Source organism: Cyprinodon tularosa, unplaced genomic scaffold (genome assembly GCF_016077235.1).
Source record: "Cyprinodon tularosa strain WSP-4 unplaced genomic scaffold, ASM1607723v1 ctg451, whole genome shotgun sequence".
Lineage (NCBI taxonomy): Eukaryota > Metazoa > Chordata > Actinopteri > Cyprinodontiformes > Cyprinodontidae > Cyprinodon > Cyprinodon tularosa.
Window position 1 is genome coordinate 327,804 of NW_024039176.1, and position 105,372 is coordinate 433,175.

The window sequence follows — 105,372 nt, forward strand, 5'->3', positions numbered from 1 at the left end:
ATCTGCCTCCCATTCTACTTTTTGAAATTCCAGGAACCACTACTAACTCTGCAGTTCGAGAGGGAAGGGCTCAGTTAGGAACATAGGAAAAAATCATATCTCTGATATAAGATGGAGCTTGGTTGATATGAAGGGTTTTAATCATCACACATAGAGCTTGGGATGTGAGCTAAAAGGTTATAATTTAAACTCATATGACCAGAGCACCTGATTCCACAATTTTCTGGGATCAACTAGGGGTTTCGGAAAACCACAAACAAACAAATTCTCAGTCATCCCATGACCTTCATGACTGAAAATTTGCACAGGCAGGCTTTTATAAAAGTTTAAACGGGAAATTCTTCAGGAACTTTGTCTTTAAACAAATCAATTCTCACTATAAAGGTCAGGTTTGTGGCTCAAACAACTAAAGGTAAATCCTGTCAAAGGTAAATCTCTACCTGAGCAGGGTAGTTCCTCCAGAGTAATCATCACCCAGCCTTTTCTGATTAACCCTATCTTTGCCCAGCTTTCGGTTTAGATGGACAACAGTGTGGTTGAGGTTGGTAGATTTGCTTAATTTCTTCCCATTTACATATGATGGGTTGAACAGTTTCCTGTGACACGACATATTCTAACACCTAACCCTGTTTTAAATGCTTTTTCTCCCCGTATGCCATGATTGATGTTCTTTATCACGCTGTTTGTTCACAAACTTTCTCTAATAAACCTCTGAGGCCTCAGGACTATGGCATGATTTTTACTTATAGTACTTAGCATAATGGTGGATTCTATCCATTAAACAGGTGATTATTTAGGGCAGTTTATTGCACTTTATTGTGTGACCTAGAATTAAGGGTAAATAAATCAAAGCATTTTTGTTACATTGCTGCATACATATTTTAGCAACGTAAAACGGGGGGGAAAACAAGATAAAAGTCTATGAAATAAGGTACAGAACATGCAATCATACTCAGAACAAACCACAAGTGAAGTCTAAGGCACAGATTTTAATCTGTCATGCTTTTTGAGATACCACTCCTAGTAGTGGTACGCTAACCTCTAAAAAAACAGATCACTGCTTTCTCATCTAGTCAGTGGCAGGCAGGGTCAAGGAGATGAAGATGAGAAGCAAAGACAAGTGAAAAGAATCTGCCATCTTTGAAAGACCTCATTGGGTTCAGAGAGTTTGGTCTTTCTATCTGCAGCAACCAGTGGAAGATGTTAAACCACGTGATGGTGAGAGAAAGTTCTCTCAGTACATTTTAGTCACATGTATTCAATACATTCATAGCCTTCTTTTTATATTCCAGATGTATTTGCTTAACTACCCTTTTTCTATTTTGAAGCTTTAAGTCATTTCTGAACTAAGCACCTCAAAGTGCAGGCCATGCTAAGCAGTATGCACCTCAGACGACTAATTCTGATCTTATGGGGAGTCTAATTAGTTTCATACAAAAAGTAAAAGTAAAACATAACTTTTTTTGGCTTTTTCTTTTTTTCTCTCCCTAAAACTGAGAATAGTATCAAGTGGCATATCTCCCCACATTGTGAAATTCTGCTGAAATTCTTGTGAGCAGTAAACATCTGCGCTATGATGGAAAGAAAAAAAACACAAACAGAAGCTCCTAGCGTGCTTGTGAAACTGAGAAAGCCCCTTTGATGCAGAGTAAGAGAGATCAGAAAGCTGCTCTGAATTAAGTTCACTATACTTGAATTTATTAACTGTTGAGCCATACTGTGGGAAAGTACTGTTACTGTCACGGCTTTCGGCGGTGCGAGAGACTGCATTTTGTACTGAGAGAAGGCTGCCACCACTTCCTGTGTATTTGCTCGCTGTGATTTATTTCATGCATGAAGGTTGTAACTGCTAAGCTGCGGCATCCTACCTGAAATTATTGGCAGTTTCCCCAGTGTTCAGCTGCATACACACATTCAAACTGTTCAATAGTACATACTCTTGACCCTCTCTTCCACAGTGGACAGTGGACCTCTGTGATCAGCTTGTTTTTTATGTTGGTATTTTAAAAAATGCAAAAGCTTGCAAACAAAACAAAAAAAGGAAAACCTCACATTTTGTTAGTCTTAATGCATTCTAATAGTTTGTTATAATGGACCAACACAAAGTAGGAGATATTCATAACGGCCAGTTGTGCTGCTAACAGTTTGTTCCACTTGAGCTGCAGGTGTCTGCAGCTCCTCCAGAGCTAACATGGGCCTCAGTGGGCAGCCATCTCTTCAAAGGTTTGTAGTTATGCTCTGCTCTTTTTGTTGTCAGGTAACAAAGTTTTCCATGCTCTCCAAAACTTTTACCTTTACAGAACAGCTGCATCTATCATATTACTCACAGGCTGACTCGTTTTACTAACTAGGTGGCTTCTAAAGGCAACTGGTTGCTTTATGTGCTTAGGCTCTTAGCATAAAGGGAACTGAAAATATTTTGTAAAGTAACTAAACAATCATGCACTACTTCCTGTCAGTCTATCACATACATTTCCTGTGAAAAACAATGAATGGTCTGTTTAAAAAAAAACTTCAATTAGTATGACAACCATTGCAAGGCTGTGAATATCCTGCATGCAACTCCCCCACTCGATGCAAAACTAAACCCCAGTTTAAGTCAGGACTCTGTGGCTTTGTGAGTTTCAATGTCAACAACAAGGAGTTAACGGTTGACTAGCTACTGACCACTTTGTATCTTATTTTATCACACTCTCAGTTCTCATGATGTGTTTGTGAAAACATTTTTCTCAAGAAACACGTCTTAAAAAATAAAGCGCATGTATTCTAAGCCATTAAGGCATTGAAACGTCCTGCATTCTTGAATTTGATCAGTCAAAGAGTGTAGGAAGTATTTTCACCCTTTAAAAGTTGCTTTATATCTAAATAGAGCTAAAGAGTCATGACAATAGGGCTGCAAAACTCAACAGTGGGTAGCACTGCTGCCTCGCAGCAAGAAGGTTCTGGGTTCGATTCCCGGCCTGGGGTCTTTCTGCATGGAGTTTGCATGTTCTTCTTGTCCATGCATGGGCTCTCTCTGGGTACTCTGGCTTCCTCCCACAGTCCAAAAACATGTCTGTCAGGTTAATTAGCTTTTCTCAATTCTCCTTAAGTGAATGGTTGTTTGTCTCTGTGCTGCCATGTGATGGACTGGTGACCTGTCCAGGGTGTACCCCACCTCTCCCCCATTGACAGCTGGAGATCAGATGAATGTGCCCCACTCACAAACCCAGCAGCAATGTGATGGGAATGAATATGTGACAGTAAACATCATGTGCTCTGTTCTTGCTTTAATGTGAAGTAACCTGTTGGTTGCAGCAGGAAGATCTACAATAGAAAATATCAACTTAATGTTTGAAATCAATCAAAATGGTAGTCATGATGCAATTAAACTATGTTTGCATGCTCTGTATATTTGCACTTTGGCGCCCCCTTGTTGCGTCCTACAGTTTTTATCCCATGGTGTTAACAGCACACTTATGAGTGCTCATACTTTGAGTAGGAGCATTTTTAAAGTGTTTAAAATAAAGAAATAACCTTGATTTAAAGTAAAAAAACACCTGTTTGGCCACACTTTTTATTATCTGGTTACATTTTTATAATCCAGTTAAATGCACACTCTACAGGAGCATTTGAAATAACGAAAATCATTTATGTACAGCAATACAAAAAAATATGCAAGGATTCAATGCAAGAAATATTCTAGACCCTCTAAATCTAGATGTAAGAGCAGAAAGGAAACACACTGCAGTTACATATGAAAACTATTGAAATACTCTCAGATGTTTGTAAAAGTCCGAGCACCCCAAAATGATCATGAAGCATCACCTTCTATAAAGTGGTTCAATATTAAATAAGGTGGTGGGGAGTATACTTGGACTTTAAGGTGCCGCTAAAGTTAAGAATGATGAGCAGAATATTAGGTTATACTTAGCAGGTCCCATGGAATCTATGCAGTGCCTTGTAGATGTATTTATACTCCTTGAGCTTTAATACTTTTTATGTAGACAGAACCACACAAAGTGTTGCATAATTAAATAAATGCTCTGTTAAGTATAGTTAGAATTTAAAATTTGCCTACGTTACTATGATGCTCCTGACAAAATAAAGTAAAAGTAACTGAATCAAGAAATTACCTAGTTAGTAAATAGCATTCACCTGCCTGTAATATTAACTCAGTATCAAGGTCTCAGTGGTTTCATGAAAAACATTAGTGAACAAAAAACATCATAAAGACTTAGAGACAGAACAGATGGGTCAGGATTGGTTATAAATGATACCAAAGGGTTTTAAACACCTACCCGAGCATGGGTCAGTCCAATATTTAGAACTATAAATAGTATGTAAAGTCAGTAAACCTGCTAAGATATAGGGGTTTACCTAAACGGACAGGGTAGAGATGGAGGGAAATAATTAGAAAAGCAGTTAGTGCCATGGTAACTGTTAAAAAATTGTAGTGATCCCTAGCTAATGTGGGAGCTAGGAGTCTTTGTTCAAAAGTAGAAGTCTTAGAATACATTGATCAGGGCAGCAAAGTGGTGCAAAGAAACATGTGGAAGAGGGTGGTCGTGGCATACCAGACAGAAAATGAAGGCCAAATTTTGATCTTTTGCCTTCATTAAAAACAAACAAAAAAAATGTGTTGAACATAATAGGAGTGGACTGTACATTAATATGAAAACACCTTTCCCCTGCTGAAACACGGTGGTGGCAGGATCATGCTGCTGATATGCCTTAACAGGAAAAATAGGTGGAGCTAAATATAGGGGAAATGTCTAAAAAGAACCTTTTAGAGGAGAAGGATTGGTCTTTCTGTGATTTTCTTTTGTTAGGGATCAAAGTGTTTTCCTAAAAATACAGCCAGAAATAAAAAAGAAAAATATATTCAGCTGACAGAATAGTACAAAACGCTAAAATCCAGTACAGAAGCACTGGCAAGAAAGACGTGAAAACCAAAATGCAAAGATATTCTCCAACCAGTATAACTGCACTTTACTAATTCTGCAAAGACAATCCAACAAAGTTCTATAGAAACCTGCTACCACATACCTCACAGTGAAAAAGACTTACAAAATGTGTTGTTATATCCCATTACATTTCCCAATAAAAAAACTCACACTTTGTGTTTGTAACAGGATTCAATATGAAAAATTCAAAGAGCTATGAATACATTTGCAAGGCACTGTAAGACTACAAAGCTTATTTTTGTCCAGTTCAGTAAAAGGCCCCTTCAAACAGGAAAATGTTGGAAATTGCATAGAGCACTAAGGGAAATCTACCAGCTACTGCAGAGGAGCTCAAAGTTTAGACATTGAAAGGGGGAAAAGTACACCAATGTCATCACATCTTCTGTGTATTTAGTCAGGAGTTTCTCCAACTGATCGGTCAGGCTTTATAGAAGATAAAAGGATGGAGGATGGCAGAAAAAAGCGAAACAAAACAGAAATAAAAACAACACTGGAACCAGGCAGGAGTCTTACTGATGAATTAATGCGTACTCAGTCATCGGGCTCGTACCTGGAACAGAAACCAGAAAGCATGTGACACAAATAGAACCACGGTTGTTGAATGTTGTCCCTGAAACGTCACAGTAACTGGGAAATAGGTTATTTGGAAAAAAAAAAAAAAAAAAAAGCTATTGAGAAAACTCACTTCTGCAGTCGTTTCCTTATTTCTTTGATTTGTTCATTCTTCTTAGTTAGAATCTCCTTCATGTTGCGATATGCCGCAGTTTGCTGGAACTTCTTCTCCAACTCCTAAACAAATATCCAAACATTAGAGGGAAGGAACGACGAAAGGCAGCAACGAAATCACATGTTAGCCACTAGGAAGGAATTAAACTTAGACAGAGTTTTAGGTATGATTCACAGTTAAGAGACGTGCAGTAGAGACTAACCAATTTATTTTAGCTTCTGTTCAGCTTTACAAAAAAAAAAAAAACTCCTAAAATAAAAGGGGAAAAAAAAACTACAATATAACCTCCTGAGATGAAGTCAGCTGTCTGATCTTATGATGGGAATGATCATGGAAAATTCATGCTTCCTCAAGGTTACTGCATAAAAGAGGAAGTCCGATTCCTCGAGCTCTAGCAAAAAACAAAATAAAGAGCTTCACAATTCTATTTAAAACTCAATTTTGTTGTGTTAAAAACTTTTTATTTGGAGCTTTAAGTGATAGACCAACACAAATTACTGCATAATTATGAGCTGAAAAGTAAAACATGGCTTTAAATGTTGTGGGGTGTGTCTATTCAGCTACTCTAAATGAATACTTTGGAGAACCTCCCCTGAATCAGCTTGAATGAAGCTTGTGCTCATTTTTATTTAATGTAGTACCAGACATCAGTTTTCTAGCAATGCCAAAAACATCTGGACTTTTCTTCTTTTAATGTAGTCTCATTCCTTCACAGTTTTCAGCACATTTTTCCAGATCTGTCCTGGATTCAGTGCTATCCGTCCCACAGCATGATGCTACTACTACCATGCTGTGGTCAGAAAATTTACATTTCTCTTATATGCCCGTCTTGTCAAAAGATTTTCCAACTTGACCTATTGACTTATCTGCAGCTCCTCCACCGCTATCATCACCCTCCTGGATGCTTCTCTGACTTACCTCTACATGCCATACCTTTCTGAAGAACAGAACAAAGCAGCTGAGGTCACATTGGTAGAAAAACAAACTAATAGAAGTGTGACAGTTATGAGTTATTTTTGTTTTTACTACTTTTAATGTCTCCTCATTATATAATCATGTTTCCTAAGGTTCTCATTTTCAATGATTGTGAAATGTACATATAATCCTTGATACCTGATCCTTTCTAAGACATTTGTTTTCTTTTTAATTCCTATATTAATTCACCAGATGGAGAGCGGTCATAAAGAGGTACCTTCTCTGCCAAGGACAGCTGCTCCTGCACTCGCAGAAGTTCATGCTTGGCGGTGATTAAATTCTCCTGCAGATCCTTCTTGGTTGCAGCATTGGCACTAAGCGATCTTTCATAATCCTCCTTCAGGGCTGCTACTGTATTCTCTAGGCTGCTGATCTCCTTTGTTTGAGCAGAAAGCTGAAACATTGAAGAAAACCAATTATAGTCCATACAGCCTGACAGGCCTTAACAGAACAATTTTTTTTAAATGACAAAAAGAGTTTCTGCAGGTTCATACATACCATGCAGGCCAAAGTAAGCACAAAATAGCAATCGGTAAAAAGCATGCAGATGACAAAAAATCCCAAATAAATATTTGTGAAAAAAAAAAAAAGAAAATGGAAAGATTTGCTGAATGGTGATTTTTTACATGGAAGTCAAACAGTACCTGTTGATCTCCTTGTGTCCTCTGGAGATCTTTCAAAGCTCTCTCTGCTTTCGTTTTCTCATCTAGTACACTCATGGCCTGGGTGTATTGATCACAAAAAGAAATGAGCAACAATAAGCCTGTGTGGGGAGGGGATAGGTTTATAGGGACCGTTTCATACCTGTGATTCTAAAGTCCGCAGCCTGGATTTCAGTTTGTCGTTCTCCTCTTGTAATCTTGCTATCTCCTGAAAAAAAAAAAAAAAAAAAGGATCAATAACAGATTTTATTACTCTAGGCATTTTATTTAACTTTTCAACCAGTGGGTGAAAGCAATAAGATAGCTCTGCAGAAACTAACAGTTGCTCATTAGGGGAAGAAATGTCAGAATTTTCATGTCAGATTTAAAAACTGAAGCACTCTTCTTATCAGAATCAATAGTTGCTTCAAACTGGTTGGTTTCCTGGAACAGAACGTCCCTTAAACTGAGACTATTTTACTAATTGTAAAGCACATAATGTTGAGGAGCCCATGGTAGTGATGTACTGCATCAGCTGAGATGAACGTCTACGTCCAAATTCATCACGCTGACTCTAAACCTGGAGCAACCAAAACTTTAAACTTAAAAAAAATTCTCATAAATCTTCCTTAAGCCAGACAGTGCTTTTTATTGTTAAACCTTTTTTTTTAACCAAGAAAGTCACCAATGAGATTAACAATCACTTTTCAAGTCCTGGCAAAAAATAAATGGATAAAAAACGTTACATGTAAAACATTATTTATTAATAGCATCCAGAAAGACCCCTTAAAAATGTTAAATATTATAAAATTAGATTAGTGGAACCTAAAATAACTATAATCTCTGAAAAACCCAATCATGCTTTGTTGTGGGGCTCAGTAGGTAAAAGTCGCCAGGAATCCACATGATCAGCACCTTGGATTCCACCCAAATTGAAATGCAACTGTTTTGACATGTCTTCATGCAAATGGTGGACTTCTAGATTTCCTTTTGGTCTGAGTCGATCTCTGGGATCCAAGGCTCGGCAATCCTGGTTATGTTTACTCATTAATGTGCTTCTAATGCTTCTTCTTCCTTGAATTTAGAAAAAGGATTCAATTTAACTAATTCAGGACATTGATCAGGAGGTCTTCTTGATGCCTTCCCTCTTGGCAGGAGATCACAGACAGAACCAGTGGGGATTTCTGGACCTGTTACCCCCTCCAACCAGAGACGACAGATAGATGGTCGTCACTTCTGGTTTGTTGAACAGACAAGACCAGCTAACTTTAGCCCAGGAAATGGCCTTGGCACTCAAACTTATTAGAAGTTGATGAATACTTAAAAGCCAGCCATATTGCAGAATTTTCAATAGGGGACAATTATCAAAGTATTAATGGGATGCGAGTACATTTAAGACTCTATGTTCAAGGGTGAGAGAAAATCACATTATTGAAATCACTGAAATCATGGAAGTTTGAAACAGTTTAAAAATTCCTCATCACATCTTTGTAAATTCACAGCCGATGGGGAATCGTTTTACCTTGTTGAGGAGCTCAGACACCCCACCTTCGTTCAGCGGTGCCAGCTTGGGTTTATGCGTTTCCTGGTTTGTCTAGAAGTGAATTTCAGATTTCACAGTCATACAAAGAGCACACAGTTGCACTGCAGAGCTTATTTAATCTCTTTTAGACGTACTAACATAAAACCACAGGTGAACCTCGGTGACATGTGTCTTCTGAACCACACTTTTACAAATATAGGCCACAGTCTGACATTAAAAAGATCTTAAAGTGTGGGGGCAGGTACTCTATGTTTACTTTAATTTAGCCTCTGCCATGAATGGTGATGTCTGAAGAGGAAAAAAGCATCTTTCAAACCTTATTGGTAGTTTTAAAGTCAGTCTTCTCAAATTCAGCCACCTGCTCTAACAGCTCCCTAAAAGGACGAGAGGTGAAAAAGACAATAGATGACTGATTAGTAAAAAAAAAAAAAAAAAAGAGAGAAATTTAGTGGAAACACAAAATTTTAGATGCTTAAAGATGTAAACAGATTCTATGTGCCTCCATAACTTTCTGAGCAGCCCTGATAGGACACTCAGTTCACAGCAGTTGTGTAACCTCCGTGTTGACATTCATCTGTGCGAAACTCTTACCATCTACTATTTGGGCGGTCGTGAATGGCAAAGGAAAAGTGAACTCCCTCACTCCCGATGGCAGTTTAGCACTTATGTTATAAGATACATGCTTGTGGTGAGCAGCACTACACTCAGAAGAGCTTATATGTGGTTTTTAAAAGCAGCTGAAGACACGTAGTATGTGACACGGGGCGTTTTCCTTGCTTATAAACCTATTCAGTCACGTACAGAGGTGCAGAACAAAAAAGGGTTTATGGGTTATTCTTCCACCCACCATGTGACTGTTACACTATAAACAAAGTACCTTCTTCAAAACATTGTGTTTTATAAGGTGATGGGTCATAAGGGCATAAGTTAAATAAAGTTCAGTCAATTTTAAAAGGGCTTATATTCAGATCAAAATAGGTAGATGGATGAACAGCTTTGTCATGTGCAGGATTTAGGAAAGCATCTCTAAAAATGGTGGTTTATTAAAATATATGATCCACTGTCCTTCAAAGGGTTATAGATGGTGAAACTGTGAGCAGGCAGGATCAGCTGCAAGGGTCTGTTGAAGAATGGAAACTGTTTGACTTCAATATTATTTTTTCTTTATTATCACATACATGTGCCTCTAAATGAATCATCAAAATTTATTTATCCAATTCCATTTAGTAAAATATTAAAAATTACATTTTATTCATTGAAATAGAAGTCTCTCAGTCCGCTCTAAAAGTAAAAATTTAATAAAATTTGGATTCATAGTGGTCTTTGTTCTTTTTCTTAATTTTTAAGGGAACTAATGTTTTTCTTTTGAAATTAGACTAGAATTTGTTTAATTAGACCATTAACTATTTACTTTACTTGTATAACATACAATTCTTTCCTTAACCCCCAAAACATAACCTTTTATTTTTGTAAAATCGCCCAGAAGAAAAAGAAAAAAAAAAAATACATTGCCTAAATTCCAGAGAAATGCTTCAGGTTGCACTAAGCAGGTGACAGTTTGTGGTTTTTAGCCCAACTAAATGTAAATCTAAATGGAAACTGAAGTAGTATAGTGGAAACTTGGGTTTCACGCAACTAGATCAGCAGAAGACAGCTGACCTTTTTACCCCAGTGAATGACATGTTGGAGATGTAAATCTGTTACAGCTGTTAAAATTTAAAGGGCCTTTGCTTCAGGCAGTATTGTTACCATTTTGTCTATATGAGTGTGTCCACGATACATCCACTAACGTTTTGGATTTAAAGAGCTTCAGTCTATATAACTGTCTGATTAATTAAAGATCCTAACAGCTCACCTGTTTTCGAGCTCTGAGATATCGCTCTGGAGTCGAAGGTAAAATTTCTCAGCCTGAGAGAAAAGCTGTCTGAGCAGCACCACATTAGTGTGGGCTGTGTTGATCAGCTCCATCTCTACTTCCCCACGGACCACCGCGTGCACGCCGTCCAGCATCTCCTTCACCTCGTCCACGGTGAAGGTCTCCTCCACCAGCCTTCAGAGGGAAAATCAAATAACACTTTAGCCCCAACAGTCACTTAATACTACGAATGATAAAGATGTGTCAAAACCCTTGATATACTTATTTTTGCTCAAGTACAATTCCACCATTTTTCTTTCAAATACTATTGTACGTTTTAAAACTTTATGATGTCATCCTGGGATGAGAAACAGACCCACAACATCTCAAATCCTCCACATCAATTAACAATAGGCAGGTGGTAATTTTCCACATATCCATTGTTAGTTTCATGCCACACCTATATGGGATGTTTGTTGCATATCAGGGTCAAAATCAGTCTCCTCAGACAGAGCAGATATGGAAGGACAAAAGCTATGTTTTGTTTTGTTTTTTTCCTCCAGACATGTATTTCAAACTACTGGTTTAACTCGTTTGTTTTGGTTTTTCAGAACTTTTTTTAAAAATTTTTACGTGTGTTATTGACATACAAAGATCGACATTCATCCATCATCTATAACTGTATATGCTTGCGGGGGGGCTGTTGCATATATCCAACGGTTATCAAACTATAGGATGGGTTCTCCTTGCACAGGTCCCCAGTCCATCAGAGATCAGTACAGAGAGCCCCAGGACAGACAATCATACTCTCTCACACACAAACACACTCTAAACTCACGCTAAAGGGCAATCTAAAGTAAGCAAGTAACCTAAGAGGCATGTTTGGACTATAGGAGGACTGCACAGAGAAAAGCTTTCAAATTCCATTAGTTATGGGACCAACAACACCGATGCATGGGTTCATGCGTCGAGCCCATAGAGCAAAACACTGTATCGGTGCTCGTGTCGCTTCAAGAAAGTCATGTGACCGATACAGGAATTGTTTCTAACTGACTGAAACACTAAACTGTGTTTAAAAAAATATCTGTCAACATTATGCATCTGCTAAAAAAATTTCTCCTCTTTTGCAGTTTATCATTAAAATTATCAAGAATTTTGGAGCAGCCTAAAAGGAATAGAAAAGTTTCAGCCGTTGCGTTTTTATTTTAATTTTCTCATTGTGTCATACTTTTCCTCTCAGTTATCACTCAACTTATCTGATTTATAGTTAATTTCAAATTGACTCTTTATTTATCATTTTTACTGTAGTTATTGTTTTAAAAATAGGATTTAAAGGGCGTGCAGCTGGCACAGCGGTTAGTGCGCACGAGCCACGTACGGAGGCCTTAGTCCTTGACGTTACAGACCCGGGTTCAAATCCAACCTGTGGTCCTTTGCCGCATGTCTCTCCCCCTCTCTCATACCCCCTTTCCTGTCAACCTACTGTTGAAAAAATGAGCCACTAGTGCCGCAATAACTAAAAAAAAAGAAAAAAGATTTAAAATCATGCTCAACAAGCATCCTCATTCACATTTCCCCCTAAATTTTGATGTTATGATGTATGGTTACATTATTTATTCGCTGCATCTAAAAAGAAATATCAAAGATATTTTCAATTTAAACATAGACATGAAATAATACAAAATAACCTACTATAACTTAAATTATATCATTGCACTAGGTCATCAAATCAATTCAGTTTAGTCTGTCAAATAAGCTGCCTGTAGTGCCTTTAAAGGTCCAGCAGGTGTCAGTATTCTGTGAGACAGTATCAAAGCATTATCGATATAGTTTGGCAGTGTGTCGAAACCTTTCAAGATGCCTCAAGCTATGAGCAAAATCTTCTTCTCTCTGCAAAACAGGAGCTAAAACTGTACAGTACATGCTTACATGTGGGTTGTGTTGTTATCATTAGAAAGGTGTCTAACCATCTGCTAATGTGTATGATGTAAAATATGATGATGTGGCCGACTGGGGATGTATAAATTTAATTTTAAACCAATAATCGGGGCCACTTCCTGAGACATGAGCAGCTGCTATTCTGTAACCCTGAGCAATTTCTCTGATCTGAATAAGATTACAATTTCTATCAAAATCTCTTTTCATGACTCCTGGTTAAGTTATGAAGTGTTATTTAAAGAGTTTGTCCCGAATGATCTCTTTTCAGGGAAAAGAACCAGAGAGATAGAGTATCAGGGTGCATACACAGAGCCTATCCTTAACAGGGGGTTTTAAGTCTGTTGCATTGTTATGCACAGGCTGAGTGATTAGATGAGCTTTATTGATCTCACAGCGGAGAAGTGTTTGGGACCCAATGCTCTATCAAACCTCAGATATTTGGTCTGCCTCACAAAAGTTCAAAATAAAGTGTTCAATTGTAATATAGCAGGAATTGGCTAGTTTTAAGGCAGAAAATACTTTTGTATGTCGTAATTTGGTTTAGGTGTATGACTATAATTATGTAACTTCTCTGTGGTTGTGGATAAAAAAAAACATTAAATGCAAAATCCACAATGACAGAGAGGTTCATGACCTTTTACCTGCTGTCTTTGAGTTCCTCAAAACATGAGTCAATAATCTTGAGCCTTAAGAGCCTCTGTGAGCGAGCAAACCGCATGTAGTTGATGATTTCATTCTGATGGTGTTCATTAAACCCAAAGTCAGCCTTTGTGGAGACAAGAAAACAGGGCGTTAGAAAAACAAAACATTGCATCAGAAAAAAAAATGTGCATATGAATTAGACAGAGGTTGATGTAATGGTGACCACAATTAGCTTATCAGCTAACTTGAAGAGGATTTTCTCCTGTCAATATGTCACAGGGCCTTTCCACATGAGCTGCTGGAGCTGCATGCTAGCTATAGCTTTACAACTTGATGAGCGTTTTGAAGGAAAACGGCAATCATTCGGCATTTTTACGAGCAAACAGGTGGCTGGCAGCGCGGTTTAAATCTTATACTTACCATTATGGCTGTGTGGCAACGTTAACGTAACTAAGTTAGCTTGAGCTGATCCCAGAGGAAACGGAGCAAATTTCTTTGGTTTAGACAACACCCTCGAAAAGCATAAAAGTCGCTGTTGATATAAAGGGTTCAAAATGCAGTTAACTTCACTGTAAGTTTGTTTGACAGAACAAAATGAGCAAACGTCCCGCTTTCCCACAGATGCAAGATTATCCTGCAGATCGGCTAGCCTAGCTAACCAGCTAGTGTTTGCCTTGAGAATGCCTTGGTAACGGAATATAGCGTCATCACCTTGGTTACCAAAGGGGCGTTCGCGGACATCATGGGCAGGTTGTACAGAATTGAAGAATCTTCATATTTCATGTTCAAACTTGATTTTGTTGGCGAGAAATTTGTCTTATTTAACAAGGAATTGAGATCAGTCGTTTCTAATTTCATTATATACCCTGCAAGAAAGAAACATGTACAGAGAGAGATATAAATGCGATTTGGACCCAATGTGTACTTTTTGTAAAAAAAAAAAAATAATGAAGAAAAGCTTATTCATCTTTTTTGGGATTGTAATTATGTATACCAAATTATTGTGGAGAGTTATGTCAATTTTTTTTCATCAAAAAAATCTTAACATTACTTTAACAGACAGGAATGTTTGGTTTGGGATGGAGAAATGTGAACTTGTCAAAACAGAATTTTTATGTTAGAAAATGTTGTATCGTTTTTTTTATTATTTATGGTAAATATCATATTCACACCTCCAAATATTTACAACAAAAACCTCATTTCCAGATTTTATTATCTTCTATTAATATCCATATAGAATCCTTAAAATTTTGTTCAAATGCTAAAGCCATGCAAATTATAACTGCCCTTAAAGAATTATAACCCTCGAGCATAGATTAGATTTAATTTTGACATTTTAAAATAATAGTTCTGTTCGGTAAAGCCTTTTGTTGTTGTATATGTTTGTAATTATTAATGTTCTATATTTTTCATATATGTTTTTTTTTTTTTGCAATAAAAAAAAGTTCCTTATTTATGCACTTTTATTTTAGCTCAATGTAACAAAAAACTGTGCATTTGAGATAGGAACAGCAGATGGCAGCAGTGGTGGTAGAAATAAAAAGGCAGTAGCAAAGTGTGTCCTGAAAATGTTAAATCCTATTACATTGGAGTAATAGTCCCATGACACTAATTGATTCTGTTCAGTTTGAGGCTCTGGTTATTTATGTTACAGGGCATTTATGATGTACAGTGACAAACAATGTAGCATATCAGTAACATATCTAATCTGGGGATGGGAAATGTAATTATTTTATTGCTCAATTAAAATTAGAATAGTAGTTTCTTTGCTGCAGAAAGACAGTCGACTTTATGTGAATCAGAACTAGTTTTCACAGTGATTTTGTGGTAAAGTCTTCTCATCCTACTAGAGCCTCCAGAGGTTTGCTCTCCAGCATGTTAAGGAGAGATTCAAATGGGAAATGAAGAACGAAACTTTTCTTTTCCTCATGTCTCTCTTGCTGTAATTGAATTAGGCTAACAGGCAACGCATGGTTTGTCACCCTAGCAGCCTTATAACATGACCACTCTGAGCTGTTCTACTCAAGTTTTAGTGCAACACATCAGTCATTACAAACGGCCAAGATGTTTCCCCTTTACCTTCAGTCACGGTGAGTTGCATATTTTTTTAAGAAAAGATTAAAACCGTTATTTTTTCAATACTCTTATTATCTTTTTTGTTGTTACATGTCAGTGCTTCAGTAGGCCTACTTCTCAGATTATTGTCTGGTGATTGTCTCTCCTAGTAATGATATCATGACACCAGTAAGACAAAGATATCCATAGGAAAACTGTAAGATAGTAATTTTATAATACAATACAAAAGTCAGAACAGTTATATATTAACAGGTATGGTAAGTTAAAAATGTAATGTGAGTGGTGCAGCTCTTAAAGAATAAGGAACTATTATAAACGCTAGAAAGCTTAAGAACTGAGTCACAAAAAATTATATATTTTAATTATAACTTCTTTTATATGAAGTTTTTTAATATATAAACTCAGTCAAACACACTTGACAATGAGTTTCACTCTATATTTGGATGAATATATGTTATGGTAATGTTGATGTTATAACAGATTGTATTTTAAAGCTTAAAGTTGTTTTTATCTATGCAAAGGCAGCATCTAATGCGTTAATGTCTTTCTATCACTAGATGGCAGAATATTTTACTTAATTTGAAATATAATCCTCACAAAAGTGGCTAAATTTTTTTTTACTCTTTACTGAAGTTCATTTGTTCATTCTTTTAACTATAAAAGTATTTTTAATGAGGTCGCTCCAACCAAAACAAAGTAATTGCTGTTAAAAAGGCTAGTTTTGAATTGTTGGTTTTCACCAAAAACTGATCTTTAATAAATCCTGCCACTAATACTAATACTGCTACTCAGCAGCTTTCCTTAGTGTCCTTATGGATTAACAATACGGACTGAGACTTTCTGATACAGCAAATTAGTGATTGTAAAAATCAAAATTATTTTGGTGCCTCAAGCAAACATGACTTAATCAGAGAGTTGCTGCTTTGCAGCAAGGAAGTCTTGGATTAAAATTACAACCTGGACTCTTTCTGCATGGCTGGATTCTGCCCTGCTTCTCATGCAATTCAAACATGATGACATGTGAGGTTTCTCTCTCTGAAGAGTCCTTTGATGAGAGTGAGTGCATTCGGCATGCATGGTTTTCCGTCTGTGATGTACAGTGGAAACAGAAAGTATTCAGACCCTTTTAAATTTTTACTCTTTCTTTCATTGCAGCCATTTGCTAAAATAAAAGAATATCATTTTATTTCTCATTAATGTACACTCAGCACCCCATCTTGACAGAAAACAAACAGAAAAGTAGAAATTTCTGCAAATTTCTCAAAAAAGAAAACCTAAAAATAAAGACCTTTGCAGGGGGTACGAAGTCTCTTTTCACAAAGATATCTTGACATTGAAAAAAGGAAGCAAACAATATTTGTTTTTTTTACCCTGCCTTTGCTTTTGATCAGACAGTCAATCTGACCGGATATGCCTAAAAGCCTCTAAGTCATAGTAAACGGTTCACATGGAAGGTCATTAGCAGCAACTTGCCTCTTGGCTTGGTCCCCAGAGTGTCCATAGGCTTTTAAGTAATTACCACACTAATGCAAATGTAAGGGTATTCACCTCCTCATGAAATGTCTTCTGCTTAAACCACCATGACATTTTTACCAGAGTTTATTAAAATGGTCAGAATCCACTGTCGTCTTGGCTTTAGACTAGCTGTAAGCTAGATTTTAACCTTAGCCATGAAGAGAAGCGAATCTACTTTTTTTTTTAAAGAGAGATTTATTTATTGGAATTTAATCACTATTCCTAACCGGAAAACCCCACTGAAAAATATTAGTAACTTTCTCATTAACAGCTGCACTTCGATGTTTCAGTGGTGATTATGTTTAATTTTCTACCAAAAGGGAAAACAAACTTAAGAAACTGACAACACCATGTTGCTCTGTGTAATTACTGTTACTTAAAGGGGGTTTATTATGTATAACTAAAAGGATTTATCAAGTTTCTTTAAAAAAATTTAATAAATTTTACTGTTTTGTTGATACATGGGTTTGCAACCTAAAGCTGTGTGGCATCAGCAGGAAGCACAAACCACTGGAAGAGTGACACCTGTGTTCACTGCTTTTTATATTAATGGTGATGATTCTGTTTGCAAAGGAAATAAAAAAAACAAAGATATCTTTCTAATAGACATTTGACCTCTTTCATAAAATGAAACCTTTTACCGTAGGAGTTTTCACTTTCAAAGTGAGCAGAAATCACCATTTCCTTTGTTACGTGAAATGAAGGAAGTCTCTGCCACATTGTTCACACTAAGGTTTGATTGGTGCAGTACTGTAAGTAGATTTTGTCATTGAAAGAAGAAGAACTGAAACATACCTCCTATAAGATGTCTGATTTCTGGAAAAGACTTTGTGTTTGATGACATAAAAACATGAGAATAGTAAGGAATTAAGTTGGGACAAAAAAAATGGAGAAGGAATGTGTCTTAAACCCTGAGATCCCCGAGCAGTGTATTCATTCATATGAATTTTTTATTTAATTTTTTTATAGAACTAAAACTTCCCAATAATACGGTAATCAGTTTTTTTTATTGAGAATCATAGCACACAATTTGGTTACTTACTGTTTTTTTTTTGTTTTTTTTTAACCATACATGTATACTTTTCTGTAGCCCAAAACCTCAGGTTTAGCACTCTCTTAGTGAAGAACATTGTTGTTTACATTTGAAGAATAAGGGACCTAGCACATAATAAGGTACTGCAAACGAGACAATAGTTTAAGATAAAATATTGTTTATATGAACTTATAAGACATTTTTAGAATATAATTGCTCATCTTGCCCCTTAAAATAACAGTTTAGGGGGATAGACTTAGACTTAGACAGATTTATTTTGTCATTTTGTATACACAAATGTAAACAAAAAGAAATTTTGTTAAGAACAGCTCTCTAGACAATTAAATTTTTTTAAGTGCAGCCTTGAAAACAGTAAAAAAAATACATAAAAACAGTAATATAAACACATGACTGTATATTTATAGTTCTGATATTTCATTTTTTTTAAGCTAATAAAGATAATAAAGCTATTTGTACAAATGAAAGATACTGGCAGAGGCGTGCACAGACATTTTGGGGGGCAGGTGCTCAGGAGGGGGGGGGGGCACTTTTTAGCGCACGTGTAACACTTAATTATAAAAAAAAATAAACGCATGTTGAATGAAATTTGACTTTTATTTGTAACATTCTCTAAACGTGAGTTTTCAATGGAAAAAAGTCACATGACCAACAGAACAGACTAAAGCATACTTCTTTCATCTGGCTCATCTCCCTGTTTTCCCTCACCCTGCTGTTCTCCCTCACCCTGCTGTTCTCCCTCATCCTGGTCTTTTTCTGTCTCTGTGTCTTCCCTGAACTCTTCCTCATCTCCTGTCCTGTTATATGTTGATGGTATAGAGCTTCCCTGCTGTGACTGGCAACAATATATTAATAATAATAATAATAATAATAATAATAATAATAATAATAATAATAGCTTTAACAAATATGCCACATTAGTTTAAATAATGGGCTATTAGGGCAACATGACTGGAAGTCTTGTCACGTGGATATGACTTATGGTAGCCTACAAAATAATAGCTATTTTAATACCTGCTGCACAAACCACTTAAAAATAAAATGTCAACAGCTTTTAGGATTTTTCAATATGATTAACCCTCCTTTCTTGGCATTGTGCTGCAATTACTAAATCAATATACAATTAAGACAATAAAGAGACCAAAATGTGTTAATTTATGTTGCCTAACAAAACCTATACAACAGAAAACGTTTGTCTTAACACATAGATTTGTACAGAAGAGGATTAGGGCCACTGAAAAAAAAAAAGTTAACTGATTTTTAAATTTTATTTCAGTTTAACATGGGAAAAAAGTCAGAATTCTGACTTTTTTATTGTCAGAATTCAGTCAGAATTCTGAGATTAAAGTCAGAATACTGAGCAAAAAGTCAGAATTCTCAGCAAAAAGTCAGAATTATGAGAAAAAAGTTAGAATTATGAGATTAAAGTCAGCATTCTGAGTTTTTTCCCATACTAAACTGAAATAAAATTTAAAAATCAGTTAACTTATTTTTTTTTTTCAGTGGCCCTAATCCTCTTCCGTAGATTTGCAATTGCAAACTCTACCAAAATTATTTGTAGCCTATGTGGTCGTCCTCACGTTATCTGTCATTGACTTGGGCTACAGTTTAAAACTTTCAGAATCAGAATCAGGTTTATTGCCATTGTTAGTGAAGGAGTTCACAAACTAGGAATGTTTTGGGGTACAATCGTGCAACATGAAACATATAATATGGAATAGGTAAATAAAATTATAAAAATATCTAAAAACTGTGGGTATACGTCATGCAATAAAATAGACTAATGTATACACTTAAGATAAAAAATATGGATACAAAATATAAAAAGTAAAATAGCATCTTACAAGGAGACTAGTTTATCTGGTGACCAGTCGGCAAAATGCGTGTTTGGTGCTGCTGAATGAGACATTTTAATGCCCAACTAAATGATTCTGCTTGATCTGTATATTACCTGGCTAATGGGGCACGGGAGAAGCAGCCTGTCAGCGACCGTTCCTGCTATCTGAAAACTGCTATGATGCTGCGCATCTGGCATGCCCTGCGGGCGACCGAGCGAGTTCACGTGACAAAGGAAGAGAGAGAGGCTGGTCGGGTGTGCGCAAGTAGGTCGGTCATTTCGGGGCATTGTTTCAGTCGTTTTTAATGGCTCAGGTTTTCAAAAGATCATTTCAAAACCGACCTCAGTAAAATCTTAATAATATTAATAATAATAATAAAAAAAACGAGTTTCAAAAGGGCATTTTCTTTGATAGAGGGCAAACTTCCTAGTGCTTTAGCACCACCTAGTGTCTATGTGTGCACGCCCCTGGATACTGGCGTTATTTATACCTGATAACTTATTACAGCTAAATCTTTTAGCGCTCATCTTCAAACTTTCTAAAACCATTTAAGCAGTCTGTTTTGACAGCTTCGACAAAAACTGTTCCCAGATCGGCTTTAGTGGTATCCCTCCATTCAAACATTACAGGAAGAACCAAAGGAAACTGATCTAAGGTCAGCCTAACGCTTCCGCGAACGCCAATCAGCTGACAGCCGCATGACAGGGCAGGCCTCGCGCATGCGCAGACTAGCGACTTTTGGTCTCAGGAATATGGCAGCGTCCTGAGTTGTTGGGGGGGAACAGCGGAACTGAGAAGGTACCTGTCTGCAGCATCAGAGGGGGAAAACAGAGGAGCACTGGCCACGCTCAGAAGAGGGAGGGGGGCTGAGGGACTGCTACAATTAAGCCCCATTACCATTTAACAGGTAAACGCTACCGTTAGCACGTGAAACATCGCGTTTGCTTGGTTTAGCTTCAGCGCTTAGATCTATTTGATGAGCTAGTTAGCCGCTAACTTGTAGCTAACCCCATCGTAGCCTGCAAAAGCCTCTACCTCGTTTATACGACTGGAAAACAAACGCTTATTTAAATGTCTTTTGAGTGTCGTTATTGTCCACTTTAGATGAAGCGTAGTGTCAACATCAGAAAGCTAATGTGTTTGTTTTTAGTCGGGCAGTTTATCGTGGAGGCCTGCTGAAATAAGGCAAAAAAAAAAGCTAGCTTTATGAGAGACAGGTAAAGTTAAATCTGTCTGTCATGGACTTACGGACACAGGGGCTTAAACAAATGGCATTAAGACTGTTAACCAAACAAAATAATATTTTAATCTTGAGTTTCGCTTGTTAGTCGCTCATGAATTCCTCACTGAGCCCCAAAAATGAAGTTCCTGGCCTGTAAGTTCCTGTGTTGGAAGAAAGCTTGCTTCATCTAATATGGTGGGGGGTGTTGCAACCTTTCTTAAGAAGAAACTTAAAACAAATACACCATGCAGATTTGTTTTTAAAATGTTTAACTTCATTTATGCCATTCCAAATGTCCAGATCAAATGTCAAAAATCTAATTGAACATATCATCCTGGTGTCATGAGTTTAACATAGTATTAAATGGACATTAAAAGCAGTAAGTGTCAATAAACTGAGGTAATGGCACATGACAGACTGAACCTTGCCCTCACATTGATGCTAAAGTAGTTGTCCAATCTTTTTCTCTAAACTTGATCCCTGTCTACACAACCAAACAGTGGTATAAACACTATTTTAAAGCAAAATGAGATCTTAAAATTTGTGTGACACAAAATCTGTAGACCTTTGCTTAGCTTTTGCAAATCATGTCTACTGTCTCAGGTTTGTTGCAGCCATTCTGTTTGGTTATAAGTGTTGATTAATACAATAATTTCTTCCTTTGTGTTTAATGTGTTGTTTTGAAGGATCAAATATTAAGTATACTTTAACCCAGAGCTAGAGTTTTTAGGAGACTTGAGTTGTTTTCCAGCTGATGCACTATTAACACATTACCTGCATTTTGTGCTTTCATGGTATGCTTCAGAAGGTTTTAATGCACTTCAATCAAAAACTATATTTAACTGCTAACTAACCCTAACTGAAAACAAAAACATTTAAGTTTGATATGATCAGCAGCCATATTGGGTTTTTAGGCATTTCTTTTGGTGAGAAATCAATTTTTGTAGGAAGAATTTCCATTCAAGGGAGTTTTCTTATCTTCTTATTTTAAACTTAGAAATAAAATGCATAAGTATATTGCATTACTTTAACAAATTATGTTAAATCTGGTATCTACTGAGACGGTGCATGTCCTAAACATTTCAAAACAAATGCTCTACAGCATTTACAGTCTGATTTACAATCTTCCTGATGCAGTAGAGTTATTAGATGTAGATGTATTTGTTTTCCAGCTGTTGTCTTTCTTTTCATTCTATTTCTTTTTATGCAAATAGCCTGAGAATTACACTGAATGAATGGGAAGGGCAATCACATGATCCAGTCCCACCCCAGCAAATTTATGGCAGTCATATGCTGCTATAACTTTTCCAGGTTTAATGATAAAATCTCCTGTTGTGCATACTGTCCACCCCTTGCTTTGCATCTAATTATGTAGGCAGTTCTATGAACCCGCATTTGTATAAATCTCAATGTCGTTTCCATAACAAAGATAATACCTGAATGTTTTTTTTATTAGTTCAATTTCAGGAAATGAAACTCCAGTGATCCCATGAAGTCAATAATGCAACTTAATTTGCACACTGGAATGAGAAGGAAGGAAAAACTGTAGTTGGATATTTCCAGGATCCTGACTGAGTGCTGACACAGGTTCCCCTTGTCACAGTGCAGCTAACTGCAGCACATTACTGTACTCAGAGTAAAAAAGCAGCCATTTCCTCCTTTTGCTCAACTATATTCTGTGCTCTTAGAATGGTTAACCTTCCACATGTTCCAGCCTGCTCCAAGCTTTACTTAATAGGGTAGCTACTGGATGGTTCACAAAAAGTTAAACGTGTGGATTAACATCTTTCTATTTTAAAATGATTGAACATCGATCAATCTAGTTCACTGTTTTACAGTTAGTTAGAGCCCAACGTTGACAAACATAAGCAATCTGACTCAATGCTTTTGGTTTTTAACTGTAGAATCAGACGGCCATGATGGGACGGCTCCCTCTCTGTTCGTTAATAACTGTTTACAGTGTTTTTGTCTTTGATTTGAGACTCTCCCTCTGAACCAAAAAATGTTGGATGACCGTGTGAAGCGTGTGGCACAGTTTGTCGGAATGTTTCTGCTAAATAAGTTTGAGGCACTAATGACTTGTAAAGATTGCACTGTAGTGATTAGAAATGATTTACTGCACCCCAACAGACAAGGCTCCTATTAAAAACTGTTTGTTTTTGTTTTTTTTTACGACCCCTTTTGTTTTAGGTCTTGGGAAAAGATGAATATCCTGAAGGACAACAAAGATCTGGCCTGTTTCTACACCACCAAACACTCCTGGAGAGGAAAGTAAGTCTAAATATAAGAAGTGAATACTGAAAATGAACCAAAATCTCAGCTCTGACTTGTGCGGGTAGGGAGACTCCTGAAACCCTGACTCAGTGCTTCTATTGTTTATATGTTGTTTTCTTTTAGGATAAGAGTTTTCCAGAGCTCACTGTGCAGCCACATGTTTGATCTATTTTTTTACGTTTGGGTGATGCATATCAGATAGCAGTGCACAGACAGCAAAAGTCCTCTTTTACAAGACCCCAATCTATTAACATTAGGTCATTCTATTTAATGTAAATTATAAACACATACTGTTTCCCTAAAATTATACGTAGCTGGAATACTTTACTTTGTATGCTGTTAAAAAGTGTTTAAATCCCAGGTGGTAAACCATTGTTTACATTAGTGTTATGAAACAAGTAAAGTTGTATTTGCTCTATATCTGGGGAAAACAACCATTTCCTGTTCACAGGATATAGAACAGCATTTAGAACCTTCTAAATTTGGTTCATAGCTTTTAATATTTTCTGTCACCTCAAGCAATTTATTTTATACTTGATGGACCAACACAGAGCAGTGCATGGCTGTTAAGCTGAAGTAAAGGCACGCATGTTTTATTTTTTTGTAATGCAAACTTTATTGAATGTTGTTTTATAGAAAACACAGCAAATATGTCAATATGCCACACCGACCTTTCAAAATCTACTTTACAGTTAGCCACTTAATAAAAGCAGACCATGTATAATCATAGTGATGCATTTTACATAGGAGACTTTCTCATAAGAGGCCACTTTAATCATAGTTGTCAGCCATTCATAATAAGGAGGAGGCTTCTTTTTCTTCAAGTGTCTTAATATAATCTTTTTTGCTGCAGTCAGAGCCAGAATAAGCCATCTTTTGTCAAAAGGTGAGAAGTGTGATTCTGGGAGTTTTACAGTGGAGTCTAAAACTGCAAGATTGGCAGTGATATTAAACCTTTTTTCCAACATTTCAAAATGACTTCCATAATATTGTACCTCCAGTCTTGGAGAGCAGGGCAGATCCAGAGAAGATGTAGAATAGATGCTCTGTCTTTATTACACCTCCAGCAACTGTCCTTAGGAATCAGCTTTAATTTAGGAGTTGTTGAGGGGTTCTATGCCATCTATGAAGGATTTTTAATTGAATAAACTCGTTACTCATTTCTTTATTTATTGTGTTTACATTTTGTAAACATGAGTGCCAATCACCTTTAGAGATGTCCAGGGCCCAGTCTTCAGTCCTTTTTTTTTTTAACCTTTGACAACGGGTCACCCAATTAAATAAGCAACATTTTATATAAGTCCTAGGTAATACTTTTGCCCTTCGCCAGCTTAAAGATTTCTACAGAGCTGCCTGAAGGACATCTGTGAGGCCTTACCAGACATTTAGACAGCGATCTACGTAATTAGATAATCTCCAAAATTGGTTGCGAGGCAGCTTATACCTATCAAAAATCTCATCAAATCTCAGGTAGTTTTTGGTTTTGGCATCCAACAGACGGAAAACATAGCAAATTTCCATCTTATGCCACTGTGGCTAGGCATGCATGTTTAAAAGAAAAAAGGTTAATACAGATTTCAGTGCAGTTGCATCTGCAAATCATCTGGGCTTTGTCTCCTCCAGCGTTGCATATTTGAGATCTTTGCTTACTGTTCTGTGCTCAAGCTCGGTCAGATTCGATCAGATCAGTGGGTATTGATTTTAATTGATGACAGGAATTTTCAGTTGCATTTAAATCTGGACTTTGATCTATTTTATCAAATTACTATACTTTGTTATATTCCACTCTTCCTCCATTTGTGTATTTAGTAGTTTTCCACCTGGAAGGTGAGCCTCCATCCAAGGTTCCATTTTTAGCAGGTTTTCTTCCAAGATTGCCTATTTTTTTTTGCTCCATCCATCACCCTACCAGCCTAAAAAGGCATGACAGTTTTCTAATAAACTGCCACCTGTGGTCAACTCTCGTAATTGACACTTTTTTTTTATTTTTTACTTTTTTCACCTTAGAGGTCATCAGTGTTGGAGTTGAGCTGGATGCCAGCTGCTTCTGAGTGTCCACAGAATCCATCTTGAATATAACACTTTGATTGTTTGCTAGTCAGACCTATTTAACTTGGAGGAGTTGGATGTCACAGAAATCGTACTAGAACTTCCGACCCCAAGTAAATTCAGGGAAAATAGTCTAGAGGCTTATAGATGCATCAGCACTGAACTACTGAGGTGTCAGTCTGCTAATTAAACGATGCCTGAGTCATAAAGGATCAAATAAAAAGGCTACTGTAAAGATATTTTTTAAGTAAAAACATAAAAAGTTGTGTGCAGGCTTTCCTCTTTAAGGAAAGCCTGCACACAACACAGTGTTTTTACATGTAGTCCAAAAAGTTTGATTTTTGGTTTCTTCAGATAAAAGGATCCTCTTCCACATGTTTGGCCAGTTAACTAAAAACAAGGCTTTGGTCTTTCGTCTTTCCAATCTGACATTAAGCTGTTGTGATGACAAATTTTCCTACATGAGCCATGGATCTCTAAAGCTCCACTAGATACTATAGGTCGCTTCACAGTTTCTCGGATTGTTTTCTTTCCCCGCCCTGTTGGTCGAGGTGGACAGACTGGTTTGCAGTTGTTCAATAGTCCGTCCATTTCTGGATGATGGATTAATCGTAGCTCAGATGTTCAAAGTTGTGTAACTTAAGCTTCTCGTTGCTCTGTTCCTTAGTCGTCCTGATGCTTTTTGTTCTTTTATGTTCTCTTAAAAATGAATAAGATTTCACAGGAAACAAAATACCTTCCATCCATCTATTTTCCGTCACGATTATCCCATGCAGGGTCACAAGGGGTGCTGGTGCCTATCTCCAGCTGTCTACGGGCGAGAGGTGGGGTACACCCTGGATAGGTCACCAGTCCTTCACAGGGCAACACAAAAAGGAAAAGCAACCATCCACACACAGACTCACACCTAAGGAGAATTTAGAGAAGCCAGTTAACCTAACAGTCATGTTTTGGACTGTGGGAGGAAGCCGGAGTACCCGGAGAAAACCCAGCCATGCAGACCATTTAGAAAGACCCGGGCTGAGAATTGAACCTGAAACTTTCTTGCTGCAAAGCAGCAGTGCTACCCACTGCGCCACTGAGCAGCCCAACTAAATACCAACAAACACCAAATGTTTCATATTTTATCAAAAGGCCAGCCACCTCACCATTATGTGCTAATTGATTTAAAACATTCCCAATATATGACACGACTATATTTGCTAGTTTTGTTCTGCATTGCCCTGCATTGCTATAAGTGCCCTTTTTGGCTAAAGTGTAGCGGTGCATGTTAGCGTGTGATTTATTTGTCTGTTATGCACAGATTAAAAGCTTTACTCTTGAGTTTGACTTCAATAAGATGTGTGCAATGTGTTAAAACTTTTTGAAGATGGTAGATAACAGAGGCACTTTGTCCTTATAGAATGGACATTTTCAGCTAGATGATATTACTGATACCTGCTTTCTGAATGTTTTTGTCCCGTTAAGGCCTTTCATTGAGTAATATAAGCAGGGTCATAACTAGGGGTGTAAATAATAATCGTTTTGTATCGATGCATCGATCCAAAAGCCGACGATCCGATGCATCGACACGTCTGAAAGATAATCGATTCATGTTTTTTTTTCCTCCAGTCTATTTTTATCCATTTGCTCCTGGACGTAATTCTCCCTCCCGTGCTGCGGTGGCGCTAAACCTATTTTGCCCTCCTACCTCGCTTCCTGGTTATACTCTTACAGCAGTTTGTTGCAGCAAGCTTCACACAGACATTTTTAAATTATGCTCAGTATTGAAGCGTGGTCTGAGCTATACACTGTTGGTCTAGATACGGCCGAGGCGGTGAGGAACTGGGGACGAGTTTAGTCCGACGACGGAGGGACATGAGGGCCTAAAAGAGCGGAGATTCAGCTGGAAAAAGGGTCCCAGCGTTCTCGCGCACCTCGCTCTTCTAGCGGGTCAAACTTCACGAGTTGTTTTCGCAATTTCGGTCATAAAAACAAAACAAGCTGGCCTCCTGTCTGCGGCACTGTTTGCGGTCAGCTAGAATTTGGGAGAGGAGCAGCGGAGCGTCTCTCAAGGGGGCGGTGACGTCGACACTCTGAAGCCTTCTTCTTCTTCTTTTTTTTTAATGGCGGTGGGCAAACAACTTATAGGTGCATTACCGCCACCTTCCAGAATGGAGTATGGACCAGACAAACTATTATATTCTCCCTAAAATACCCGTTCTTCTTAGAAAATTAAAAATACTACCAAAAACTACATCCCCAGATTACCTTTGAAACAATTCCCTTATATCTAGTTTATTTTTATTCCTGTCTAACTCTCTACGCAACATCTCTCTTTCCTGAGTATATTTATTACATTCTAAAAAAATATGTTGGACAGTTTCTCTGGAGCCGAGGTATTGCATTGAACTCATTACACTGATATTGTGCAGTATTTTTTGATGGAACTTTTCTACTTCTGTTATTTGCTGTTGTTTCTAAAGAAAATGCATAATGCTATTACAGCTTTCATTGATTTATTTCAAACTTGAAACTTTGTTTAGCCTGTAAGGTGTAAAAAATAATAATAATAATAATAAAAAAAAAAAATTAACCGATTAATCGAATCGAATCGTGGTGTACTCTTGAGTATCGAAAATAATCGAATCGTTGGGTCAGGAAATCGATACTGAATCGAATCGCCATGATGGATGTGATTTACACCCCTAGTCATAACTAGGGCTGGGTATTTTCGCCAAAGTCCTGAATCGATTCGATTTTGATTCATACAGTTCTAAATCGATTAATTTCGATTCAATCTGTTTTTACAACAATGAAAGTTATTCAACTGTGTTTCCAAATACTCATGTATTTTATTTTTTCCTGTCACATTAAACACAAAGTTCAAACTTGTAAATCAGACAGTTTAAACATGAGATGTGAACAAAACTGTCTCATAAGTGCAAACTTGTTTGTGAAAAGTGAAAAAGTGAAGCCTCACTCGAGCAAGCAGACGTGACACAGCAGACATGCATTAGCTGCATTATCTTCAATGCACAAACCATATTTGCAGCATTGTCTGTAACAACTACAGGGTGTTTTCTGGTCAGTCCCCATTTGTTAATGTCTTCAGTCGATCTATTGGTGATATTTGCAGCTGTCTGGCTTGAAGTAATCTTGAGTGCATCTTTCTTGCTTATTTGAATGTGAATGTCACGCGGGTCTCTATAAATTGACATCGATTTTGCAAAAATGTAAAGGAATCAATTCAAAATCGATTAAATCTTTTTTTTTTTATCCAGCCCTAGTCATCACTCACTGATCCTGCTAAAATCTCTGACATATCCGACAGAATTCAGTGTTGACGTGTGATTTGGGACAAACACACTGATTCATCTAAACTGGTCTGTGTGTTCGGACCTGTCTCACCTAAAATGCAGCTAACCCAGCTTTGGTGAAATGCATACTGATTGGAATCTGATAGTATTGCTCTGTGAAGAGAAACAAAGTCAGCAAAGCCCCAGAGCAATATGGGAAAGTGGGCAAGTCTGAACAAGCCAGAGATGGGAAACGAAAATGAAACCAGATTTAATGCATCTGTAATACAGTTGGTTAGATTTAGCAAACATCGGTGGTTCCATTAAGTGGAGTAAAACTATGAATGCAGGCAGATATGCTGCAGCTTGGGTGGAGCAGACTTTTATGAATAGGTCACACAAAACACAGTGGATCTGTTTGTCACTTTCATTAGGTCAGAAATGAAATGGTTGGGATGTTTTCCTTTCATATGAATCCATTATGATCTCATTTTCTAACAGATTTTAGTTGAGGATTAAAAAGTTATTTTTGTTCCACTGAGGCCAGCTAATTAGAGCCAAGAAAAATATGGTGCTCTGAGGTTTTTTGTTTAGTTGATGACATTTTTTACATGCTTTCAAGCAGTTTGTCTCCATGAGTGATATAATTAAATTTGTAAACATTGCTGCATGTCTCTGAGACCTAATTATGAGCTCTTTATGCTCGTGATTGTGCTTTACTGAAGTCTTGTGACTATCTTGGAAGTTACTGGGTCATTATGTGTGTGTGTTCTGAATGGATAACTTTTCCTCTCCCTCTCTGAAAAAAATGGATTCTCCATCTGGGTTTAGAAGTTTAGCAAACATCTGTGTGTCCGTCTGTTCCTTTAAGCACTAGCTATCCATAAATCAGTTTGTGAAACACTCCTTGCTTCCTTTTTTTCCAATCTTCCATAAAATCACAATAAATGATAAATCATTAATATCTCAAACTTTATTTTGGGAGGATAAATAATTATGGAAATATTTTGGAAAATAAAACTTCGACTTAGAATGTCTATAATCCCTGTTTTTGGTTTTCTTTATATCATCTATTTTTGTTTTTATAGATTTATATTTCAGTCTGCTCTTATGTTCTCATTCTCTGCAGATTGTTGTTGCACTTCAGTTTTACTGAAAACACGTTCTCGTATTTGATATTTCAATTTTTTCCTGTGGATAGTGTTAAACTGTTCAGTTTTGCACAGTGTTTTAGTTTTGCGTTCAAACAGTAAAGCAGATTAGTCCTTGTTACTTGTGTTAAATAGGGAATCATTTGCTTTCAGATGGGAGGCGGCTATGAGGAGTTCACTACAGGAAACTGCTTAATGTGATTTATTATGGAACTTGGGAATGAAAGAAGAGCTTTAAAGTCATGTTAGGCCATGTCTCTTTGTGTTTCAGTGTTTTGTTAGTAAGAATAGGGCTGAAAATATTCAGAATTGATTAATCACTCCTGTATGTCTTAGTTAGGGCAATGTTAGGAATGCAGCCTCTGCTCTTCTGTGAATGTGAACAGCAACATGGTGCTGAATGAGGCTATCATGCATAGAAAGGGCAGTAATGATTGCTAGAGGGACTGAGGTAGGTCAGGTTTCTGCAGGTTGATTTTCCTGTCTTACAGTGGATGCAAATCTGAGTCACTGCACTTTTATAAATGATATAAGACACCAGCGTCACTTCCGTCTGATTGGTTGCAGCAATGCTGCGAATGAACTGAATAAATTCAAGCTGTGCTGTGATGTCTGAAGCAGGAATTTCTTTACTTTGATGTTTTTTGCTATAATTTGTGCTCTTATAAGTAAATAGATCAAACAAAAACAAACTATGCTTCTAGCTAATCTTCTTAAAGAAATTGAGTAGATTTGAATTTTGTCATTGTTCCAAAAATAGAAAGTCAGCCCACAGAGTATGAATAATTAACTAGCTTTGTGCTTACACTCGGTTCAGGCTAAACGGAGCCAAGGTCAAGACAAGAGAGGAGATGCAGGGTCTCAGACCTAATGCCCCTAAATCTCCAAACCAGATGCAACCCAACAAGGACAGGTGCAATTTAAGAATCTGATTGGTTTTCTGTCCATTAGCAGCTACACTATGAATCTGATGTCAGAACAGAAAAATGTAGATATTAACTTAACAATCAAGTCTGTTTTTTCTCTAATCAGCCAAAAAATCAGATCACACTAGAGTTATTGTTGGCTTGCACCGTTCTAATACAGTACAAATAGCAGCCTTCAATGTATTTACTCCAACATTTAAAACCAATTCATTTTTATGTTTTTAGTTTTGTTATGTTTTAATTAGAAGCAATTTTACTTTGAGACTGATTTGATACCACCATTTTGAGATTTGTTATATAATAAAAACACATATAGTGCAGAATATGATGTTCTTTTTTAGTTCACATGTCAATCAACTTCATTTTCACTGAATCAATGTCTCTCTTTTAAACGACTGGAAATGTTTACAAACAGCCAATTATTTACTCTCTGGCTTATAGCAAGGGAGGAGGTGATACTTTGGGAATGTATATGAATATGTCCTCCTCAAGAATCCACCTTTCGTATTCTATTTTCAGAGTTTTTTAAAGTGTTTAACAGAGACGTTAGCACCTCGACGTCGGAGTACACAGAGTGAAGCAGAAACACTTGGGCCTTGCGAAAAGACTACAACTAAGCGTAAACAGGCCCCATTTCCGTTTCCGGTGGCGGAGGGATATTGACTAATCCAACAGAACTCAATGGGATTTACAAAATGCTAAATAAAACACTACAGGAACGTTTTTTCTTCACGAAACTTTTTTTGGAACGTCATTGAACAGCGCTGACGACCCAGTGAGTAGCATATTTTAAAAAAAGAACGTTTAAGGTTGTTTTAAGGACATTATCGGACATGCACTATGGAAGCCATTCTGAAGCAGCCAGGGGGTGATTCTGCATGAGCCAAATAGCAGAGACAGGACCAATCATAAAAATTTTGGTGTCGATCATTCGATTTCATCCTGGACACTACAGAAAAGGGGCTAAAAGTGTTAAAAACCGGAATTTTTCTTTAATAATACATACATGTGACATCAGATGCTTCATCTGTGAGAATATAAAGTAAGAAATATTGAATACGAGTTACAAAGTTAAATCTGAACTTGTATGAATTTTTGATTTGTACTACAATTACGAATCAAAAATTTACAAGTACAGATGGAAAAAACCTTGATCAAGCTGTAACCTTCCTTACCAGTTGGTGGCAGTAGAACACCTGAGGGTTGTTTAGCCACTGTAATACTAAAAGAAGACAAAAATGGAACCATCTGTCAATCAAACGACTTCAAAACAGCATTTACTGACCTTTTTTTTTTCAAACCTTGATCACTATTTGTTCATTGTTATTTTTTTTAATTTATTTTTTTTTTAGATTTTGATCTGATACTCGAGGTGAATAATTAGAAATTTCTTTTTGACTAAACAAAATGTAACCATTTAAAGTTTGCTGGAGAGAGACATATTTACTGACGCATCTTTAATGAAAAGCCCATACATATAATGTTGGCTTCATTACTGCTCTAAATTGGTTGTTATGAAATTAGTTGATAATTAATTTGATATGGAATAAATAAATTTATCCTTATTCATAATCGTTACACCTAGAGCTGGGCAATGATTCAATATCAATATATTTTGCAATGGATAATTTATAAGTATCCATATAAAATATATTTGCTAAAATATTTGATAATTTCACTAAACTTTAATCCAGAACCACAGGGCATTCTTTGGGATGTATGCAGTGGAAAGGATCGAGCTAAGTGAGGTTGGAATTAGGGTCGGGCATTTATCTTATAGTTTTTCATGATAAATTTCTACACCTGAAAATTTTTTTGATTTAATTAGAATTGTTGATGATAACTGTAAATTTAATTTTTAATATTTTTTTTTCTTCTTTTGCTTTGGCATTGGCAGATTTAAAGAATATGATTAACTGTGTTTCCTTCAGGAGGTTTAGTAATATAAATTACACTTTTTATGCAGCTAATGTCCTGAAGAAGCTTATCTTTAGTTTATATATTTTTTCAAGAGTAGTGTTTGTGACTGTTGGGCTATGATTGCTATGGCATGCTTTCACAGTTTACCTAAGCTTGACTTAATGATTTAATGAAGAGTGTTTTGATCTTGCTTTGCTTCTTTTTTGATTTCTGCTTCTGTCTCGTTGAACCCCAGTCAGCCTCGGCAGATGGCCGCTTACACTGAGCCTGGTTCTGCTAAAGGTTTTCTCATGTTAAAAGGGAGTTTTCCTCTAGACTGTCGCTACATGCATGCTTGGTGTAAGGGATTGCTTTTGTGTCAACGACTCGATGCAGTCAGCTGGTTTTCCCTAGATAGAAAACGTTGACTCAGTTTGACTGTATGATCTGGTTGAATTGTCTCTGTAAAGTGCCTTGAGATGACGTGTTGTAAATTGGCGCTATATAAACAAACTGAATTTAAAATGAATTGAATTTGAATCATTAATTCTGTCATTATAAAGACAGGTATCACAAAATATTGTGATGTATTTTAAGGCCATATTCCTATATTTACATATTTATAAATATTTTAAAGGGTTAAAGGTTGTGTTAAACATAGTTAGGGTTATAATTATAATTCAGTTTTTTTTTCCTGCTCCTTATTATGAATAAACAAAACACTAATCAATATGTATGGATATCAACATATATAAGAGGCTTAAATAGTGATACAGTATTCTGCTCTATTGCCCAGCCCTAATACAACCACTCATTATAAATCATAACGGAATAAAACTTTCATCAGCATTGAGACTCTACGGGGAAGGCCATCACATTGGTAACTAAACATGATAACTAAAAGATGAATGGATTATCCATGTTTTCTGCTGAGGTTGAATAAAGGCCTGTGCTTCTGTAGGTGTTGCTTTTAAGTTCAGCTCTTTCTGACTCATCTCATTCTTGTGTTGCAGATACAAGAGAGTCTTTTCAGTGGGGACGCATGGCATTACCACGTACAACCCGACCACGCTAGAAGTAACAAATCAGGTCAGTACATACTAATCAGGTCCTACAGAAACCCTCAATCTTGCTGGAGCCTTCGTCTGAGCCCGTCGGCTCCATTTTAACTATTAAAAATCCATTTGGAGTGCATTAGTTGTGCAATGAAAGCTGCGGCCAGCCCCCAAACATGTTAAGGTTCTAGTATGCTGCAGCTCGCTGGTAAAGGTTTCAGTGCTGATCAGGTTAGAATATGAACTATATTTCATAATCAATACCTATAATGCAACTCCTTTCCTTGCCTCTCTTTCAAACAGAAGGCAGCATCATTTATAGTTTCAGGAAATTGATCTATGGAGTCCAATAAAAAGAAGTGATTTATAGATTATGAAACAATGCGTAAATATTGCTGCAGGTCATGATAGTTATTAGAGTTTTTGATCAGTCAATAATCCAGAGCATTGTGAGCAATGTTCCTTCTCTCTAAATACCCTCCTTTATTCCTAACGTGCTTAGAGAAAGCACATAAATGTAAGAAGTTATAAAAAAAAAAAAGCTGCGTTTGCTACCATATGCTGAGACATGTCTGGATTCACTCAGGCTGCAAAAGAGCGCAAAACTTTTAACAGATAACAAGAAGGCGAAGCAAAGGACAGCAAAATTGTTCCTGTTTGTTTGTTTGATGTTTATTCTGTCATTAAACACACCGTCTCTGGTAATATTAACAGCCCATTGGATCTCAGTACCGTATTTTCACGACCATAAGGCGCACCGGACTAAAAGGCGCACTCTCAGTTATGTGTCCCATTTCTGTATTTAACACACACATAAGGCGCACCGGACTATAGGGCGCGTTTTTTATATACAGGTACATGTCCTCTACTACCTTTAAATACCTCTACTGCGTATTTAAAAATACAGCGGGGGCAAAACTGAGTATGATTGTGCTTTATTCATGTATTTATTACAAAGTATTAATCAAACCTGGCAGCTGGCCGTGAGACAGACACATCGCAGATGACACAGCGCTGTGGTCACTCCTAAATTAACTTAAAATCCTGAAACCTGCCGACGGAATATGTTCGCTTTTATTGCCGGTATCCTGGTGCCTGCAGCTAAAATTATTTAGATGAAAAACACCTGCCAGCAGCCGCGGTGAGGCTGCTGTTGAAGGGATTTACTGTCGGTGCACCGCTGGTATGTGGGGGTCTGAGCGCCTCCGACAGAAATAGATAATCTGGATGAACTGACTGCAATTATTAAGTTTTCAGGTGGCCTTTCTCACTTAAAAACATATTAAAACTACTTTATTCCCACTGATCACAGCAAATATAGCTGCAAGATTTAGATTATTTAGATGAAAAAACACCTGCCAGCCACCGCGCTGAAGAGGAGGAGACGCGCCCAGAGGCTGCTGTTGAATTAAGTTTTCAGGGAGAAAAATACAGCGGGAGCAAAACTGAGTATGATTGTGCTTTATTCATGTATTTATTACAAAGTATTAATCAAACCCATCAAAGTCATCATCCTCTGTTTCTGAATTAAACAGCTGCGCTAAATCAGACATGCCAATTTCCCCTTCTGCGCTGTCAGAGTCACTTTCCGTGCAGCGCGGCTCCTCAGAAATAATGCCGGCTTTTGCGAAAGCTTGAACAACAGAGCCAGCAGACACGTTAGTCCATCTACAATCCATCCGCAAACGGTGGCCTAACTTGCCCGGCGCTGCCTTCCACTTATCCTGAAACTGTGGTCTCCGTCTGTCATCCATCGCTCCCACGCCGCTCGCAGCCTTACTTTGAACGGCCGCTTCACACCGATGTCGAGCGGTGGAAGTTCCTTTGTCAGACCTCCCGGGATAACGGCGAGCACAGCGTTCATTTGATTCACCTTTTTTTCACATCGGCTGTGAGATGGGCACGCAGCGATGGTGATGCGTGGAAAAAAACACCTAGTCTTCTCAGATACACCTGCCTCAGCCACACATCCACCCAGCCTTTTTCATTTAATATCATATGTCATCAGAGCGCTGTCTGTCTCGCTGTCAGCTCCCAGATCTGCTTCTCTGATTGGTTGATGCGGCGCGTCCAGCAGCAAAACTTCAATTTTTCCATCTCGAGCAGCAACAGCGCGGTGGCGGCGCTTCAGATGCTTAAACGCTCCCGACGTGCTGCACCAAAACGCGCTGCAGGACCTTTTGCTGCACCTATATGCGCGTCAACCATTGACTTTGCATGTAAACTCGCTGCTGCTGCTGCACCTGCTGGGTCCGGTTCACACCGATGTCGAGCGGTTGAACAACGAGCACAGCGTTAATTTGTTTCCCCATGTTTTTCACATCAGCTGTGAGATGGGCACGCATGGAGTCACATATTAACAGCGATTGTGAGGGGTGGAAAAAAAAAACACCTGGTCTCCTTACATTCAGCCACTCTTTCATCATCTCCTCAATGAGGTGGCCTCAAAAGTCGCAGTTACAACACACATAGGGCGCACCGCACCATAGGGCGCACCGCACATTTTGAGGGAAAAAAAAGACGTTTAAGTGCGCCTTATAGTCGTGAAAATACGGTAGTTAAATATCTAGTGCTTGGTTGCATTTTTATTTCTTATTCCGAAAGTCTAGGAAACCGTATCTCTATATCAGTAGGTCAAGAGATTTGTACCTTCAGCTCTAAAGTCCCCTGAAAATTCTTATTAGTTTGTTCCCTATTTATATTTTACTAGTTTGTCTTAATTTGGAAGGGTAGCTGTTTTACTCAGTGATGTGTTGATTTATGCACTGCTTGCTTTTTCCATTATTTAGTGGCCTTATGGGGACATCTGTGGCATCGGCCCGGTCGGAAAAGGTCAAGGAACAGAATTCAGCCTCACATTCCGCAAAGGCAGCGGCAAGAAGTCAGAAACGCTCAAGTTCTCAACGGAGCACCGAACGGAGCTACTGACAGAAGCCCTGGTTAGGAGAAACATATTTTGTCATCAGTATTCATATTGGGGAAATTGGTTTTAAAACAATATTATAAATTAATAGATGATTTGCTTTTACCTTATCAACTAAAGGAACGAATGTTTCCTCATAGAAAAAGTTGCTAGTTTTTTAAAACCTGTTTATTAGACTTTGGCTTGATTATCCCTTATGAGTGTTTAATTTTTGTTTTTTTAATTGCAGAGATTCAGAACTGAGTTCTCAGAAGGCAAGATAACTGGTAGGGTAAGTAATGATATTTAACTAAGAAGTCAAACTCACTACCCCTGTCTTGGTGTTAAGCAGAAAAACATATTTATGTTTAAAATCAGATTTAACCAAATCACTAAAATGATCTGCTGCTAGAAGATCATAATGTGGTGAAGTTTACAATTCATGAGGCAAAGCAGCATCAGATATAGAGCGGGGACTATATAGTGGACTATAGTGGTCATTTAACTTACCGTTTAGACAGATGATCACTACTTTTCGCTCCCCGCTCAAGGTGCATTGTGGGAAATTTCGAGTCCACTACTTTTTCATCCACTAGATGTTTGGACAGTCATTTAAAATGACATAACCACTATATAGTGCACTACATAGTGGTTAGGGTGGACATTCGGTCAGTCATTGTGTCATTTTAGCACGTAAATGGAGGAAGAAAAAGCAATATTAATTTAGAGAACCAGCCACAATTTTAGTAGCTTAACTAAGGTATCGATAAAACTGATATAAAAAATAACTGGTAGCGGCGTCAGCCTTAAAAAACACCTGTATTGGTCAATCCCTAGCTAAAGCGATTGTCAAATATTGTGGATTCTATTAGAGATTCTATTAGTGAAGCTAAATTTACTTTGTCAGATTCCCAGACAGAAGGCTGGGAAACCAGAAAGGTGAAACATATTGCTGGAAAAACGGTTCAATAAGTTGGTAAATCCGATATGAATCTTTGACCTTTATGGACCGTAATTTTCTGTGTTTAGATTAAAGCTGTAATAATAAGAAATGTGGGTCAAAGAATCCTGACCTGATGTATTTTTCTGCCACAGTAGTAACTTTCTCAGTACCAGTTTCATGATCTGTGTCCCTAATGCTTCACAGCGTTACAACTGTAACAAGCAACACTGGAGCGATGTACGGAAGCCCGTGTGTTTAGAGGTGACTCCTGGAGGCATCGACCAGATCGACCCTCAGACGAACCGGGTGGTGTGTTCCTACGACTACAGAAACATAGAGGGCTTTGTGGAGGTTTCTGACTACCAGGGAGGATTTTGCATCGTTTATGGTGGCTTCAGCAGACTAGTACGTATCAGGAAACTGTAAATGAGTGTTAAGTTATGTGCTAAGCTATCAGGTTTTATCTTTTTTTTTTTTTTTTTCAGAAATTAGGATCCTATTAGTTTTTAAGCCATCTCTTATTTTTTTCCCAGCATCTTTTTGCCTCTGAACATCGAGATGAAATCATCCGAAGTGCCATCGAACATGCCGGAAACTACATCGGCATCATGCTACGCCTGAGGAAGGAGGCTCTGACCTATGAGGGTTTTGTGACGGACAGGTTGGGGAAGTACAGCTCAGACGAGAGCATCACCTCTCTCGCTGAGTTCGTGGTGCAGAAGATCACTACACGGCACCCGGTAGGAAATGTGCACAATCCATCTGACCTCCTGTCAGTTCTCTTCTGTAAAAAAATTAACCGGTTAGTTTGCTTGGAGTCTTTTTTTTCTAAAGCAAGAAAGTTTTATTGAATTTTATTGAATGTAAACAACATAAATGGAGGGTTTTTTTTTTTTTTTAGAATGATCAATGGGATTTAAAATTCAGAGATGTAAGGACTGCTGTAATGTGGCCTGGTGTTGATGTCGACAGTGGAGCAGCATTTTATGAGCTCTGGCTGCCAAACCTGCAATGACATCACTCCAACCTACTGAACGAATACCATGCACCACATTTTTCTGTCCTGTTTTGACTCAGGACGCTGCTTGATGAGGCTAAAATCCTTTCTTCTAGTGAGGTTTAAACATAAATGATTAATTTCTTCATCTGAATAAGCTATCATTTTGGAAACACTAACTGTTGCAGACTGCACTCATGTGGTCTCAGAGAAATTAACTTGTTTCATCAGAATATGTATGGTAAGATATGTTGTAATTCTCAATAATCTCAGCTATGCTGAGCATGTAATGAATTAAGTGGCCACTGACCAGAGAAAGAATCATGGAGGAACCTACATTTGGCCTTAGTTTGCTCCGATTTCTAATTGACATATTAGGAAAAGGTTGTCCTGCAAAACCAAATAAGATTTGAACCAATTTATTCCATAATCAGACAGTTCTGCTGTTTTTTCCAGACTATTTGTTAGTTTATGATTAATAATGTCCACCAGTAACAGCAAAGCAGAAGTATCTAAAAACAGGAAGCAGCTGATGGATTGTGGCCACATGTAAAGATCATAGATGTACAACACTTTTCAGCTTAAAGTAAAAGACAAATGTGCTTATGTTTCAAAAAAGCACTTCTCAGAAACAAACAGGTCAGTTTAAATGTATCTTTAATGTTCTTCTAATGTAAAGTTTTTTTAATCCACCATTTAATGAATGAAAATTATGATTATATTTCCCTTTACTATCATGGTGAATATCACCTTGCCCACTTTGTACTCGGCTCTTATTCTATTCAGGTACCACTTGCTCATTTAGACCCAAAGGAAGGTTCATTTTACCACATGCTAATTACTCTCCTGCCTGATTTTAAAAGTGGGTCTAACAGTCAGTAGAAACAGTTTAGAACCAATTAGATCATTAATGTGATGAAAAAAACATCTTTTTTCTATATTTAAGAAAAGTGCTTACAGTTAGTTGTTAAAATTTTTGGCTAAACGGCTCCTTTGGGACATAATGACATTAAAAAAAAAATTCCCCTTACAGCCACAATGTTTACTCCCATGGTTTGAGAAACGCTCTGTTGCCTTATGGGCCCATCTTCTGTGCACTTTAATTGTTCTGGATTGTTTTAGACCAGAGAGTAATTAGCCTTACCAGACTGACTTTCGCCTGATAGGCCAGGCTGAATAATCTCCTCACAAAGTGAATGAGCTTATTATGCAAATATATGAAAAAATTTACTTTGCAGAGATTTAGAGGTGTTATGTTGTTATACTTTTCAGTGTTTTGTACCTGTCATATACAGATTTCTAATCCTGAAGATGGGATGTTTGAGTTTTTATTTGATTTCTATTGTTTAACAGCTTCATAAACATTCATTATTTCCTGTTATACTTGCTTTTTTTCCTTAAATAATTTCACCTCTGTCTTATTTTGAATAGGGTTGTTTTGATTTTGCACCAGGATTTATTTGGTTTAGTATTTGTTGTAACTTCAGCTTCTTCTGACCTTTATTACCGGTGCTTTGCTGTTCCTTCCAGGAGCCCGTCAAGCGTATCCTTGCCCTCACAGAAACATGTCTGGTGGAGCGAGATCCTGCTTCATACAACATAGTCACCATCAAACCATTTGGAGAGGTGAGCTTTAACACAAATGATGAAATCATAAAAAACAGACATTCCTGAACATTGTTGTTTACTTTTACTACTAAAGATAACATCTAAATGTTGGATTAGATCTTCTTCATTTTGATAAGCTGCATGATCCAAGTAAATAAAACAGAATCTGTGATGTTCAAGAAAAGCTTTACCCTCCAACTCTAAGTTGCTGATGGACTCATGTTTCCTCAGGTATTTGCACTCATCTGTGACGTAGACAACCCTCAGGTGTTTACAGTGGAATTCATCCGAGGCCAGATTAGGAAGTACACCTCCACTGAAAGGTCTGCAAACAAAAAATCTTTTTCTGTTTGCAGTAGAGTTACAACCTTGAGTGTTTTGCATAGATTGATTTTGTCTCACTGCCGTCAATCTGCTTTACTTCCTGTCATGTAAGCTACCATTCCTTCATTTATCTGGACTTATGTTTGGATCGTTTGTGCAGGGACTCCCTCCTAGCCAGCCTCTTAGACGGAGTCCGAGCATCGGGCAATAGAGATGTATGTGTCAAGATGGCCCCCACGCAGAGAGGTCAGAGGTGGGGTTTGCTGAGCATGCCGGTGGATGAGGAGGTGGAGAGTTTGCATCTTAGATTCCTGGCAGCGCCTCCTAGTGAGTTAAGACATTTTTTCTGTAAAACGTGTGCATTACTGTGCAAAACTGTTATGTTTTTTGTGCCTTTAGGAGAAAAAAACATGAAAAAACTGAACTTTAAGACAGTATAAAGTCAGATTTATATATTTTTTCATGAACCTGTGTAAAAAGTTAAAGTTAAGTGCTGCTAAACCCTCACATTTCTTTATAAAATAGTATATGTCAAGAGTATTTTTTCCTTCTCTTTGAGGTTTAGCTCATGAAATGTTTTGAATATTGATTACTTTCAAAATGTAAACCTCTGCATGTGAATAGAATAGAAAATCCCTTTATTGTCCCACAATGGGGAAATTCTGGTGTTTACAGCAGCAAAAAGATTATAGAAAAAAAAAATCTCTCACAAGATGTAAACAAAACGGATTTGATTTAAAAAAAAAAAAAAAAAGCAACAACTTTTAATTTATAAAGCGTATCTAGTCTTTTACGGCTTTTTAACATTTTGAAACCTTTCTGCTTTTCTCAGGTGGAAACTTTGCAGATGCTGTGTTCAGGTTTAATGCCAATATATCCTACAGTGGAGTGCTCCATGCAGTTACCCAGGACGTGAGTGCGATCAGTTTTTATGACTCCAGCTTGAAATCAGACTGAATCTGCCTTGTCTGTTTTTTTATTTTTATGTATTAATTTTTGCTGTAGGGTCTTTTTTCTGAGAACAAAGAGAAGCTCATCAACAACGCCATCTTGGCCCTCCTAGCCCAGGAGACCGAACTGCCAGCTATGAATTCTGAGCTGGAAAGCCATTTCCAGGCCATCCGACGCTTGGTGGCCTCCAAGGCCGGCTTCCAGGCCTTCACCCAGCTGCCTAAGTAAGAGTGCAGCACAAATGTCCTCTTTTTGCTTTTTTTTATTAAAACCTGTCTGTGCTGAGCTGCTGGTAACAAGCATGCTCTGTTATTCCAAGGTCTGGTCAAGGGTCTGGACTCACAGATGCAACGTAAATATCAATCCATGCATCTCAGTCTGCCCTTTTGTCTGTCTTTATGTTTACACACCTTCCACCGTCTCTTTCGCCATCATCCGTCGTTCTTTCTTCCGAAAACTTTAGGCAAACAAGTCAGACATGAGCTCTCCGTCAGCCTAACAATGTGTCTTAATACGTCTTTGTTAACCGTCGTCAGTGTTTTCTTTTTTTCTTTCTTCGATGCCTTCATCTTAATTTTTTAATTACATCAACAATTATTTGCTTACATCCATTCTGTTTTCAGCTCGTTCTGTTTTTTAAATATATTTTAGTGTCTGTGTTTTTCTCGGGTCACTGAGATGTATGAGAGGAAGCATTTTTTTCTTGTAGCTTGTGAGGCTGATGAGCCAGAATTGGCATCCCTGAAAGATTCATTGCTACGGTAGCTTGCTGTTTCCCACCAGAGTCATAAAAAAAAATTATTTAGAATATTTGGATTTTATTCTGTAAGCAAAGGAAACAACAAGTCACCGAAGAAGCAATGAATTATTTGTGTATCCAACCCCTGACCTGCGTTTATATTTGTTAAACGAAACTGTTAAATTTAGTGAAGCAAGGTAATTTTTTTTTGTGCTGATTTAAATCTTTGACTGTGTTTGTGTGTCTCAGGTTCAGGGAAAAGCTGGGAGTAAAAACGGTCAAAGCTTTAAAAAGGAACAACAACGGTGTGACTCATGCTGCTATAGACATGCTTTGTGCTCTTATGTGTGTAAGTATCGTCTTGCTTCTATAAATTGTATTTACAGCAGATACCAAGTTTACTGAAATCTAACTTTATTTGATTACTTTATACACAACATTTGTCTGTTGAGAAAATTAGCTCTGCATCTTTGAACTTTTTAATTGTAGTTTCCTTGTGGTGTCAATTTGTTACAGAGAACCTTCAAAACTGGAAAAAACTATTTAACTCTTTATCTTCTTAGCTGAGCTAGAAGAAAATAGGTGCTTAAAATTGGCTGTTCTTACAGTCATGGAAAAGTAACTGGAACTGAAACCGCCAAGGCTGCGCGAGAACCCGGGCTTATCTTTCAAAAACCACGCATGAAGCTGGATGGTAAAGGGGATATGATCTTTTATGTTACCCTGAGCTGCAGCAAAGACATATTGTTGTCAACAAGTCTCCTTAGCAGCCGTCAAACTGCCTACACGCCCGCCGGTTGTTTTTTGGGCATGTTGTACCTTCTGAATGTGCAGAGTTTGATAAGTCGTGTGAAAACTCAAATTGGAAGGAAGAGAGATTTGGTAACAAACACTAGGGGAGGGGAGGGAAGGGGGGGGGTGAAAGAAGGCATGAATTTGTGGAGAAATGATTACTGTTAGAAGATTTGTAAAGTGTGGGTTGGTCTCTACTGCCTGGGAACCCTTTTAGAGTTAGGGTTCATTCACTTCCTTGTTTGCTTTAAACTGACCTCGGTCCCAAACCTTTGGTGCAGGTATGAGTCGACACAAGTAACCCAAGATCAGACCACACAACCCGACAAGAACTCACCTTTTAACGAGATTTCAGTCCATTTCAAAACTGGTTCTGCTACAGTTTAGTGTCACTATGAACCTGTCTCAATCTGACCTAAGAAATAAACACATTTGGATTTAAGCCACCGTAGCAGCGCCAGTAGTGATAGTGAATGTAGTGATGTTAATTCCTGATCTTGCTCTGCAAAGGTGCCAACAGCATGTTGTGGGTCAGAGCATCTTTTGGTAACAGCACACATTTGCCATCTCTGTTCTCAAATTTGAAGGTTATAAAACCTGCATTGAATTTACGACTTCTATGATAGTTTTCCTCTATTGTCTGGTCTCTGCTTTGTTCCTCCCTAGTTCTTCTATCCAATGGGAGCATCAACCATTTGTATATAGTCCATTTGCACAAACTAGATTGTGGAAGCAAGCTGTACCAAACGAAGACAAACAAAAAAGTTTGTTTTTGATATTGACTAACAGCATACCAAAAGACTGTGTTGGATTGAGTACATAATGACAGAACTGGTTTCCTTTGCTAGCAAGCAATGCATTGTTTTAGCCTCTTTTAACAGGATCATTGTCCAGATCATAGAGCCAGATCACTCAGAACTGGTTCACCAGAGACAGAATTGACTTTCTTTGAGCATTTCAATCCTCAGACCTAACTTCTATTAAAACGTTGTAGGTTGAACTGAAGAGATAGACATTTGAAAGAGAACCCAGGATAGTCTAGAAATAAAAGGAGAAAATATCCGTCTCTGTATGCTTCTGCTCTGCTGTTCTATTGATAAAGGACTGTTTAAAGTAATCGCTTTACTAGGATCTCTATTTCTTAATTTGTGATTGTGATTTAGTTTACTGTTGTTAAGATGATCTCATTGTTTCTCTGTAGCCCATGCATGACGACTATGACCTGAGACAGGAGCAGCAGAACAAGGCATCTCTCCTTTCCTCCAAGAAGTTTCTGGAAAATCTTCTTGAAAAATTTATCACCAATGTGGTAATTATCATTTTAGTCATCAGGAGGTTTCCTGAAGCTTAAACTCAGGCATGGTTAAAAAGTGCCGCTTGGGTGTTTGGTTCTGGGTTTTCTTTCTAAAGTTTTTCACCTCTTTTATTTTTCCAGGACCATGGAACTGGAGCTTTGGTCATCAGCTCCTTATTGGACTTCTTAACGTTTGCCCTTTGCGCCCCCTACAGTGAAACCACTGAAGGGCAGCAGTTTGATATGCTGCTGGAGATGGTTGCCTCCAATGGACGAACATTATTCAAACTATTTCAGGTAGCAAAGCCAAGGCTTAAAATAATGAATGTTCTTTGTTATTACATATATCTGTTGCTGTTGAATTGATTTGAATCTCCCTATTCATATCATCAGCATCCCTCTATGGCAATTGTCAAAGGAGCAGGTCTAGTTATGAAAGCTATTATTGAGGTAAGTGTTTTTTTGTTTAGTGCACTTATATTCTCACATTTTGGTCATTTTTAAACCAGATATTGATCTAAATGTTTAAATTTAGGAAGGAGACAAGGAAATTGCCACCAAGATGCAAGAGCTGGCTTTGAGTGAAGGGGCTCTGCCGAGACATCTGCACACGTCTCTGTTCACAGTCAGCATGGACCAGCGGATGCTCACAAACAGGTCCACTTTAAATAAACATTTTTATGCATTTAAATTAGCTTTTTTTTATTACTTTTTTCATTGATACTCATAAATATTTTTTCCATTGTTTCAGGCAGCTTAGTCGCCACCTTGTTGGACTGTGGACAGCAGAAAACCCTGTGGCTATGAACCTCCTCAAGAGAATCCTGGTCTGCTTCTGAACACTTAATGCTAAATGTTGACAAGGGATTATGTCTAGTTGTTGTGGTTCTTTTTTTTTTTTTTTGTCGTCTTACATTTATTCACACTTGTGCTTCCAGCCCACTGGCCTGCTGGCTTACTTGGACAGTCCTGACCCAGTTCCAGAGAAAGACGTGGACAGAATGCACATTCGGGACAATCTCAAAATCGCTTCGGTATTTGCTTTTCATTTGTATTAATATCATTTTTACCATATTTATGCTTTTCTTGTGTAGAACTGGTGGCTCTTGACAGTTGTACTCATATCAGTGTCTCAAATGAAAATATAAAGAAAAATAAGCCAACGGTAACTGAAAATAAAGCCAAAAGTTTGAAGGACAAACCTTAAGCTTAAATGTATAATATTGTTATTGAATTTTTTTTTTTTTTTTAATTTAGCTTTGATTTCTGATCTCCTTTGTAATAACTTCGGTTATTACAAAAATCGTTTCTGCACTCCTTAAAGAAGTCTTTATAGAAGAAACAGGTTTTGGAGGTAGTAAGAATCAGTCTGCTGGAACTTGATCCTTCCACCAATCTTTTTGACTTTAGTTGTGCAGAGAGCCTTTAGTAAAAGTGAAATTTGCTCACTTCTACCTTACATGATTTCCATTAGAATGTATGGGTTTTTTTCACAACAGTCTTCTGTTGAGATATTCTATTAAGAACTCTTCCAGACGAAGCTGGGTTCAGGTATTTATTGCAAGCCTCTTAGGTAAATTGGCTCTCATCCAGACAAACAGGCTGTACTGCTCTGCTGTAAGAGCAGCTAAGCTTAAAGTTGCTCCCGGGATCTCCATCATGACACCCCATCTGTATAAACAGGTCCAGATGGTTTAGATGGTTTCAGTTTTACACTCAAACTATTCTGTCTGGATACCTTACCTATTATTTTGCTTGTTTAAAAAAACAAAATATTTTTCTTATACCTTTTTAATGTATTTTAAAATGAATAGACAGTTATTTGCGGTTTATTATTTTTGTCTTCCTTGCTGTAGGATCAGCTTAATCGCTCCAAGGTGCCCGAATGGCAAAGGATTGCAGGTAAAGCAGCCAAAGAGGTGGAGAAGTTTGCCAAGGAGAAAGCTGACCTGGTACTGATGCACTGGAGAGATAAAATGGGCATCGCCCAGAAGGAGGTGAATATTTATTTTCTATTAATTATTGCGCAGTTTTAACTTTTGCTTTTTAGACAAATCACTGCTACTAAAGCTGGTCTGTGGCTGCTAAGATGTTCCTGCTGCTGATGTGAAACGCTGCTGCAGAATGCAGAGGCAAACTCGCTTGTTTTGCATGAAACCAGTGTCTGCTCTGGTGCTGCCTGACGCTGGAATTACAGAGTATCTCAATGTGAAAGTTATCTTTCATGTAATATATGTGCTGTCTGTTGGAGGCATTATTATGAGGTTAAGTTTAAAATTTAAAAATTAGCTTTGCTCTGTGGTGCTATAATATGTGTGTTTGCAGGAAATGAGTGAATGGGTGGGTCTCTTTGAAACGGGGTTATTAAACCCTGGTTCACTTTTCCTGTTAATCTTTGCCTCTTAAATCAGTTCTTCTTTCAAATTTTTTTTCCCCAACAATCTGACTTCTCGCTCCTGCCTGAATTTTCTTTTGCTCCCAATTGTAATTCAGCACAAAAAGTTTGAATCTACTTGCTTTTTTCAGTGTTCCTCAATTGCATGCATCCATATCTTCAATTTTTAAGTGTGTTTTGTCATGATAAAAAAATTCTCCACCTTCTGAATATTAAAAATCTAGCACATCAATCTGTTTAATATTCACCAAGTAGTGACCTATGACCCTTGTTGTGATTGATCTGTTTGATCTGAAGAACAATAACCTCTCTGTCTCTATCCCTCCCTCCCCCTTGTCACGTCTGGTTTCTGTGCTGTCAAACAATGCAGCAGGACAGAAACAACTTGGTAAGTAGGACTAACCAATGGATTTCATGTGTCCCTTTTCGTCTCTTTTTCCTAAACAAAATACTTTCCATCTTTCTTGTCACATTTTGGTCCTTTTCTTCCTTTTTGTTCTGCCAGTCACCAGTTAGTATCCAAACAAAGGAAACGAACTAGAAGAAAATAAATACCGTAAAGCAGACGGTGTTGTACTTCTGTTAACACTGACTGAATATGTTGGTTGTAACTTGCAAAAACTCTGGATTGTTGGGGCATAAATGAAAAGTATAGAAATCATCCAGTCTGTAAGAGGACAGTGCTTCTGTCTGAACAGGTCAGGCACAGAGAAGCCTGTGAATCTCCCCTGCAGAACTTTTTCATTCCTGGAGCTTCATCAGTTTTGTTTAATGTTTTTCCTTTAATATGGTTTGGAAAAGACTTTTGGTCTATATAAAAAAAAACTGGGGAAGCAGTGAACCAAAAATATTTTTTATTTCTTTCTGCTTTTAGCATTTAGAGGCACAATAAGCTGTGTTAGAGGAGTTAATGGGCTATCATGAACAAACAGAAAGTATTAAATGCTTCCAAATATGTAGGATGTTTTTCTATTAGGGCTGAAATAATTTAGTTGAATGTTGCAAAATGACTTATTTAAAATAATTTAATTAAATGTCTGAATTGTAGAGTTTTCAGTGTCTTTTTGTTTTGGGTTCATAATAGAAGACACTTTACTTAAGGGGTTGGATAATTTTTTATGCACATATTTTTTAAAAATGTGAACAAAGTTCAATGTTTCCTTTACAAACATCAGTCTCTTCAGACTGATGAATGTTGTTTTGATGTTGAAAACTACAGAAAGTTGTAGTTTCTTCAAAACTTGACCATCTTAAATTATGTCTTTTTAAAGAAACACTAAATGTAGTACATGCATCTAGAATTACTTAATGTATATAATTACTGTACATTTACCACCCAGGTAAATTATATTTTTTCATGTTTTATGGCTTTTCTCCCCCTTTTTAATGACGCACATTCTTACCGTATTTTCACGACCATAAGGCGCACCGTACTAAAAGGCGCACTCTCAGTTATGCGTCCCATTTCTGTATTTAACACACACATAAGGCGCACCGGACTATAGGGCGCGTTTTTTATATACAGGTACATGTCCTCTACTACCTTTAAATACCTCTACTGCGTATTTAAAAATACAGCGGGGGCAAAACTGAGTATGACTGTGCTTTATTCATGTATTTATTACAAAGTATTAATCAAACCTGGGTGCTGGCCGTGAGACAGACACATCGCAGATGACAGTGCGCTGTGATCACTCTTAAATTAACTTAAAATCCTGAAACCTGCCGACGGAATTTGTTCGCTTTTATTACCGGTATCCTGGTGCCTGCAGTTTAAATTATTTAGATGAAAAACACCTGCCAGCAGCCGCCGGTGAACCTGGAGGCTGCTGATGAAAGGATTTCTGCTGTCGGTGCACCGCTGGTATGTGGGGGTCTGAGCGCCTCTGACAGAAATAGATAATCTGGATGAACTGACTGCAATTATGAAGTTTTCAGGTGGACTTTCTCACTTAAAAACATATTAAAACTACTTTATTCCCACTGATCACAGCAAATATAGCTGCAAGATTTAGATTATTTAGATGAAAAAACACCTGCCAGCCACCGCGCTGAAGAGGAGGAGACCCGGCCCAGAGGCTGCTGTTGAATTAAGTTTTCAGGTAGAAAAATAGAGCGGGAGCAAAACTGAGTATGTTTGTGCTTATTACAAAGTATTAATCAAACCCATCAAAGTCATCATCCTCTGTTTCTGAATTAAACAGCTGCGCTAAATCAGACATGCCAGTTTCCCCTTCTTCGCTGTCAGAGTCACTTTCCGTGCAGCGCAGCTCCTCAGAAATAATGCCGGCTTTTGCGAAAGCTTGAACAACAGAGCCAGCAGACACATTAGTCCAAGCATCTACAATCCATCCGCAAACGGTGGCGTAACTGGCCCGGCGCTGCCTTCCCATTATCCTGAAACTGTGGTCTCCGTCTGTCATCCATCGCTCCCACGCCGCTCGCAGCCTTACTTTGAACGGCCGCTTCACACCGATGTCGAGCGGTTGAAGTTCCTTTGTCAGACCCCCGAGATAACGGCGAGCACAGCGTTTATTTTTTTTCACCATGTTTTTCACATCAGCTGTGAGATGGGCAAGCATGGAGTCACATATTAAAAGCGACGGTGATGCGTGGAAAAAAAACACCTGGTCTCCTCACATAGCCTACACCTCCCTCAGCCACTCTTTCATCATCTCCTCATCCATCCAGCCCTTTCATTTGCTTTAAAATCATATGTCATCAGAGCGATGTGTCTGTCTCGCTGTCAGCTCCCAGATCAGCTTCTCTGATTCAATGATGCGGCGCTTCCAGCAGCAAAACTTCAATTTTTTCCATCTCGAGCAGCAGCAGCGCGTTGGCGGTGCGCTCCCGACTCGCTCAAAACGCGCTGCGTCTATACGCTCGTCAACCGTTGACTTTGCATGTAAACTCGCTGCTTCTGCTGCACCTGCTGCGTCAGGTTCACAGCGAGCACAGCATTAATTTGTTTCACCATGTTTTTCACATCAGCTGTGAGATGGGCACGCATGGAGTCAGATTAACAGCGATGGTGATGAGTGGAAAAAAAAACACCTGGTCTCCTTACATTCAGCCACTCTTTTATCATCTCCTCAATGAGGTGGTCTCAAAAGTCGCAGTTACAACACACATAGGGCGCACCGCACCATAGGGCGCACCGCACATTTTGAGGGGAAAAAAAGACGTTTATGTGCGCCTTATAGTCGTGAAAATACGGTACATGTTTTGAGTTTGTTTCCCCCTCATTTGTTTTGCTTTCATTTTATCTTACCTAACTATCATTCTCATTCAAGTGCTCATCACTTCACCCCTTTGCAACTTTTGTTTGTTGGTTTTTTTGGGCATCTATTATTTTTGTAATCCCTTTTTTTATTGAGAAGGATGAAACCACAGTCAGTTTACACAAAATGAGTTATACTTTTGGTTTAACATTAATAAAAAATTGTATTTAAACAAAACTAAAACCAAAGCGTGATTAAGACATAAAAACAAATTATGTATATTTATTTGAAACATTGTAGCTTCAACAAGGGGCTGTAGGATCTCTTTACATATTCTTAAACAGCAAGTTTCTAGTGTTTTTTTTTTTTTTTTTTTCCAATATCAGAAGATCAAGGCAGAGCTTCAATAAGGTTAGGAAAGAATAATGGTTCTATATAATTTTGAAAGAGGAGTGAAAATCCTAATTAATTTATCCAAAATATTCTAACATTTTCCCCTCTGGGTTCTTAAAGAAAATGTCAACTTTTCCAATTCAAATCTAACTAAAACAATGCTAAAGCAGTCCTCTGGGCATCTATTATCCAAATGTTTGAAATGCAAAAAGCAGCCGTCTGCCACATGGCATTTCAGATGCATGAATTACAACAATCAGCGCAGAGAAACCAATCATTATAATGTCTGTCATCTTCTCGTCTCTTGTGTACATTTTATAACGCTGGATAAAGAAACCACTTTTTATCTCTTTCAAGTCTAATTGCTTTCCAATATTTTGACTGCAGCTAAAGTGATAAACATTGATCTATGAAACATACTTCAGTCCCCAGATTTTTGTAGTATATATGTTTGCATTCTTCAAAATTGTTGTTAATATTATTACTTTTTAAATTTAATATCAGATTTTCCAATTAGGTTTTATCTATATTCATTAAGTATTATTCTTTTTTTATCCCTTAGTGTGGGTCTATTACTTTCTAGTTAAATCTTTTTAGAAATTCAAATTTCGCTGTTTTTATGTTGCCGAGTAAATTTTTTCATATTCTGTAAAGTGATCAATTTGCATATATATTAAAAATAATAAAATTTTTGACAATTTCTTTAATTGCTGAAATGAAATTAAAGAAATAATGTTCATTATTAACACCTTTAGGCTCAGAAAATACTGTGGTGTAGTGCTTAAAGTCCTGAACTTGTCTGTAGGACATCCCAGGGTCGATTCCTGGTTCAGAAAAGAAAGTCAATGGCATAAAAGCTGAAAGTCTGCATGCAGATATTAATGGCTTTAAGCAGCAACCCCTGAATAAAGAAGCAGCTGAAGGACTGTTCTATCACCCAAAGGCAGGAATGAGAAAACAAAATCCATTTTTTGTTTTTACTTTCTCACTGGTTAAATAGTAAAACTGGCATTTTATACATGAACTGAAAAAAATAAAGAAAAAAACAATAGTTATGGCTGTTGATCATATATTAGTATTCATACTGCATATGATAAAATCCCATGTGTCATAAATATATTCAAAGACTAAGACTGGGTTATCTAACAAGTTATATTAACTGGTTAGTTAGTGGGGCTATCTGCTCAGGTAATCGGCGTACAGCTGCCTAACAAACATACAGTTTGAAGTTTAAACTCCATCAATGTTAATAGATTTTCGTTTACCATTCATAATCTAACCCAACAGCTGAGAACTTTTAAGTGTAGCGATGTTTTGGCCAAGTAAATAGCAGTGTGCAGCAACAGCAGGTTGATTAAATAAAAAATATTTTTTTTACAGGAAAACACTTAAATAGACGGCATAACATAGTTATATATCAGAGAACGGGCAAATTGACCCTAAAATGTTCAATTTTTGTTCTCTTTTTCTAAAACTTGTCATACCATCTTCAGTTTTTGTTTAAAAAAGTGGGAGATCTATTGCTGCACACAGTGGTTTATTACTAGAACCTAAAACAAGCTTTACGTTTTATTTTTTTTGTTTTCAGAATCCAAACCAAAAGCCTGTCATCCTGAGAAAGAGAAGACAGAGAATTAAGATTGAAGCAAACTGGGAGCTTTTTTACTACAGGTAGCTCATTTTTATTACTAATAACCCAAACTTGATGTGTGTGTGGTATGTCCTGCTTTTCTCAGATTTTTACAGCAGGCATATATATTCTGTGGGGGAACTGCATTTGTCCATGCTTTCCTAAGGTTTTTTTGTTTTAAATTATTCATTAGTAGATTTGCTAATGCATGAATTAAGTTACCCCAATATTTTCTACCAATTTCTAAAGATTCCAGCTCGACCATGCACGCTCCAACCTCATCTGGAACCTTAAAACTAGGGAGGAGCTACGGGACGCTCTGGAGGGGGAGATGCGTGCGTTCGGTGTGGACCGCGAGCTCGGCAACGCCACGGTCATTTCCTGGAATCACCAGGAATTTGAGGTCTGGCCTGACTACCAGCAATGCACTTCATTTTAGTTTTTTGCCTAGGAATCTCTAGAAATTACCATGTGATGGAAAATCTTTACAGGTCTAGTTCAAAACACACATGCAGTGTGAAGTGTTGCTGTGTCTTGATACTACTTCTTTTTCTTTTGCAGGTGAAATATGAGTGCCTTTCAGATGAGATAAAAATAGGGGATTATTATTTGCGTCTGCTTCTGGAAGAGGATGAAAACGAAGAATCGAGTGCCATCAAGAGATCGTACGACCACTATTATCTTTGCCGTCCACATTCTTGTTTAACAGCAGCTCCTTGAACCATGATCCACATTTATGCTTCCTTTTTGCTAGATACGAGTTTTTCAATGAGCTTTACCATCGCTTTCTGCTCACACCCAAAGTTATGATGAAGTGCCTCTGCCTGCAGGCACTTGCAATTGTGTATGGCAAGTGCTACGAGGAGATTGGTCCTTTCACTGACACAAAATACATCGTTGGCATGTTGGACCGGGTATGTGCAGCCTAGCAGTACCGATATTATTTTTGTGTAGCATCAGTGGATCTTGAAATTGTTTTTTTTTCTCTTAGTGTACAGACAAGCTGGAGAGAGACAGACTGATCTTTTTTCTCAACAAACTCATTCTAAATAAGGTAATCTGGAAGAGCAAGGCATAAAACAAATTTACACAACAGTCTTATCTTACATTTTTTCATTCTTTTCCTTTTTTTTGTATAGAAAAATGTGAAAGACGTGATGGATTCAAATGGAGTTCGTATCTTAGTGGACTTTCTCACATTGGCCCATCTGCACACCAGCCGAGCTACTGTTCCTCTTCAGGTAAAAAACCTGTCAGGATTATAAACAAGTTAGATTGTTATATTACTCATATATATACATTTATTTTATTTTTTCGAATTTTGATAATATTCTTTAATATAAAACCCAGTTAAAACCAAGTACTCATGTGAACAAAAATACAGGAAACAAAGAAAATGCTGCAGTAAACTAAATGTAAAACCTGTGATTTTGATTTTAGTGGCAGCTTTATATCTGCTTTGGTCAAAGTGTTGTTCAGTTCAACATTTTTTTGCTTAATCATCCTTGCAGATATTCTAATAATCATCAGATAGCTATTTTTAATTAGCCTCTTTATTAGGATTGCTTTGTGTCTGTTACTGTTAGTGGCAGACACAACAAAGAGGTACATTACTCAAATGTGAGATCAATAAAGTTTTATTATTATTATTAGTACTTGATACCATTAACATCCCCTGACTTATTGGGAGCCTCATCTATAAAACCTAAGATTTATCATTTAAAGACATTTCTTCTATATTCCCACAGAGTAATGTTATTGAAGCATCTCCAGACATGAAGAGGGAGGGGGAGAAAGAGTGGTACTTTGGTAATGCAGACAAAGAAAGAAGAGGACCTTTTAGTTTTGAAGAGGTAAGCTGCTGTTGCTCCTTTCCAACAGTTCTTTCCTCATTCAGGTTTCTAATTCATGGCGTCTCATCTGCATGTCTTCTTCAGATGCAAGAGTTTTGGAATACGGGTGTCCTGACAGCAAAGACGCGCTGCTGGGCTCAAGGGATGGATGGTTGGCGCCCCCTACAGGCCATCCCTCAGCTGAAGTGGTGCATCCTGGCCACAGGGCAGCCAGTGATGAACGAGTCGGACCTGGCTACATTGATTCTCAACATGCTCATAACCATGTGCTCGTACTATCCCAGCAGGTACAGACTTCTTCTTTTCTGTTTTTTTTTTTCTTAAGCTTCTTGGATTTCTAGTTTGGAGAAAAAAAAATATATAATATATAACTCTGGCAATGCATTTGGTTTTGTATGCAGAGACCAAGATAACGCCATCATCCGACCTTTACCTAAAATCAAGAGGATGATTAGCGACAACGCCTGTCTCCCACACATTGTACAGGTAAGTCTAAAGTTCAGCTCTTGCAGATAGATCACACCCCAGCAGAGTTTTATTTGACCGTTTCTCATGTCTGTCCTCATCTCTTTCAGTTGCTGCTGACCTTCGACCCCATTCTGGTGGAAAAAGTTGCCAATCTTTTGTATCTGGTGATGCAGGACAACCCTAATCTGCAGCGCCTCTATTTAACAGGGGTGTTCTTCTTTATCATGATGTACACAGGCTCCAACGTGCTTCCTGTAGCAAGGTAATAATACTTCACAACGGTTACTTTTAGAGCCATACAGCAGTATTTTTTCTTTTTTTAGCCTGTATGAATACTTGTAGTTTAAAAATGAAAGTGTCTGTATAAGTGGTGTTCTTGCAAAGAAACTATTAAAATTTTGTACATTGTTTTATGTTTGTTTAAAAAGTCTATAACAGCTCTGAATATAGAGGGCTTATAGAGTATGGATAAATATTTAGATTTCCCAAAGGTGGCATCAATCCATTCTTTTTATCATCACATTAACTTTTGACACAGTTTTAACGTTATGAAATATTTTCAATGCATTCTTTATACGTTGTTATATTCCAAGGAATCAAACGTTGCATTTTAATGTTTATCCTATTGGATTGAGTCTCTTTGCAAGAGATTCTTGCCTCTGAATCAAATAATAGATGCTATATTTTAATTGAAATGTTTTAAATCCTTTGGTGTGAAGGGTACATGAAGTAAAGTTTGTCAAATATTCGTTTTTTTTCTCTTTAGGTTCCTGAAGTACACTCACCTTAAGCAAGCTTTCAAATCAGAGGAGGTGATTTAAGCGTCTTTATCTTGAATAAAACAAACCGGATGAAAATAGATGAATAAACATTGATCTTTTTGGTGTTTGTGCAGTCTAAGGGTCAGGACATTGTACAGCGCAGCGTTCTGGGGCCAGTTTTGCCAGAAGCCATGGTGTGTTATCTGGAGAACTACGAGGCTGAGCGCTTCTCTGAGATCTTCCTCGGGGAGTTCGACACACCTGAGGCCATTTGGAGCAGCGAGATGAGGTGAGACAGGATCTTTCTTATTCTTAATTCAGTTTCATCAGCTGATGTGAATTTGATACATCGGTTTGTTTTTTTCAGGCGCATGATGATTGAGAAGATAGCAGCCCATATAGCTGATTTCAGCCCCAGACTGCAGAGCAACACACGGGCTCTCTACCAGTACTGCCCCATTCCTGCCGTCAGCTTCCCTCAGCTGGACAATGAGCTCTTCTGCAACATTTACTACCTCAGGCATCTGTGTGACACCATTCGCTTCCCCAACTGGCCTATTCGAGATGCTGTGAGTGTTCTTTTACTTGTTGGTTTAAGGATCCTGTTTCTAAAAGTATTATTGCTGACTGCTGTGGCTGCTGGTGTAGGTGAAGCTTTTGAAAGACACTCTTGAAGCCTGGAAGAAGGAGGTGGAGAAGAAGCCTCCTTCCATGTCTGTGGATGACGCCTATGATGTGCTGAACCTCCCCAAAGGACAGGGCCAGTAAGTGGAGGAAATGTCCTGGTTTTGTTTTTTTAAATGGTTACAGATGAACTTTGGTTTATCTAAATTTATATTCAGGACATTTTTTAAATGTTTCCATCTTACAAACACAGTCTTCAATGTAGTTTATGGGGATTTTTTGATGCCAAGAACATGACCTGGTGAAAGATTGCAATCATGAAATTTTTCCTTTTAAAACCTTGTATAAATCCAAATCTAAAACATGTTCTGTAGATTTGTATTCAGCCTCATTGAGTCATTTATTTAAAAAATGGCTGTAAGAGTTTTGGATGATGTCAGCTTAGCACATCTAGAGACTGAAAGTTTGCCAGCTCTTCTCTGCAAAGTAGCTCAGACTCTGTCAGGGTGGATAGAGCCTCATTACTTCAGGGCGGTTCGTAACCTAAGTGATTGCCAGTTTAGAATGTAGAAATAAATAAATCAAGAATAACTCCTCAGTTATTAGGCCTTAAGGCTTCTTTATATGAAGAAAGATAACACATAACAGCATTTTATCTTCTTTAAAAAATATTGCAGTTGTTACTCTACAACCCTCACATTCCAGATGTCTGCTCTAAAAAAGACCTGGATTTCTACGGATATAAATCACACTAAATATATTATGAAGGCTCTTTGTTTCACATTTGTCTTCATTCTTGATATTCTATGGATATTCTAGACCTGTGCATTATTTTGTAAATTAACAACCTTTCCTAGCTTTTTTACGTTTTTGTCTTGTATGATAATTCTTTTCTAATCTCGCCCAGTATTTTGATGAAACAATTTCTTAAATCTTGGTTGTTTTGGATTCCCTTTCAGGGGTTTTTGACTATATGGTTCTTCGTATAAATGAATTCAACATTTTTCCAATTTTCATCTGTAGGTAATGTAGGTAACCATGTAACTGATGAAGCCTTTGTGCTTTCAGGCATGAGGAGAGTAAAATCAGGAAGGCCTACTTCAGACTGGCACAGAAGTACCATCCTGACAAAAACCCAGAAGGAAGGGTGAGTAATATCCTCATTATCCTGATGATGGTTTGTTTAGAATTAAAATAATTCTTGCTTGCCTCCATCTTCCAGGATATGTTTGAGAAAGTTAACAAAGCGTACGAGTTCCTTTGCACCAAGTCGGCCCGTATTGTGGACGGTCCCGACCCAGAAAATATCATCCTCATCCTCAAAGCTCAGAGCATCCTATTCAATCGGCATCAGCAAGGTTTGAACATGGATTTAATAGTCAACCTCTGAAGTATCGTAGTTTCTTCTGCTAATGCTACTGCTCTGCTTCCCCCTGCAGAACTAGAACCGTACAAGTATGCTGGTTATCCCATGCTCATCAAAACCATCAAAATGGAAACTGACGACGACCAGCTTTTCTCTAAGACGTCGCCTCTGCTTCCTGCTGCCGCCGAACTGGCCTTCCACACGGTGAACTGCTCGGCTCTTAACGCCGAGGAGCTCCGGCGGGAGAACGGGATCGAGGTATCCATCCTTTAACAAACCCCAACATGTCTCATCTTTAATTAAAATGTTTACATCTTCCTGGCGATTAATGAAAGTAATACAATCAACTCTTTGTTTAGATATTGCTGGAGGCTCTGTCTCGGTGTGTCGCCGTCTTAACAGCATCCAGTAAACCTGATGACATGGCTGTTCAGGTAACACCATTCATTCTAATGTAGCTTCCATTGATTGACCATCCATTATTATTAACTATCTATTTATTTTAGGTTGATTGATATTATTTATTTAATCAAACGTTAATCAATTTTCTTTATCTAAGACTCTTTTAGCTATAAACAGGCTTTTAGTTAGGAATAATTCATAGGGTGAACACCTTGGTGTATCACATCTTTAGGCTTTGCGTGGCGTACTGCGGTCCAGGTATCCTCCCCTGGAAAATTTTAAAATTTATACTCTGAAAAGCTATTTTCTGTATTTTCAGGTGGAATGCAGCTAATTTTTTGTCTTTGTTACAACACTACTTTTGTAGACATGAGGTCATTTTTAGGCACAATATTAGGTTTCATCAGAAAGTGTAATGCTGCATTCACACCTAACACGATTTGAGCAGCAAAAAAACGTCTGCTGCTTCATTTTATGCTTGTACACATTAAGGTCAGACCTGCCTAAAGAGCATCTTTGACATGTCCAGTAAAGTGTGTTCAGCTGCATTTGATGCATCTGCTGCTCCTGTGTTAAATGGCAGAGCAGCTTTGCTATTTTTCCTATGATAAGAGGGTAAAAAGTATTTTTAATGTATTTTATGTGAGAAAGTCCATTTCAAAACATCGTCTGTGCAGTCAGTTCATCAAGATTACGATACTGCCTTTAAATAATATTTCGCTGTTGAAGGCGCTCAGACGCCACATACTGGTGGTGCGCTGTCATACGGAATCCCCAGCAGCAGCTGCCTCAGGCCCAGTTTTCCCTCTGCTGTTTTTGGCGTCTGGAAGTAGATGTTAGTGTATTTCCAGTATGTGGTACACACCTCATTAGTAAAAGCAAACATATTTTGCCGGCAGGTTTCGACATTTCAAGTTAATCTAGGCGTTAATAAACTGCTTCAGAGGAGTGATCATTGCGATCTGTGTCAGCAGGACTCTGTCAGTCTCCCTGCCAGCTCCCAGATCGGCTCCTCTGATTGGTAGATGTGTTTTGTCGAGCAGAAAAAAATCAAATTTTCCAACTCCAGCGTCTGCTGCTTGTGAATTTTTTTTAATTTGAGGAAAGTTTCCAGGGGAAATTAGGCCGTACAATTAATTTTTCTTTCTTGTAAGGTACGTATTGCTAGCTAAAAGCCTGGCTATAAATCATCTACTGTATCTTCTTCATCATGATCATCATCATCCATCCCATTCAGTATCCCCCCCTCATAGTCTCACTACTGTAAGCATGTCTTCTATGAATCCATGCTATTTTTCATTGTAGTTTGTATTCATTTTCAGTGAAAGTGTAAAAAACTCTGGATTTCAACTGTTTAAGTTGATATCTTTGAACTCTGGTTTAATATTGCCGTCTTTCCAAGTGTAGAAATCACACATAAAACTGTGTAGGAGCCCTGATGCTCATATGTTTTTGTCAGATGTTTGCCTGTTTTGAGGTGTTTTCTTTATCTCCGGTTTTCCAGGTGTGCGGGCACATCTGCAAATGCTACAGTGTGGCAGCCCAGTTCGAGGAATGTAGGGAGAAGATCATCGAGCTGCCGAACATCATCCGGGACCTCTGTCATATTCTGTTCTATGGAAAGGTGCACATCCTGCATGGTTGTTGTTGTCCTGCTGCATGTTAACTCTATGGAGGGATAGAAATATATATATGTATATATCATATTATATATATATAAGCAATCACATGATAATATTTTTTATTTAGTGTTGAAGCATCTTAATTTAGATAGTTCTATCACATTTGACAAAATACTTTTTTTTATGATAAGTTAACACAGAATAAGTGCCTCATTACAACTTTATAACTATAAACTAACTATTTTTGCCTATAAATGTATCACTTTTTACAATTTAACACATTTTCTAAAGTTTGACATAATGTTTGAATAAATCCCTATCCCTATCAATCTATTGTATTTAAATAATCTGTTTTCACCATGGAAACATTTACTTTTACAGTCATTGTGCTGTGATATGTTTGAGGTTTTATTGTGCTGATTTGTGTTTGTAAACTGCTCATTAAAACATCATACCTGAGTGAAGATGACCGCTAACATGTGCCTAATCTTCTGCTGCGCCCCTCTTCTCCTTTCAGTGCCTCCCAAAGACAGCTGCCCTAGCAGTCCAGTGCGTTAGCTCCTTCGCTGTTGATTACTTCCTACAAACCCATTTGTATCACGCTGGTGTGCTTTGGCATCTTCTGGTCTATCTGTTCAACTATGACTACACTCTGGAGGAGAGTGGCGTGCAGGCTAACCAGGACACCAACCAGCAGGAGGTGGCTAACAGCTTGGCCAAACTCAGCTTGGTGGCCCTCAGCCGGCTGGGGGGCTACACTCAGACACCAAACACCCCCGATGCCAGCAATCCCATTGCACAGACCAACGGTGTGGAAGGCACCCCTCCGGAAAACCCCACCATCCGGAAGAGTTTAGCTTCGATGCTCACACCGTACATCTCAAGGAAGCTGGGAACAGGGTCTCCAGCTGAGGTCAGTTTAAAAGCCTTAGAAGGTATTTTAAATGTGATCAATTTTCAAAACTAAAAATAAGCGGCTGGTTTTGGTTTTTAGGTCCTGAAGCTGCTAAATAGTAACTCAGAGAATCCCTACCTGATCTGGAACAACGGGACTCGAGCCGAGCTGCTGGAGTTCCTGGAGGGTCAACAGGAGGGAAACATCAAGCGAGTAAGAATGAAGCCTCCTGATTGGTGACTTGATGAGGTGTAAAGTGCAGTGATTGACCACACCTCTGTGGTTCCTTCGCAGGGAGAACACGATAAAAGCTTTGGTGCAGATTTCTTGTTCAGTGATCACAACAAAGAACTGATCGTCGGGGAGATCTTTGTGCGGGTTTACAACGAGCAACCCACTTTCCCACTAGAGGTGAGCATTGTAGCCGAGCCAAGCCGCATTTGATAACTGAGAAATGCGCCTAACCTCCCTTTGTGTTTAGTACCCCAAAGTGTTTGCTGCCAGCCTTCTGGACTATGTCGGCTCTCAGGCTCAGTACCTCCACACGCTGCTGGCCATGAGTCAGAGCAACAAGGTTGAGTCCCAGCAGCATGTTGAGAGGCTCCGCTTTGCTGAGATGGCGTTAGAGGCGCTCCGCAACGTCATCAAGAACAACCCTGGTGAGATATCAGATGAATGCCAGGTCAGTGGATTCTCTCACTCTGTCCTAAAGCGCCTCTCTGTCCTTTCAGGGTCGGAGTCGGAGTGCATCGGCCATTTCAAGCTGCTCTTCTCTTTGTTGCGGGTTCATGGCGCTGGCAGAGTACAACAGCTCGTTTTGGAGGTAATAATGCATAGCTCTAATTCCTGTTAATGCTTACATTTCAATTAGAGATGCGCCGATTTGAACGTTTACATCAGATGTTAATATTGCTATTAAAACCGATATTTACAGCTGTTATAAATTTCCATACCTGTTGGACATTGTAAAAAACCGTCTGTCTGTCTGTGTCTGTCTGTCTGTCTGTCTGTCTGTCTGTCTGTCTGTCTGTCTGTCGATCGATCGATCATCTTGCATCGTCATCATTTGTTTGTTTTTGGGGGTTTTTTTTGTTCAGGTTGTGAACACGGTGACATCAAACCAGGAATGTGTGAGCAACATTGCAGAGTCCCTGGTTTTGTCCAACCTGTTGTTGCTGCTGCATTCACTTCCCTCCAGTAAGAAGATGCTATCATACTCAGCTCCCCGTCATGGTTTTGTTTTTCATCATTTCAGTGATGGACTGACATTGTTGTTGCTGCTTACTTTAGGCAGACAGATGGTGCTGGAAACCCTCCATGCTCTTACTTCCAACACAAAGATAGTCAAAGAAGCTATGGCCAAAGGTTAGTAAGATATCAATTTCTCTAAAAAAAAATAAAATAAAAAAAACCCAAATCCAAAACACTCATATCCATCAAAATTATATTTTAACTGGTGTCTTTGATGATCTTTGTCTCACACAGGTGCTCTGATCTATTTGCTGGATCTCTTCTGTAACTGCACACACCCCCAGGTCCGCACCCAGACAGCAGAGCTTTTCTCCAAGATGACCTCAGACAAGCTGGTTGGACCAAAGGTCAGCCTGAGCACATAGTAATAACTACCCTACATTCATATCCTCGCTCAGTCGAGCTGCGATATGCAGGGATTAAAGTATTCCGGCTCGAAGTCGGATTTCTGGCGCGTAGCGATAGCCCATGGGTAAAAAAAAATTACTCGAAAATAAATAGACGGCAAATAAATGAAAAAAGACATTCGAAATACCTTTTGCGTTTTTCAGCCAATGGTGGCACAAGAGTACTCTGAAACTAACAGTATTACCCAATCAGAAGAAGAAGGGGGCAGGTCTTAGGAAAGTGTGTACCTCCTCTCGTTTCTTGCTCAGGTCGCCAGATAGATTGTGGTGCAGTGCTGAAGTTCTACACGGAACGTCACCTTGCACCGTTTACGGCTTCATTCAATGGAGAGACGTGCAAAAAGTCAAAAAATAAATAAATGAAACTTAGTGTTTGGAGAGAAGGACGATAGAGAGACGGAATTGCATGGAGTGGGCACGATGCAGTTCATGAACTCCGGGGAAGATGTCACAACCATAGCTAAAGGTCTCAAAAATAAATGCCGCTGGGCATGGCTGGAGGAGACAGGGCGAGATGGCAAGCCATTTAGCAGCTGGTGCAGGAAGTTAAGTGAACCAGGCGCTTGCTTCTGCACGCTGTGCTCCAGGAACGCTTATTTACGCATCCAGCAGCTAAAAGGTGCTACACAAACATGAGTTAGACTCTGCTGTTTGTGCGGGCCCACACACTACACGTTTGCCGGGAGCTACGGCAACAGCTGATGTACCAGCTTCAATAACTGACCGTGTATGCGAGTTAAAGATGAGGGTTTCTGCTTTCCTCGCCGAACACGACCTCTCATTCACAATAGATATAGATGCACTTTTACCGTCTTCTATATATATATATATACATATATATATATATATATATCTATATATATATATATATATATATATATATATATATATATATATATAGTCATGTGTGTGTGTTTGTTGAAAACGTTCAGGCTCAGAATTTTCTTTTGATTAATTCCCTGGATATGTTTTTGTCTCTCTTTTAGGTGCGTTTGACACTGATGCGTTTCCTCCCTGGTGTTTTCATGGATGCCATGCGAGACAATGCTGAGGCGGCGGTTCAGATATTCGAGGGAACGCATGAAAACCCAGAGCTCATCTGGAACGATACCTCCAGAGAGAAAGTGTCCACCACAGTACGGGAGATGATGCTGGAGTATGTGTCTGATGGGGGGCTTGGTTTGTGGTTTAAACTGAAGGATGAGTTAAAAAATGTACATTAAATCTTTTTATTTTTTTTTCTTAATCAGGCATTTTAAACAGCAGAAGGATAATCCTGACGTGAACTGGAAAGTGAGTAAAAGGTGCTGTTGAATGAATGTTTGAGTCTGCATTGTGAATTAATAAATTTTTTTCTGTCTGTGTTCAGTTGCCAGATGACTTCACTGTGGCGTATGGAGCTGGACAGGGCGAGCTTGAGGTTGGAGGAGTCTTCCTGCGCATCTTCATCGCTCAGCCCGGCTGGGTTCTGAGAAAGCCTCGGGATTTTCTGGTGTCACTGCTGGAAACCCTGAGTGAGCTGCTGGAGAAGAACAACCCCAACGTGAGCACCACAGCGTACCAAGCTAAAATAAACCTTAGATCGTCCTTCTGACAGATGTTGTCCCCTGCAGGGTGAGAGCCTGGAGACCGTTACCACGGCAGCTGTGTGCCTGTTCAGCACCCAGACCCATCTGGCTGACCAGGTTCCCCCTCTGGGCCACCTGCCTCGCATCCTGGCAGCACTAAACCACAAAAACAACGCTGTGCCTAAGAGCTCCATCCGCCTCATCCACGTCCTGTCAGACAACGAGGTTAGACACTGACACGCGTTATTTAAGCAGTGCTGAAAGATTAGCAGACATAACATTATGGGCGTTTGTGGAATTGAATTATCAGCTTTAGATGTTGTCTAATCTGATAAAATTAGGGCTGGGCGATATAGAAAAAAAGCTCATCGATAAAAAAAAATGCATATTGATTGATATCGATAATTATTGAAAAGATTTGAAACCATATTTTATATGCAGCTCTGCCTGGACTTTTTAATGATATTGCTAAATGATTTAATTTTAGTAAAGAACACAAACACAGACTTCCAATTAAATATTTATTTAACCAACTTTTTTAACCATAACAGAATTGTTTTAAAGAAAAATAACTTAAGAGACCTGAGTTATGTTATTAAATACTGACAAAGAATAAACTAAAGTGACCAGAAAAGTGACCAAAATAAATATAACAAATAAATAACTAGAATACCCTATTTGGGTGGGAATAGTACACCACCAGCTTGTGGTAATTAAAAGATTGTAGGACTAGGCTACCATGTAAACTCCACTCAACAAGAACAAAAACCCAAATCAACTCACCCTTTAGCCTAGCATTTCTATGGGGTATTTTTTCTCACCCCTATTCTTCTAGAGGTGCTGCTGACACCTCGTTATGGTTCAGCTTAGTTTCCTGCTTTAACCTGAGTTATTACTTTGAAGTTGCTGGCCCCTCAGCATTTTTCTCTCAATTGTTAGAACTACGTGGGAAACTGCCCAGAACTGAATATATACATATAAATATTTTCCCGAAATTCCCGAAGATTCGGAGGAGAGCCGCGCCGGGGCCTACACAGCTCGTACTCCTGCGGGTGTAAGCGGCTGAGATGATAAAAAAAAAAAAAAGTTGGTTGTGTTATCAGACTTCGTTTTCACTGGTTCCCTACACATTTTACAGATGACTGTGGTTTGTTTTTTGTCCGACTTGCCATGACCGAAATACTGCCAAACTGGCGAACTACAAAAACCCTTCTTTGGAACAATTTCCTCCGCCTCTCCTTGCTGCGACATCTTCATGTGCTCTGTGTTGTGATTTGAGAGGGCGGCGCTTGGTGACGGCGTGCCTGGGTCCGCGATTTCGATTAGGGATGCACAATATAATTGGCCCCCTATCGGTATCGGCCTGTATCAGCCTTAAAACTGAATATCGGACATCGGCCACCCCACCGATATTTAACCCGATATTTGATCAGCTTCTGAGTTTCTAAAGTCTAAAAAAAAAATAAAAATACTACTTCTTCTTCTTCCTCAAAAGCTTATTTTTTACAGACTTAAAAACTTCTAAAGACGAGGGAAAAAATATTGATACATTAAAATATCACAATATCTTCAAATGCTGATATATTGCCATTTAAAAACACCATATCAATCTCTTTTACTAATGAAATATTGCTATATGTCATCGTTATGCTACGAAATCCCCCGAAAATTCACAAAATTTTGCCATATTTTTATATGTTGATATATTGACGCGGTATCGATCTATTTTACTAACAAAATCTCACAAGAATTTGCAAAATATCACGACAGTTTGTAACAGAACGATGAAATTTCACAAGATTTTGAAAGTAAAATAGATCGATACCGTGTTTTTAAAAATCTATTTGATATCAGCATATGAAAATTTGAGTATATTATTTTTCAAAGTGTCAGAAATGGAGAACAAAACTGCTATTTTCAATGACTACTTATTTTTGTCCAGCTTTAACATCAGTATCGATATCGGTTATCGGCTACATGAGTTTTAAAATATCGGCATATCGGATATCGGCCAAAATCCCAATATCATGCATCCCTAATTGCGATTGGTTGGGAGGAAGTAGTGACTAGCATAAACCTACATGAAAACTGCTTTTATTTATCGAACTTTTATCGACTCTCTTTTTTTCTATTGCGCAACACGTCTATCGATCGATATATATCGTTATTGAATTATCGCCCAGCCCTAGATAAAATGTTTATATATTCCAGAGATTTGCTCTCATTGTCTTTCATACTATTTGATCTATTCATCTATTTGTTCAGCATACTTTTTATCCACCTTTCAATCATCTAGATATACTTTTGTTTCTGAAAATGTGTCCATAAATCCATGCTTCTGTCCTTTTATCCAACCATCAATCCATTCAATCCATTTTTTTTTTTTTATTCCATCCATTATCTCTCATCCCATCAGTGTTCACAGCTAATTTGTTAAAAAGAAAATGGTTTGCAACCTGAAAATGTGCTTAAAAACCAAAAATTTCTGTTCATTTAGTCAAGAGGTTTTTAAATATGATGTTCAGACAAAAAAAAAAAAGCTGATCCAACCTCAAATATCTGTCCAGTATTTGCAGAGCTGAAACTTATCAATAAAAAAGTGCAGGAAGTACGTGTTAAACTAACTTTCTGTTCTGGTTTTGGCCACATGGCGTGCAGCTGTGTGTACGCTCCATGGCATCTTTGGAGACGATTGGCCCGCTGATGGCCGGGATGAAATCTCGAGCAGATATGGCCGGGCTGGCGTGCGAAGCTCTCAACCGGATGTTTCAGAAAGAGCAGACGGAGCTGGTAGCTCAGGTAAGCTCTGGGTGTTTCTTTAGCTTGCCCGCTGTTTTTGGCTGGAATAAAACTCCTAACCGATCCATAGGCTCTGAGAGTGGAGCTGGTTCCATACCTCCTGAAGCTGCTGGAAGGCATCGGCTTAGAGACGTTAGAAAACCCTTCTGCTACTAAAGCCCAGATAGTTAAAGCTCTCAAGTCCATGACTCGCAGTCTGCAGTACGGAGAGCAGGTATTACATTTAATAACTCATGGAATCATATAACAGTTATTGCTTTCAAATAAAAACCTTTTTTTGCTGCTTCGTAGGTGAATGAAATTCTTGGGAGGTCCTCAGTATGGAGTGCCTTCAAAGACCAGAAACATGATCTTTTCATCTCGGAGACTCAGACTGCAGGCTACCTGACGGGTAAAGCCTTGTTTTTTTTTTTTTTTCCCTCAACTCTTAACATTGTTAACAAGCAAACCTTTGCAAAATACTAAAAATCTAAGCCTCTCTGAGCTTTTAAGACCTAATGCTTTGCTTAAACCTAAAAAACACTTGGCTGATTCCTCCAAGCAATCCTTTATTCTGTCCAAACTCCTGTAACTTCCTGGCTCTGCGCTTCCTTTTCCTCTTTGTCCTCTACGTTTCCTCCTCAGGCGTTTCCACTCCTTCTCTCCTGGCCGCCAGCAGCCCTCTGCGAGGAGGGCTCTAGACTCCAGAGTTGGGCCTTCACAGCCCTCCTCTTTCTTGCTTTCATGCAGGTAGACTCTCGCCTGGCATTTACCCTCATAATTATCCTTCCCTTCTTCCCTCCATCTTTGTCATTTTCCATTCCCACCTCTTCATCCCATAGTGGCATAAAATGTATATACTGCTGTAGAATTTGATTCACTGAAATGTTTTCTGTTATCTGGTGATCGAACCTGAAAACGGAAAGTTTGTGTTGAAAAGAATCATTCAAGTAGTGTCAGCTTGTGAATGAAGGCTGTCCGTCCAAGTTAAGCTAGGCATAACTGTGTTACGCTCACTTTAAGTCTCCTATATTTTTAGTTTAAAACTTAGACTTCTGGCTTTTAGCTGAACATATTTAATCAGCTGGTTAACTAGTAAACATGGACAAATGCATTAGCCAGCCAATGGTCAATATTTCGGGTCAATGTTAGCTTTTTTTTTTCTTTATCCACATGAAGGCTAGAACACACCGAATCTGATTTTGCATCTAATCCAATAGAAGATAATGTCGGACAAGGTTGTGGCGTTTAGCACTCATTGAAAGTCAATGGGGATGATCACAGCCGACATGATTTTACGCAAGGGGGCTGTATAGGTCCACCTGAGATAGACCCCTGGTGTATTTTAGTTGGACTACGCAGCAATTCAGCAGCCATTTCATGGCTCTGACAGGAACAGAGATGCAGTTACAAAATAAAACACATCCTCTTTGGGGGAAAATGCTAAATAAACTCTGTGTGGCGTATATCTCTCACCTCTTTATAAAAGAAAGAAAAATGTCGATCAACTTCCAGATCTCTCTGAGACTCACCTATCACTGCCACAGTCGGCATTTGAACCATCCCACGGCATTTATTGCCTTTTTTCTTTTCTTTAGACGTAGATCTCATTTTTTTTTTTTTTACTATAGCAGGGTTCCTGCGGATCCTTAAAAAGACTTAAAAGGCATTGAATTATTCAATATAAAAAAAAGAAAAAATTGTATCAAAATGTCTAAATCAGTCTTTCAATTTTTCACCAAGTCATAAATAGGATTTGATTTTGTAATCAATATCAAAAATGTATATAATTAACGATACTTTTTTGACATTTCCCGAACGGCTTATCTGTAACTATTATTAGTGCCATCCTGACAGCAGAACCAATAAAAACGATGATGCAGACAGACCTTGGGGCGATGCTTTTTATCTGGACAACGTGGGGAAGTGTAAATGTAATGAAAATTGTCTATCTAGCCAAGAGTTTCCTGCATGGATAAAAACAGTACCAGGGAATATATATGAGGAATGGCGCATTTTGAGCAAGAAGTCATTCAAGCTCAGCAGGTTCGGATCAAAGCTGTGGAGTCAGACACGTGAAGAGTAAAAAAAACAAAGCGCCAAAACCGAGTTACAGAGAAGCAGCAGCTATTTCTCAATTTTGTTCCACCCTTGTCTCTGCAAAGCCTCTTCAGCATCTCTGACGTTAAAAAAAAGCACCAGTAGCACCAAATCTCTGGATAATGTTTGGCAGGACGCCTCCAAAGAAAGCAGAGATATTATGGACTTTAAGTAGGGATCAAAACAAACAAAACAAATTTTCTGTTAAAATCTATTTGCCATTAGTGTGTTTTTAGCTTTGTTCCTATGTGGAAAGTTTTTCAAAATTGTACGAATTTCTGTTGGGCTACAAAGTAATGGTTTATGTTAAAGTAAGCATCAGGTTAAATTTGTCGCAAAAAGGTTTACTTGTGTTTATTGATAAGTTGGTCTTAAAGTTTAATTTCAAGGGACAAAAAAGTCTTGAATTTAACTTGACTTAAGTTGTAGGAACCCTGTATGGGCATATGAATACTTTCAGTCTGATCTCGTTTGAGGCGCTGCAAAGACTGGCTTTGCTTAAAAGAATGCGGTGGTGTTTATTAATAGCTTTTCATAATCTGTCCAAGTCAAATGGGGGAAATTGTTTTAATTTGTGTGGCACAGAGACGGAAGTAAAAAAAATCTGCCCATCCTGCCTGGTCTAACTCTCTGTACGCAGTCAGTGTGACATGAAAAAAAATTGGATCAGGGATTAAAAAAGTGGTGTGCAGCCAGTGTGTTCAGGCCTTTAGTCAATAACAATACAGCTATCCCATGCACTGCTGCTCCCTCAATTTTTATCCGTTGTTAATGTTTCTTCTTTGATTTGTACATTATTCTCTTTTGTTTAAATTGAGACTTGTGTAACATTTGCTTTCGCTGTCATTTATTTTGATATAAATGCAGGAAAAAATCTTCCCGAAAAAATCCACAGCACATTTCGGGGATCGATAAGACTGATGTTAAAGTAATAAGCCTGAAAAACATTTAGAAAAAGATGAAATGGTGTCCTTTTAGGTTATTTTTAGATAAACTGTAGCCTCATTTCATGAAGTTTCCTGCATAAAAAGATTTTGTTTGCAGCAAAGTTTTTCATTTTATTTCATTTTAAGCCTCTCACAAATTAAATACAATTACTGTATCTGATACGTTGAGTTATTTGGTTGTTTGTCCATATCGTTTTATTTTATGACAGATGACCAAGAAGTAAAAAGATTAGCAGGATTTTATTTTTCAATGATTTCCTTCCACTGGTGGAAAGCAAAAAATCTTGTCCAGATTTCTAGAGAAGAATCTGTTTGTTGCTTCGTAATCAAATAGAGCTAGCATTTTGAATAACTGTCACAGTTAAATTTGGGTTTACTAAGATTATTAACATTTCTGTCAAAACAACTAAGCCTAAAACTTAAAATGTTGTCAAAATTGATACTGATTGGAAAATACCATTTAATTTGAAAATATCATTGAAAATAATGTGATAAAAAAGGTGACTGATTATGCATTTAATTTCTCAGAAATCTGGCATTCCCTTCCCTTATTTTTAAGGATTTAAATTTAAATTTCTCCTTTAATTTTCTGAACTGATGGCATCGAAGTACGGTTAGCATTCAGGCTTCTCCATGTTTTCTTAGTGAACACTGCCAACCACTGCCTGGTCTGCTTATATGAGCAACGACACTCGTTAGTTCAATCCGTCTTGATTCAGTCACGATGAAGCAAGCAAAGCGTCCTTTAGGTGACGTGTAGAGTCAGAATCAGGCGTCTAAGTCTGACTTTTCTGAGCGCATTTTATGAAATATCCCTCTGGTTTCCAGATGCTCTCCAGCAGGTTTGCCTGAGATGTTTTAGAGAGAAAAATGCACAAACTTTGTATCAGTAAAATAACTGTAAATATACTGCTTGTGGTTTCAATGCTACTAAATGCAATTAAGTTGAAGGGATGTCAACACTTAAGCTGCATGATGTGATTCCCGAAAATAAAAAGTTTCACAGCTTCTCTGTGACAAACAGCCTTAACCGGCTCCACCAGAGATCAGTGGGTTAGTTTCTCACTTTTTATTATTTACGTCTTGGTACCATTTTGATCAAAGTATGAGGAAAAGCTCTATGTGGACATCTTGGATATCTTCTCCACAGTCTAACCCCCCTGTTCTTGTGACTTGCAGGTCCAGGAGTTGCAGGTTACCTCACAGCAGGAACTGGTTCGACAGTATTGCCCAGCGTCCCACCCCCTGTAGACAACGACAGCGGAGACCAAGGTTGAAGGATCCACTTACAGTCAGGCTAAGGCTCCCAGACTGCCCTGCGGCTCAGAGAGGGGGACGTTCAGCCCCCCGAACATCAGAAGGGATGGGAGAGGGAAGACCGGGGGAAGAGGGGAGGGGGGATCACTGACCATCGCCAAGTTCTCCGCCACACATCCTGCAGCATCACTCTCCTCCTCCTGATGACACTGAAAACTTTACAATTTGCTTTATTTTAACAAATGAACTTTTTTTTTTCATTGTGCTACTTAGACAGAAGAAGGTTTACTTTTTGTATGGATATATTTTTTACTCTAGATTTTTTTTTTCTTCATGAGAAAGATGCAGGAAGACCAAGTCTTATTATTGGGGAATTAGTTTCCTTTCAGTCTTTACTTGATCGTCAGATCCCAGAACCTCCACCTCATCTTGGGATATTTTGCCTCATTTGTGCACTTGACCTATTCACCTTTTGCAAAATCATCACAGTATTCTGACTTGGACTAGAAAAAAAATGACACCAGAAGTAAGAAAACAAAAAATGTAATTACTTTCTGTCATCAACCCCAGAAGAAAACCCCCCAAACTAATATGGACCTTTCTGATTTTGCTTGTCCAGCTCCTCATAAGCAGCCTTTTTTTCCTTCGATCTTCCTTATACTTCTCTCTCTTAGTGCTCTATTCTTCCTTGTCTCCCACGTTTTAAGCAACTCTCCCCAGAATGCAAAAAGCACTAGATTATTTAAGTAAAAACATCAAAACTAAAGTAACTACAGGAAATGAGCTTCTGCAGACATGATGAATGACTTTGACTCTGATTTTGAATCTTATGTGAAAGACTAGTGCAATTTGTGAAATGTTCAATGTAATATTACGTATATAAACTTTCTATATTGAATGTACATTTAAAAATGAAATCAGTCACACTTGTACATAAAATTTTAAGAATAAAAGGGAACCTAAAGTGTCGTCCTTTTGTTTTTCCATTTGTGATGGTCGGCCTGACGGATTCTTTAGTACATTTTAAAGCCCGTTACAAAACCTATTCTTAGCGGATCAGGTTGACTTTTTCTTTCACTGTTAATTGCAAGAACCTTTATTGTGTATACTCATAAGCATAGCTGCAGTCCAGCTGAAATTAGCATGAACCAAATAAGCAGGCTAATTATTACAAGGCAAGTGAAAGTGTTTTAGCTATTCTCTATTTTGCAGTTGTTACCATAAAGAACAGCCTTGCATGTTCAGGAATGTTCCACTCCAGATAATTGCTACTGAGCCAAGCATACGTGGTATCAGGAGAGACGTTGGGTTTTCGTGAGGAAATGTGCTACAGCATCATGTTGCCTCCTATGCAGAGGTTACTAAAGATTGGCAGTAGGTTGATGTGAATGAATATCTCTATGAAACCTTTAGAGTTGGGACCAGAAACTGTTTACTTCAAGAAAACGGACTAGATTTCTACAGAAGGTAAGTCATTTTTTAGCTTTTTTTTTTTTTTCCCCCATGATGAACCCTCCACTTCATTCTTTTCTAGCAATTGGACCATCCTTGAGCCAAAGTCTCTCTTTACCTGAGAAACTCCTTAGATCTTAAGAGCACAGACCTATAGTTGGTAATAAGTGAGAAAACAGACAAATGAAATGAAAAACAGCGAACAATGAATACATAATCCCTCAGGATTTGGCCCAGATATTAGAACCTAGAAAGTCCAAAATCTCAGAAGGTGGAGGGAAGCCTCAACATATGGACCAGATTTCACATCATGTAGATGTGTCTAGGTTAATTTAGAACTATAAAAATATATTGTCTATACACATCTCTTAAGGTCATGATTTATTTAAAAAGATCAGCAAAATCTGGGGGGGGGGGGACTGAAAAATGTTACATGCGTAAAGCCAATTTCCAACGAGCACTTGACTGAATGCTTGAGTTCTAGTGAAAATAAAAGAAATGTTGGTATGCATAATTTAATTTGCAAATAAAACTTATGCTTGTGGTTTTTGGACACAACAGAAATGGTGAACAATTCAAGTCTTCTTTTTGTTTATTGGCAGATTGTAACATTGACTTTTAGGTGCATACTGCCACCTACTATACCGGAGTCTGTAGCAGGAGCCATTTCAATGTGATGATTACCTGATATATATATATATATTTATTTTTTCCCATTCATCCTTCTCTATTATTTTTTTGCCTACATATTTTAAATCTTATTGTATAAACTTATATTCTTAAGATACTTTATAACAGCTCTAAGTATTTCCTATTAAAAGTATAATTTAATTAAGACCTAATGGCACCTAAGCTGTTTTGTCAGACTAGTTCATAAATTAACCATTATCCATTAGCTTAGCTTTTTGAAGAGGATGTTCAGTTTGTCCATAATGGTGTTTATTGTAATTAAAAGTTCTTAAATAATAATTGAACTTTATTGATCTCTGGAGAAATTTACCTCTGCATTTAACCCATCCCCTTGGGCAGCAGTGGGCTGACATCATGGGGTGCCTGGGGAACAGTGTGTGGTTAAGGGTCTTTGCTCAGAGAGCCAGAGTTGCAGTCTGTGGGAGTGGGGCTCGAACTCAGAATTCCAAGCTCTATGCCCTAACCACTAGCCCACCAATCCCCACATAATGGCAATATCATGTACTAAGGTTTTTGCAGAATTCCCAGAACAAACTTTATCAGCTTAAGTCAATAACTTGCTGTTACTTCAACTATGACTGTAGAGGAGATCACACCCTCCATCAGACAGCTTTAAATTCTGTTATTTGAATACATTTAAAAACATTTCTGATTCAGATTTGACCTGAATCAAAACTAGAGTTAAATGTGAGGGGTGCGATCAGCAGAGGTGTCAAGTAACGAAGTACAAATACTTTTTTACAAACAGGCATAAAACAGCACACTGTTGATTCAAAGAGTATCACCAAGACAAAACGATGCTCACTACATTAGGAAGGCCTTCATTATATAAATTGGTTTTCAGAATTACAGCTGGGCTTTAAAATAATTTAAAGCAACAAAAACAATTTCTTGTTTGAATAGGAAAAAGTGTCAGATTCTGCAGTTTTAAAGTGGAACTATTCAATAACAAACAGTAAATACAGCCCTAAAACAGCGTATTTAGTCTGGTAAAGATTTACTTATCGTATTCAACACAACCCTGTACTGCCCTCTACAGGCTGCAGCTTTTTACTGCACAAACTGTATTTAAAAGCCTTCAGTTGATCCAAAATGCTGCAGCCAGAGTTCTGATGAAAATTATAGAGATCATATCTCTCTTATCCTAGCTTCTTCTCATTGTCTGCCTGTTAAATCTAGAATAGAATTTAAAATCCTCCTCACATATAAAGAAGCTCCATCTTACACCATAGATATGATTGTTCCTAACAGAGCACTTCGCTCTCAATCTGCAGGTTTACTAGTAGTTCCTAGAATTTCTAAAAGTAGAATGGGAGGGAGATCTTTTAGTTATCAGGCTCCTCTCCTGTGGAACCAACTACCAGTTTTAGTCCGTGAGGGCGACACCCTTTCTATTGTTAAAGGCTAGGCTTAAAACTTTCCTTTTTGATAAAGCTTATAGTTAGAGTGGCTCGGGTTATCCTGAGCTATCTCTATAGTTATGTTGCTATAGGCTTAGACTGCTGGAGGACATAGGGACCCCCATTTCATCTCTATTCTTCCACTGCAGAATTTGTTTGTTTGATCTCTCTGCTTTCTCTCATAGTAGCTTAATCTGTTCCTGTCCTGCTTGGTGAGAGGGATTGCCTTCGAGTCAATGCAATAAACTGGTTTTCCTTAGAAAAACTTTGAATCAATTTGACTGTATGATCTGGTTGAATTGTAAAATGCCTTGAGATTACATGTGTTGTGAATTGGTGCTATACAAATAAACTGAATTGAATTGCACCCAATTACAAACCATGATTCAACATTTTCTGTACAGCATATTTCAGCTTTCACCACTGCAGACTCAGCGTGAGAAGCAGCATCTGCAATGGTTGAAACAGAGGCAGGAGGAAAAAATAACTGGTGCTAAATTTTATTTCATTTCATTTAACAAAAAAAAATATTATTTACATACATTTTTTGTACAATTAAAACAATTACAAACAATTTAGTTCAGACGGCTCCTCTTCAGCCTGGAAGTGTCTGCTTCTACTTTCCGTTTAGTGCCAGGAGCTTCTTCAGGAGCAGCTGCAGTCAGACAGTACAGCTCGATCTGTGGCGCTGGTTCCTTAAATATTAGAAAATAGGAAGGATTGAAGAATAAAAAAATCGAAAAAAACAACCTAAAGGTTTGTCAGATATCTTTAATTTAAAACCTTTTGGTTTACTATCTATGTAGATAAAACACTTTAACAGCGGAATCACCTGCATGAGGTAATCTGCAATGTACTCAGGTTTTAAGCATGTCACTCCTTGTGCTGTGGCCTCAGCTACATCCACTCTGAAGTCTCCAGGTTTGAGACGACTGAAATCTGCAAACAGGTGTGTGGTCTCTCTGTACAGCGATGGGGAGGGACTGGGCAGCACCTGAGGGGGAGAACAGATTTAAAAAAAAGCAGGTTCTTCAGATATGGAGATGATTCTCTAGGACACGCCCCCTCCTCATTTGCACAATTAGGCAGAAATGCATACAGAAATGTAAAAAGGGCAGACAGAAATAAATAGCGGTGAAGAAATAACTAGGGTAAAAAAATACAAGAATAAAACAGACAAAAATATTATAACATGCACATAAATAAATACTTAAAAATATAAGTAATTAAAAAATAAAGTTGAAGATATAAAGGACAAAAAAATAAATAAGGTAAATATTACAAAGGCAAATAAATAAAGAAGCTAATTAAGAGTTATATAAATTTATGTCTCACTGTATAATTTAATTTCTACTTTACAATTAATTGTATGCTTATTTATTTATTGAGCATTTATTTCTGTATTTATTTTTAAATATGGCAGAGTTGGTCCTCCATATACAGAGACCTGAAAGTCCTGAAATACTTGATAGGAATAATGATTTAATTTCTACAAAATGGAAGAAATTTGGTTTTCAAAAACTTTCTTGATGCAATTAATTCAGATTTTACAAGTGGTTGTTTTAGTTTTCACTTTGGAAAGACAACCTTTCAGTTCTTGCTTATATCTTAAATTACTGAGATAAACTGAACTCTACAGCATATTAATAAATACGATCTAAATGGAGTCTATGCTGCTGACGACCTGGAGAACCAGAGCTTTTACGCCCCAAGTCTCTGGAACATCTTTCTGTAAGGTCTGCTTGAACCTTAAATGAATTAAACTCTAACAAGAAAAGGAAAAAGTCATATTGTAAAAATGTTTTTTTAATTCCAAAGAGCACAACCATAAGGTTTGTTGGTTCTTTGCCTTCTATTGCTCATTTTATTGCTTATACTGTCAAAATTTTATTTTTTCAGTTCTTGTGCAGCACCTTTGTTTTTAAAGCGCTTCATAAATAAATGATGAAAACATAATCTGCCAGCAGAGTTGTAGTGAGTTTAGTGTAAATTTCTGTGTAGGAATTGGATTCGCTAGTTGTATTAATACACTAATTTAAAGTAATGTTAGCTTTGAAATAAATAAAAAAAATTTACTAAATGCAGGACTGTGTTTATGGATGTGTAACAAACAAAAACAGGAAACTGATGGACGGATGCGTTTTGCATTAAGACCATAAATAAGAATGTAGTAAGACAAAGAAATCAAACCATCCTTTATTTGCTTTTCAAAAACTTCTCTAGAACCGGAAAACACTTCAGATAAATTGCAAAATGTTAGTATTATTTTACTATTCCACAAAACATTAATGATGTATTTTTAAAGTATCACAATTTTTAAGGTTTAGTCCGAACGTTCCAACATTCATTTAACTTCAAGGATGGAGAAAACCCACCTGTTCATTAAACTGATCCTTATAGTTTAGTTTAATAAAGCTGCTATTAGCTGGATTTGTAAAAGAAAACTGTTGCCATCTCTGGTCTTTGTCACTCCTTACAGTCCTGCATAGATCCCTTTATGCTGTCTGGACTTTCACTAAGATCAAAGAAGCTCTGTCGTGTTGAGATGCGACAGAAGAAGCCCTGCCTGCCTGCAGAGCTGCTGTAACAAACTGTGCTAGCTACAAAATGTGCTTTCAAAGAACTTTCCAAACAATAGAGGCGTTTAGCTTGGTTTGGTGCAGGGCTGTGGGTTTTGGCAGCATGTGGCTTGTAGAATAAAAGCAGGGACAAACCTTGGCTCCACCAGACTGCAGTAACCGCCTGAAGCCTGACTCTCTGCTCTGGTCGATGTTCAGCATCACAGTCCAGCCACTGAAAGCTCCCTAGAGAAACAGTATTGCTGAAATCAATAAACACTAAATGACCCAAAGCAGATATAACCAAACATTAAAAGTTTGTTTAAAAGTGTTGTTACAAATAAATGTAGAAAATACAGATATTTCCTAATCTGTGGTATTTACAAGCCTCTTCTAATAATCTCTATAAAGGCTGATCCCTGGTGTTCAGAGGAAAGGCTTTTCTCATTGGTAGCAACAGCATTAATGAGCCGTGAACTCATTGTTCTGTTTTGATCCGGTACGTACGCCGTGTTCTGAGCCTCCCTGCAGAGCTTTTCTCCAGCGCATAGCAGCTAAGGCCAACCTCCTCTGCTGAGAGGTGATGGAGGGCAGAGCATCCAGGATTGAGCTGCTGCCCCATTCATAGTCGTCCTCCTGCATCACAGGAAGAAACAAAAAGAAAACCAGACTGAGCAGAAATAATATCCTAATATAAACAAGTAAAGGAATCGTATCAACTAACCAGAAGATGACCGTAAATAGAAAGTTAGCTTTTTTTAAGATTAGAGTAAAACTGCTTAAAAAAAAGAAATTATAATTTTGTGGCTTTCTAAGTTTCGCTTGGGTTCACTGACATTTCAATGAAGTGGAGGCAGTTCAGGTAGGAGAAGGAGTCCGTTCCCAAGAGATTAATAGCTTTTGCTTAGTTAATCATTTTAAAGTCCAAAACTAAAGTAAAAGACCTTGTGAAGCTTTTTACCGAAGCTGTTCAGGCAGGGCTGTTTAAATCCTTCTTATATCAGACATCTTCATCATTCTCTGGTCTTCATAAGTCAGCTGAATAAATGAATCTTTTAACTTTCCATTTATTTTTGCCACTTTCAGACCTAAGAAGAACATCTACCTCTATTTTACGGAGTGTGCCTTTGATAACCAGATAAATATCCACAGTTGGCCGGAATCTGGCCTTGAGTTTGACTCGTGTTCAGAGACCCACAGAGGAACAAGTCCTGACCTGTTCCAACATGAGCTAAAAAGGCCACTCAGGGAGGAAGACCCATTACAGCAAAACAACATGAAAAATCCAGATTGTTTGCATATGATCTCAGGGACAAAGACAATCAATTATGGAGAAAAATTCTGTGGTTGGATAAAACCGAATACGTGTTTAGTAATGAAGGTTATGGCTTTAAGAGGAGGAAAACAGGAGGAGCACACCAGAGCTGTGAAGCACAGAGGCAAAAGGATCAGGTTTTAAATAGTTTTGCTGCCATCATGGCCCAGGAATGATAAAACAACATAAAGCTGGCTTTGGGAGTTCCCACCTGAATGAAGTGACCCACTGAGCGACAGGCCTCCAGGTACGAGCGATGCAGGATCCATTTGCCGGCTGCCATGGCGGCTAAATACTTCTCGTTACGCAGTGGACTTCCTACGATGATGTGGGAGCAGCTGGGGTCAAAAGACTGCTTGTCCAGGACAACGCCCCCTACAGGACCACAAAGAAGTTACAACAAACTGGATCAGTGAGCTGCACTACGGCTAGTGATGTGATAACATGGAATGGCTGGAATCTACATAAAAACACAACCACAGGGATTTCTGCGAATGTGTATATGGTGCAGAGGTTGAAATTAAGAATTTCCTCTCCAATGCACACAATTTGGAAATTATGCACACAGCTTTTAATATATAGATTCTTAGCACTGTTGCATCGTTAGCATGAGCCGTCTGAAATCTTAACCAAGCTTCTGGTTTTGTTCAGTTTGGTTATTTTATCAATTTTCTTACATAATACATTCAGAGGGGTTGATTTTATGTCAGACACAACTTATAGCTAGTTGAATCGGTATCGGCTGATACCTGCATGCAAAGGCCGATTCATCAGTTAATTGCAGCCATTCCATTGCTGCTCCCTCTGTTAGCTATACTCTGTTAACATTTTATCTGATTCGTCAATAAATGTTTATTTCTGCTTAAACTCAGACTTGTTTGTCACCATTGTCATTTATTATGTAAGTGAAAAAGAAAACAATATAGGCTCTAAGAATCGGCCCATAAATATTGGCATCACATATCAGGGATCGGTTAGACTGGTGTCAGAATAATCAGTATCGGCCTTTAAAAAACCTTTAGCGGTCATATATAGTCATGTTAAATAACATAGAACAGTATGTAAAGTAGCACATTTTATAGAAGTTTTCTACTCTTATTTTTTGTTCATTTTAATATTAGTAATTGAAACTGGATTTTTAAGATAAAAATATCAAGAGACGAATAAAAAAACATTTATAGCACAGAAAAAATGGCTTAATGAATGGTGTATCTCCGTAAAGATTTTCAAAATGTCAAATCTATTTTACATAAATTCTAATTTATTAAAAGGGAATGTATAAAAAATTGTATAAAAATCAGCTTTTTAATATTTTGATGTTTGATCCCCAACAAAGGTGATAGACTCACCGAGCTCCTCTATGAGATGACTGTAATCAATGCGCTCCTGAGGGCTGAGGGATGACAGCTGAAACCTCGGCGGCTGTTTTTTCTCCTCCTTTTCCTGATAGAAATGAAACAACTTCACAGATGCAGCAGTTTGGTTGAGACAATCGGTAAAGTTAAGAGTAAACGTTACCTGTGGCTCTGGTGCTGCCAGTGGTTTGGGGAGAGGGAAGGCAATGCTGGGAGCTTTAGGAGTAAGCATGTCCTCCTCTGGACCCTCTGACGGAGGCGATGTGACCTTCTGACCCATATGCTGGTTTATAACATCACAAGCAGCTGTGTGGAAATAAAAAGGAGAAATCTAGATATCAAGTTCCACTTAATTTGTGTGCTTGCAGTGACTTATTCCACTGGAGGGAGCTCTCACCCATCTCCACCAGCTCAGAGTCTGTCATGGAGTCCTTGAAGTGTGGTCCATTTTCTGCAGTGGGAGGGGGGGCCGCCACGAGGGGCTCTGAATGCTGAGACGGACTCCCAGGCCACTGTAGATTATCAGCCAGCTTGGCTCTCTCCTCCCTGGCTGTAGGATCATCCCAAACGATCTGCTCACTCTGGGAAGGCTCAGTGTTTACGTCCATCATCGTTTCTCTAGACACCCTGGAAAACAGACACATCAGTAACGAACAGCAAAGGGTTTAGATCCATCGGTCTGTTGAGAATCCTCCAGGCTCCTCTCTGTTATCTTATTATATACGGTATTATCCCACATTGATTACATCCAACTTCAGTGTTTCTATACAATGTCTATTCTAAAGGAATGAATGACAGAAATTAAGCAAAGATTAAACTAAAAACTTCAACCCCATTTCAACAGGGATCAATATGAGGTTTTGATCATTAACTGATGATATAAATCATGTGATTAAGGAGAAAAATTAATGACTTCTTAGGATCTGTTTCAAACAGAAGGCGAGGTATCACTGCCTCTGCTCTTTTCCTGCAATTTATACCAGAATTAGTTATAAAATAGCTGATATAATTATTAGGGTACAGCTCATGAATCAAGAGCATATTCAGCTCTGATTGGTTAAAAGCCAGGCGGGGTCCTAGAAGCAATCAGAGAATGATACTAGCAGTTCATATTGCTTTTTATGCAAGATTTAAAAAAAAAAAAAAGGAAATCTGCATCAGCAGGTCTAAAGTTAAACAAAGGTTCTAATGTTGTATGAAGATATTCTAAGGGAAAAAAAACCTGTGAAAAATCATGACTTCATTCATTAATGTAAAAAGCAAACTAACCTCTTTCTATGGGAATGAGATGTTTCCTCCTTCCTTTTAGGTTTCCTTTAAGCCAAATAGCTCATACTCATAATGAAACTTCTTTATTTTGTAGTTTGGTTTCATACCTCAGAGCTTCCAGGGTCCGTCTGCTCCCACTGCGTCCAACCCGGCCCCCTTCAGGCGTGTTTGGACCCGAGTCAGTGAACCCTGATCCCATCCTGGCCAGTCTGACAGAAGTCCGCCTTCCCGTTGTCATCTTGGTGGCCGACATGATCTCCTGAAGCTGTCTTTGCAGGCTCTCTCTCATTTCCAAAGTGTCTGCAGAATGAGGCTTTTAATCATCACTTTCCTCTGAGAACGGCTCAGAGGAATCACACAAAGGCTCCACCTAACCTCTTTTCTCTGGTGTTTCACTTGTCTCTTCTCCTTCAACCGGATGTCCGACTGTGCTTCCCTCTGCAGCGACTAGCTCAGACTGATAAATAAACAAGCATATGAATTTGGTTATTAATAAGAGCGCATCAATAGACACATAATCCTGAAGCAGGTGTTCAGATTAGGATTCCCTGCACATCCAGGCTTACCTTGTTGTTCCTGGATTCAGCTGCTTCTTTGAGTTGTGTTCGGGTGAGAGGGGGGGACCTCTGGGAGCTGCTGGGGATCTGGCTCAGGTTCAGACTCATCTTTGGGTTATAGGTGAAAGGATACAGAGACTCTGGGACGTGCCTCTGCTCCTCAGCACACTGCACAAAGGGAAAGGATAAAACAACGTTGTCTAACGGGAATTTCCTTTGTCTTTCTGAAATAATTCCCTCGGTTCTCCTTTAAATCTAATTTCTACTGAGTGGAAACTTACAGCGTGCAGCCAGTACTGAGAGACCACATGCAGTCCCCTCTCCTTCACTGCTTTGTATTCACGTGAGTTATCCCCAACACGACCCTGGTAGATGTAGTGGGTCACTGTATCGTCGCAGGCCCACCTAAGAACAAGATAAAGGCCATGAATAAGTGACGTCCCTGGGTGATAAATCAGCAGGACAGTGAATTCAACCCAGTCCATCAACATACATGTTATTCTAAATACAGAATAGATGACAAGATGCCAAACAGAGCAAGAAGAGCTTTAGTGTCTGACTGCAGAGGAGTTCAAGCTCTAAAGAGTGTTTAAAAAGTTTGGATTTCAGGATAAATATTCAGCAAAGTGCCTCGTTTATTTTCTTCAAACTGTTAGTTCTTTTTATCCACAGAATAAAAGTATTTAAATCAAAGATTTGATTTTCCTAAAAACTTTCGAATCTTACGAGAACGAAAAAAAATTCTGCCTTTTTTTTTTTTTTACAGATGTTTAACAGAGGTCCGAACAAATATGGAGGGAAGTCTACTTATAACCAACCCTTGCTGAATTTAAAAGGCCATTCTGATGTGCAAAAATGGAAGTCAGGAGGATTATGCGTTTTATTCCTGTTAAAAACTGACTCAGAAATCAATAAATATTATTGCATTGATATTTTTTTTAAAGAAACTTCCCCCAAGGGTTCCTTCACAAAAACATCTTAGTACCTGAAGTCAGCTCCAAGCGAGGCAGCGATGGCATTCAGCTCACTTTGCATTTTGATCAGTTTCTTCCCCACACAGATCACAGCACCACTCAAGGGTCCAGAGTCTTTCTGTGGGATCTTTGTTTCAACAAAAAACTGTTAGGAATTTCCCTGACAACAACATCGGATTCACTTCCTCAGAGATTTCTGAATGTAAACGTCTGAAAGTGGAAAACCAATCTGAACCACGGTCTACCTCCTTTTTTGTTTCCTGTGCCAGCTGGGGGCTGGCAGAGACCTCCTGCATCTCTAAGATCTTGTTGCCTGAGCTGTTGGCCAGAGCAACTCTCCGGTTCCTGTTGATTACATCAGTTAGTGGAGTCTCCACGCTTTCTACAGGCTTCGATCTTCCATCAGGCGTCTCCAGATCTCTCAGCGTCTCCTAAGCACACATTCATTCATCTATCAGATGCAGCCCTTGAAACTTAAAGCTGGAGGTCAATATTGTGCGATCACAGCATTAGAAGTTAAACACACCTTGAAGTTAAAAGACGGCCTGAAGAGATGGTCTCTGACCAGGAATCGAGAGGGGGTGTCCAGCTGCAGGGCGGGTTCCTTCTGGGCTGGTTTCCTTCTGCAGCCCTCCTGGTTCTGTTTCGGAGTGTTCTGGTTTTCTTTGGGATTCTCATTCAACAAAGAACAAGCCACTTTGCTCTGAACGCGGCCAGAATCAAACGGGGTGACTGCTTTGCTGCTCTGAGGACCCAGCAACGGCTTCTCAACAGAAGATCGAGCTGGGTGGAGCTCAGCTGGTTGCTGGGATCCACTGACAAAGCTCTCTTCTTCTCTCTCTGTGGGAGTGGAAAATACAACAAGAGCAGAAAAGGAAGGCTGTAACTATCAGATATTGACAAAAATATGGTATTTTATTATCAAATTTTCCATTTTTTACTTAACATATAGTTTATGGGTGAAATATTTGACTTATTCATATTCAGTTTATAAAGTTACAAATATAAGTTTGAACAGTTTTAACGGGACAGATTAACAGAAAATGGAGCAGAAATTAAACAGGAAATGAAGCATGGCTTTCATTCTAGACCTCACTTATTCTAATACAGATTTTTTTTTACCTTATGTTAGAGAACAGGAGCTTAACAATAACATAAGGACATGACTCTTTTAAGCCTACATAAATTATGGTCATGACCACGGGTTTTAGGAAACTAGTGAAATAATACCTCAAGCTGAATGAAAAACAACACAGAAGTGAATCCCATCAGACCATTTCAGATCGAGGAGTGAAAATCTGGGATGATTTTATTCCAGATTAACATGTGGAGGGAGACTTAAAATTAGCTATTTGGCCAAACACCACATGTGCCAGAATAAATAAAACAAAAAAACACTCAACATCACTCTGATCACACTCTGCATGGTAAAACATTGTGGAGGCAGCATCATGCTCTGGGGAAAACCATGTTTAGAGGAAGAAAAAAAAAAGTTTAATCTGGGGCAGAGGTCCACCTCTAGTCTCCAGACACAGCCTGAGCTGCAACAGGACAAAGGCTGCAACTGTTGGATCCATCTAGGTTTATCAATCATCAACAAACTGATTAACTGAATAGTTGTGAACAGGAAAATAATAAAATATTCCATATGATGAAAGAACAACTAACTCAGAGCAAGAATGAAGCCTAACCTGTACTTGAACAGGGTTCACACAGGAATGAGTAACTAATTTAAAGCTCTTGGAAATAATTTTAAGCAGTTCCACAAAAAAAACACGCGGAACAAGTTATATGTGATAAAATATATCGGATGAAATTGTTTTTAGAAAAGTTTTTTTTTTTTTTAAATGCCACGATAATCACATTTATTCAATTTTATGGCCAATTAAGGCCTTAATTTAAAAATAATGATTTAATGACTTTTAATGAACCGCAGAAACCCTGTTGAATTTATAGAATATTTTCACATGCAAGGTGAAAGGCCTTCTCTGTCATCAAATGTTTTAGTATATGTTAAATTACTAAGAGCATCCATTTTTGGAATAATCAGGTGATGGAAAAAAACTAATAGCTAGATTAGGATAACTTCAGTAAATAGGAGAGTTCAGATCAAAGTATCCATGTGGGAAAATTATCTAAATTTCTGGCCCCTTTTTAAATCTAAACTTGAGCTATTTTTTTATGAAAAACTGAAACATTTAATTCTCTAGAAGTTAAAAGCCACAGTACTAAGAACTGATCCCGTAAAAAATCCCCACTAATTTTCCTCAATTTACTAAAAAAATATTACAAGTGAAAGACGTAGCTAAGATTGTAACAAGACAGAATGTCAAAACGAGAAGGAATACTTCAGAATCCAACTTTATAGACCAATTTTACTTCATTATTAAGTTCCAGCAAACATTAAAATAGCAGATTTGTTGTAGTCATCTACAGGGAACAGGAATATCACCTGGAGACAAGGGGAGATCCACCAAATATCTCTCCTCCGCCGCCCTCTTCCCCGTTCGAGCAGACTCCAGTATCCAGTGCATGGTGACAGCAGGAAGCCCCCACTTCTTAGCTGCCTGGTACTTTGTTCCGTCAGGAGTCTGTAGCACCAGGTGAGTGTTGGCCCGCATGCCTTTCTTCTGGTTGGCCAGGCGCACAAAGTAATCCTGGACACTGCAGCAGCAATGGGAGAAAGGTTAAAGACTTAAGAAAGCAGGATGTTTATCAAACAGCGAGAAGACCCCAGTTAAAAGCAGTATGCATCATAACACATTCTTTCAAAACTTTTCCTTTATTTAATGAGATATAATAAACATCAAGTTGATCGGATTGAACACATTCTACAACTTAACATCTGTGACATAGAAAAGAGTCAACATTAATTCTTGCACATTAAAGATGGACTAAAGAGGTTTATTTTTCAGGCCAATGACGATACTGATGATTCTGACTTCAGTTTAACTCATTTTTGCTGCCGATCGTTTTGGGCAGAAATTATGCTTTTTCTTTCTTCATTTATAGGATGAAATAAAAACAATTTCCACAAGTCTTGATTCAAGATAAAAACAAACATGTAGTTAAAAAATAATCAACCAATAATATTAACAATCGTGTTACAAGAAAGTTTTTGCGCCCCCCAATTAAAGCAAAAAAAGTCAGCAGCAGTAAACTGAATATCGTAATAGAAAAAACAGCACCTACTTTAAACTGTTAAAACAACCACTTTTAAAGTGCAAATATTTGAAATGTAGCAGGAAAAGAAACCTCTCAAACTGGGTCATTTATTAAAATATTTTCTACCACGCCTCCTTCAATTACATTTAGCCACCCATAAGGGGCACTGCACCATTTGGGAGAGATAAGATTTTTTTAAGCCATCCTGCCCAGTTCTGGTTCCTATAGAAGAGGGCAAATTAAAACTAAAGGCAGGGCTTTATTTAAAAGACTTGGAGCGCTGTCACACGTTGCCGATTTAGCCAGCGTATGCCTGACGTCCCAGAATCTTATAAAACACTAGCATAAACTGAACTTTCTATGTATTTTTTCAATTTTGGGCGTATACAAAGTGTATTTATTCATAACAAGTCCAGAACTTATATCCAATGACAGCCTAACTTATGAATAACGCACAGCAGCTTAATGCCCATGAAATGCCACAAGCCAGTGTCCTGAGGGGAGCAGCGATGCACCCGGAGGCGCCCGGCCTGCATAAAAAGATGTCTTTGATCGCGGCATTAATCTAACTGCTGTTTACCACCCACCAAAAAAAAAAGAAGAAATAAAAAGAAAAACAAAAAAGAAAAAGGTTTGTAATGGCAGCAGATTCAACGTTATGCCTGCTAGGAAGTTTGTTGGTTAGAAACACGTTCAGCAGTCGTCTGAAACACTTCATATACGTTGGAGACGAGTTCCTGATTTACGCATAAGTTATGCACATGATACTCATAGGTTTTAGAAAAGCTAAGACACCATGACTTCTGAGTAGCTTACACTTAACGTATGTCAACGATCAAATAACTTACCTGTAACTTATGGCCTTAGTATGAGCATACCCTGGCATACGTAGGGAAATTTTGAGCAAAATTTCTCTACGTATGCCAGCCCGACATACTTGCCGTATGTTGACGTATGCCAGCGTGTTTCAGCGTGCTCATAACTTATACAAAACGTACCCATAACTTATTCAACATATGCCCGCGTTTTTGCCAAATTTTCATACGTCAGATACACGCTGTCTAAATCGTCAAGGTGTGACTAAACCTTTAGATTAAGGACAAAAACATTTACAGCCAATTTATTGGGTTTCCTTTGCTTCTCAGTTTAATTGAAATATGAATATTTGTCACAGTATATGAATAAAATGTTTGGAAATAATTATAGACTAATTTTACTAAACAATAACAAGAATGCGGTACCTCTTATATAATAATAACACAATAAAACAATTCCTCTTGTTAATAACACACATTAGAGTAGCCCCACATATGTCATAAGTCTACTTTAGAAAGCTCACACAGTCCCAAAGAGGCCAGAGAGGCAGTCCTAATTATGAACAAATAAACTTCATATAATTATTGCCAAATGAATGTAAGCATGGTTAAAACCTACCACAGTAGTAAATTTAAAGACAAACCTGGCTCCAAGATGCTTGGCCAGCTCCACCAGAGACTCCCTCTCTGCCCCAGTAAACTGACTGACTGAGAGGACGCAGTCTGTGAGAGGAAAATATCCCTCCCTCACAGGAACAGGGGTGAACAAAGGGTTAGAGGACAGCGGCAGGAGGGACTCCTTCTCCACACACATGGCCTGCAATCAATGGAGAGAAAAAAATGTATGTAACTCTGAAGAATTTTCCTCATTCTGCAGGACAAAAATGAAAAATAACATTTCCAGGGTTCTTCTGAGTCTTTCATGTTACCGAAATTATATTGTATCGATTGAAACTAAGAAATAAATCACAAAATAAGGTTTGGACAAGACGATGCGAGTTCCTACCAGCCATGTATCTGTGACCACCTCATCCACGGTGGCCTCCACTGCACATCCCAGCTGAGGGACCACAGCAAAATCCGCTACCGCTCGATGGCGGCTCATCAACACCTTCCCTCCTTGCTCCTTCACCAGAATCGAAAGCTGAGCCTCTGCCTCTGAATCAAAGCCAACAAGCAGGAAAGATCTCCCAGAAAACAGGCCGTCCTGCAGCAGCGAGTCTGTCTCTGGTCCTCTAGTGTGGTTGGGGGTCCAGGATTCAGGTTGAGGCTCTGCAGCGACACTGAAGGACTTTGTGTCGTTATTCTCTGGTGCTGGTGGTGGCATATCGACTTCAAAGATAAAACAAATGCAAAACTTTAATACTCTCATCCACGATTGAACTGATGTCTAAAGCAGCAGCTTCTTACCCACTGTAGGTTCATCGTCCATGTATTGTGAGAGAAGATCCTCGTCTGTTATTGGTTCCCTGGGAGTGCTGGGGTTGGCGACGGGTGGGCCGACTGATGACCGCGGTCTGGCCAGGCGATGAGCTGGGACAGACACAGCAGCGGATGCTGGAGGAAGACATTCAGGATGGAGGTATCCCTCTTCTGGGAGCAGGGTGCCTTTGGAGAAGCAGTTCAGCAGCCACTGCACTGTTACCACATGCGGCCTGAAACGTTATACAGGAACAACCAATCAGAACCATTATTTTATGGTAAATATGAACCCTTTTATTGCTCTATTTCTAACAGTTTGAGAATTTAAAACCAAACATATTTCAAACCAAAAGAACAGAAATCTGAAAAATTATGTTTGGAGTTTTAAACCTGTGAGTCGCTGTGGACAGAAATTTCCGGAGCTCCTGGTCCACTTCCCTTACGACTACATGAGTGAGATCCTCACTAGGCTGGTTGAAGCGCAGGCCTCCAGCAGCGTTAACAAGCCGCCGCAACTTCTCCAGCTTCTTCTCGGGGAAACCACTTAGATACAACTGTGAAACAGTGAAAGCATGAAGGTCAACACACAGGGTGATAACCTGGGAGGTTTCTAAAGATGTCTTTCTATCTTCACTTTAATCAGAACATCTGCAAAAAAGGAGGTAAATGTGTTTAAACACACGGGCCTTTACACTCATTAAAACTATCAGCCTCATTTCCCGATCATTTTGACAACTTTCAGTGCAACCAGTGTTTGTACTGAAATTAGCTGGATAGAACCCCAGAGAAAGGAGCCCAGATTTCAGCCAAAGGGCCCTCTATCATAAAAAAGAGAATTAAAACAAACAAACAAACAAGTGTAGTGGCTTAAATTTCAGCATAGAGAAGCACAAAAATCACACAAAAATATGCGGACAGGAACCTGAAGCACCAACTGTGTCTAATCAAGATGTGTTTCTCTAATGATTACCTTACAGCCGTCCAGCACGTCATCAGCAGGGCACACGGTGAGGTCTACGCTGTCTATGGGATCGGGCGTCTCCAATCGACTGGTGGTGAAATTGGTGAGAGCCGTGTCGTTTACCGGCACACTAGTGCTGATAGAAATGTTGCTCAGACCCAAGAGAGATGATCCATCTGCAGAAACAACACAACATCATCACAGACAGACCTCAGTGATGGCTCAGAGCCCATTGCAGGACAATGGTGGCTAATCTATAAACAGATGCACCAATCAGTCAGCTGGGAATTAAAACTGGACTTTATTTTTTTCTTGGTTCACATTAGTTTTTGGCGATTCCAACCATCAATTTAGGCTGCAGGTTATTGACATAATAAAAAAACAACAGAGAGAAACAGGGAAAAATAAACAACAACCTTGAACATAAACCCTCACTACAGGGGTAATTTAGAGTAACGGCCTAATTTTAGACTTTAGGAGGAAGCCGGAGAGCAGAAAAACAACCCTCACATGCATAGGGAGAAAATGCAAACCCAATGAGGAAATAATTCTTGCTGCAAGGCAACAGTGCTACCCACCAAGCAAAGTGACACATTTTCTCTGAGTTTCTAAAACAACCCATTAAAAGAAAAGTAACAGGAACATACTGTGTGCCCTTCTTTAATCTTTTAGATTTTATAATAAAAAAATCAGAAAGAGAAAGAATAGATGCTGAAATCAGCAAAGTAACATCTGATTGGTGTATCTTTGTTTCTTAATACATATAAAGTGAAAAGGTTGCATGAGAAATTTGCAGCTACCTTCTCTCTTGCTGGTGCCCGTAGGAGTTGAAGTGTGAGGCCGACTGGTTGATGATGCATTCCTCTGCACCTTGTACCTGCTCTCATCCTGACAGAAGCCCTTCTCTATGCTGTCAAACAGCCAGTGCAAAGACACACAATACACGTTCCACTTCCTGGCACATTCATACTTCTGACCTGCAGATCAAATATATCCTCTCAGCACAACAACCAAAGCAACAAAAACATGAGATTTAAGAACAAAACTGGAGTAAAAACATTTTCTTACTGGCGGCCTCTTAACCTTACCTGTCGGTTCACTAACAATGAGGTGTGTGCACTCGTTCATTTTGAGCTGGCCGGTGTATTTGGCGCCGTGTTGCTCACAGAGCCTCTGCACCTCTTTGCGCTCCGTGCCGGAGAGGCCTGTTACACAGACGTTGCATCCAAGCAGGACGGGGCACAGGTAGTCCTCAACGGGCAGGTCTGTGTACCTGAAAAGGCTGGAGAGGAGAGTACAGAGAGATTTGGCCGTGAGACAGCATCCTGCACTTATTTGGATCATTGATCAAGATGGAGCTGCTGTATAGCCTCGAACACAACAAAAATATATACATTTAAAAAATTAAAATCACAAAACTCTCATATTCAAATTAGGTGGAGTTATCTGGGAGGATAAAATATAATTCTGAAAAATCAACCTTTGTTACGGGGATTCATGGCTATTCCATTGATAACTCTGACTGAAGCAGTCTTTATTGATATTTGATCAGAAATCCACTGCTTCTTGTAAAATAAAAATAAGATGACGCAAAATCACCTCTTTCTTCTACCAACTCTTCAAAAAAGGACAGATAAGAGAACTCGCCACTGATAGATATTAATGAGCTTTTTAGCTACAAACAATTCAGTTTCTGTAACAGAAAACAGTAAACATGTGATGCTATTTCTCTTTCTCTTCAGAAGGCTCTAAAGATTCAGTCATTCTTGACTCGCTGAAACAAGATGTATGGATCCAACATCAGCAGCTTTTACACTCTGTGTGGCATTTTTATCCCCGTACCTTCAAATTCTTGTCAATTCTAAGGGGTCGAGTTTCAACAGATTACAAGCTTACAACATCACACAACACGAAGTGGAAAGCACAGCTGTTTCTAACAATTTCAAAGCCTCGTCCCTCATCCAGGAGTGACAGTGATTTCACCGATCTGCGGAACGTAGTGATAATTATGGGCAAAATCATTAGAAGTCTCTAGATGTTTCTGTTTGAAAACTTTCGCCAGTAGGAGCTTTCACTCAGAGGTGCCTGGGTACTAAAGCAAAGTTATTTGGCTACGCGGACATCATGGAAGCATCATGCAACAAAGAGCCTCATCAGACTGGTCAGTGTCGTTAACACCAAGAGATTTTTTTATCTAGTTCAATAGATTATTTTTAATTATCTAGTTCATTGTTGTTTATAATCAAAGTTATTATTACCATTGCCAAGGAGGTTACGTTTTTAGTCAAGTTTGTGTGTTTGTTTGTCCGTCTGTATACAGGAATTCTTGAAAATTTAAGAGCGGATTTAAATGATCGAGCAAAAAGACGTAAATTTTGGTGACAATTCATATCATAATCTGGATGCAGGAATGTTTTAAAATATTCTATAACATTATTTGGCAGATAAAGCCGTTCCCTCGTAAACCAGAGGGTGGCAGCAGCTATTGACGGCTTCTGCATTGGACCTAAATTAGTCCAGGTGTATTATACTGAAGACAAAAATATAGGAAAGGTGAGCCCTGCCTCGCCTGAAGTCTCCATCTACTGATCAACCAAGAAAGCAGAGAGAACGAAGAAGGTGAGAGCAGAACAAACACCAGAGACTGCAGACTCACACTTTGCCTTATTTATAAACTTATGAAAGAATTTTAAGGAAATTGTTACCAAAGATGCACCTTATGCCAAAGAAATATTCATTTAAATCTGGTAATGATCAAGATTCTGTGTGAGTTTTAGAGTAGTGCTTTTCTAGTTATTATTATTGAGTCTTTAAAAAGGTAAAGATCTAGAACATACGATCAAATTCAGACGCCAAGCTTCTTTAATGACATCTCTTTGACATGTATAACCATTAGTTCAAAAGGGTGACAATCAGCAGTTTATCAGTTATTATCCTTTTGCCACAAAGAAAGAAATGCTTAAAATGTTAAAGGAAAAGTACTGTAAAGATGGGTAAAACTGTTTTTTATTGACCATTAATCTCCTAGAATATTTCCAGCGCTAATTAACAAACCATTTTGTGACAGGAACGTCCCTTTAATGAAGCAACAGGGTTCAGTGAGGTGCTCACAATGGATGGAAGATATTTACTTAAAGTCTTATCAAGACGTTTCGTGGTTCTTTAATGATAAAAGTGAGGATAAAATACAACATTCCTTACTACTTTCCAGTCTGCTTAGGTAACTGTATGGCTGAATGTCTCACAAATCATAGCCCCATAATCACAAATAATGCTCTTGAAAAATATGAACATTTAAAATGAGCTGTTCCATGACAACAGTTAGAAAATAAGTGGGATTTTTTACCAATAAACACAACACAGTGATCACATTCAATTATATTCTTCATATTTGTCAAGCTTCCCAATTTAAAAACAAGAAAGAAAAAAAAAAAAAAAAAACATTTTGTTGAGTTTTTATACATCCATTATTCAAACATGTTTTTAGAAGATAAATCAAAATTCCTATCATGATGAGAAATAGTGCTTACCTATCTTGTGATTTTTCCCAGCAGGCTTTGACCCATGTAGGCAGCAAAATGGGTTTTCCCAGGTTGGCTGCCACCAGGTATTTTTTGCTTCCTACCTCCCCGGCAATCAGGTGTGTGACAGTCACATTAAGGTCACAATAGACCCGCCCACCCATGAGCTGCACCAAATCCATCACCTCAGCCTTTAGAGAGACCAAACAAACCTTTAAATGTTCCATTCAAAAATTCTCTTTCCATGCAATAAGAAAGTGAACCAAAAAAGGAGCTTTTTCAATACATAAGACGATTAGAACCAACCCGAGTTGCTTTATCCAGGCTCGTGCAGGATATGGTAATATCAGCCATTGCCATATTATACACTGGTTTTTCTGCTTTTGGGACACAACGCTGTTGCTGCAGGCAGTGCAAAACCACCAGTGGACTCACTATTCTGCAACCAAGCTGTATTTAGCAAAAAACAGAAATGAGACCAAATAATGAGTTAGAGGTTAACATCTGACATGATTTTAAAAAGGCAATATTTAACACTGCTGTAATTTCATATTACCCTTTTAACAGTAACATTTCTTGGATTAAAATTACAGAAAATGTGCTGGATAGTTTCTCTTTGTTCTCAGTGTTCTTTTCTCATTTGCTGAAGAACACTGCCTACCAGCTGGCTGAAAAAGGCTAAGTAAGAAAAGAAACGTGGGGGAAAAAAACTCCCTTGACCACTAATGTTCTTATTAAAACATGTGTCAAAATCAGAATTGAAAGGTGTCATCTCGAAGAAAACTAGAGACCAAATTTGGTAGCAAAACCGATCATAACAACTTTCAGGTAACAATTAGAAGATGCTTATTCTGTAGTAGCTTATTTGCATCAAGTTAGAATAACACAAAATATGTTATTTCTAACATTGTAGTTGTAAAAAATCAATATGATACTTAAGCAGCAACATAAATACTCATTAGACTATATAAACTTGCATAATACAAACAGATTGAGTTCAGACCTTTTTGCAGTGCAGGAAAGCTGGAGTGGTGAAGCTACTGAAAACAAACAGAGAGCTGTCCTTCTTATCCATCTGTAACACTTCTTCCTCCTGGATGGCTTTTAAAAACTTCTCTGACTGCAGCTCCAGAATGGCCTATATAAATGTGACTCACAGTTAGAACTTCAAACACAATCAATTAGATTAAAAAAACAAACAAAAAACATTTATTCAAAACGAACCAAAGTATAAATCAGCTATATTTACCTTATATGCTTTGACAGCATGCTGTGGTTTAGAGCCTTTGCCTTCCACAAACTTCACCACAAAGTCTTGCTTTACAGCTGTAGACATTTTGAACTTGTACCTGAAGGATGAGCAGCAAGGAGACTCTTGACATGAGTGACAGATGTCTCACTGGACCAACTTCAAGTTATTGTTCCTTGCTAAATATGAACAATAAACAAGATATTGTATAGCTTAGCATGAACCAAAAGCTAAAATTAATCTAGTGTTGGAACTGCACCCCCTACCTCTCGAAGGACTCAGGCTGTTTGAAAATATATAGACATATTCTGTACTACAAAATAAATTAACTTTAACGCTAGCCTGTTACTCCGTACCAGCTTAACATTCAGTGTCGGCATCTATGGCTAACCATAACAATCTAACCACTTATCCGTTTAAAACGAATGAGTCTAAACTATTTAAAAGGCTTTGGACCGACACCACCAATACTATAAGCACAGTTAGATAAAAACACATATACTGAAAAGGGTCGTATTCATAACAGTTTCCTACTTGAACTGGACATTTTTTGTTTACACTATTCGCGCCTTTGCTACAACTTCCGGTGTAACGGGCTAATCCGTCCGACCGGAGTCAAGATAATGCGTTTGTAGTTCCGCTGCAAGACAACGTCTGCGTTCAAATAAGGAGATGGAATATTTCTGTTGCTGCTTACCCATCATATTGATTTTTACAACAATAATGTTAGAAATAACATATTTTTTTATTCAAATTTGATGCAAATAAGTTACTACAACTACAGAATAAGCATCTTCTAATTGTTACTGGAAAGTTGTCACGATCAGTTTTGCAACCTTTAGTTTTCTTTGAGATGAAACCTTTACATTCTGATTTTGACTCATGTTTTAATGAGAAAATGAGTGGTCAAGGGAGGCTTTTTTTCCACGTTTCTTCTTTTTTTAGTTACCGTAGCCTTTTTTTCAGCCAGCTGGCAGGCAGTGTTCTTCAGCAGATGAGAGAGGGAGTAACTGTTGTCTTAAAAAAGCTCATTTTAAATTTTATACTTTTGTGATTGTGGGGCTATGATTTGTGATACATTCAGCCGTACAGTAACCTAAGAAAGATTGTAAAGAAGTGATGCATTCGTTTTTTTATCTCACTTTTATCACTAAAGAACCAGGGGTAGTACTCTCAATATTCAAAACATTTACATTTTTCATAGATTAGCAATGACTTGAAAACAAAAACACTGTGGTTAATTATACACATCAATATACTAACATCAAAGATAATAAGTACAGAATTCATGCTCTTTTCATAACTAGATTTTTTGTCATATGTTCCTGTCAGAAAACGGTTTGTTAATTAATGTTATATATATTTAAGGAGATTACTGGAAAATAAAAAAGACAGTTTCACCCATCTTTACAGTACTCTCCTTTCAAAGATTTTAAGCATTTCTTTCTTTGTGGCAAAATGATAATAACTGATAAACTGCTGATTGTCACCCTTTTGAACTAATGGTTATACATGTCAAAGAGATGTCATTAAAGAAGCTTGATTTAGTGTTTGGCGTCTGGATTTGATCGTATGTTCTAGATCATTACCCTTTTGGAAGACCCAATAATAATAATTAGAAAAGCACTACGCTAAAACTCACACAGAATCTTGATCATTACCAGATTTAAATTAATATTTCTTTGGCATGAGGTGCATCTTTGGTAACAATTTCCTAAAATCCTTTTATTATTTTATAAATAAGGCAAAGCGTGAGTCTGCAGCCTCTGGTGTTTGTTCTGTTCTCACCTTCTTCATTCTGTCTGCTTTCTTGGTTGATCACTAGATGGAAACTTCAGACGAGGCAGGGCTCAGCTTTTCTATATTTTTGTCTTCACTATATGTATATATGGTGTCTGTATTTCTCCTTTTATTTCCACACAGCTGATTGTGAAGGTATAAACCAGCATATGGGTCAGAAGATCACATCGCCTCCGTCAGAGGGTCCAGAGGAGGACATGCATACTCCTAAAGCTCCCAGCATTGCCTTCCCTCTCCCCAAACCACTGGCAACACCAGAGCCACAGGTAACGTTTACTCTAACTTTACCGATTGTCTCAACCAAACTGCTGCATGAAGTTGTTAAATTTCTATCAGGAAAAGGAGGAGAAAAAACAGCCGCCGAGGTTTCAGCTGTCATCCCTCAGCCCTCAGGAGCGCATTGATTACAGTCATCTCATAGAGGAGCTCGGTGAGTCTATCACCTTTGTTGGGGATCAAACATCAAAATATTAAAAAGCTGATTTTTATACCATTTCATGCAGCATGATTATCTGACTAAATTATTAAAGACTTTTAAGCAACACATTCTCATTTAATATATTAGAATATATGTAAAATAGAATTTACATTTTGAAAATCTTTACGCAGATATTTCATTCATTAAGCCATTTTTTCTGTATTAAAAATGTTTTTTATTCATCTCATTTGATATTTTATCTTAAAAATCCCATTTCAATGACTAAACTTTTAAAATGAAATGTCTAAAATAAACTGGTTAAAATGAAATAAAGAGTAGAAAACATTAGTTTTATGGTATAAAATGCATTCTAAGTAAATAACTAAATTAACTACTTTACACACTATTCTGTTATTTAACATGACTATATATGCAGTAGAGATCGACCGATACAGGTTTTTCAAAGGCTGATACTGATACTTTGACAGCAGTCTAACCAATCCCTGCCAATATTTATGGGCCGATTCTTAGAGCCTATGTTGTTTTATTTTTCTGTTGCATGATATAAATGACACTGATGACAATCCTCAGTTTAAGCAAAAATAATTAAAAATAATTTATTCACAAATCAGGCAAAATGTTAACAATGGATAGCTAACAGAAGGAGCAGCACTGGAATAGTTGCAACATGCAGGTGAAGATTCTCAGTCATCCAGGTCATAGCCATTCCAAAAAATATAAACAAACCACTGGACTTTGTTTTGCAAGTTTGAAGAAGTTTCGCTTCACATCCAGGAAGCTTTTTCAATTCAAAATGTCTTGATTAGCGTTGAGTTCAAAGCTTTATAGAGTTACACAACAAAGCCTTTTATGGCTTAGAAAACATGCAAATTGAGCCGGCAGAACAGGTCCAATCCTTAGTAATGGGGTAACGTTGAGGTGTTTGTTAGCCTGCAATACCCGGTACTGGCCTATGCCTCTGAAAGGGGAGTTGTTAGGCTCATTGTTGGCCTGGCTGACAGGTCGAGATGTTGGGTTCACTGCATGGTGATGGGGGTTGATATGATAGTGGGAAGGAATCAACTCTATTACTGCGTTGTAGGTTTTTGAGAGATGGAATCTGAGACCACCCACTCTGTTTAAGGTTGTTTTTTCTCTCTTAACATAAATGGCTTCCTTCATACCCTTTTCAAACCACCTGTCTCCTTTGTCCAAAATGTGAACATTATAGTCCTCAATTTATATTAGGATATTATTTCTGCTCAGTCTGGTTTTCTTTTTGTTTCTTCCTGTGATGCAGGAGGACGACTATGAATGGGGCAGCAGCTCAATCCTGGATGCTCTGCCCTCCTTCACCTCTCAGCAGAGGAGGTTGGTCTTAGCTGCTATGCGCTGGAGAAAAGCTCTGCAGGGAGGCTCAGAACACGGCGTACGTACCGGATCAAAACAGAACAATGAGTTCACGGCTCATTAATGCTGTTGCTACCAATGAGAAAAGCCTTTCCTCTGAACACCAGGGATCAGCCTTTATAGAGATTATTAGAAGAGGCTTGTAAATACCACAGATTAGGAAATATCTGTATTTTCTACATTTATTTGTAACAACACTTTTAGACAAACTTTTAGTGTTTGGTTATATCTGCTTTGGGTCGTTTAGTGTTTATTGATTTCAGCAATACTGTTTCTCTAGGGAGCTTTCAGTGGCTGGACTGTGATGCTGAACATCGACCAGAGCAGAGAGTCAGGCTTCAGGCGGTTACTGCAGTCTGGTGGAGCCAAGGTTTGTCCCTGCTTTTATTCTACAAGCCACATGCTGCCAAAACCCACAGCCCTGCACCAAACCAAGCTAAACGCCTCTATTGTTTGGAAAGTTCTTTGAAAGCACATTTTGTAGCTAGCACAGTTTGTTACAGCAGCTCTGCAGGCAGGCAGGGCTTCTTCTGTCGCATCTCAACACGACAGAGCTTCTTTGATCTTAGTGAAAGTCCAGACAGCATAAAGGGATCTATGCAGGACTGTAAGGAGTGACAAAGACCAGAGATGGCAACAGTTTTCTTTTACAAATCCAGCTAATAGCAGCTTTATTAAACTAAACTATAAGGTTTGGTTTAATGAACAGGTGGGTTTTCTCCATCCTTGAAGTTAAATTAATGTTGGAACGTTGGGACTAAACCTTAAAAATTGTGATATTTTAAAAATACATCATTAATGTTTTGTGGAATACTAAAATAATACTAACATTTTGCAATTTATCTGAAGTGTTTTCCAGTTCTAGAGAAGTTTTAGAAAAGCAAATAGAGGATGTTTTGATTTCTTTGTTTTACTACATTCATATGGTCTTAATGCAAAAAGCGTCCCTCCATCAGCTTCCTTACATTAACCAATTTGTTTTTGTTTGTTCATCCATAAACACAGTCCTGCATTTAGTAAATGTTTTTTTTTATATATTTTAAAGCTTACTTTAAATTAGCGTATCTAAACAGTAGATTTACTGCGTATATAAAGCCATTTAACCCAACCAGTGAATCCAATTTCTACACTGAATTTGACAGTTAATTCACTGTAACAAATAAAGGTGCTGCACAAGAACTAAGCAGAGAAAATAACATGTTGACAGTATAAGCAATAAAATAAGCAATAGAAGGCAAAGAACGAACAAACCTTATGATTTTGCACTTTGGAGTTAAAAAGCAGCTTAAAAATATATATATATATTTCTTTTTAAAGAATTAAAATCATTTAAGGTTCAAGCAAACCTCACAGAAAGATGTACTCAATTCTTGGGGCTTAAAAGCTCTGGTTCTCCAGGTCGTCAGCAGAGTTCCCAGGAAGAGAGATGCATAGATTCCAGTTAGATCGTATTTATAAATATGCTGTAGAGTTCAGTTTATCTCAGGAATTTAAGATATAAGCAAGAACTGAAAACTGAAAGGTTGTCTTTCCACGGTGCAAACTAAAACAACGTCATGTAAAATCTGAATTAATTGGCATCAACAAAGAATCCGAGAAACAAATTTCTTCTTATTTTGTAGAAATTAAATCATTATTTTTTTGTATTTCAGGACTTTCAGGTCTCTGAGGAACCTGCATCTTTTAAAATCTGTTCTCCCCCTCAGGTGCTGCCCAGTCCCTCCCCATCGCTGTACAGAGAGACCACACACCTGTTTGCAGATTTCACTCGTCTCAAACCTGGAGACTTCAGAGTGGATGTAGCTGAGGCCACAGCACAAGGAGTGACATGCTTAAAACCTGAGTACATTGCAGATTAAATTAAATTGTCCAGAGAGCTGTTCTAAATTAAATTTATTTTTGTTTTACACTCGCGTAAACAAAATGACAAATAAATCTGTCTAAGTCTAAGATTACCTCATGAAGTCACCTGCATAAGGTAATAGTAAACCAAAAAGTTTTAAATTAAAAATATCTGACAAACCTTTAGATTGTAAAAAAAAAAAACAATACTTCTATTCTTCTTATTTTCTAATATTTAAGGAAAAAGCGCCACAGATCGAGCTGTACTGTCTGACTGCAGCTGCTCCTGAAGAAGCTCCTGGCACTAAACGGAAAGCCCTTTGAACTAAAACATTGACACAAACATGCCTGGAGTTGTTTTAATTCTAATAAAAATGATTGTAAATACTTCTTTTTATTTGTTAAAATAAAGTATGAAATAAAATAAAATTTAGCACCGGTTTTTTTCCTCCTGCCTCTGTTTCAACCATTGCAGATGATGCTGCTCACGCTAAGTCTGCAGTGATGATGGCTGAAATGTGCTGTACAGAAAATGTTGAATCATGGTTTGTAATTGGGTGCAGTGAAACGCTGCAGCCTGTAGAGGGCAGTATAGGGGTAGTGTTGAATACAATATGACAGACTAAATAAGCTGTTTTAGGGCTGTATTTACAGTTTGTGATTGAATATTTCCACGTTAAAACTGCAGAATGCTCAAAATCTTCCATTAAAACTCAACTTATCTGACACTTTTTCTTCTTATGTTTAAACAAGAAATTGTTTTTGTTGTTTTAAATTGTTTTAAAGCCCAGCTGTAATCCTGAAAACCAATTTCTGTGATGATCTTTTTAATGTAGTGAGCACTGTTTTATTTGTCTTGCTGATTCTATTTGAATCAGCAGCACACTGTTTCATGCCTGTTTGACAGATAAGTGGTTTAACCTCCTAATAGATGGACCAGCTACCGTACAGACTCAGGGTTGAGCCTTTAAAGGGGAAAGGTGATTGCAGGACAAAGATCTGCCATGACACTGACTCCAGGGCTTCGTCAAAGCTTTAACCAGAAGTGTTGTCCCTCAAAGGGATTCAGAGTTTGGCTTTCTGCTCATGTACAGCAAAGCTCCGACTCTAGGGGTGTCTAGATTTGTCAAGGCTTTGGTTTTCTTTGACGATGGCAAATCCCTTTTCTTTGTGTCTGAGCAGTTTTAGCAGAATGCCTGTAAACCCACTTTAGGAGGGTCTTAGCTTTCCTCCAGCTCATATTTAGATGGTGACCAATGTATGGGAGTGAAATAGACCTCAGGTGAGCTTATCTGAGGTGCTACTGATCACCCCCCTTACATTTAGTTCTAGGCTTGATTCAGGTCAAATCTGAATAAAAAATGTTTTTACATTTATTCAAAGAACAAAGATTTTAAAGCTGTCTGGTGGAGGGTGTGATCTCCTCCACCATCATAGTTGAAGAGACAGCAAGTTATTGACATGCTGGACAAGCTGATAAAGAAGTTTGTCTTCGTTCTGGGAACTCTACGAGAACCTCAGGACATGATATCACAAAGAAGTTTTCATTGGAATAAACACCATTATGGACAAACCCAAACATCCTCTTAATGTTTTCAGTCAGAGGCTTCTGCGGACCCACTGTAAGACAGACCACTACTGGAGATCCATCCTGCCCACAGCTATTATCACCTGCAACTTATTGTTGTACGACATTTAATTTCCATTTGACATTAATAAAAGTATAATATAATTAAGACCTAATGGCACCTAAGCTGTTTTGTCAGTCTAGTTTGTAAATTAACCATTATCTATTAGCTTAGCTTCTGTTAGTCCACTGCTTACTGCACAGCGCAAAGGGCATGAAAATTGCACTGCAGTTTTCCCTTTATGGCAACACAGCCATGGTTCCTCATTTGATTTCAAGTGTATGTCTGAGTGATTAATAGTTCAACGTTAAATGGCTAATAATAAAAAAACATCAGGAACAAATCAAGAGTTTTGCTTTTCTCCCAGTCAACATGTTGGGCTCCTATTGGGATCAAGTATGCTGCAGAATGTAAAAGTCCAAGGCAGTATACAGGATTTAATGAGTGTTCATTTCAGACTTTGGGTAAAAGATGTGGGGCTTAAATGTGTTAAATGATATTATGCTTGCTTCAAATACAGCTAGGAAATATGCATAAAGGGAGTCTAACTGTTTTATAAATATGGGTTGTGTTATATAGTTATAAATGCAGAAAATTATATATGAGCTCATGCAGGGCGATGATGCATTATAGTACATTGATCTAATATGGACAATATGAGGCTAACCATATGGGGCCTATTTAGTTCCAATCAAGCCTGCAAAACACATTAAATTCAATTAGTACCTGCTTTAATCTGACCAAAATGTATTTACCCAATTTAATGTTGGAAAAAATAAAAACAGGGCCCAGATAGTAATATAATTTAATATTCCAGATAGTTTTGGAGACAGTTTAGTACCTTCAACCCCTCTTAAGAAGAAGAGGGGCCAGTGGCCCCATAGAACTGATCCTGGGCCCTGGATCAGCCCCTGTGTCGACTAAATAAGTATATGTCTACATCTGATATGTGATGGAACAGATATAGTGACTAATAGATCCTTGGGACCCGATCAGTTTTTGATTTTTCTTTACAATTCTGTTTAAAAATTTAAGTGATAGCTTCAGTGACATTTATATAAAATCACACTTTTCTTCAACAAAATTTTATTCTGAACCAAACTGAAAAGAATATTTAAAATTTTCACAGATTAATTTTTCAGTTTTACTTCAGTTCTAGGTATGATTTGATTAAAAGAATATAATAGAATTTAACTTTATTGTCATTACACTGTCACAAGTACAAAACAAGGAAATGTAGTTTGCATCTATCCAGAAGTCTTATACAGGATATAAAACTGGTCTTTGTCATTTGAAATAAGCCGAAAGTGTGTAAAATTCTTAAGTTATAAATGTACATTTAACTAATATTCCAAAGAATAACTTTAATTTATCCTTTAGTCGATATGTATTTAGGAACTAATAATTTGTCACTTTTCCACAATTGCTAAGGATTTTTAATTTTCAATTCAATTTTCAATTTAATTCAGTTTATTTATATAGGGCCAATCAACACATGTCATCTCAAGGCACTTTACAGTTCTCCAGATCATACAGTAAAATTTATTCAAAGTTTTCTAAGGAAAACCAGTTGATTGCTTCGATTCATTGACTCAAAGCAATTCCTCACACTTAACATGCTTGTAGTGACAGTGGAGAGGAAAAACTCCCTTTTAACAGGAATAAACCTCCAGCAGAACCAGGCTCAGTGTGAGCAGCCATCTGCTGAGGCGACTGGGGTTCAAGGAGATAGAAGCAGAGATACAAAAAGCAGCTGTAAAAGGCGGCACCGTCCAGGAAACACACAGCCAGGCAGATGAGCTCTGAACCAACTCCCATGTCAGAGGATGAAGAGGGCACGTCCAGTCAGTTACAGTCAGTGAAACAGGACTGCACTGAAAAACAGGCCAATCTCCAACATCTATAAAAAAAAAAGGGCGTTGATGGCAGCAGCGCAGCTGATATTTCTCTCCAGGATGGTGTCAAAACCAAACAGGACCAGATGAGGCAAAGCTGCTATGATAAAAAGCAGAGAGAGCATAACGTTAGAGATTGAACTAACAGATTCTGCAGAGTGGGAGAACAGAGATAGAAAGAATTTTGGGTAAGGTGTAATTGAACTAAAAGATGAATACATTTAACTTAATTCAGTGCAGAACCACAAGTAGCTCTGTGGTTTTGTGGCTCTCTAAATACATTTTAAATGATAGATTTATTTTACTGGTGTTTGTTTTTGTTTCATGCTTTTCTGTGCCCCAATGAATATATATGCGAATTGTGAATTTGCTGTAGAACCACCACTGGGAGTATGCATCTAATCTAGTCATACCTACACATGGGGGTCTTTAGTTTGAAATCAATAATCCTTAAAACAATAAAAGTCTGACTTGTCATGGACAAAATGTTGACTGACTGTCAGTGTGTTAAATAATAAAAGCCCAATAATGGTTGCAACAGGACATACACTGCAAAAAATTGAAATCCAAATAAGTAATTTTTCCTTAAAATAAGTGCATTTTGTCTTGAATTGAGGAGGTAAGTGAGATACTTTGCCAATGGAACAAGAGAATTTACATCTAATATAAGAAAAGGCAACTGCATTGTCTAATTACAAGTGCATATTATCTAATTATCTTATTTTAAGAGTAAAAAAAACTAATTCAACTGGCAAATATCTCATTTTACTACTCATACGCTTGATTTAAGAAATGTTTACTTATTTTTTGATCGTTTTTGCAGTGTATTTCCCAAAATAAGATGTTACTAGCTGTTTGGTTCAGATTGTACATAAGCCTGTTATCTAATTATCAACAGGTGTGCCATTGAGGTACTTTAACCCCCCCACCACCACCGCAATTGCTGGCTGTTAGGGATCCAGAAAGGTCATTGTCTTTTTAACTCTTCATCATTGAATTATTTTATCCTTCAGTGAGAGACTGCAACCTTAAAGCCTTTAAGCCAGTGAGTTTTTTTTTTTTTTTTTTTTTCAGCCGGGAAACTGCAGCAAAGCTCATTAATATTCTCAGCCCGTCCGCAGAAACCCTCCTGTTAGTGGGTGGCACCGGCGTCCTGCGCAACGAGACGCACCGCGGACCGCTGTTCCATCACTGGAGGCGGCAGGAAGGGGCGGAAGGGTCTGTTTATGGCGTCAGCATCCAGAGAGGAAAGGTGGACTCACATGTCTGGGAGTCCGGAGAGGGGAGGCGCCCTACGCATCTAGAGTCCGGCGTTTTTCCAAACATCATCCCACCGGGATCCACGCTGGCTTCTCCTGAACCTGCTTATTATAGGCTGGAAAAGGGCAACATGTGCGCCTGGATGCTGTGAAGTCCGTCCAGTGGGGTTTGTCGGATGCGTTTTGCTCGGATACGCAAAGTACCCGACGTTTCAGAGCACCTTGTGAGGTAGGTACCTCCACTTCCTTCAGCATTCACAGCATCCCATATGGGTTCTCCAGTCGATCATAATCTGCTTTAACAGCGCAAGGCGTCATGTTTTCAGCATTCACTCCCAATGATGCAAACAAACAAAACATCACCAACATAGACAGATAGATGGGATAAAGGAGCTATAGAAAGATCTAGACTGAGATGCTTAGATGTTCATGTAGTGTTTTTGGAGATCACTAATGGACCTTAGGTTTTCTTCAGGAGTTTAACTATTATCTCTGGTATTATCTCTGTTATTCCTAGCAGTGGTTACTGAGGATATGACATTACTTTAAAGGTTAAGGAGATTTATGAAGAGATCAGTTTTCATGCTGCAGTTAGTGCCATGATTGGTTTGGTTTTCCCTCATGGATAAACTTGCTAAAGTCATTCAGCATGCATGCATTTCAAAACTATGGAAGAGGATTAGGGCCACTGGAAAAAATAAAAAAAGTTAACTGATTTTTTAATTTTTTTCTGTATAATGTAAGAAAAAAGTAGGAATTCTGAGAAAAAAGTCAGAATTCTGACTTTTTTCCCCATATTAAACTGAAATAGAATTTAAAAATCAGTTTTCAGTGGCCCTAGTCCCTTTCCATACCAAACAGAATGGACAAAACTACTAAAAATCTATCACCAAGCATCCTCTTCTGGGATGGAACCCTCATGCTTGTTTCTTCTTGAAATAGTTGACTCACTTAGAGTCCAGTTTTAAAGTGTCTGCTAACCAAGACTGCTGGCCACCCCTTGCCATTGTGTCAGGAATGTTTGGCCACATGCTGTCCACATAAAGCCCCCCAAGTCCTTTGTTCTGTTTTGAGGGGGGGGACAATCCTCCAGAGCCCTGTGGGTCATGAGTGGGGGGAGGGAGAAAGGGGGACGTATGTAGCTGACAGCTCCCTTGGAGCGAGCTGACATGCTGGGAGAACATGAATGGGGTATTAGGGAACATATGAGTAAAGCACTTAACACTAATGAGGACATTGATGTGTTTACAACGTTTAGTGACTGGTTGGATTTATCAGGAGGGACTGATATTGACCCATCCCATCTTTGATTGACTGAAACCAAAGAAAGAAACGTACATTGTGGTTAGCATCACTGGTATTAAAAACCAGCCTCTGTGGTAATTTTCTGCTTACCAGACAGTCAGACTCAGATGACAGATAATTAACATTTTCACAAGACTTTTAATGATTTTAGAATGTTGAAATAAGGGCTCTTCAAGTAAATTCTGATTTGAGAAGTCTCCTCCAACCAGGATCGGACTGGGAACGATTTTCGGGCCTGGCATTTTTCCATCTACACCCGCCCACTTATGGAACCCCCCAACCCCAAGTGTCTCAAATACGAACACAATAGGAATACACATTGTGGATTAACCGCTCTATCTTCAAGCATTGGGAAACATCCCAACCTGGCAACAATGCATGTAAGACAGGAAACGTTAGCCTTTAGATGCAAAACCCCATCATGCACCGCAACATATTTTTGCAGAATATTCAAATATAAATTCGCCAAATATAAGAGGAACATCGTAGTTTGGTTTAAAGAAAGGATTTTAGTTTTATTATAAGTTAGTTTGTTGCATGGATTTTACAGTTTGAAGAAATAGAAAATTACACCATATGCCAGCCGACAAGGAAGGGCTATATATACTGCATGTATTATTGAGGTAATTAACATTGTATTACTTCTTGAGCTCATTTAGTTATTTACTGTCACGGGTAGTTGCTGTCACAGGAGTAAGTGTTGGGGCCGATATGATGGAAGGAGGACAGGCCCTTGCACGCTGAAATTAGGACCGGCCCATCAGGCAAATATCCGGTATCAAAGATTACAAGTCCGAGCCTGCCTCCAACTCTAGATCCAATATGGCCACCACTCTTATAGTATAGGACATTATAGAAGGTACCGAGTGCTCATCTTGAAAGATGAACAAAAGAATGTGTCTATGGCAACCGTATATGGCAATATCAGAAAAACTATTTTTAAAAACATCTAGTAAGGAGAGACAGAGTGATTTATAAAGATATGATGTTGACTCTATGGACTAGACCATATCAAATGCCAGT

The 105,372-nt window shown here is 38.2% G+C and overlaps 4 protein-coding genes across 10 annotated transcripts; 2 read left to right on the plus strand and 2 right to left on the minus strand.

Moving 5' to 3' along the window:
- Nucleotides 1-4,330: 4,330 nt before the first annotated feature.
- lztfl1 (leucine zipper transcription factor-like 1) lies at nucleotides 4,331-13,967 on the minus strand. 2 transcript variants are annotated; one of them, XM_038300638.1, is made up of 10 exons: nucleotides 13,688-13,967; nucleotides 13,267-13,391; nucleotides 10,688-10,882; nucleotides 9,149-9,206; nucleotides 8,812-8,883; nucleotides 7,453-7,518; nucleotides 7,293-7,370; nucleotides 6,866-7,024; nucleotides 5,632-5,735; nucleotides 4,331-5,496 (listed from the first exon to the last, which is right to left on the minus strand). In XM_038300638.1, exons 1-10 carry the CDS (start codon nucleotides 13,688-13,690, stop codon nucleotides 5,478-5,480), a joined length of 879 nt encoding a protein of 292 aa, XP_038156566.1. In that variant the 5' UTR covers nucleotides 13,691-13,967; the 3' UTR covers nucleotides 4,331-5,477. The 2 variants fall into 2 exon arrangements, with proteins under 2 accessions (XP_038156566.1, XP_038156565.1); XM_038300637.1 differs by having other exon boundaries at nucleotides 6,866-7,042; nucleotides 13,688-13,966.
- Nucleotides 13,968-20,483: 6,516 nt separating this feature from the next.
- On the plus strand, nucleotides 20,484-71,058 carry LOC119793402 (dnaJ homolog subfamily C member 13-like). 6 transcript variants are annotated; one of them, XM_038300584.1, is made up of 58 exons: nucleotides 20,484-20,654; nucleotides 23,160-23,240; nucleotides 33,560-33,635; nucleotides 36,391-36,540; nucleotides 36,754-36,795; nucleotides 37,651-37,851; nucleotides 37,980-38,186; nucleotides 39,974-40,069; nucleotides 40,283-40,374; nucleotides 40,536-40,702; nucleotides 41,208-41,287; nucleotides 41,381-41,550; nucleotides 41,646-41,678; nucleotides 42,315-42,414; nucleotides 44,059-44,166; nucleotides 44,293-44,448; nucleotides 44,545-44,601; nucleotides 44,687-44,808; nucleotides 44,903-44,978; nucleotides 45,090-45,185; nucleotides 46,008-46,148; nucleotides 46,917-46,934; nucleotides 51,749-51,831; nucleotides 52,040-52,193; nucleotides 52,352-52,455; nucleotides 52,545-52,704; nucleotides 52,782-52,844; nucleotides 52,930-53,031; nucleotides 53,539-53,643; nucleotides 53,728-53,930; nucleotides 54,045-54,129; nucleotides 54,219-54,373; nucleotides 54,878-54,923; nucleotides 55,007-55,161; nucleotides 55,240-55,441; nucleotides 55,521-55,636; nucleotides 56,565-56,643; nucleotides 56,719-56,854; nucleotides 56,936-57,120; nucleotides 57,222-57,296; nucleotides 58,769-58,888; nucleotides 59,404-59,799; nucleotides 59,881-59,994; nucleotides 60,076-60,192; nucleotides 60,263-60,440; nucleotides 60,513-60,604; nucleotides 60,879-60,978; nucleotides 61,072-61,146; nucleotides 61,267-61,379; nucleotides 62,426-62,595; nucleotides 62,690-62,732; nucleotides 62,809-62,982; nucleotides 63,053-63,232; nucleotides 65,666-65,806; nucleotides 65,877-66,020; nucleotides 66,098-66,197; nucleotides 66,431-66,535; nucleotides 70,012-71,058. In XM_038300584.1, the coding sequence occupies exons 2-57, from the start codon at nucleotides 23,173-23,175 to the stop codon at nucleotides 66,484-66,486; spliced, it is 6,777 nt and encodes a 2,258-aa protein (XP_038156512.1). In that variant the 5' UTR covers nucleotides 20,484-20,654; nucleotides 23,160-23,172; the 3' UTR covers nucleotides 66,487-66,535; nucleotides 70,012-71,058. The 6 variants fall into 6 exon arrangements, with proteins under 6 accessions (XP_038156512.1, XP_038156508.1, XP_038156510.1 ...); XM_038300580.1 differs by lacking the exon at nucleotides 66,431-66,535 and having other exon boundaries at nucleotides 70,012-70,109; XM_038300582.1 differs by lacking the exons at nucleotides 46,917-46,934; nucleotides 66,431-66,535.
- A 3,059-nt stretch (nucleotides 71,059-74,117) lies between these two features.
- topbp1 (DNA topoisomerase II binding protein 1) lies at nucleotides 74,118-93,392 on the minus strand. Its single transcript, XM_038300631.1, has 28 exons — nucleotides 93,059-93,392; nucleotides 92,793-92,892; nucleotides 92,547-92,681; nucleotides 91,850-91,993; nucleotides 91,553-91,734; nucleotides 89,111-89,304; nucleotides 88,823-88,999; nucleotides 88,032-88,198; nucleotides 87,452-87,615; nucleotides 87,050-87,294; nucleotides 86,646-86,971; nucleotides 86,284-86,456; nucleotides 84,112-84,323; nucleotides 82,186-82,499; nucleotides 81,905-82,090; nucleotides 81,671-81,786; nucleotides 80,967-81,090; nucleotides 80,695-80,853; nucleotides 80,504-80,585; nucleotides 80,236-80,428; nucleotides 79,257-79,486; nucleotides 79,023-79,165; nucleotides 78,854-78,947; nucleotides 77,716-77,879; nucleotides 76,697-76,825; nucleotides 76,346-76,435; nucleotides 74,464-74,625; nucleotides 74,118-74,326 (listed from the first exon to the last, which is right to left on the minus strand). The coding sequence occupies exons 2-28, from the start codon at nucleotides 92,877-92,879 to the stop codon at nucleotides 74,207-74,209; spliced, it is 4,512 nt and encodes a 1,503-aa protein (XP_038156559.1). The 5' UTR covers nucleotides 92,880-92,892; nucleotides 93,059-93,392; the 3' UTR covers nucleotides 74,118-74,206.
- A 2,306-nt stretch (nucleotides 93,393-95,698) lies between these two features.
- On the plus strand, nucleotides 95,699-98,294 carry LOC119793416 (DNA topoisomerase 2-binding protein 1-like). Its single transcript, XM_038300632.1, has 4 exons — nucleotides 95,699-95,704; nucleotides 96,311-96,439; nucleotides 96,701-96,790; nucleotides 98,127-98,294. The coding sequence occupies exons 1-4, from the start codon at nucleotides 95,699-95,701 to the stop codon at nucleotides 98,277-98,279; spliced, it is 378 nt and encodes a 125-aa protein (XP_038156560.1). The 3' UTR covers nucleotides 98,280-98,294.
- The last annotated feature ends 7,078 nt before the right edge of the window (nucleotides 98,295-105,372 follow it).

Bases quoted from the DNA above. Each gene is read 5' to 3' on its own strand.
- lztfl1 (XM_038300637.1), bottom strand. The intron at 10,883-13,266 runs GTAAAAGGTCAT...TTCCCTCTGAAG, and splicing joins GAGGAACTCAAAGACAGCAG to GCTGGTGGAGGAGACCTTCA. The intron at 7,519-8,811 runs GTAAAACGATTC...TTTTTTTTTCAG, and splicing joins TGTCTGAGCTCCTCAACAAG to GAGATAGCAAGATTACAAGA.
- LOC119793402 (XM_038300580.1), top strand. From the start codon at position 23,173: ATGAATATCCTGAAGGACAACAAAGATCTGGCCTGTTTCTACACCACC. The intron at 41,551-41,645 runs GTAAGAGTGCAG...TGTTATTCCAAG, and splicing joins GCCTTCACCCAGCTGCCTAA to GTCTGGTCAAGGGTCTGGAC. The intron at 56,644-56,718 runs GTGAGTAATATC...TCCATCTTCCAG, and splicing joins ACAAAAACCCAGAAGGAAGG to GATATGTTTGAGAAAGTTAA.
- topbp1 (XM_038300631.1), bottom strand. From the start codon at position 92,879: ATGTCTACAGCTGTAAAGCAAGACTTTGTGGTGAAGTTTGTGGAAGGC. The intron at 80,429-80,503 runs GTTAGGTGGAGC...CTCATTCTGCAG, and splicing joins TGAAACACCAGAGAAAAGAG to ACACTTTGGAAATGAGAGAG. The intron at 79,166-79,256 runs GTGAGAGCTCCC...ATTTCCACACAG, and splicing joins CTCTGAGCTGGTGGAGATGG to CTGCTTGTGATGTTATAAAC.
- LOC119793416 (XM_038300632.1), top strand. The intron at 96,440-96,700 runs GTACGTACCGGA...CTGTTTCTCTAG, and splicing joins AGGGAGGCTCAGAACACGGC to GGAGCTTTCAGTGGCTGGAC. The intron at 96,791-98,126 runs GTTTGTCCCTGC...TCTCCCCCTCAG, and splicing joins TGCAGTCTGGTGGAGCCAAG to GTGCTGCCCAGTCCCTCCCC.